General features: G+C 46.2%; 2 long non-coding RNA genes across 4 annotated transcripts; one reads left to right on the top strand and one right to left on the bottom strand.

Annotated features, from left to right (window-relative positions):
• Positions 1 to 39,613: 39,613 nt before the first annotated feature.
• Positions 39,614 to 49,771, bottom strand: LOC148435668 (uncharacterized). 3 transcript variants are annotated; one of them, XR_015876578.1, is made up of 6 exons: positions 49,702 to 49,771; positions 48,846 to 49,058; positions 41,094 to 41,181; positions 40,440 to 40,598; positions 40,240 to 40,362; positions 39,614 to 39,672 (listed from the first exon to the last, which is right to left on the bottom strand). It is a non-coding gene; the product is annotated as an uncharacterized LOC148435668 (long non-coding RNA). The 3 variants fall into 3 exon arrangements; XR_015876577.1 differs by lacking the exon at positions 49,702 to 49,771 and having other exon boundaries at positions 48,846 to 49,084; XR_015876579.1 differs by lacking the exon at positions 49,702 to 49,771 and having other exon boundaries at positions 40,440 to 40,544; positions 48,846 to 49,084.
• LOC148435667 (uncharacterized) lies at positions 49,150 to 99,833 on the top strand. Its single transcript, XR_015876580.1, has 5 exons — positions 49,150 to 49,225; positions 57,724 to 57,771; positions 66,374 to 66,498; positions 99,568 to 99,639; positions 99,738 to 99,833. It is a non-coding gene; the product is annotated as an uncharacterized LOC148435667 (long non-coding RNA).
• Positions 99,834 to 144,179: the final 44,346 nt, after the last annotated feature.

The raw sequence follows: 144,179 nt of genomic DNA, 5'->3' as shown, positions 1-144,179 counted from the left end.
ATCAGGCTTACATGGTAGAGTGGCCAGACGGAAGCCACTCCTTAGTAAAAAGCACATGGCAGCCCGCCTGGAGTTTGCCAAAATGCACCTGAAGGACTCTCAGACCATGAGACACAAAGATTGTACTCTTTGGCATGAATGCCAGGCGTTATGTTTGGAGGAAACCAGGCACTGCTCATCTCCAGGCCAATACCATCACTACAGTGAAGGATGGTGGTGGCAGCATCATGCTGTGGGGATGTTTTTCAGCAGCAGGAACTCGGAGACTAGTCAGGATAGAGGGAAAGATGAATGCAGCAATGTACAGAGACATCCTGGATGAAAACCTGCTTCAGAGCGCTCTTGACCTCAGACTGGGACGACGATTCATCTTTCAGCAGGACAACGACCCTAAGCACACAGCCAAGATATCAAAGGAGTGGCTTCAGGACAACTCTGTGAATGTCCTTGAGTGGCCCATCCAGAGCCCAGACTTGAATCCGATTGAACATCTCTGGAGAGATCTGAAAATGGCTGTGCACTGACGCTTCCCATCCAACCTGATGGAGCTTGAGAGGTGCTGCAAAGAGGAATGGGCGAAACTGCCCAAAGTTAGGTTGCCAAGCTTGCGGCATCATATTCAAAAAAGACTTGAGGCTGTAATTGCTACCAAAGGTGCATCAACAAAGTATTGAGCAATGGTTGTGAATACTTATGTACATGTGATTTCTTAGTTTTTTTTATTTTAAATAAATTTGCAAAAATCTCGAAAAACTTTTACATGTTGTCATTATGGGGTATTGTGTGTAGAATTTTGAGGACAAAAATGAATTTATTCCATTTTGGAATAAGGCTGTAATGTAACAAAATGTGGAAAAAGTGAAGCGTGGTGAATACTTTCCGGATGCACTGTAAATGCACCATGGGACTAATAGTTTGTGGAACAGTTCTGTAAATTTTGTTCCTCCTGGTGACGTCGCCTTCCCGTCTTATTCCACTGAGCTGGACGCCTACCGGTTCCTCACCCCTGGGACTTCCATGGCATAGTTACCAACTTACCCTAAGTTTCAAGGCTTTAAAGATTTGTTCCTGTACAGTTTCTGTATTTTTCAATCTAACCATTTGTACAGTACAATTTGTGGAGCCTATGATCTAATCCCCCGACCATAGGCACACAAGTGCGCACAAACAATAGGGAAAAATTAGTCAGAAGCGAAGCCCAATAACCCAACAATATATTTTTGACTTGTGGGAGGACCTTTTAGAATATGATGAATATACAAACTTCATTTAGGTAGCATCTTGCATTGCAAGGAAGCTTAATTGTGTAGTGCAGGACTCTATAGGGTGTGGTTACATGCATCTGCTTAGCAGCGAAGTTTGAAAATATCTGTAAATATTAAAGTATTACATATGTCAATTGAGACGTTTACCAGGTTCAATGTTCTTCATGTGTCTCTTGCCAGGAGTATAAGGACCTGTCGGATGACTTATGTTCTGATACAGGGCTCTTTTAGTCTGCTGCGGCCCTTCAAAGCTTTTTTTTGCAACCCCCAATATTTGTGACGATCTCCATAATCTTCTGTATGACATAATTGTATTGTTAGTATTTAGCATAGTCATAGCAGAGACCGTAGGAGAGGTAACCAAGTTGTTGGATAATAGTTGCAATTACATAAATTATCTGCCTCTATCGCCGCTGGTGTTACTTACAGGTGCTAACCATTCTGTTACCATTCTAACCATTCTGTTACCATTCTAACCATTCTGTTACCATTCTAACCATTCTGTTACCATTCTAACCATTCTGTTACCAGTCTCACCATTCTGTTACCAATCTAACCATTCTGTTACCATTCTCACCATTCTGTTACCATTCTAACCATTCTGTTACCAATCTAACTATTCTGTTACCATTTTACCCATTCTGTTACCATTACAACCATCCTGCATCCCACGAACACAGAGTACCGTAAAACCTCTGCCTTCGTTATCAACTAGTGAATTTAGATATTAGTTTAAGCTATGGTATCTAGAATTATTGCATTTTATTATTGTACTCCCTGTCTGGCCATTATGTAGATCATTCCCCCCTTCCAGTTGCATTGTTTTAAATGTTGGTACTAATTTGTACATTACTAAATTTGCAATAAAACTGATTATGTGTTTCAGTTGTTAAAAATGTTTCCTATGATAGAATAGTGACACAGAACCTGTATTTGAGGTGTATAATTTGCCTCTGAATATAATTTCCAGGTGTCGGGTGTAGATCTGAGAGAAACCAGACACGATGAAGCTGTGGAGGCCATTAAAAATGCTGGAATTCCCGTCGTCTTCGTCATCCAGAGTTTATCGGCTGCCCTACGGGTGAGAAAGCGCCAAATGCTGAGAGATCATTGTATCAAATGGCGTATTAGTTATTCGTCCCTGAGCAAGGGAGCTCTATATTTTGTTGGGTTGCTGTGCATACGTAACAGACCTGGCCGTGAGAGGAACACTGGTGGGAAGTACATAAAATAATGTGTAACAGACCTGGCCGTGAGAGGAACACTGGTGGGAAGTACATAAAATAATGTGTAACAGACCTGGCCGTGAGAGGAACACTGGTGGGAAGTACATAGAATAATGTGTAACAGACCTGGCCGTGAGAGGAACACTGGTGGGAAGTACATAAAATAATGCGTAACAGACCTGGCCGTGAGAGGGACACTGGTGGGAAGTACATAAAATAATGCGTAACAGACCTGGCCGTGAGAGGAACACTGGTGGGAAGTACATAAAATAATGCGTAACAGACCTGGCCGTGAGAGGAACACTGGTGGGTAGTACATAAACTAATGCGTAACAGACCTGGCCGTGAGAGGAACACTGGTGGGAAGTACATAAAATAATGTGTAAAAGACCTGGCCGTGAGAGGAACACTGGTGGGAAGTACATAAAATAATGTGTAAAAGACCTGGCTGTGAGAGGAACACTGGTGGGAAGTACATAAAATAAATAGTTGTAACCTAGCTGCCTCCACACGTTAATGAGTGATAGTTTGCACAGAAATAGTCTTTTAAATTATATACATGGTAAATGGTCCTACCATTATAGGTGGGAGTGTGTCCCACCCTGTACTCTTTCTGTGGCTCACAACCAGTGAGAGAAGGGTCAAGGATGAAATGAATGTGACTGAGGCTACTCCCAAAATCTGGTCCTGCACGTGTATTGTATACCATACATGCTAAACTGCTATCTGGTCCTGCACGTGTATTGTACACCATACATGCTAAACGGCTATCTGATCCTGCAAGTGTATTGTATGCCATACATGCTAAACTGCTATCTGGTCCTGCACGTGTATTGTATACCATACATGCTAAACTGCTATCTGGTCCTGCAAGTGTATTGTATACCATACATGCTAAATGGCTATATGGTCCTGCACGTGTATTGTACACCATGCATACTAAATGGCTATCTGGTCCTGCACGTGTATTGTACACCATACATGCTAAATGGCTATCTGGTCCTGCACGTGTATTGTATACCATACATGCTAAACTATCTGGTCTTGCACGTGTATTGTATACCATACCTGCTAAAATGCTATCTGGTCCTTCACGTGTATTGTATACCATACATGCTAAACTGCTATCTGATCCTGCACGTGTATCGTATACCATACATGTTAAACAGCTATCTGGTCCTGCACGTAGATTGTATACCATACATGCTAAACTGCTATCTGGTCCTGCACGTGTATTGTATACCATACATGCTAAACGGCTTTCTGGTCCTGTACGTGTATTGTGTACCATACATGCTAAACGGCTACTATTGTCTGAACATATGAATTGAGATGTGTAGGTAACAGAATTAAAAAATTTTAACCGGGGAAACCAGGATTAGGGGTTTCAGATACGGAATGCGCTTGGATTGGTCATCTTCATGATACAAACCCAACATTGGGCCTGATTCATTACCGTACCCAACGGCGATTACGCACGCAGTCGCCTGATTGTTGCGTCCGCGCATGCATATGCTTTGCAGTGCGCAAACTAGCTTTTGTGATCGGGACTGCGATCGCAGAGGCTACGCAGACTGACAGGAAGCACCGTTTCTGGGTGGTGACTGGGGGTGGTGGTCAGGGAAACGCAGGTGTGCCAGTTCGCACGCCGTTGCAGGGGCGTGCATAAATTGTCCATTACCATACATGGTCTCAAAGTGTGCGTGGTTGTTAGCAATTTCTGAGTAAGGTCAGGGCTTGTTCAAATGTGCATGAGTCTGCGATGGTACTCGATTGTACCGATGGTTTCGCTATTCTGCTAAGTATTACGCATGTGTGCAATGTAAAGTGGGCGTCCTTATATAGTGCTGAGTTTGCATTGCGATTGCAATGGATTTGCATGTTATCGCAGTTGAACTGCATGCATGAGTGCGCAATATTGCGATCCGTAATGAATCAGGCCTGTTATCTCTTGTCTGGACTTGGCATTTTCTAACACTGACCACTAGATGGCATCAAAACAACCATTAGTGCAGATTTTGATACTTTTTTTTTTTTTAACTTAAAATAAATAAAATTAACTTCTACACCCTAGAATGCAATTATCGGAGCGACCCACCCGATATCCACTAAACGCCCCGATAATTGTAGTGTGTGATTTCTTGAAAATGCGCAGGGCCTCTGATTTGAAAATACCTGGAAGCGACCTATATCTCGTGATAACGATTACTTGACTTTGGTTTCTTTCAGCTGCTATCCATCGTGGCTCCTAAACCCTCAAAGTTTGACAAAGCGAGCACAGACCCTGCAGAAAAGGTGAGATCCGCAGCGAGATAGGATTATAGCATAGAGTAACTTGTGCACAAAAGCACAGTCTCATTCCTTACATGTAGTGCTATCTGTGGGTCATTGCGTGGTGCTTTGTAGACACTACCAAAAGAGTGTTACAGGTACAATACGGGATAGCTGTGAAGTTCCTCAGTGGTGTCGCTGGTTCCGTAACGGCGTTCTTGTGTATCGGTTGACAAAATAGCTGCTACAGTTGCTTGTAGGTGACTGCTGCAAAAACAATTTATTTTAAGTATTGGTTATTTATAATTTGTTTTAGAAGTTTTCAGAAAAATTTGTAGAATCATGAGCAACAAAACTGAAGTTGTTGGTATGGAGAAAGAATTGCGAGGGATGAAGTTGATGGGTTGGAGAAGGTAGAATTGTGAGGGACAATGTTGAAGTTGATGGGTTGGAGTAGGTAGAATCGCGAGGGACAAAATTAAGGTTGATGGAGTCTATGGGTTGAAGAAGGTAGAATCGTAAGAGGCAAAGGTGATGATGATGGGTTGGAGAAGGTAAAATCCTAAGTGACAAAACTAAGGTTGATGGGTTGGAGAAAGTAGAAATGTGAAGGATGAAGTCGATGGATGGAGAAAGTAGAATAATAGTGAAGGACAAAGCTGAAGTCGATTGATGGAGAAGGTAGAATAGTGAGGGACAAAGCTGAAGTCGATTGATGGAGAAGGTAGAATAGTGAGGGACAAAGTTGATGGATGGAGAAGGTAGAATAGCGAGGAGGAAAGCTGAAGTCGATGGATGGAGAAGATAGAATAGTGAGGGACAAAGCTAAAGTCAGTGGCTGGAGAAAGTAGAATAGTGAGGGACAAAGTTGATTGATGGAGAAGGTAGAATAATGAGGAAGAAAGCTGAAGTCTATGGATGGAGAAGGTAGAATAATGAGGCAGAGAGCTGAAGTCTATGGATGGAGAAGGTAGAATAATGAGGGACAAAGCTGAAGTCGATGGACGGAGAAGGTAGAATAGTGAGGGACAAAGCTGAAGTCGATGGATGGAAAAGGTAGAATGGTGAGGGTCAAAGATGAAGTCGATGAATGGAGAAGGTAGAATAGCGAGGAAGAAAGCTGAAGTTGATGGATGGAGAAGATAGAATAGTGAGGCACATTGTCGATGGAGAAGGTAGAATAGTGAGGGACAAAGTCGATGGATGGAGAAGGTAGAATAGTGAGGGACAAAGTCGATTGATGGAGAAGGTAGAATAATGATTTATAATGAAGGAAAGGGAAGAATAATGAGGCAGAAAGCTGAAGTCTATGGATGGAGAAGGTAGAATAGTGAGGGACAAAGCTGAAGTCGATGGATGGAGAAGGTAGAATAGTGCGGGACAAAGTCAATGGATGGAGAAGGTAGAATAATGAGGCAGAAAGCTGAAGTCGATGGATGGAGAAGGTAGAATAATGAGGCAGAAAGCTGAAGTCTATGGATGGAGAAGATAGAATAGTGAGGGACAAAGCTGAAGTCGATGGATGGAGAAGGTAGAATAGTGAGGGACAAAATCGATGAGACCCCCATTCACACTACACCAAAACCCGGGAAATTCCAGGGTCGGATACATTAACACTAAACCCGGGTCTGCCCTGAAATTTGGTATGGATTTAAAAGGAACATTTTTATTTTTATTTTTTTTATTCACAGTAATGACATAGTATAAAAATTACCATTTTTAGAGTAAAGGCCACAAACTTTGTTTCCAATGTGTTTTTTTTTTTATTGAAAACCAATAAATGTTTACATTACAATATAAGATAATTATGAATATAAGTCTTGGTCTATACAAAGACAAAATTTTCACATAAAAAAGTTAAACGTAAAATAATACACACTTAAATTAATTTGCTCCCCTGTCGTGGTCCGGGTGACTGCAGTTGATGTCATCTGCAGGTGCACGGAACAGCCAATGAGAAAGATTTCTTAAAACCCGGGTCTAGAAACCTGAGTTGGATGTATTCACACTACAGCCTACCAGGGGTTCACCCGGGAAAACCCTGGTACAGAGCAGGGTCATGGACCCAGGACTTCGACCCGGGTCATTTCTGTTCACATATAGCGAAAACCCGGGTTTTTGGTGTATGCCTGAAAGGGGTATGAGAATGCTGTGCAGTTGTTACATAACCTCATGACAAATGCAGCTATTTTGCATGCTGATCTACTTGTTCACTGAATATTAGGCAGGCCTCATGAATATTAGGCAGGCCTCATGAATATTAGGCAGGCCTCATGAATATTAGGCAGGCCTCATGAATATTAGGCAGTGCCTTTATGATGTCACTGGTTCCTAGTAAATGATTAGGTACATACTGGTCCAGCCAGCATGGTTGCCCCCATAATCTGTATATGTCCATTCCACTACCAGACCCAGATGTGCAATGTTGTCCACGCCTTATGTTCACGTAGAGTGCAAGCGTGGACTTCATCCTTCTGTTTAATGCCAAATTAATCATTAGAGCAGATGGGCATGCTTTATAGCTTGGTGCATCATGTTTTGCTGTAGTTTGCAGCTATTTTACTAATAGCCTTAATCATTAGTATAATTATATTGCTTTATTTACTCAGACAAATCGCTCACATCTATTCATTTTTTTGTGACTAAGCGTTTTCGAGGCGTCTCCAGATGGCGCTTACTTTTAAGTAAACCATGACTTATTCAATTAATATTTCCCAAAGAGTAGCATTGATATTCAGAAACCAGTAATTATCTTCTCTAATCAGGCTTCCTGATTGCATGTCACTCGTTAGTTAGCGGACGTGTTTACTTGCAGGATATTCATTATTAATAATAATAATAAAAAATAATATTATGTATTTGTGCTCTGGTGTTATATTCTTGTTCAGCTAATGTCAAACGGAATATCTCAAAGTGAAAGCCGTCTGCTAGACTGCAGCCTAATTCACTAGGTACCAGTGACCTCACGCAAATGTATGCAACTAATACCTCTGACTTCTGTTATCATGTAGGATTCAAGTATTTTTGCCAATATTGCTGCAGTGTGCTGGAGGGAATATCCCTTTTTTTTCTCTGGTTCAGTGTAAACCCCGCCCTTTACAAGCACCTGGGCAATATCATTAAGCTGATTTGAGCGACCACCATACTTTCTATTTGTAGATATGTCAGATTTTCCTTCAGATATGAGCGATTGAACGATTTTTTAAATAAAGAAAAATCTGACAGTGTGTATGCACCATTAGGCACTAGAAGGGACTGTTAGGCTCAGGCACCTACCCTGACGGTTAGGGTTAAGCACCAGGAGGGAGGGTTAGGGTGAAGATTATGGCTAAAATAAATATTAAAAAATCATGTGGCGACAATTTTTGTCGCCGATTTGTACATGTCGACCTTCTTACATGTCGACATTTAGTGTCGACCTATTGACTGTCTAACATCTGGTGTCTATCTAGACACTGTCGACCTTTTTACTGTCTATCTGTTAATCCACACCAATGGCCGCCAATGTGAGCGATTAAGCATCTGTGTGTGCAATCAGTTCAGTGGCACGCCCCTGACACTCCCATAACACGCCCACAAGATGGACCATCTCCGTGTCTGTGAATAGCCGCCTCACAGTCACCGCCCAGCAAATTTCCAGTACAATTCTGATACCTTGCTTCTCCGTGTCATCTGCCCCTCTCTGAGTACACACAGTGGAACGCATGCACTGTAAGAGTTCTTAGGGGTTTTTTTTGCGTATGCACAGTAGCAGAAAATCACTGTACTCCGGGAACATCGGCGTGGAGTGCGGTTCAGAATCAGACCCCATGGCTCGATGGCATACGGTACTTTTGCGTGCACTTTTACTAACTGATCGGCCATTGGCTTTTAACTGGTGCAAGTTGCAATTGCCTTTTTGGTTTCTTATAGAGCAGTGCAAACGCTGATTCCTAAATTCAGGCTTAGCAAGTTATCTGTCCAGAATATAGCCATATCATTGGCCGGAACGTCAGAGGAACATCTGTCCATTCAGTTGTAGGTTATCCTCCACAGCAGCCATTTTGTTGTTGCTGTGAGATGAGGAGATGAGATCCAACCTCCCTCTGCCTATCAGTAACAACCAGAAGGAGAATTGTGGGATAGGAGAAAATAAGAGAGCTGGCACCGCAGGCAGTCTTTATTTGAAGAGCGAAGACAGACCGTCTGCAACTGGCAGTACAGCAGTATACGCGTCAGATATCCATAAATCGTTGCTGTGATATCATTGGTGACGAACGTATATCTAAGCGGAAGGAGGTATCTGAAGTTGTTCCCTGGTGGGAAGCCCTGAAGCTGATTGTTTAATGCTGTCCATCCACTACACGATGCGGGGATGACGGCACGATTACGACGTCGTCGTCTCCCGCGGGGTGAAGTGCATACACTGAACATTCAGTGTATGCAGATCAATTGTCCCCGAACATGGCAACATGATGGCGGTCGTCAGATTGACCGTCATGTTCGGGCGATGACTGATGTTAAAAACGACCAGCGGGCGTGCGTATCGCTGGTCGTTTTAACATTTTACTGCCCGATTTGCAGGCGATTACCAAGCGACAGAGCGATAACGACCGTCGTTATCGATCCATCACTAGGTTTAATCGCCTAGTGGATGGGCAGCATTAGATTTGCTTTATATGCTTAACTGACAAGTGTATACATGGCATGCACAGTGGCGTATCTATAATGGGTGCAGTGTGTGCGGGGCACAAGGGCCCCCGGGTCCAGGGGGGCCCCGCACCGCACACACTGCACCCACATTTTTTTTTAAACTTACCTGTCCGAGGTCCCACATCGGGTGTCACTGCTGCTCTGAACACCGTAAAAATGGCCACCGCGGCCATTTTTCCGGTGTTCTGCGCATGCGCAGTAGACTCCGGGCACACTCTAGTGCCCGGAGTCTACTAATGCTCCAGTGGCTGGCCAGCCGCGTCAGTCGGCTGCCAGCCACCAGGGAGAGAGGAGGGGGCCCCGCACGAGGAGTGCACACGGGCCCCCTCCTCTCTTAAAACGCCCCTGGGCACGCATATACATCGGAATACCTAATTTGGACTAATTGTTACTTAATACTGTATATTACACTATCAGGCGCTTGTCCTTCTCCCCCTTTTTTCCGTAGGTTATCCGTTATTTGTAAGGAGACACAAAACTTCTCAGTGACGGACGGTCGGTTTAACAAATCATACATTAAAAAAAAAAAATCCTACAGCAGAACCACAACATATGAGGCAGCTAAAGAAGGAGCAGAACTGAGACAGAGGGTAGAGAGGGCCCTGCTCATGAGAGCTTACAATCTAGCGTATTAGCCAGTTCTGCCTGAGATTGGCCTGGTACCCATCTTCGTCTGCTCTGTTTGGGTCTAATTTAGGTGCTGAATAGATGGCGTGATTTACATGCAGGCAGCAGCAGAACACTTTGTCAGCCCCGTCTACTACCGCAATGTCCAAGTCCTGTCGAGATCAGTTTTAGCCCTGGGCTGGGAATATAGGCGGTGGAAGCAGTGGTGGTTTGGCACAAGGGGGTCTATTCACTAAGCCAGGGGTTCCCAACCACGGTCCTCAAGGCACACTAACAGTCCTGGTTTTAATGATAGCCATACTTGAGCACAGGTGACTTAATTAGTATCCCAGTTAATTTGATTTAACCATCTGTGCTGCAGCATGGCTCACTGGCGGATCCAGGGGGGGGGGGGGGGGCGATTGTGGCGATCGCCCCACCCTAGAAGTCACCTCCTAGCAGCACAGACTCCGCTGCCGCTGGACAGCGCTCCGCGTCCCCATAGAATCCAGCAGCTGGTCATGTCACGCTGAAGCAAGCACTAGGGGGAGGTCTGGGCACTAGAGTGTGAATATGTATAGTAACAGGTGTGTGTGCAAGAGTTAAGGAGTGGCAGCCATTTTCCCGAGGACCATCTCCCATCAGGATAGCATGCCCGGCTCCCGAGTCCCGCATGCTGAATACACCCCCACCCCCCCTTTCCTTCCTCTCTGTTAGGTGAGGTCCAGGAGCTGTGGGGATCGAGCTATTAGTGAGACTGTAAGAGGGAACTGATTGGGGAGAGTGCTGAGGTGGAGACAGGCAGAGTGCAGGCTGTGGAGGTAGTTGTTAAGTACATCACAGGAGAGCACCCGGCTCAGGGATAACGTGGTACCATAACAAGGTAATAATAGCACATATGTTCCTTATATTTCAGTGTTGGTATAAATGTGGCTGTGTGTATATATATATATATATATATATATATATATATGGTTATCTGTGTATATATGTGGCTATGTGTGTATATATATATATATATATATATATATATATGGTTATCTGTGTATTTATGTGGCTATGTGTGTGTATATATATATATATATATATATGGTTATCTCCGTTTATATGTGGCTGTGTGTATATATATATATATATATATATATATATATTAGGGGTGAGCGGGTTCGGATTTCTGAAATCCGAACCCCTCCCGATCCGAGTCAGACTCGACTTTTCCCGCCTGACTCAGATCTGAAATCGAGGCAATACGTCATCGTCCCGCCTTCCGGGTCTTGCGGGTTTTGGATCCTATATAAGGTACCCGCGTCGGCGCCATTTTCTCACTCGGCTGTGGATAGTCAAGAGGGAGGGTGGGAGTTAGGGCTGGCTGGGCTGTGTAGTGTAGTGTAGTATAGTGCAGTGTAGTGTTGTGCTGTGCTGCGCTGTGCTGCTGTTGTCCATAGGGGCTGTGTCCACTCCTCCAAAGTCCATAGGGGCTGGCTGTGTTGTGCTGTGCTGCTGTTGTCCATAGGGGCTGTGTCCACTCCTCCAAAGTCCATAGGGGCTGGCTGTGTTGTGCTGTGCTGCTGTTGTCCATAGGGGCTGTGTCCACTCCTCCAAAGTCCATAGGGGCTGGCTGGACTGTGTTGTGCAGTCAGTTGTCCATAGGGGCTGTGTCCACTCCAAAGTCCTGTGCAGAGTCCCAGTCCTAAAGGGGTGCTGTAGTGTTGTCCAGGGGGTGCTCTGTCCATCAGGGGTGCTCCCCCCAAGTGCAAAAAAAATAAAAATTTTCTGTGTTTGTGAATTGTGTGCGCAGTAGCTGCACGTGCATCAACAAAGTAGTGCCAAGCGTGCGCCTGTGTCATAAGTAAAGGGCCGGCTGGCTTAACCGTTAAAGGGTGCTGTAACCCCCAAAGTACACTCCAAACAAAATAAAAAAATATTTTCTGTGTTTGTGAATTGTGTGCGCAGTAGCCGCACGTGCATCAACAAAGTAGTGCCAAGCGTGCGCCTGTGTCATAAGTAAAGGGCCGGCTGGCTTGACCGTTAAAGGGTTCTGTAACCCCCAAAGTACACTCCAAACAAAATAAAAAAATATTTTCTGTGTTTGTGAATTGTGTGCGCAGTAGCTGCACGTGCATCAACAAAGTAGTGCCAAGCGTGCGCCTGTGTCATAAGTAAAGGGCCGGCTGGCTTGACCGTTAAAGGGTTCTGTAACCCCAAAAGTACACTCCAAACAAAATAAAAAAATATTTTCTGTGTTTGTGAATTGTGTGCGCAGTAGCTGCACGTGCATCAACAAAGTAGTGCCAAGCGTGCGCCTGTGTCATAAGTAAAGGGCCGGCTGGCTTGACCGTTAAAGGGTGCTGTAACCCCCAAAGTACACTCCAAGCAAAATAAAAAAATATTTTCTGTGTTTGTGAATTGTGTGCGCAGTAGCCGCATGTGCATCAACAAAGTAGTGCCAAGCGTGCGCCTGTGTCATAAGTAAAGGGCCGGCTGGCTTGACCATTAAAGGGTGCTGTAACCCCCAAAGTACACTCCAAACAAAATAAAACATTTTTTTCTGTGTTTGTGAATTGTGTGCACTGTGGTTGCACGTGCATCAACAAAGGAGCAGCGCCAAGCGTGCGCCTGTGTCCCATAAGTAAAGGGCTGGCTGGCTCATTTCTTAAAGGGTGGTGTAACCCTCAAAGTGCGCTCCACAAAAAAATAAAAAATTCTTCTTTTTTTTCTGTCTTTGTGAATTGTGTCTGTCTGTTAAAGGATTACATCGGTGACAGCATCCAAGTAGGCATGTCAGTCCTGTACCTGTACTGGCAGGAAAAAGAGGCAATTTGGAGGTCCCTGTACAAACTGGCTCTATTTTACCTGAGTTGCCCCCCCTCCAGTGTGTACTCCGAAAGAGTGTTTAGTGCAGCCGGGAACCTTGTCAGCGAAAGGCGTAGGAGGTTGCTTCCACAAAATGTGGAGAAGAAGATGTTCATAAAATGAATTATCAACTCTTCCAGGGAGACCAGCCTCCAGAACGTACAGAGGGACCTGTGGTTGTGGATTCCAGCGGGGACGAATTAATACTCTGTGAGGATGAGGATGTACACAACACTGAAGAGGGTGAGGAATCGGTGGATGAGGAGGATGAGGACGACATCTTGCCTCCGTAGAGCCAGTTTGTGCAGGGACAGATTAATTGCCAGCTTGTTTTGTGGGGGCCCAAACGAACCAATCATTTCAGCCACAGTCTTGTGGCAGACCCTGGCGCTGAAATGATTGGTTTGTTAAAGTATGCATGTCCTGTTTATACAACATAAGGGTGGGTGGGTGCATTATGTACTGTTTGGGGCCTAGTTTTTCAAACTGCCATCCTGTCTGCCACTGCAGTGTCACTCCTAGATGAACTATGTGTTTGTGCCGCCCACTCGTGTCGCTTAGCATAGTCATCCAGCTACCTCGGTGCAACCTTTTGGACATAAAAACACTATTGTGAGATATGAGGTGTTCAGAATAGACTGGAAATGAGTGGAAATTAAGGTTATTGAGGTTAATAATAGCATAGGCGCAGAAAAACCAACAATGTACTAGTTAAATGATAGCTACACTCTTAATTGGTTGCTACAGGCAACACCTGCACTTTTTAGAAGTTTTAGTAAATCTACCCCCAAGTTTCTGCCTCTGCTTTCTTAGTAAATCCTACATGTCAATGCAGAGAGAGCATTACAATTATTAAAGGGTATTCTGACAATTTAAAGCCGCTTATAGAATTGCTTTACAATGACTATTTGTGAGATCCAATGACTATGAATGGGTTACCATTATGTACTTGTTAAATGTACTCACTGTGGACTTGTTTTAGAGTTAATGTTAGTTGGTTGCAAGTGCAGCTGCATTGTGTGCCCGGAGATAAATCCGGATCTTGTCCCATATTCAGAGTTGGGCGCATCTATACGACTGCACCTATCCATCCTACCGTGAACGTAGCCGTCATCACTATCAGCGTCAGTCCTATAAATGGTGTAAAAGATCCGTCTGCTATCAGATGGACCTCTGCAAATGCTCAACACTGCTTAGATCACAATTCTGCATATACGCCAACGACACGCCCCTCTGTAAACCTCGTCTACATGCGAATGCCCAATTGCTACCCAGTTACACCCATTCAACCTCTAGTAAAACGTGACTGAGATTTGCATGGCCCAGAATCACCTATAGATACATTTCAGCTCCTGTTGCTAAAAATTGTAAGATCTGTCTGTGAAACTGACTCACATTTAATTCTGAATCGGGTCCTGTCTACTTCAACATTGGAGAGGTGTAATACCAGCATATTGTAATGTTTTGCTTAGGGATTTCCCATATCTAATATTCTTTTATAAATTGTCTTATTTTTTGACCCAAACCTAATCCTTAACTTTTTTTTATTTCATTTTAAAGATCAATAATATTGGAAATTATTGGAAACCTTGGTTTTTCCAACATGTTAAGTCTTATTTGAAGAGTAACCGAAGTGGAACAGAGTACATCCCCCTACGGCATTACTATCACAGACACACACGGAGTATCTTCTGGGAGTTGCAGGTAGGTGTCCAGCTCCGCCAGTGCACAAGTGCTCTAGAAAGATAGGATTGTACCAGTGCTGCTAGTAGGACTAGATTTGTAATATCATGTCGATAAACATCGCCTGTTCCAAAACGTTACAGAAGTATTAAGAGCTTTATCGTTTATTAATAAATTATTTATTAACCGTGTGTCAAAAAATTTGTAATAAACTTTTCTTTTTGTTCTCCCTTTGTTTTAGGACATAGGGCCTGATTCAGACCCACTCGCGAGTGGCTGTCCGCTCGCAAGTGGGTCGATGGTGTGCACTGCGCATGCGCACGACGGAGGGAGCTCCATTGTGCGCATGCGCGAAACGCGACGAGCGAAGGACTTTCCTTCGCTCGTAGTGTCTGATCAAAGGGGGCGTGCTGTCGATGTTGATTGACAGCACGCCCCCTTTGTTGGGCGTGCCAGGGGCATGCCTGCCAGACGGAGGCGTTCCCAAGGGGACGCCTACCGTCAGAAGCCGGCCCCACTGACATCACTAGTGATGTCAGTGGGAGTGATTTTGGCTCTGATAGAGCCAAAATCACTCCTGGCCTTGCGGTTGAGAAACTCAACCACAGGCTTCTGGTCGCACTGGCGATGGTCACGATGGTCAAGACCATCGCAACCATCATCCTGCATGCTTGTATAGGCTGTGGGTGGTGACCCACAGCTATGCGAGCGTCCAGGAGGACGCTCCATAATTATGGAGGTGGGCCCTGATTCAGAGCGAGCGCTCTGGTCAGAGCGTCCGGCTCTGAATCAGGGCCATAATTCCTTTTGGTAATCACCCAGTGTTCCGGTACCTGTTTGGTTGGATGGTTCCTCCAAAAATCTCCTTATTAAAGCTCACCCAGGGCGAGACCATCCGAAGGCTGTATGAGCAGCACCACGTGGTTCAGGATATGCTTGTTCCCATGAAATGCCTACAAAAATCCATCACTGCTTTCCACAAGGAGATTAATGTGAGTTCTAAACAATTATTACTGCAATGTACAGAGAATATGGCAAGCTTCAAAAAAAATACATTTTTGTTATTGATAAATGATTTCCTCTGTGTCCTTTTTTTTTATTGTTTTGCAAAAAATTTTTTTTTAAATGTTCAGACTACTGGATCTGATTTGGATGCTTTTCTTGCCCCAAAACGTTATGTCCCACAATCCTTGAAACAGTCTTCCATGATTATTCCCTACCAGTTAGGAATTGGTAATCAGGGGTGTTCGAGGAGTTTAGGCGCCCAGTGCAAATCGAAAAATGGCGCCCCCTCCAAAAAAATTTGTGGCCTGGTCCTATTGCCCAAGGTCACTTACAGGAGCATGGGCCTGATGCCCACTAATCAGTGCCACAGACCTAAGGCCTGATTACAACCACGGGTCTAGTGCCCGACAACCTGGTGGTCTAGGGAGGGGTTAATGACGGGAAGGCCTCATAGAAGGCTTACCTGTCTGGCGGGAGAGGCTGCAGTGGAGAGCTTCGTTAGCTCTTTTACTTTCCCACTCTCCAGTCCTCTGCTGCATTCTTCTGCTAAATCAGCCATGGCGATTGCATATGCAGCTTGAGAGCCCACTGTGTGCTAAGACACTTGCAGTGTCTGCATCAGGTCAGACCAGCTGTAAATGCTGCATGAGTGGTCGATGTGCATCAATGGTACCGATGTTTATACAGAAGACCGACAGTGGACGGATGTGAGATAGCAGCAGTGGGAGTCTTTATGTCGGTGGTGCTTTGGCAAGCATTAGCCAAATGCTTGCCAATTAGCGTTCACAGCTGTGATCGCCCGCTGAATCAGGTCCACTGTCCCAGCGCCGGCCACTGATGTGTCCCACTGGGGACACCTCTCACTGGACTGCTGGTGCTGGAATCACACACTCGATCCCAGTGTGTAGCACATCTACACACTCTACATTGCCCTGGCCGGCGGCGCTCCTCTCTTCCGGGCCTGTCATGGCACCCAGGGCACGTGCCCCGCTCACCCTGGCCTCGTTACGCCACTGTTGGTAATGGCTCACCTGTAGACAGATGGTGCCCCTCCTGCTACCACAGGAAGGAATACTTAATATTTTGTGAGAAAGTGAGGCTAGTAAGGAATGGACATTGGAGGTCAGCTGAAACCTGGGTTTTGACAACCCTCATGCACTGAAAACCTGAAATATATCGGATCCCAGAGTCTGAACCCTTTCCAGAAAGAAAAAAAAATTGTGTGCGACACCCCTAATGTGGACAGTGGTGGAACTTGCACCCCACCACCCAGAGATGGAATTACCTCCACCTTTTAAACACACGTCCAATTTTCGCTGGGAGTTCTGCTTGCCCTGTCTACTAGGCCCCAATAGAGCCACACTCTGTAGCCTGTTAGCTGTTGGAGAAGACTCTCTGCTAAATCATTCCCTTATCTATAGTAGGAAGGCAGGTTGCCCTGGGTTGCTATCCAGGACTGCAGGAGGATACAGGCAGGACAAAGTCCTGATTAATCTGCAGGTAGTTTACTCTGACATTTGTCACAGCCATTATCTGCATCAAGCAAGGATTAAGGCTCAAGACAATCCTGTAGATCACTAAAATGATTTAGGCTTTCTAGTTGTCAGAGTAAAAGGACAAAACCCTTCCCTGAGTAGGTAAGAAACAAACAGGAGACCATCCTCATTGGGTAGTTACCATTGGTCCGGTCCATATGCAGGCTGATGTGGCAGGACAATTGGGAGGAAGAAGCACTGGGAGACTGGTTATAGATAGTAGGCACATGCATCTGTAAAGTGCAAGGTCCCCGACCAGTCCGAAACTGCTTCTATAACTCCTACTATTGAACACGTCATGTGTGCAAGACTCAAATGCTGCTGTGTTTATTTGTAGCCTGATTTGTTGCTAACTCTTTTAAATGTGATATACTTAGATATTAGTGAGAGCTTATCATGTTGATGGATCTTTGGTGCAATATTTCTACATACAGTATATCCTGTTTGTATTTCATTTCAGTTGTAGTCAGTGTTAGTGGTATATTTACTGAAGATCATATTTAATCGATTGAAAATCATTCAAAATCCATCAACATTTTTATTGTGTTTTTAAGTATTAGTAAATGTGTGATTTAGCCCCACACACAACATCGATGGTAATCTATTTTGAGTGATTTTCGAAATCAATTAAAATCAACTTTTAGCAAATATACCCCTAATGCTGGGTACACACTAGACGATTTCTCGGAGGATATGGCGAATTGGACGGACATATCATCTGGATCGTGTAGCGTGTATGCACTATGCGCACCCCTGCACAGCGACATGGGGGTCATTCCGTTGACCGTGCATGTATGGCAGATGGAGCGAGCCATCTGCCGAAGCTAAGAGGGTGAACAATGTATCGGTCGGTGGGACACCGGATAGTGCAGTGTGTACGAACTGCCCGGTATATCGTTCCAATCGTACCATCAGGTGTCGCATTGGCGGGTCGGGTAATGTGTACCTGGCTTTAGTGTCAAGAATTCTAGACTAAGGGCCTGATTCCCTACGGATCGCTATTGCGATTACACACACATGTCTGCTGTGAAAATATGCTAATGAATGCAATCGCAAAGCCGTCGTACAGCCAGCATAGAGATGCCCACTACCACTATCTCACATCTGTAATACCTTGCAGTCCTGTGTCTACATTGGGAACATCGAGTAACATCGGCCCCTCACGCACAATTACAGCAGGTCTGACCTTACTCGGAAATTGCTATCCGCATTGCACGCAGTGAGTACTCAAGTTGCGTATGCTTTCGCAGTGGCTAATTTATGCACGCCCATGCAACGGCGTTCAAAAGGACTGGCACGCCTGCGTTTCTCCGACCACTCCCACGTCACCACCCCCAAACACTGACCTCCATCACTCACTCTGCGATGGCTTTCTTTCTGCGTGGGTGATCACTGTGCGATCACAATGCTATCACGCACACGGCGTTTCATACGCAAGTGCAGTACGCCCCATCGACCAATCTGCGCACGTGGTTGCAATTGCGATTCGTGATCAATCAGGCCCTATGAGTTGAGCTTGATGCAGCTATGTCCAGGAGCAATTTTGTTTTTACACTGGAATTTAAATTTGAGCTAGCACGTGCTCTTCCCAACTAGGGGATAAAGGGCCTGGTTCAGAGCTGAACGCTCTGAATCAGGGCCCTCCTACCTGTTTTAGGAGCATCCTCATGGACGCTCGCATAGCTGTGGGTTACCACCCACAGCTTATGCGAGCGTCCATGATGATGGTCGCGATGGTCAAGACCATCGCGACCATCGGGCTTGCGACAGAGACCCTGCAGTAGGGTCTCGCTGCCGCAAGCCCTGGAGTGATTTTGGCTCTATCAGAGCCAAAATCGCTTCCACTGACATCACTAGTGATGTCAGTGGGGCCGGCTTCAGACGGTAGGCGTTCCCATGGGAACGCCTCCGTCTGGCAGCCACGCCCCCGGCACGCCCACCAAAGGGGGCGTGCTGTCAATCAACATCGACAGCACGCCCCCTTTGGTGCGAGACCCGGAGCGATGGAGAGCCCGTCGCTCTCCGGGTCTCGCGCATGCGCACGACGGAGCTCCCTCCATCGTGCGCATGCGCAGTGGGGCAACATCGACTCGTTTGCGAGCGTCCTTTGCTCGCGAACGGGTCTGAATGACCCCCAAAGTTACTTATGGTCGTTTTTAATCTATTAAAAAAATCGATCAATATCGATGTTGTGTTTCAGAGACTAAATCACATATTTACTAACAGACAATTTTTTATATACATTTTTCAGTGTTAGTAGATGTGTGATTTAGCCCCTAAAATCAATCTTGATTGATTTAGAATTAAAATCGACCTTTAGTACATTTTACCCCTAAATCTCTCTGCAGATTAAGGGCCTGATTCAGAGCCGCTCGTAAGCGGCCGGTCGTTCGCTCCGAGCGATGTTTGCCCAACTGCGCATGCGTACGGATCGTTATACGCATGCGCGAACCAGTCAGTGCGGCTGAAAATCGTTTGTTCGCTAAATAGCGAATGCCTGCTAATGAGTGACAGGAGGAGGCGTTTGTGGGTGGTAACAGGGGAAGGTGCTTGAAAACGGGGAGTGGAGATCCGAACGCAGGCGTGCTTAAAGGTCAAAACGGGTGTTTTAAGGGTGTGCATAATTAATACTGGAGCGTCATTGACCACGTCACTGGGTTATTTTATAGCCAGAACTGCTCGCAAATTTGTGGTAGCAAACACCAGCCACAAGAATAGCAAACAGTTCATACGCTGGTCGATGTACTCGATTAATCTAATAAATAGCAGACATGACGTATGATGCGAGCGGCCAGGGGGCGTCTCTTTCAAAATTACAACCGCAAGTTTTGTTCGCTCGTTCAGACATAGAGGCGTGAACAGACCGCAAAGAGCGAACGGTTCATTTGAATAGCCACCCCTTTTTGTTGAACGAACGACCGCAAATAGCGACCGGCTCTGAATCAGGCCCTAAATCTGCCCTGTCTGCAGTGCAATGTGGTTTTCCAAGGCTCAAATTCCTTTTTTTGCTTTGTTCCTAACCCTGTATCAGCCCCTTTGTTGGGTTTTAAATCATGTAAATCTAGGGTAATAAACCGTGGTTCTTGGGCTTTTGTCAGGACTCCTGAGTCCCAGGTTGCAGCACATTTATCTTTCTGCTCTGTAACTGTATATTACATTTTGAGGCATATGTTCTTTTCTTTATTACAGGTTTACCCACTTTGGCTTTGTCCATTCATATTACCAAGTCAGCCAGGCATGGTACATCCCAAGGGCAATGAGGCTGAGCCTATGTAGATATTGGAGCATATGGGGAACCCAAGACAAAGCACTTTGATGCCAAGGCTTCAATGCGCCAGTTAGAAATGTTTGTCAGAGATGCTCATGGGTAAGTTACCGATATAAATTCCAGTTGTAGCCTCATTGGGCAGTTACTTTACCTGTATTATTTGCCTGGACTTATTTGGTCAGTATCACAAAAAACTATATTATTCCAGTACAAATGTGCAATACTACACTATTTTACCCTTAATCACTGATCTGCCTATTGAGGAAATGGATAGAATTTTGGGGCCTATTCATCATCGATAAATGGCCCGGTAATCATGTGGAAACGCTAGTTTCCGCATATTTTAGTTACCGGGCCATTCATCATTAGGGGTCCCAAATGGGCCACCTGATATTCAGCAAACTCCGAAAACTTTTTGGAACTTGCTTGCAAGAACAAGCGCCATGTTCAGATGGCGCTAGTTTTCTGATCCCCCGCTCCTTCATATGGGTTCCTATGGGAAGGAGTTCCGGGGATGCGAAGAGGGATCCAAGCGGATCCCTCTGCCGCCTTCTCGCTACCTTTGCACATGCGTAGCCGCGCCAACGTGGAGGAGGTAAGTAATGCAGCTACTTCTCTAGTTGCGATACTAACCGAGGGGACAGTTGCCTTTCAGAGCAGTTGTCCCCGCACCGAAGAAATGATGAATTAAGTTTTCCCCGCTGCGAGTTGGATACTTAAGTATCCCTTGCAGCGAGATCAATACTTAATCATCAGGGGCCATGCGGCCTCCGATGATGAATAGGCCCCTAATTGCTGTAGCATCTGTTGTACAGCTGCCGGAAGCATAGAGTGTGATTTGTTTATTATAACCCTCCTGTGGTTGCTTTAACTGGTGCTTTAACTGATGTTGCAACATTAATTTACTTGGGGTCTGATTCATGAGATGTACGGAAACCCGTTTACATACATCTCTGATGTTTTTAGATCTGCGCAGAGACCGCACTACGCATGCGCAGATCTGGGGCTGTGATGTTGCTTGCAGTGCCCCACATGCTGCAGCATGATTGACTTGCTGCTGGCATTTGGGGGTGGCAACAGGTAACGTCCTCGGATGCATCAGCGAATCAGAGAAGCCTACAGGTGACGTCTATTTACAGAAGACGCCTCCTGTGGCATTAGTCTATTATCACACAGCTGCTGAGTACAAAGACGCGGCAACTGTATGATTTCCATCCGTTTCTGACACAGGCCATTGGTGCGCATATACAAGCAGACCAAATGCATATTTACATCCTGTAGTTGTTTATTTGCCTCCAAATGATAATTATTTCTTTCTCTGTTCAGCTTCCAAATGCTGTATGCAGACTGTTACATGAGCCGTGATGAATTCTGGGAGATGTTTGACTCTTCTTTGTATCAGAAGCTGCGAGAGAAACTGAACTGCAAAAACGCTTTTCCAGAGGTGTATAATAAAATCTGTAAAGCCGCACGTCATTGATGGCAAAAGACATAAGCTACAGAAATGGACTGTATACAAAAACCCATACTACAAGCCTTTTCCCAGCCGCTTGTAGGGGCTCTGAGCCTAATATTGTGCCATCACTGACGCAAAGACTCTTTAGAAGCTGCACCTTGTACAACCTTGTGCAATTACACCTTGGCAGTCCCAGAGTAACCTATTGTTGTCCAACGCCACAGATTTTTAGGACCCATGTAATTTAGACATAATAATTGTGATAAGAGGTCCAAAACGGAACACAAGTTTGGGAAATGAAGACCGAATTTCTATCCGGGGCTGAATGTGAGTTTTTTTTTTTCAGAAATGTGAAACCAAATAATGGTAATGTTTGTGTATTGGGAAGTGCCAACAAGCATAATGGTTTAATCAAGTGCTTTGTTTGTTTCTCTATATTTTATTATGTCATAATAAATATTGAGTTGTGTGTAGCCACCTATGACTATTTATGAAATGCATATGAGCAATGCTCGTACACCAATATACTTACAGCATCTGCCTGTACAAATCATTCCGTGGGCCCGATTCAGAGCAAAGCATTGGGCACAATTGCGCATGCGTCCGAGAAGCACTACACGTGTGTCCTGATGGTTACCAGTAGGGATCGCAGATCAATATTGCATAAAGATCCATGCAATTGCAGTGGGGCTCTTGGGCGATGACTGTGGGGTGGGGGCTCACGGCAGCGGTCATGCCCGTGACACTGGCAGCCATGGACCCACTGCAGGTCCAATGGTGCGGCCATGGATTCGCGTTGCAGCCGGTGAGCTTCTCTATAAAACACACATCCGCCGCAGCATTACCCTACAGCCGCTACCTTCCTGCCTCCACCTCGGAGTAAGGCCCGTTACCTCTGTTTGTTATGTTTAGTAACTTCCATAATTATAGAATCTCTCATTGTGCAGTGAGAGAAACATTTCATTGGGTGATCTTCTCGCATCTACATCTATATCTGCCTGTTATCTGCGTACAGCTCAGTCTTTCCATATGACTTTCCATGCAGTTGCTCATCATCTTAAAGTGAGATTAAACTGCTAATTATCTTTGCTTTGCTCTAGAGCTGTGGTGTTTAACTTCTGGGAAGTAATTTGGGGGGAATTCAGGGCCTGATTCAGACCCGGTCGCTCTGAAAGCGCTCGCTCTGAATCAGGGCCGGGGTTTTTTTTTTTTTTAGAACGGCCTCCTGGCCGCTCGCATAGCTGTGGGTGACCACCCACAGCTACAGCGAGCGGCCATGATGAGGGTCGCGATGGTCAAGACCATCGCGACCATCGGGCTTGCGATGAGACCCTTGTGGTAGGGTCTCGTGGCCGCAAGCCCCAGAGAGATTTCGGCTCTAACAGAGACGGAATCTCTCCGTTCTCATGGGAACGCCTCCGTTTGGGCAGCCACCCCCCCGGCCCGCCCGCCAAAGGGGGCGAGCTGTCACTCAACATTGACAGCTCGCCCCCTTTGTTGCAAGACCCTTAGCGACGGAGTGCCTGTCACTAGCCGGGTCTCGCGCATGCGCACGACGGAGCTGGCTCCGTTGTGCGCATGCGCTGTGGGCCACCATCGACCCCGTTGCGAGCGCTCAGCGCTTGCGACCAGATCTGAATCAGGCCCTCAGTTCTATGCGATGTGATATCAGGCAGTTACAGGAGTGCCCACATCACAAGTATCCTCTCATCTCTATCTGGTGGAAGAAGAGATTTACGATGCAGGCGGATGCTATATGCCGTTTTGCGACGGTAAAGCGCATGGATGGTGGATTATTTTTCTTTATTAAATGAAATAACCTCTCTCTTATTGACAGTACCAAGCCTGGCATTCCTGCAGGTCTCGCTGTATTCCATCTCGTCTCTGATGATTACCGGTCATTACTCCATGTATTGGCTCCCCGGAGATCTATGAATGAATGCTGACTCAGAGCTGTGCGCTATTGCTGCCACAGATGAGATTTTCACAGTTGAGGATTTGTGAGAATATGCTAATGGCACAGCGGCCGGGACTTGTACTGAGATGCCCACCTGAGCCATCACACCTGCCGCAATTGCGTGCACATTCGCTGCATCGGACACAGATAATGCAAACATCGACTCCCTGAGTGAGTCTTTGGCCAATCAGAATGTCCACCAGAGCCATGTTATCTGCGTACTGGATCACAGACACAGCTGGAGAACCGCCCGGAACATACCTCCATTTTAGTTGACACTCCCAGTTACCTCCCACAAAATGTTCGCTTCCTGTCCATCACTTGCAAATCACTGCACCGTAATCGCAATTCAATCGCCACGTGTGCTCATTGTGGCTGTGACGCATGCGTAGATCATCGATAATCGCTCAGTTGCGTGAACATCAGATTAGCGTACAACTTTGAACCCTACACTTGCTAATGACTGACTTTTGGTTTGTGTACTGATTCCCAGTGCTGTGCTGCCAGCTCCTGACCCCCGGCCTATCCCTAACAACATGTCTCATGATTCTATTGTCACCTCGGCCCAAACTTCTCAGTTGCTGCCTGGAGGAGCCAGGGGGCCACAGAATGTGCATAGCTCACAACAAAGCAAATTATGTCCTTAGGGTGGCCCTGTTCCATACTGGGGTATTCACTAGACCCATCCCCCATGTGAGCCAGCACAAACTACTAGTAGAAAGTGGGTATATTGCTGGTGCTGTGACAGCAGGTGTTTACTTGGTTCCATCAAAGACCACATCAAACTGTAAGTCCTTTTAACAGAATATTACAACTTTCGCATATTTAGTTATTAAAGATTCCACATATATCTCTCTTCTGTGCTCCTGTAACACTTTCATGGGTGCTCTGATGTCCTACAATATGACTTGCAGGATCACGCCACCTATATTAGAGCTTTAAATACTAGGGAAAAAAATACAAAAGAATTGAACAGAGGTACAGGAAAGTGAGAAAGATGTAATTATAAGGCAACCTTGTGGGAAGTAGCGTAAGCCTCCACAACTCTGTGTGTGAGATGTGATGTGTGTAGTGTATGCTATAGTAGATGACTTGGGGGGTGATGTATCAAACATTCTAAAGAGTGGATAAGTTGGGCTTAGCAACCACTCAGCTTCTACCTATCATTTTATAGAATATACTAGATAAATGCTACCTCGGAGCTGATTGGTTGCTATGGGCAACTTCACTTGTCCACTCTTTTTAGAGCAAAAGAGGCCCTCCAGCTGTTGTTAAACTACAAATCCCAGCATGCATTGTAACAGTTTTAGTAGGGCATGCTGGCATTTGTAGTTCTACAACAGCTGGGGGGCCGCTTATTGCCCACCCCTACTTTAGAGGGTCTGATTCATTTCCCTCTAACAGTCATAAGTCCTCCTTTTTAATTAATTGTATATCAATTTATGTGGTATGAATATTTGCATTTCCTTACAGTGCATAATTGCAGGCTATACAAAGTTGGATGGAAGCGTAAATACAGCTAATTCAGACAATTCTTTTACCCCAAGTATAGGCTGGTGCACGTGTGAGCTGATGTTGATAAGTAATAAGCTACGCATATGGATAGTGGGCAGGGCAGAGCACAGATGCGTACAGCTCTGCTTCCAGGCGAACATACGCATCCTTTTCCATGCACGTAAAGAGGGAGCATCTGCGGTAGAGTTGCGTTCAACTCTGCATTGACCCTGTAGTTTGTGTAGGAGAACTATCTCCTCTATAGACCATGGGGTACATTTAATAAGTGGTGGGTTTGGTTCTGGTTCTGGTTGCGATTGTGGTGGAAAATGAAGGGAAACAACAGATCTGGTATTCTGCCTTTTACAGATACATTTTTCACATAAAAAACACTCACATTTACAACAATAAAATATAGCCCTGCATAAAATCTTTGTTCTCTCCAACCATAGTAGTGCACATCTTCCTACCAGAGAGCAGGGTTATGTCCTGCACCACTAGGAGATTCCTCAGATTCGTTTCCTTTGTCATCCACATAAGTACAAGTAGTGAGATCTGCTTCTACTGTGCTGTCATTCATTTATACTTCAAGTTGGAGGCACTCATGTATATAAAGTGTGGTTTTAAAATTGGATCCTTCTAGTGTGTTAAAGCATAATACTGTGAGTTCTATTCGCTGAAAAACTTACTATGGCTTTCCTTTGTTTACCTCTTTTTCTTGTTTGTTGGGCTTTTAGTATATTATTATTTAATATATCATTAAAATTTGTATTGCAGTATATAATTAGTGGGTTACTTATGTACACCACCATAGTATAACTTCCTTTCTCATTTCATTGAACATGATCATGTTGTAGTTATTAGCGGTAGCACCCTATGAGTTGAATATAAATCTGTTATAGTGTCAATGGTGAAGTTATTTAATCGGAGGGGGATATCATTGCCAACAATTATTATTGAAAGATAACAGCAGTGACTACTCCCTCATAGGACTCTAATTCATTTACCCATCCATGCTGAATCCCTCAATTACACTGAAGGACAGTGTTATGAATTGAGCTGTTGGAAAACCTGGGAGTGCTTCATAAAATAACAAGAGGTAATAACTATTGAATATCTCCTGGAACATATAAGAAACAGACCACTATATATAACAATTATCCTGATGAAAATGAGTAACGTGTGCAATTAATAGCAATAGACAGATTTTTGCATTAAGATGTTAATGATTAATTCCCACAGTTCCTCTTAACACATAAAACATTAGATTATCCATCATTTCAAGTTCTCAGCCAAAATGATGTCCGGTAAGCCTCATCCTCTCTCTCATGTAGTAGTAGATTGTAGTAGAGGACCATTAGCCGGTGCTACTAATGGCTGAACAGGCAAAGTACTGTGTGATCTCTGGATCCGTTCCCTAGAACAACAAACAGTGGAATTAGAAAATATAATGGCCGTCAGAATGAGAATTCAAGTCCATCTTCTTGTAGGGCACAACTTACATGTTAAGAGGATGTATAAACAATACACTACTGAGGGGGACATTTCTGAGACTGATGCACAGATAACAGAACACAAAAGTTGCTGTAACTCAGCAACCAATCAGTTTTTCTAGTACAGTTTGAATAAATTAAAGGCAGCATCTAGAGCTCTTTAGCCTCAGTGAGCCCACTGGTTGCTAATCACATGTTAGTATATATTATACTAAGGATGTGGTTCCCAAACTGGGTTCTGTGGTACCTGGGGTGCAAATAAATTACTTGGGCCACCATATTTGTAGGCTGGGCCATGTGCTACCTGTTAGCCTTAGAACGTCAGAGTGCAGCCAATTACACAGGCTGCACTACTTGTGTGTGGCTGTGCTGTACAGCCCCATCTGTCTTCTCATTTCTCCTCCCTCCTTCTCTGTGCAGCAAAGTGAGAAGAGGTTAATGAGCACCAAATATTTGCTGCCAATACAACAAGGGTGAATGAGCGCTCTGCACAGATTCCTGTCCTGATGGGAGAATTCATTGTTGTCTCTTCTTCACCAGTCCAGCCCTGACTTTGGTCCACCCACCCAAGTTTGTCACATCCTCTGTGTGCATCTCTGCTCCCTCTCTGTGTCCCTATCTGTCCCTCTCTATCTCCAAAATGTAATATGTACCTGTTTCTCTGTCAATCCTTTGTGGGTATATCTCCCATTGTCCCTCATCCCAGCTATTCCCCCTATGTTTTTTTGGGGGGAGATTCATTTAAGTATGAAGTTCCAACTGTGCACACAGCAGGTTATTACTGATGAAAAGTCTAGCTTACTCTTGCTTGCACCTCTATGGGGTGCAAGAAAAAACGTGTTAGGAATTCCCGTCATAGGACCCACATTGTATTAGTGCACAAGGTTCCAACAGAACCTCGAAGCTAATGGAGGAGTCTATTTACTAAGCTTTAGATGGAGATAAAGTGGACAAAGCTAAAGTACCAATCAACCAGCTCCTAGCTGTCATTTTTCAAACACAGCAGTTAGGAGCTGATTGGAATGCACTTGATCTTAGTAAATAGCTCCCCCCTGGCCTAGGGATGCTGTGAAAAAAATGCTGAGGACCTAAGGGGACCATGTACCAAACAAAGTTTGGGAACCACTGTACTAGGGTATGTTAACCATTGAATGCAAAAGAACCAAATTGTAACTCACTTGAAAGCTTTTTCTTTTTCCCGATCAGAGAAAGAGCGTGCGGTTTTTGAGAGAAATGCGGATCGGTAAGTTTTGCCACTTGTGGGTTTGTTGATATCGTATCGACCAACGCCGACTGGGTTCTGCAATGTGACAAGTACAGTAGATTAACTGAATGTGAGAAACAAGGGGACTGGATAATCCGGAGGTTCTAATACTCTGTCTAAGACATAAGCTTTCAATTTGAAGACAGTACTAATTCAGGGTCCATATTCATAAACGTGGCGAACAGAAGGAAAATGCTAAAAGTATTTGAAACTATTTTTATACTATAAAGCAAAAAAATAAAAAGCTTGCTGTAAATGTGAGTGCGAAATACCCATAGATCTCAGGGAGTTACTGTGTAAGTTTGTGCAGAGCAACCCAAAATCTTAGGAAGAGCTAACTTAGGCCGAGTCAGCACCAGTAATGCAGAAATAAAAAGAACATCTATATTCTATGCACAATAAACTTACATTACTTCCAAAGAGGACTCTGCATGACTTTCTGTCAAATCGCTTAGCAGAGGTCAGGAAGGGAACCGAGGACTGCCTCACAGAAGCGAACACTGATTTTACATCATAGGAACCAGGACCTGGGGAATGCTATCATGAAAAACAATAGATCAAGATGCAGTGACACACAGTATATTAGTATAACACAGGCATAACAGGCCGCACAGACACTTCCTGTAAGAACTCTTGCTGCGCGTACATAAACATTGCAGATGTTATTGCCTAGGTGTCATTAGTATTGATACTGGAAGCTAGTCACTAGGAGGACTGTCACAGATCACCCCACTAACCATGTGCACTTTATTGCTCCCTCTAGGGACTGATTCTGAGCCAGACAAAGTGGCGTACGTGTTTGCGCTCTTCTGTCACAGTCTCACCTGTGACTTTATGCTAATTCTACAATAAGCACTTGGTGTACAGCCGTGCGCAGGAATGTGCAAGGACTGAGACAGCCACTTTGTGCATCTGTAGGTGCTACATTACTGCTTGGTGCGTCACTGCTAGGTGCAGATTCTCCGTCAGAGTGTGGCCTCCAATGCACGCAATTAAGCATCTGATTCCAAAACCCCTCCTGCGACACACCCGCAAAACTCCCATAACACACCCATAAGATGCATCTTCCTGTGTCAGAAGAGCCACCTCCCAGTTACCGTTCAGGAATGCCCAATACATTTCTGATTCCATGCAAAGGTATCATTGGGTCCTGCGACTTTGTACCCACATACTGTGGGACGCTCAAGCTGAAATTTAAACGCATGCAAAGTTGAAAAAACATTGACCAATGCGAGAATATCGGCATTGGAACATACTCATAATAGGGCTCAATGGGTACATTTACTCAAGTGAGTTTTTAGAAGTGGAGATGTTGCCCATAGCAACCAATCGGATTCTAACTATTAGATTCTAGTTAAATGTTAAGTAGAATCTGATTGGTTGCTATGGGCAACATATCCACCTCTAAAAATTCTCACTTTATTAAATATATCCCCTAGTGTCTTCATTTACCTTTATGTAGCATATGTGGTGTAGCACTTGCATGAAAGTACGTGATCACCAGCCAGCATCAGTGGGCTACTATAATTATATATGAGACGCAAGAGTGGGATGGCCAAGTATAAGCTTCCCCAATATATCATTTCTGCACGATTCATGCTGCCCAATAGACACCAGCACAGCAGTTCCAATGCCTTATTTAGCCCCTCAGTTCCTTCCATCTTTAACATACTGTATGTGCAGTCCTTTTAAATAACCAGCTCTGGAAAGCTGTGTTCTATATGTACAGTACATACATTTTGTATTAAGGAATGTATCAAATTCAGGATTCTGTTGGAGACTTGGATGGACCTTAACAGCAACTCAAACATTTGGGATTCATTTAGATCCATGGGATTCAGCAAACTAAACCCAAATTCTGAGCTTACAGGAATGTTAGTGCACAAAACACTTGTTACAGCCAGGAGTCAAAATACTATTTTATCATGCTAAGTCTTAATATGCAATTAAGTAATGGAAACATATTATATGGCCCATCCATAGTTGTGTACATTTGCATAAAGGGTGCATTTGTATACATTCACACCCATCCAAGTTTCCATGGTAATACAGGCTAGATTTTGAAGCAGACATCCTGCAAATGGTTTGTACTGGATAATCAAATCCTGAATACTGACAAGTGGCCGGGGACAGTGGGCAAGCGAGCTGTAGAATATCCTGTCCGTTGGAGTTTTTGGAAAGCGATGAATTGTTCCAAACTTGCCATGTTTCTTTTTTTGATCATTTTCAAGATCTTCAATGAATGACTTTGCATCAAAGTATCCTAGCTCTGTCTGATAACATTCCTAGGGATATAATGAAACAGACATAAATACACACACAGAATAACCACCATATTCTGGCCACTTGTTTTTGCCTTTTTGGGAGAATGTAGGTGGGTTGAGTCTAGCACGTGATGTTCTGAAGCTATATCATGTGCACTGTGAATATATTTCATACACTTCTATTAGCACATTCAGTCATATTTTTAACCTCCATCTGTATTGAATCAGGAATACTAGAAGCAGAATTTAGGGTTGGCCATCGACCATTGATGATTGGCAACCATCGATGGTCTGATGTCGATCATAACTAGTTTTACCGTCAATCGGAGGCCACCAATGGTGAACATCAATGGCAAAATCCAAATGGCTAATGCCGGCTGTGTTCAGCGCATGCGCAGAGTTAAACCATTGATGGCTCAATCATTGATGGTTTCTTACTGATGGTTTGAAACCATTAGCCATGGATAACAGAGCCGTTGTTGGTCGACCCTAGTAGAATTTTGTGCACATGATTGGCGTAGCAGCACTGATAGCAGAAAGGCCGAGTTTTGCATAAAAAAAAAATCCTGTGGATATTCATGTCCCTGATGTCCACTCAAAGCACTAATCTTATAGGTAGGCATGGTATGTAAAACAGTATCTATGCTTATAAAGTAAATGCAAAAAAGATGAGGCAGTTTGTGTCCAGTTCTCCAAAGAACAGGAAACCCAATGTAAGGGCCGATGCAGATTTGAACGTAACTTTGTTTTGCAATTGGCTTCTGAGTGTTTTTGTGCTGTGTATGCTCCATAGCTGAGTCCTATGCAACTCAGTCGCATGACCGCTTCGCAGGCCTATCAACAGAATTGCGTGCTATGCAGAGTAGTGTGTACACAGCGATATGGCTGTTATCAGACTGGTGCATTCATAACAATGGTGTCTATGAAAGCGAGCAAATGCATAGGGACAGTGGGCTGAACAGATGGGACAGCACAGTTGGTATAGTGGTTAGCATTGCAGACTCACAGTTCCAAGATCAGGAGTTCAGTTCCTGACCAAGGCCTTCGGCTCTCCCAGTTTCCTCCCAGACTCCAAAAAACATAGCGTAGATTTACTGACTTCTGATAAAAAAGGACCCTAGTGTGTATGTATGTTCATGGGATACGGACCATAGATTGTAAGAACCATTGGGGCAGTGAAGGACTGAATTGTTCTTTGTAAAGCGTAGCATTATATATTCTAAATGTAAATAAATAAATGCGTACAGCTCTGCAAACAGGTGATCAACCACATTAGTTTCCTGTGCGCACAGTAGCGTATAACTGCATCCAACTTACATTCAACCCCTCATCGGCCCCATAGTGTGAAACTTGTGAGATTATTATATATATAAATAATATAAAATAAGAGATATGGTAAGAACTTACCTTTGAGATCTCTATTTCTGCAAGGTCCATAGGGTTCCACAGGGATACCTTGGGTTATAGTCATGGCTTGGCCATCGGGCACCACACAGTTAACTTTGTGCTCCCAGTATGCACTGGGTCCCCCTCCCCCAGGCCAAGGCACCTCAATTCAGTAATAAGCCAAGGCCATAGGAGGAGAGAAAAAGAGAGAAGGAAGTCTGGAATACACAAGAATCACATTCTCACAACAGGGAGACGGAAAATCGGTGACCAGAACCAGACCCATATGAAGCACAGGGCGACAGGGTGGGCTCCTTGTGGAACCCTATGGACCTTGCAGAAATAGTGATAACAAAGGTAAGTTCTTACCATCTCTCTTATTTTCTGCATCAGGCTCCATAGGGTATCCACAGGGATACCTTGGGAGTTCCCAAAGCAGTATCCTCAATGGTGGGGGCGCTCCTGTGCAGAAAGGAGCTGCCCATGATGGACCCACAGACCTCATAGAATGAGCAGTAACAGAGGGCGGAACAGGAATGCCCTCATGACTGTAAGCCTCAGAAATCGCCATGCGAATCCACCTGGCCAACGCTTGCTTGTTGGCCGGCCAACCCTTCTTATGGAAACCATAGAGGACGAACAAAGTGTCCGACTTCCTAAGGGAACTGGTATGGTAAAACCGTAGAGCTCGTACCACAAGGTCTTGTGAGTTAAAGGCCGGCACTACAATTTCCCCATTAATGTGGAAACTATAGACCACCTTAGGCAGGAACCCAAGGCAAGTCCGAAGCACTGCCCTGCTGCTGTGAAAAACCAGAAAGAGCCCCCAAATCTGACACCCTCCTGGCGGAAGCAATAGCCAGGAGAAACACAGTCTTAGCTGTGAGCCATTTGAGATCCACTGAGCCCAGTAGTTCAAATGGAGGTCAATTCCCAAGGAGCCACAGTAGGCACAAAGGGAGGCTGTATGCGAAGAGCACCCTGCATAAAAGGTGCGAACATCCGAGAGTGGAGCAATCCTCCACTGAAACCACACAGACAGTGCGGAAACATGTACTTTCAATGAGGCTAGACGAAGACCCTTATCTAATCCTGCCTGGAGAAAAGCCAGAACCCTGGATATCCGAAATACCTGGGAATCGTACCCCCTGGGGCGACACCATTCAAAGAAGGTATGCCATACCCTGTGGTAAATCCTGGCAGAAGCAGGTTTCCGAAGCATGGATGTCTCAAGACCCACGCCGTCAAAGACAGACGACTCAAATCCGTGTAAACACAAGGACCCTGAGACAACAGGTCCGGACGTTGAGGAAACAGCAACAGAGCGTCTATGGAGAGACTCTGAAGATCTGAGTACCAGTGACGTCCGACCACACTGGAGCCACCAGCAGGATCATGCCTCCCTCTTGCTTGAACTTCTTCAATACCCGAGGAAGAAGGGAGAAAGGAAGAAACAGGTACGCAAACTGGAAGGTCCACCGAACCGACAGAGCGTCTACCAGGAGAGCCTCTGCGTCTCTTGTTCTGGACCCGTACACTCTTAGCTTGCATTTGTATCTGGAGGCCATGAGATCTATCTCTGGAAAACCCCATTTGTCCACCAGGAGTTGGAAGACCTCCTGGTGAAGTGACCACTTCCCTGGATGTACATCGTGTCGACTGAGGAAGTCCGCTTCAGAGTTGAGTACTCCTGGAATGAACACTGCCGTATGGAATCTCATGCATGAACACCGCACATTATGCACAGTTAAGCTGCTAACATGACGCTCAGTAGCGAATGCACAATATCCTGCATGCGAACGCTGTTTATTAGCTGCATGCGTGCACATCTGCCCCAAATCAGATAAACCTAACTAGCGTCTTTACATCAAACCCCACATACTCACACATTACATATTCACATACAAGGTTCCAAAAGCTTTAAGGTATAAGATTCAAGTATGCACATTTACTATAATTGCTATGAAATAAAGATTATTTTGTAACTAAGGTTTTATATGTGATAAGTAAGCCATGTTTGGTATTGTACTGATGCATACTCTCTCAACAGTATTCCGGTAACATCGATGTAGAGATCGCAACAGGCATTCTCAACTTATGGACCGCAGAGACTTCAAGCAACAAAATGAACATTATATGACCAACCATTAGGATTTGCATGAGGTGGGAAACCAGAGACCACCAGTTGTTAGAGGCTGGACTGTGTATATTTGAACCAACCTGTTAAATGCCTTGTAACATATGCCCTCTCCTTTAGGACCAATGGTATTAGCAACAAACTTCTCTATTGTGTTGTCTATTTCTGGAGGGTATAAATATGTGTGCTCTGACCCTGGGTTTCGAGTCTTCGTGCTGAATGCTGATTGACGAGGGGTTTCTTGCTGATGCCTACATCTGGTCCAGAGCGCTGCGTATGTATAACTGTACTTGGGTCTGTATAATTCCTTTGCGCTAAATTTGTACTTATAACTAGCGTGTAACTGACTGTACTTTTGCTTGAATAATATTTTGTGCTTTGGAACCACAGGTTCTAGGTCTGGAGTCTTTATTTACTGTATAACTGCGTACGCAAAATAGCGTCGTCCTTAGAGGTTTATAGGCAGGATATCAGAAGGTATAGGCAGGGGTGTATAGAGGTTCAAAGGCAGAATCCTTAATCCGACCATGTGATCCATCCCATCTGAAGAGGATCAGCCTCTGTAGAGGTCTTGAACGAAACTGGGCATATTCCACCATGTCGAATGTCGACACCATGGAAATCAGTAATCTCAATGCCAAGTGAATGAACACCTGGCGACCCTGGAGACAGGAACGTAACCTGGTATGTAGGGCTGAGATCTTCTCCTCTGTAAAGAAGATTCTCTGCTGCTGAGAGTCCAACAGTGCTCCCAGATGCATCATCCTCTGAGATGGCATCAGTGAGGACTTTTTCCAATCGATCAGCCGTGAGTATGCAACACCGATATTGTCAGTTGCAGATGATTGCGAAGTACCTCCGGAGACCCTGCTAGGAAAAGCAGGTTGTCCATGAAAGGTAACAGGCGAACCCCCTGTAACCGCAGGCGAGCCGCCATGACCGCCATTACCTTGGTGAACACCTGCGGAGCCGCGGAAAGAACAAACGGCAGCGGTTGAAACTGGTAATGGTGATCCAATACAGCAAATCTGAGAAACCTCTGAGGAGCCGTAGCAATGGGGATATGCAGGTAGGCATCCTGAATATTCAGGGACACCATGAAATCCCCAGGTTCCATAGCTAATATAATGGAACGTCGAGTCTCCATACTGAACCGAGGGACCCTCAGAGACTTGTTGAGAGCCTTGAAGTTGAGAATAGGACGGACAGAACCGTTCGGTTTTGGTACCAAAAAGAGATTGGAATAAGAACCCATCCCCCTGAGGGACGGGGGGACTGGAACTATGACCCCGTCTTGGAGCATAGAACTTACCACTTTCTGGATTTCCAGAGCCTTTGTGGAATGAAGGCCTACCTCCGGAGTGTAGGAAACAAAACTGATGGGGAGGCCTTCTGTTGAAGGAGAGGGCGTACCCGTGAGAAACCACTTCTCTGACCCAGGTGTCTGTGATAATCATCCACCAGTGCTGGGCAAACCAAAGAAGTCGGCCTCCCACCCTGGGGTTCCCCAAGGGGAGGCCCAACTCATGCTGAGAGTTTGCCCTAGGCTTGGTGACAAGGCGTCTAGCACTCCAAGGTCGCTTCTTGGACTAGGGTGTCTTCCTGGTGGCTCCTGATGGCCTGGGAAAAGACTGCACCTTCTGCTTACCTTGAGGACGATCGTCTTTTCAGCCTAAGTAGCAGTCCTAGACGGAGCCTGAGGCGATGGCAGACATGCAGACTTTGCAGCTGCCAATGTACTTACAATTTTATCCAGGTCTGGGCCGAAGAGGACCAGACCATTAAACGGCAAGCCTTCCAGGCCCTTCTTTGAATGCAGACGTGGAATCTAAGAACGTAACCACCACGATCGGCAAGCCGAAACTGCTGCTGCTGAAATCCTGGAAGTAAGCAGGCTAACATCCAACGCTGCTTCGCTAATATAAGTAGCAGAATCACGGATACTACCAGCACCGTCTGCTCCTCAGAAGCATCAGAGGAGAATGACGATTAAAAAGCATCAGCCCATTTTTCCATGGCCCAAGCCACCCAACAGACCGCCATGAGCAGTCTGGCGGATCCCCCGGCCAAAGAGTAAATGGATGTTAAGTAAATCTCTACCTTGCGGTCCGAAACGTCCTTAAATGAGGACATAGACGGCATGGGTAAGATTGCACTCTTAATCAGGCGTGTCACATGGGAATCCACCTGAGGAGGGGTGTCCCACTTAGTGAAGTAATCCTCTGCAAAGGGATAAGAATATGAGTCTCTTTTGGGGCTGAAACATTCTGCCTGGGAATTTCCACGCTTCCTCCATATGGTCCACCAGCTGACCAGAGAGGAAAAACTGACGCCTTACCTTTTAAAGTATGCGTAAGACGATGCAGTCTCAGGGAGACAGTCATCCTCCATAACCCTGCGGAAAGCTTTAATTAGCCCGGATACATAAATCCTGCACTTATACTCAACCGCTTAAGTGGGTCGTTCCGAGTCAGATTCCGGGAGCTCCCCTTCATCTGACATCATCATCGTCATAATGTGGTAACAGTGGCGCTACTAATGGTCTCTCAGCAGGCCGTAGAGCGGGCACCTGCAAAACGTCCGTTAAGTTCTGTACTGTGGCGGACCGAGGGCCTGATTCAGAGACGGATGCTCTGAAAGAGCGCTCGCTCTGATTCAGGGCGGTTTTTTTTTTTGTGCGGCCTCCAGGCAACTCGCATAGCTGTGGGTGACCACCCACAGCTATTGCGACCGGCCAGGCCATCGCGACCATCGGGGCTTGTGGTAGGGTCTTGTGGACGCAAGCCTCAGAGAGCTTCCGGCTCTAATAGAGCCGGAAGCTCTCCCACTGACATCACTGGTGATGTCAGTGGGGCCACCCACAAACGGCAGGCGTTCGCTTGGGAACGCCTCAGTTTGTGAAGCCACCCCCACGCCACGCCTCCAAAATGGTGCGAGCTGTCGATCAAAATTGATAGCCGCCCCGTTTTGGTGCAAGACCCGGAGCAACGGAGCGCCCGTCGCTAGCCGGGTCTCACGCGTGCGCACGTCAGAGCCGGCGCTTGCGAGCGGGTCTGAATCAGGTCCAGAGTGCTCACCCAGGCAGGTTCCTCTTGGGACAGCCTCTGAGGAGGAGGACCCTGTGCCACCATCAACTGCCCCGGTGCCCCAAGTACAGGGGAAGGGACTGCCGCCTGATGCGTGAACCCCAATTGATGGAACGCAGGAGGAGCGGACAATCGCCCTACCAAGGCTTTAACAGCTAGTTTAAGCGCCGCCCAAGGAGGCTCCTGGGACGTGCTGGCCACTACAGGAGGTGACAGGCAGGGACAAACAAGTGCTGCATATCCCATCCTGCGGAAACTCTCCCTCCCCCACACATGTTACACCTGGAACAGTGAACCGGGGGTAGCACTATGTGCGGAATCCTCACTACCAGATATGTTAGTATATGACCCCTTACAGTAAGTAAAACACTACCCACTGTGAGGTTTAATATCCACCCTGACAGTAGTGTGCACCAATTAGGGTAGAACAGAGCAGAAAACAGGGACAGTAAAAATGGATGACAGAAGAAAATATACAGCTTTGCTAGCATAAAGTCACATACTGTGCAGAAATAAATGCCTGCACTAACAGCGCTATCATCAACCACTCAGATGCTAAGTCTGAAGTGGGAATAGCGCTACCTGACCAAACATTAAGCTGTAGGAGAGGTAGGATGGTGGGGGACCCAGGCTCCACATTCCTACTCAGCGTTGCTGTGCATCCAAGATGGCCACCGTGCGTTCTGTAGGCGGAGCCGTGGGGAAGGATCCCAAGCACCAGCGCGCCAAGCCTCAGTAGAAAGGCAGCTGGTGCAGTGAGAGAGGGGTCTTTCCCATAGTCTAAAACCGGAAAAGCACCCTCTCTGGCAGGCCATTAACCCTCAGGATGCTGGAGCGCTTCCTTAATGCTCCAGCCCCATATCCCTGGTGGTCTAGTGGTAGCGCAGGATGAGTACCTGGCTCCACTAACTGCACCCCTCAGGTAGCCCCCAGCCCTGAGGACACTGGACTGTGCCACAGTGGGCTCCGTCCGCAGACGCCCCCTGTGCTTACCTTGTTGCTCCCTGTGCACCTGACCACAGTCCTGCTAGCTGGGACCCCCAGAAAAGCCTGCAGAGTTCCCTGGTTCAGTACCGGTGGCTCAGCGCCAGCAGGGGTGTAGGTGGGGTAGTGGGGGCTTCCGCTGGACTGTCCCCACTAGCCGCACTTGCAGTCTTCTTAACTTCGGGGCTGTTTTTGCCAGCAGCCCCCATGCAGTGACCCGACTATGGCCGGGTACCAACTGAAACTGAGGTGCCTTGGCCTGGGGGCGGGGTTATAGGAGGGGGGCCCAGTGCATGCTGGGAGCACAAAGTTAACTGTGTGGTGCCCGATGGCCAAGCCAGGACTATAACCCAAGGTAACCCTGTGGATACCCTATGGAGCCTGCTGCATAAATATATTTTAAATAAACAAATTCAAATGTTTTCTGTATTAGTTCCCTAATCGTAAACAATTATAGACATTCCACCCATAACTGCACCAAGTGGGACAATAATAACACCAATTTGACCTACAATGTTACAAGTTTCTCCAGATAAAGTTGGCCAAATCTGGCAATTTCCACATACAATTTATTCATTTACCACCCCTGCAGTGTCTTTGATCAAGAGGTCATAAAATCTTGTGGGTGGCTGTATTTTATTGTACTGTATTGTATTGTATAGGGTGCAGTTATTCAACCTCACCTCCTGATGGTCAGATCTGCCTTATTCAGAGATGTACGCAAACCCAATGGTGTGAGATCTGTGCATGTGCAGATCTCGTTCTGAGAGATCGCTAGCAGTGCCCCCTAAGCCACAACATGAATGACAAGCTGCGGCAGTTTGGGGACTGGGTGGTCTTGAAAACAGATGTGTCGGCCCCGTTTTTGAGGCACGCCGTGGCCAGTGTCTGCGTCTTGCAACACAGGGTTACTCAGATGGCAGATGTTCCCACAGAGTGAGCCGATGCTGCACCCCTCGGATCTGCAATGCATACAGTAGGCGTCATTTTAAACTAGACGCCACCTGTGGCATAAGCATATTATTGCACAGCCGCTGCATGCAGAGTCGCAGTCTGTGCATTATCACCCATCTCTGATCAGGCCCAGAGTCTTCTGGATTTCCAAGTTGGCCACAGAACAGAGAAGATTGCTTTTTCTTATTTTTTTAAACAAGGGAATATTGTGATCATTACATGGTAGCCATAAATCACAAACAATACTTAAAGAGAAGTATACCATTTATATAATAATTGAAAATAAAAAAGTACAGGCATATACTATTGTATACCTCCTGTACCGTTCGTCATATACTGGTTCCCTAATTTCTTATATTCAGTTTTATACATGTACATACTATATGTGGTCAGCATCTTCCATTCAATGACCTCTAATGGAAGCGTTCCACTTTGTAGCATACTTACAGGTGTAGCAAAGTGTCCGTACAGGATGTGCTGTGATCTTGGCCCGGTGAATAGGTCATAAGGTCCTCTTTTACCCACAACGTGCTTCAAGGTTTCATCTATGGAGCATTTTAGGTTGTAGGTTCCTGGTCCCGGCACACATTCCTGAAATATGAGCAGTGCATTAGGAAAGCAATGACACACGGCCCCTCTCATCCCATAATCACTTACATTGCTGCTTGCTGAGCCACATTTAGTCGTTTCGCTGTCCATTATACCCTTGGAGCTGGCAGACTCTGAAGCCCTCTCTTCTATGAGTGTGTGGATTCCCTGCTTTGCCGTAAGTTCCAGGTCCTGGGGTACAATTCTGTGTGGAGGACAGAAACAGGAATCATGAACAAAATAGATCACATAGCAAACATTCATCTGCATGTGACATCATTCACACACTGCCAGGAAGGGGGTACAGAACTGATTCAGGTGTCTATTTATTAAGATGAGAAAAGTCCTTTCTCTGGTGTTTTCACCAAAGGGCTTTTCTGTGCTTTTATTACATTATTAACAGATTAGCACCAGTGAAATCAGTGTGTGAGGCTTACCCCCGCCCCTATAAATCTCTATGGAGATGGCAGCTTACTGTAATTTATTCAGATTGCGTTACACTGTACCCGACAACGGGGACATGCAAAAATGGAAATACTTTGCTTCGCCAGCGTCGGGTCAAGCTACCGTGTAAAACAGAGGGGGCGCTGCCAGGGCATGCTTATATTACTGTGACCGTTCGCCGGCAGCACTAGGCTGGGAATTGGTTAATCGGTCCCATAAATGCACAGTGTGTACCTAGAACTAGCCTACAGTTTGGCTGACCCACAATGTGTAGAGGATCATTGTGCATATTCCTAGAACTCCTCTATCACTGTTTAACATGCTCTACCTTTAATTCGTCCTTGAATCGCACATCTTTAGTGTTACACAGTCCTCGCACGCTGGCAGGTTTCTTTTCCATTAGCTCCAGAAATGACTTTATGTTGTATCGACCCGGCCCCATGTTTTGCTTCTAAAGTAATCAAGCATACAAACGTTTCAGAAAATTGATTCATGTTTCCCAGAGTGTAAATTACAGCTTCACCTCACCAGCAAACGGTTCCTCTCCCATGTTTCCTTGTACAGGACATGTGGCATCACAGTCAGCCGTTCTGTTTCTTCTGCTCTTTTCCATCCAGGCGTAGATGCAACTCGCTCCAGAACGAAAGGATTATAGGGATTATAGGTTCCAGGCCCTAAACGTCTTGCCTGGATTAAATCACAGTCTTTTTACAGATACAATTTATGTCCAACATTCACATTCTTACTTAAAAATAAGAAAAAACGTGAAAAATGTTTTCTTTCTCAAGAAAAACATATAGAGAAAACCAGTCTTACCCTATAAAATACAGCCCTGCAATCAACAGAGGCTTAGGTAGATGAGGGACAGAGGGGGTAAGTGGTGTCCTGTGACCTCTAAAAGGACATTATTGTTATTCGGATGTAGCCTTGAACTGTACATCTTTCATAAACTTTCTTGAATCTAAAATCAACTTCATCAACTAGATCTTATTTAATAACATGGTGCAATGAGCATGAACTGTTTCAATCCACAGCAACCAACCAGATATCACTTTACAGGACTCTAGAGACACAAATTAATTTATGTAGTTGCCATTGGCTACTGCATGTTCCCCTCCTAATATTTTATGAAATATGTTCTTTAGAGTTTCTTAGCCAGTGGTGTATCATATATGTACTCACTGTCTCTGAAGTTGCCCTCTTGCAGTAAGGTACTTGTGTGTAGGAACCAGGTTTCTTAAATTCAGGATAAACCGCAGATACATCAAATCTATGGGATAAGATAGAAAATCTAAATGTAACTATTTATGTAAAAAAATGTATTTGTTGTTCACTCATTGGTTCGTGGCTAAAAAGTGTGTAAACATTAAAGAACAGTGGGGCCTGATTCACTACGGATAACTATTGCAATCGCGGCTGCGATTACGCACACAGGTGTGCTGAAACAATATGCTAATGAATGCTATCGCAATGCCGTCGCACAGCCAACATAAAGACGCCCACTACCGCTATGTCACATCCGTAATACCTTGCAGTGCTGTGTATACATCGGGAACATCGAGTAACATCGGCCCCTCACGCACAATTACAGCAGGTATGACCTTACTCATAAATTGCTCGTTGCACGCAGTGAGTACTCAAGCTGTGTATGCCGTCGCAGTGGACAATTTATGCACGTCCATGCAACGGCGTTCAAACGGACAGGCACGCCAACGTTTCTCCAGCCACTCCTCCATCACCACCCCCAAACACCCTCCTGTCCTTCAGTCTGTGATGGCTTTGTATCGATCGCAATGCTAACTCACGTACGCGCACTGCAATGCATACGAAGTACGTACCATCGGCCGATTTGCGATCCGTAATGAATCAGGCCCAGTGACCGCAAGCCATGACTGATTCTACATAAGTAACTAATTGCTTCCTGACCATATGATAGAGGTTCCCAAACTCCGCCATACAGTCCATGTTTTAAGGATATCCATGCTTGAGCACAGGTGATCTACCGTATATACTCGAGTATAAGCCGAGTTTTTCAGCACAAAAAATGTGCTGAAAAAGTACCCCCTCGGCTTATACCCGAGTCAAGTGTAGCGCTGACCGGACGGAGTTCGGTCAGCGCTACACACTGCCAAACACACAGCCGCCGGAGCCGGCTGCTGCGTGTTTGGTGTAATCAGCAGCGGCTGAGAGTCTGTCAGACTCTCAGCGGCTGCTGCTGCCCCCACTGCGGGAGCCATCTTCCGGCTCCCGCAGTGGGTGATGGGAGACAAGTCGTCATGACGACGTCTCTCCCATGAAAGCGGCCGGAGGAGCGGACAGCGGCGGGACCAGGAGCGGGATTTTCAGGTAAGTGTTTTTTTTTTTTATTCTTGTTAAGTCTCTCTCTACTGCGGGGGGGGGGGGGGGGGGGGGGACGACTGTATAAATCACCGGGACTCTTGGAAATGGTTGCACCAGTTGTTTAGCAGATTAGAACTTAGATGCTGATTAAGTACCGCCGTGTGTAAAGTGGAATCCAGTTCCGACTTATATATTAAAGTAGGGTCATATGTTAATTTTTCATATACTGCAGTGTCCAAAAGTTGATTATCTAATTCCTGTTTGTACTGGAGAATATTTTGAATATTCAGGATTGAGGATGTTCATGGACACCATTGTTAATACACCGCTATTTAAGGTAAGCTTCCTTATTTGTCACACTTTTGCACCCTGATGACAAGACCGCCCAGGTCTTGAAACGTTGGCGAATAAAGTCACTTTTCTTCATTTATAAAGACCGTGGAGTGCCGCCTGTAGCTGTTTTCTGACAGACATCGCATTTTTACATACATACACATATATATATATATATATATATATATATATATATATACACACTGTACAAAAAAAATAGGCAGCACTCGGAGACTGGATAAGACTCGTGAAACCCTCAGCCGAGGGACTTTTAATCAATCATAGGTCGACGTTTCGGGGTCTTGCACCCCTTCCTCAGGACAGCAGAATAACACAATTCAAACAAACAGACATATTTATATCATAACTACTCACCACTAAACAGGCGCCATGCACACCTGAGCTCCGTCCAGCAGCCGCACTTCCGGTCGCGGCAAGTCCGCAAAAACCGGAAGTGACAATTAGATATCAGGTCTAAAAAATTTGAGAGGAGAGGGTATCCGGTGGAAGAATTGATTAAGGCTAGACAAAAAGCATTGTCTGAGTAGGGAAGAGTTATTGAGAATTGATCCTAAGGACAAAAAGCTAAATCAGCTACCATGGGTCCATGAATACGATGTTAAGAGCAAATATACCAACAAAAGAGCTAAGAAGTTATGGCCCATTATTACATCTGATCCAGAGCTAAAGTGTTTGCACAATACTAAACTATTACCTAGCTATACCAGAGGGAGAAATATCAAAGATCTGGTGGTTAAAACTGATGTGACAAATTTTTTAAAACCTATGCCTAAGCCCAATTTCTTGACACGTAAAGATGGATGTTTTAAGTGCCTAGGGTGCACGACGTGTTCATATCTTGAGACCGGGGATACCATACTCCATCCATACTCGGGGAAAAGATATAAAATTAAGTGGCCTTTGACATGTACCTCTAGATTCATCATCTATGTTATTATATGCCCATGTGGCCTATATTACATAGGCAAAACTGAATGCCAATTTAAAATCAGAATGGCTCAACATAGATCGGCAATTAGAACAGCTATCTCCACTAATGGTAGTGAACAACCGGTAGCACGCCACTTTGCGCATAACAAACACAGTATAGCGACCCTCAGATATAAGATTATTGACCATGTACCCTTGTCACTAAGGGGTGGTGATAGAGGAAGGAAACTCCTGCAATTGGAGACACAGTGGATCTGTAGATTGGATACTCTTTTTCCTCGAGGGTTAAATGACTCTTTGGGTCTTATTAATTTCTTATAAATTTGTGTAATTTTGGATGGCTTTATATGCCAATGTTGTGGATCTTCTATGACATGAATATGTTCATTAAGGATTGTATATGCATTTAAATTTGGTAGTAGTGGTGTTTTTTTGCCCACTAGATGGCTCCATTTCTCCATTATGTAGTATTGATTTTTTACTTGTCATATTGATGACAATAAGAGGCAATGTCATTAGTGGCAAAATGTTTTTTATAGTGTTACTAATGCATTTTTTATCTTTAGTTATATGTCCACGTTAGAATATGTGTATTTTATTTGAGTATTTATATGTATGTGTATTCACTTTACACTTTTTGTAAGTATCACTTTTTATACACAACAAAGTTTGTATAATCCTTTCTGTGCATGATATTTGTACGCAGATCTTATGTTTTTTACACAGTGTACATGTGCTGAGATATATACACTTTATGGATCTATTGCATTATGATAATGACTAAGTTTGTTCACGATCGCACTGTGTATGTTATTGCAGGTTGCCATGGCGCTGGGTCCCGCCCGGGTGACGTCACTTCCGGTTTTTGCGGACTTGCCGCGACCGGAAGTGCGGCTGCTGGACGGAGCTCAGGTGTGCATGGCGCCTGTTTAGTGGTGAGTAGTTATGATATAAATATGTCTGTTTGTTTGTATTGTGTTATTCTGCTGTCCTGAGGAAGGGGTGCAAGACTCCGAAAGGTCGACCTATGATTGATTAAAAGTCCCTCGGCTGAGGGTTTCACGAGTCTTATCCAGTCTCCGAGTGCTGCCTATTTTTTTGTACAGTGTGTATTGGGGGTGCTGTCCTCCTAATAAGGAAGGCACCGGAGCAAGGTGTGGGCTGTTTGTCCAAGTTACACTGCGTGAAGGAGTGCCGGAGTTGTTGCTTATATATATCTATACACACACACGTATAATACGAGGGCAAATAGCACCCTGCCCTCCAGGAGGGCAAAAAGCGCCCTGCCCTCACAGCCTGCGGGTGCCGTCTTCACCCGCGGGACGCAGTGTCCCGCAGGGGGAGAAATGTGCGGTGACCCAGTCACCGCCGGAGAATAGACGCCGGGTAGCATCTATTCTCCCTCTCTGCAGCGCTTGGGGGCTGCCCGGCGTGTCCGTAAGTGCCGGGCACGCCCCCAAGTATGACGAAAAGGGGACGCGTCTTATACACACACCCCCTTTTTGGGCGCGCGCACAACGTTGCCCTCTCTAGCTCCGGCACCCTGCCTGCCGCCGGAGCTAGAGTGAACACTAGGACACTAATATATATATATATATATATATATATATACACCCACACAGGACACTATAGAATTATATATATTTCTGCTGGTGCCTACCTGGTGCTGCAGTACTGTACAATAATATTGGGCAGTTTGCTGCTGGGCGCTGGCAGCCTGGCTCAGTGCTGCATTACATCTGCTGCCTGGTCTGAAGTCTGAGGCTGACGGCGCAGGGGCTAGAGACAGAGCAAAGGCTCCGTCAGCCATTTTTTTTTTTTTAACTCCATCAAGCATCCAGCTGCCTGATCGCATGGAGGGGGATCAGATATTGAAGGGCGGGCTGAGTGTGAACTGACCTGGCGTCCCGGCAGCCCAATCCACCCCCATCCACCCCCGGAATCAGTCCAGGAGGGGCGCATACATAGCACCAGGACTCAGGGAACATTGAAGACTGGAGGCGGAGCAGCAGACTGGGCCGGCCAATGACATCGCCGGCACAGGACCCAGGCAGCTGCCGCAGCCTCTAGCATTGTGAGCCATATTCAAGTAGAGGTGTAGTTTTCACCTGTCCGACTGTTCGCTTCATTCGCCTGTTTCAGAGGCGAATTTATTCCATGCTCGTCCCCGCTTTTCGCCTAATTCAATTGCAAGACAGGCGAAAACGGAAATAGGCGACTGCGGAACAGGCGAAAAATACTGAAAGAATTGGGGAAATGAGTCTGTACCCCAGAAAAAGATACATTAACCTAGGGAATCAATATAAATGTGTACTAATAGCCCTAATAAGACTATTTTGGGTACTTAAGTTGTGTAAATTGCTTGCTATTAGCGTCTTTGTAAAAGTGGTGAAGAATGGCATAAAGCTGTATTTTTTGGTGAAATTAAGTAAACCAGTCAAATTTGGGGTGCTTGAAAAGGGTGCTAGCATGTTTTTATGTCTCTAAAGTGAACTTTTAAAAAACGTGAAAAATCCACCTGCTGCATGCACCTGCAATCCCAAAAACCCCTGACCCATACTTGGGGACCCCCAAGAAGTCTATTTCGATACTTTTAATGTTTATCCCCCCACTTTTTAAATTCTCACCCCAAAAATGACATGTCTTTTTTGGGGTGTTCTTAGGTTTTTGTTTCTGTTTTTTTTGCAGATTTGTCCTTTGGTGGGCTGTCCCAAGGGGTCAGAGTTTTTTCACCACGTTTACACCCCAAAATAAAGATTTTGCATTTCTTTTCACCAGCTATTGATTGGAGAATCATTTTTGGAGAATTGTTTCCACTTATGCGAAATTGTCCTGGAATTGAATTTGGCGAATTTTTTTTTAGGCAAATTTTTCACAAAAAAACAGGTGAATATGGCTTTTCGCCTCTAATTGAATTCCCCTCTATGTGTGTCTGTTTAGTTTGTCTTCTCCGCGGTTGGGTGGGAGGGAGCGGGTGTAATGGGCGCCGCCACTGGGATTCACCGGGTCTCAGCCTGCAATAGTGGCTTCTAAGAGAGGGAAGGCAATGCCCTCTCTCCAAGACAGCCTCAGCGGGCCGCCCATCAGGTCCCGACGCTCTTAGGCAGCTGCCTAAAGCTGCCTAATGGAAGCGTCGGCCCTGGAAGTGTCAGCTTATAAAACCTGCCACTACGTAAATAAAGCCCCTATAGTGCGAAGTTAGAGATCAGCTGGAGACTATGGTGTATCCCTTCATGAGTGTTGGTGCAGTATTATATACATCAATTACCAGACCATATTTCAGTTTTTCGGTTATTCCAAAAAAATATATTTTTTAAAATGCTTTTTGTGCCCTGTTGTATGACACCTGACAGGAAGATCTCAACAGAAGGACAGCACTAGAGCATTTCATGGTAAAAAAATATTTTTCTAAGTTGGTTTAATTTCACTTTATTTTTCTATAAACATTTAGTTCTAATTTTAAGTTGCATAACATATCTGCAACTGCACGTTTAAATGTATTAACATGGGTGGGAGCTTTCATACTGCTAATCCTGCCACTAGCTAAAATACACTATAGGATTTGACGGCAGATAGGAACCACTTGGCCCATCTAGTCTGCCCATTTTATTTTGGTAAAAGAACCGTATATGATGCTTTAGAAACATAGACTCTAGGGAAATAGTGCACATTTATCAACAACATAAAAAATTATATTTCCATTTAAAATTCGATTCGCTGTTTACCAAACATGAAACTGGCATTTCACCTAAAAATTTTCAAAGTGTCTTTTCAAGGTCATCAAGGCAAATTTACATCATTATTGGTAGAGTTCAGTATAAATGGACTTTGTCATTGTGTAATGTCAAAATGCCAAACTATTGGAACAGTGTGGAGGGTCAAAGAGCCTGATTCATTACGGATTGCACAGCGAAAATATGCTAATGTTTGCAATCTCAGTGCCATCGCAGCCTAAAATAAGGATGACCACTTCTCCTTACTCACATCCATAATACTTTGCAAATCTGCATAATCATCGGTAGCAACGAGTACCATCAGACCCTCACGCACACTTGCACAAGGTCAGAATTTGCTAACCTCATCGCACGCAGTGAGATCCCAAGCTGCATATGCCATCGAAGTGGCATTTATGCACGCCACTGTAATGGCGTTCAAATGCACTGGCATGTCTGAGTTTTGCCGACCACCCCCCCAATCACCACTCCCAAACACTCACTCTGTTATAGGCCTGTGTAGTCACTGCGATCGCAGTCCGATCGCAGTGACATTTGCGCACTGCAATGCAAACGCAACAATCGGCCGTCTTCGTGCATAATCGCAGTTGCGATCAGTAACGAATCAGGCCCAAAGTGCAAATAGGGGTGTGTTTACTTAATACAGAGTATTATCCTTTATTTCTTGCGCTGCTTATACATGAATGACTTACACCAATATTGTACCGTGTAAACCTTTTTTTTATCAGGAGACATCTGGGCATTATAGAACAGTTCTCTACTTGAAAGCAACTTCTATTACTATAATTGATGCTGCTATTATTCTGGTGCCATTTCAATTATAATCTATGTGATTCCCACTGTTGTCACATTCTCATTATTGCATATATTTTGCCACATTTTGGACTCAATTACTAAACATTATTTGTCCATATTATCTATTGTAGGCATTATTATTCTTTATAAATGATTGTCTATCTCCCCTTTAAAATACCTTGGGCTCATTTCAGCCATCTACTTAACGCAGGGGTGTATCTAGGGGTCCGAGCACCCCTGGCAAAGTAAAGGACCTGCGCCCCCCCTCCCGCTCCCCTCCTTTTTATAGGAATAATTATACTTTCTAATTATAACTTAAATATTTGCAAATAAAAACAAAATTAATCAGTTTTAAAAGAACTAAAAAACTCTTTATGAAGCTATCTGGGGCTGCTATGAATAACAGGCACACAGGAAATTAACTACTGCACAAACTTCTTACCCCGTTACCCTCCTGCTCATCCCCCTTACTACACTATGGGTGGTATTCAATTGTTATAGTGCTCCCAATCTCCCGTCTAAAGTGACAGGAGATCGCAGGGCGCTTTCCAATTGTTGCAGTTTTTCGCGCTGATCGCGCCCAAAGTGTTCAGGTTTAGCCGTGTAAAGCAGCTTCCCCCGACCAAAGTGCTGGGTGCGACCGCGAAAAGTGATGTTTGGGTGCCCAAACAGGTCACTTTTCGCACATTTCAGCTCGCAACCCGCTGGGGCTGCGAGGGGCGTAACAATTGAATACCGCCCTATAAGGACAAAGCTATCAGGGGCTACCCACTCCACTTACTTGGGTTGCAGATTGCTGGCAGGTCTCTGGTGGGCTGGAAGACCGCTGGGCCCTGTCACTGGTAAGCGGGCTGCTGGGCTCCCTGGCTGGTGCTGGCTGCTGGGCTCCCTGGCTGGCAGGTTGCTTGTCTAACCAGATGCAGCATGCAGACTCAGCATAGGGAAGTAGAATCCATGTGCAGGTGGAACGCATAATTCCTTTCTACTTCCCTTCCTGTGTACACACAGCACAAGTCCACTCATCACTATACAGGCAATCATTTGTCCAGTAGCCTGTCATTTAAAGTTTGTCCCACCCCCACCATTGGACCTTATCCAATCAGCGTGGGGTGTAGTGGACGGGTGACAGAGAGGACAGAGACAGAGACAACTTCAAGTACTGTATGTAATTTATGTGTTTAACACTTTGCTGCCAGCCAATTTTATGCGTTGGGGAGGAGGATTTGTGCTATAGAAGCTGCTGCCTGTGACTAAGAGCAGACGCTGCCTCTTGCCTGTCTGCTCTAAATCAGTGATCCCCGCAGCAGCAGTACACACACGATACACAGAGCAGTCAGGGAGGAGGGAGGACGGGCTTAGGCTGCTCAGCTCCAGGACAGCGTGTCCTGTCATGCTGCAGCTACATTGTTTCACATACATGATAGAAGAACTAACCAGCCAGCTGCTGTGTGTGTGTGATAGCGCTGGATGTAGATACGCCCCTGACTTAACGATACATTAAAGAAAGTTAGGCTGTAACATTATAGACCTTCTCATACACCAAGGTGTGCTGTTATGTCTCTGTTTGCTTTAGTTTCCCACTGTCCCAAAAGCATTATATTCCCGCAGCCTGTGCGTCCTGGGCTGGACATTTGTACCTGGCCTCCTGGCTGCCGAAGGGAGCTCCACTAAACTTCTTCTTCTCCGCCATACCTGCGCCTGGTCACCATAACAACGGAGACGCCTGTCTCCTTCCCTGCTACTACCGCATCACGTGATGACACTCACTAGCCAATCAGAGCACTGGCACAGTGGTGTGACGTCAGATGCCATGCAGCGTCCTATGTGTGTTAGCGCCTGTCTCCTCATAACCTGCAGATGATGTCTCCTCCTGCCCTGGCTAGTGGCTACCTGTCAGTGCATTTTACTGTGATTGCTCTACAGAGAATATGAACTGCTTTATGTACCTTCCCACAAATACTGAGCCGGCCCTAGGCATACTAAGCAAATGCCTAGGGCGACTGAAACGCCTTGGGGCGGGGAGGCATTCCAGGGCTCTGATGCTGCCCCCACACCCTTCGCGACGCTGCCTCACCCCCTCCCCTCCCGTTGCAGCTCCGATCGGGCACTACAGTACGGTAGTCAGCCAGTCAGGTGACTGACTGTGAGCCAGGTCAGAAGAATGAGCGTCTGCATAGAAGCTCATTCTGGCTATTGGCTGCAGTAGGAGAGAAGATGGCCGCGGAGGGTATGCTGCGCATGCCCAGTCACGGCCACTCTTCCCATGTGCCTTTGCGGAGCAGAGCCATGTGTGACCTCACGGCTCTGCTCCCAGACTAACCGCCGGCGCTCCACCCGCATTGCCCAGCGCCCAGCCCTTGCCCAGCAGCATTACCTGCATCAAAAAGTAAGTGTAACCTGCGTAGGCAGGCAATGTTGGCAGAGAGGGGGGCTGAGCTGTCATATATATATATATATATATATATATATATATATATATCCCCCAAAAAAACAACAATGTCATAGATATGTGTGTGTGTATTTATATCTATCTATATATAGATAGATATACATACACACACACAAACATATCTATGATATCTTTGTTTTTTTGGGGATATATATAGATATATATCTATAGATATTTATAATATATATATATGTTGACAATGGATCAGCGGCACTCAGGAGTCTTTAAAAGTTAGTGAAGAAAAGGAACCTGTGTGTGTTCCTGAAGACGGGGTCACTTGACCCCGAAACGTCGAAATAAAGACACCTTTTCTTCACTAACTTTTAAAGACTCCTGAGTGCCGCTGATCCATTGTCGACTTCATTGAGGGGAGTGATCTCTACCCTCTGAGGGCACCTGGAGCAAGGTATATACCCTGACTAGGGTTTGCAGAGTGCCGGGCCATTTGCATATTATATATATATATCTATATATATATATATATAATGTATCTCAAATAGATATATATATATAGATAGAGATCTCTCTCTCATCTATCTCAAATGAAGTAATTGCAGCACTCTGTGGACTTCAAGGAAATAACCACGGCACAAGGCATAGGGCCGTATTCAATCACCCGATTTTTCGGCGATATTATCGCCATCATGTAAAAATGGAGAAAACTTTCCTTCATTTTTAAAAAGGTGGAAAATGGGCAAAATCCCTATTTTTGTGTAAAAATGTGGGGATTTCTTACAGAGCCCTTTGGACAGCCCCCCCAATGATACTTTGGCAAAACATTTTTACATAAATTGCGTGCTTTGGCGAAAAATGACAGCTGAAATTTATTTATTTTTTGTGAAAAATGCATTTAATGTATTGGGACTGGTATTTTGAAGGGACATAAAGATGCGCCAAGTGTTTTAAACATCGTACGTTGCCGGCACAGGTGGTTTTTTAGTGGTTTTAAAGAACCACCTGCGCCAGCCACGTGCGATGTTTAAAACACTTGGCGCAGCCTTATGGCCCTCCGAAATACCAGACCCGACGTTAAACACATTTTTTACGGGGAAAAAAAATTTAGACTGAAATTTCAGCGCTTGATTTTTGACAAAGTACGCAATTTACGAAATATGTTTTCGCTAAATTATCATTAGGGGGGCTGTCCAAAGGGTTCTGTAAGAAATCCCCACATTTTTACCCAAAAATAGGGATTTTGTAAATTTTTTCGCCTGCCCTAGGCTGGAGAAAAGGTTTCTCCAGTTTTTAGGTGAAAAATGTCAGTTTTTCGCAGTTTTTCACAAATCGGCCGATTCGCAAACGAAGGCGAAAACGGCCGATTTCGCCTCTGATTGAATACGGCGCTTAATGTTCGTAAAATTATGCATTGTGCTGTGGTCATTTCCTTGAAGTTCATGGAGTGCTGCGCTTCTCTGCGTTTGGGGTCAGCTTTGGTCTCTGGATGTGCACCCTTGCCGTTTATATTTTGTGGCGCCGACCTCTGTCCGTATAGTATATACATACATACATACATACAATACTGCGCACCGGCACTCCCACTATCTGTGTCATAGGGCAAGAAGCCCAATACTTGCTCTGGTGCCCTCCAAGGAGGACAGCACCCCCAAAATGTAATAGTAACAAAAGTCAGGCAGCACTCAGAGTCTCAGTAAATCCAATACCCTCACCAGAGGGATTTAATGGTCAATGGTCGACGTTTCGAGGTGATCCACCCCTTCCTCAGGACAACATAACAAAGTGAAACACATACAACAAGGCATATAAACACATAAAACAATATGCACTTACCCCACTGTACAACCATGCAACCATGGATTTACTGAGACTCTGAGTGCCACCTGACTTTTGTTACATATATATATATATATATATATATATATATATATATATTGTATATGTATATATGTAAATGTGTGTATATATAAAAGATAGCGAGAGCTATAATGACAAACAGCGGTAATCTTTGATTATAACTGTTTTCTCTAGAAAAGATGGCATAACCCCTTTAGCAAGCGCTAAAGGGGTTATACTTCATTGATAAATAGGGGCCTTAGATTGGTGGTGGGATTATTTGATAGGGAGACCAGTCAAAACTTTGCCTAGGGCACCAAATTGGCTAGGGCCAGCTCTATTGTGCAGCCTTAGAAAGTTTACCTTATGTACATATGCTTAGTCTGGGAGCCTCTGTCTGGTCTTTCCTACTGTTAGAATTGCTAGATTACATGTGACAGAGCTAACAGCATCTGACATCTCCTGAGACAGATCTCCCTTGCAGCAGCAATGTCTGTAATAAATCCCTGCTGACAAAAAGTGCTAAAACTCATGGGATAGATGCCTAGTATCGTGTAGAAAGCCCTCTAGACTGGTGAAGTGCAGCAACTCGACATGACATCGATTTCACAAGTGGACGGAAGACTTCTGGAGAGATGTGACCCATGCTGTCTGGATAGCTTCCCACAACTCCCTGATATTTGTAGATGCAGGAATGAACCTCTCCACCACGTCCCATAAATGCTAGATTTGATTTCATGTTGGGAGAACATGGTGGCCACACCATTTGTCAAATCTCTCCAGAATGCTCCTCGAACCAATACTAGACGACTTGGGACCGATGACACGGTGCATTATCCTGCTGGAATATTCCATCATTGTGGGGGTACATGAAATCCATGAAGGGCTGCAGATGGTCATAAAGCTATGCAACGTAGAGGTTAACGGTCAGTGACATTTTCAGGTGGCCCCAACCCATGCTAGATGAACACACCCCACATCATTATGAAACCACCACCAACCTAGACGGTACCTTGTTGACAACTGGGGTCCATGGCCTCATGTTGTTTGCGCCATATCTGAACCCTACTATCAGCCCGAAACAACTGGAACCGTGACTCACCGGACCACGCCACATGTTGCCAGTACTCCAGTGTCAAATTAGCTACAGTCAGGTGGATAAATATTGGGACATTGACAGAATTTTCATATTTTGGCCTCTATTCACCACCACAATGGCTTTGAAATGAAACAAACAAGATGTGCTTTAACTGCAGACTTTCAGATTTAATTTGAGGGTAATTACATCCAAATCATGTGAACGGTGTAGGCATTACAACGGTTTCTATATGTGCCTCCCACTTTTTAAGGGGCCAAAAGTAATGGGACTATCAACTCAAAAGCTATTTCATAGACAGGTGTGGGCTATTCCCTCATTATTTCATTATCAATTAAGGTCTGGAGTTGATTCTAGATGTGACACTTGCATTTGGAATCAGTTGCTGTGGACTCTCAATATGAGATCCAAAGAGCTGTCACTATCAGTGAAGCAAGCCATCATTAGGCTGAAAAATCAAAACAAACCCATCAGAGAGATAGCAAAAACATTAGGTGTGGCCAAATCAACTGTTTAGAACATTCTTAAAAAGAAAGAACGCACCGGAGAGCTCAGCAACACCAAAAGACCCGGAAGACCACGGAAAACAACTGTGGTGGATGACAAAATAATTATTTCCCTGGTGAAGAAAAACCCCTTCACAACAGTTAGCCAAATCAAGAACACTCTCCAGGAGGTAGGTGTATATGTGTCAAAGTCAACAATCAAGAAAAGACTTCACAAGTGTGAATATAGAGGGTTCACCACAAGATGTAAACCATTGGTGAGCCACAAAAACAGGAAGACCAGATTAGAGTTTGCCAAACAACATCTAAAAAAGCCATTACAGTTCTGGAACAACATCCTATGGACAGATGAGACAAAGATCAACTTGTACCAGAGTGATGGGAAGAGAAGAGTATGGAGAAGGAAAGGAACTGCTCATGATCCAAAACATACCACCTCATCAGTGAAGCATGGTGGTGGTAGTGTCATGGCGTGGGCATGTATGGCTGCCAATGGAACTGGTTCCCTTGTATTTATTGATGATGTGACTGCTGCCAAAAGCAGCAGAATGAATTCTGAAGTGTTTCGGGCATTATTATATGCTCATATTCAGTCAAATGCTTCAGAACTCATTGGACGTCTCTTCACAGTGCAGATGGACAATGACCCGAAGCATACTGCAAAAGCAACCAAAGAGTTTTTTAAGGCTAAAAAGTGGAATGTTATGCAATGGCCAAGTCAATCCCCTGACCTGAATCCGATTGAGCATGCATTTCACTTGATGAAGACAAAACTGAAGGTAAAATGCCCCAAGAACAAGCAGGAACTGAAGACATTTGCAGTAGAGGCCTGACAGACCATCACCAGGGATGAAACCCATCGTCTGGTGATGTCTATGCGTTCCAGACTTCAGGCAGTAATTGCCTGCAAAGGATTTGCAACAAAGTATTAAAAGTGAAAGTTAGATTTAGGATTGTTTAGTTTGTCCCATTACTTTTGTCCCCTTAAAAAGTGGGAGGCACAAATAGAACCGTTGTAATTCCTACACCATTCACCTGATTTGGATGTAATTACCCTCAAATTAAATCTGAAAGTCTGCAGTTAAAGCACATCTTGTTTGTTTCATTTCAAAGCCATTGTGGTGGTGAATAGAGGCCAAAATATGAAAATTCTGTCAATGTCCCAATATTTATTCACCTGACTGTACGTCAAGAGCCCAGGTGAGGCGCTGTGTCTGGTGTCGTAGTGTTAATGGGCACTCTGGTGGGTCTTTTGCTGCCATATCTCACAGATGCTAAAGATCGCTGCATTGACCTTCTGCATTTGCGTGTCTTCTGCCAGGGGTGGATTGGCTGTTGGAGTCAGCAGGAAGATTCCCGGTGAGCCGAGGCAGCCTGCAGTGGGGCCGGACCACATTAAATTACACACGGCAGGCTAAAGTGTGAGGCCAGGCATATATTACAGTCTGCAGTCATCCTGCGGGGCTGAGGGGCGGGCTGACAAATGAGGTGGGCGGAGCTAAGTGGGCCGGAAAGTGCTCTACAAAGCTCCGTACACACGGACCGATCAGCCAGCGATAACGATATCGCTGGCTGATCGTCCTGGTGTACTGGATGATCGATATCGATCATCCAGCACACCAATGACTATAGCGAGGTCCCTATAGTAACCTGCTTGATATCGAGCAGGTTGGCCAGCATGCATGGCCGATGGACGGTATCGCTATCGTCCATACGTGCCCGCACATCGCTGATCGTTGGTAGGCAAAAAATGATCGATAACGATATGAACGATATCGTTATTGTTCAAATCGTTCATTTAAATTGCTGCGCGTATACGCAGCATACGTCAGTCAGCCGGTTGTGCTGGGAGGCCACGCTGACAGATGAGCTGGGCGGCAGATGGAGCTGAGGGGTATAAAGGAAGGGTAGTGGATAGATCCCTTTCATTATTTGTACCCTGACATTAGTTACTGTCCAATGTCATTCCTTACTGCACTCAATCCACGTCACTTCCATAGTGTTCACTCTAGCTCCGGCGTGACGCAGGGCCGGAGCGAGAAGGGGGCGTGGTCATCAAAAAGGGGGCGTGTCTATAAGACGCGTCCCCTTTTCGTCACTCTTGGGGGCGTGCCCGGCACTTACGGACACGCCGGGCAGCCCCCAAGCCCTGCAGACAGAGAGAATAGATGCTGGGCGCATACGCCCGGCGTCTATTCTCCGGCGGTGACCGGGTCACCGCAAATTTCTTCACCCGCGGGACACTGCGACCCGCGGGTGAAGACGGCTCCGGCAGGCTGTTAGGGCAGGGCGCTTTTTGCCCTCCTTCTGGAGGGCAGGGCGCTTTTTGCCTTCCAGAAGGAGGGCAGGGCGCCGCGCCCCGCTAAAACAGCCTAGCGGGAACGCTACTTCCTAGTACATATATTGAAGGGGATCTAAACACTCCCATAAAGGAAAGTAAAGGAAGCGCCAGGGCACAGATCTGACAGATGGGCTGCTGGTGCTGATGATCGCAGCTGCAGCCTGCCTCTCGCTCACAGCCACATGTCTCTGTCTGTGAGTCAGAAGCCGCTTGGGCTGGGATCGTTAGCACCAGTGGCCCCTCAGTTTTGATCATTAGACCCAGCCAGATTTTAGATGGGGGCATTGGTGGTGTGTGCTCTCCTCCCCCACTCTTGCAGGGGACTTTAGTCTCACTGTCCGGCTGAGTTTCACTTTCCTCTCCCGACTACTCTGCATGATGCCCCACCCCAAGGTCCCCCACAGCTCCTCCTTTCTCCTCCGCCCCCTACTTCCCCTCGCTGGGCTAAATAGAGGCACTCAGACGTTCCTCACCTGTGCCTCTCCACCTACCCACCCCACGTGTTCCCCTAAACCGCCACCAATGTGTGCCCCCGCCACCGTTATATGCTGTGCCTCTGCCCCTCCCCTTACAGGTATGCCTCATTCCTGTTTCCCATCCTTTGCCACATTTTCCTTCTGTCCTCCTCTATCTGTGCCTCTGATACTTCCCCCTGCTATGTCTCTGCCCCCTTTGTCATCTGTACCTCTGCAACCATCTCCATTTGTCCCTATGCTTCTTTCCCCATCTAGTACCTCTGCTACCTCATCATGTGTGCATATTCCACCTCCCCATGGCTGGTGTCTGCCATCAGAAGTGGTGCAGACCATAGAAATACAGGTGTGTACAGCACCACTTCATTCATCTAAAGGATGGCAGCTAAGCACAATGTTATGTTAATAATAATTTTATATTTCTATTTTATGTATTATTATTATTATTATTATTATTATTATTATTATTATTATTATTATTATTATTATTGACCGGACAGGAAAATTAAAGGAAAGGATGGCGGTCCACAGATCAGCCATCCGGGCAGCACTGGTGTTAGTGAACAACCGGTGGCAAGCCACTTTCTAGAATATAATCATCCCCTTACATCGCTAAAATACAGAATGATAGACCACATCCCTCCACTTAAACATAGGGGTGATCTGGGCAAGATGCTGCTTAGACGGGAGGCACAGTGAATTTTAAACTCGATGTTGTCGCTCCTTGGGGCCTAAATGTAAGTATTTCGTACTCATGTTTTCTGTGACAGTTAGACTGGCTTGGACGGCTGGGTTGCAGACCAGAGAGAGGTGCCTATGGATGCAGTCTCCTGGTTCGGTCCCCATACATACTTCTGGCCAATATGTTTCTTCTGGGACTATTCCCTCATTGACATCAATGATAGTGACATGAATATGTGTTGCTTTCCTCATATGGTGTATACTACATACTATACTTTTTGATATTATATTTTTCTTTATGGCTGCTCTATCCTATTGACAGGACCCCCGGCAGGAGGCTGAGCATGGTGAAGGGGAGCACATATAAATGGTGAATACACACTTATTCTTTATTTCTGATGAAAATGTTGGTTTAAACATTGAAACGTTGACATACCAAAGGCTGCTGTTTTATTCTTTTGAGAAACCCTGAGTGCCGCAGTCAATACCTGCATACATCCTCATGTTGGAGACATGACATAATGAGAGCAGCGGGGTGAAGTATAGAATTAGAGAGAGTGCCGGTATGCACTGAAAAAAAACAGCACTTCAAATAACTATGCCAAAATGTAATTTATATATAATGCATGCTCATAAAACAGCCTCCAGTATTATTCTTCAGTCACAAATCAAAGTGCTACATGCAGAAAATACCAGTTAATACTTAACGGACTTCATCTGCCTGGAGCCGATACAACAGCAATTGATCATGATATATAGATAGCCCGACGGCCGCTTCGGTGGCCACTGGCATATTCATCACAGTTAAACAATAACACACACTACTTGTTTTTAGTGCATACTGGACTTTTTCATTTATCACCTATGACTGAGCACCCATCATTCATTTGATTATTGAGTATGCAGGATTTGACTGTATCTTTATATATATCGTGGTCTGCCGCTTCAAATACCAAACCTTTAACTGCAGACGGTGCCTTCACATAAAATCCAATAAGTATGTCATAGGTGCAGCACTCATCCATAAAGAACCACTCCACTCACAGTTCGTTTCAGTGCTTTAATGCACTATCTTCAGGATGCAAAAGAAGACTAATATAGGGTTAAGGTGCATACACATAGTCAGATCTTCCTTCAGATCTGTACAATAACGATTTTAAAAATCGTTCATATCTGAAGGAAAATCTGACATATCTGACATGTTGGTCAGATGAACGATGCGCGTTCCCGCTTGTCAGATAACGATATCTGACATCTGATGTCTTTGCAGTCAGATTTGGACGATTCCATTCATTTTAATGCAGTCAGAAATCGTTCAAATCATTGGTAAAATCGTTTAATTGTTCATTTGACACATCTGACCGTGTGTATGCACCATTAGAATACCTAGCGTTCCCGCTAGGCTGTTTTAGCGGGGCGCGGCGCCCTGCCCTCCTTCTGGAGGGCAAAAAGCACCCTGCCCTCCAGGAGGAGGGCAAAAAGCACCCTGCCCTAACAGCCTGCGGGAGCCGTTCTCACCCGCGGGACGCAGTGTCCCGCGGGTGGACAAACATGCGGTGACCCGGTCACCGCCGGAGAATAGACGCCGGGCGCCCTGCCTGCCGCCGGAGCTAGAGGGAACACTAAATACCATAGATTATTATGGTACCATGATGGGATGGAATTTATCCTTATCTTTTCTCTGACTATTACCCTAACATACAGGTGTATTCAGGGGGTTTCCAATGCCTCACTTCTATAGAACTAAGTATTTGTGAGGTTTGTCACATACAGGAGTTCGTTGCACTGTGCCATATTTGGGCTGTGGGCTCATGCTGCTTAGCCAAGCATAAGACAAGACCAGTATTTTGCATTGCTACTAGTATCCTACAATAACACAGAGGTTGCATTATACCCAGTGCCATATTGTGTGCAATTTACTCTGCAGCTATGTTTAGCAAAGGCAAGAGTAACAACAGGCATCTACTCACATACTGCTATCTTGCAAGTTATGTGCTGCAGGCTTAAGTGAGGAGGATTTCATACAAGATGGGCTATGTAGTAAGTATTATACTCCACCTGGCCCATCAGACAGAGCCGGTGCTAGGGCCCTCCTGAGCTTAATTTTCTCCAAGGTACTAGCCACTATTGCGGACCGCATAGCGGATCTGGCTGTAATTCCCCCTATGGGGTTATCACAGCAGGCAGTAATGTCCCCTTTGGGGTTGCCTCAACAGGTTCAGGCGATACAAGCCCCCTGTACTGCCACCATGGGTAGATGTACTTTCTAACTCGGTGCAGAGTCTGGTGGCTACATCTAATGGCTTTCACTCCATGTTGCAGGGTAAGAAGCCCCTTCCCAGTAACCCCTTTAAGCGTCCTGTGGTATCGTCACAGTCCACGCAACTTTCAGATTCTGAGGTATCATCCGATGAGGTAAAAGATGCTGATCTCTTTAAACCTGACTCCCTTCTGGAGGAGAATGAGAGTCGGTCAAAAATAATATTCCTGCTTTGGTGCGAGCTGTCAGATCCATCTTATTAATAGAAGATGACGAGCCAGCCCCTAAATCCAAGCACCCGCTGTTTAAATGGCAGAAAGGGACTTCAGCAGATTTCCCTATATCGGATCAGCTAGCTGAACACATGGCTGCAGCCTGGCAATCGGTCTGGTAAGAGGTTTCAACCACAAAAATAGCTAACTTCATGTTACCCTTTTTCTGTGGCTCATTGTGCAAAGTCAGAAACACCCCCTGTGGATTCCCATGTTACGTGTTTAATTAAAATACGTTGCCTATTCCTATAATTACTTCCTTGAACTACATAGGAAGGTGGAAGATTGCCTGAAATCGATATGCTCTCTTTAAGGGACTGTTGCCCGCCCACCCATGGCTATCACATGGGTAGCTAAACCTATAGAGAGCTGGGCTGACGCACTTGAAAACACTTTTCCCTCAGAAGCTTCTAGGAATCAGATGTCTTTTGTTGCTCACATTCGAGATGCAGCTTCCTATATTGGTGAAGCAACCTTAGATGCCAGTCTCCTAACCTCCACAGTTTCGGCCGCCTCTTTGTCTGCCTGCCGTACCCTGTGGCTGTGATCATGGAAGGCAGATGTGGATTCCAGGAAAGGCCTTGAAGGATTACCCTATAATGGGGAGATCTTGTTTGACCCATTGACAAATATCGTAACCACGTTGGTAGTATCAAAAGCGGCATTTCTGCCTTCAGCTACCTCTACTACAAGGCCTCGGACTATGGCCCTGATTCAGAGCCGGACGCTCTTTCAGAGTGCTCGCTCTGGATCAGGGCCTTTTTCTTTTATTTGTGTGTGTTGGCCTCCTGGCCGCTCGCATAGCTGTGGGTGACCACCCACAGCTTTTGCGAGCGGCCAGGTGATGGTCGCGACCATCGGGCTTGTGACGAGACCCTTGAGGTAGGGTCTCGTCCATCGCAAGTCCCAGTGGACTTCCTGCTCTAATAGAGCAGGAAGTCCACCTACTGACATCACTGGTGATGTCAGTAGGGCTGCCTACAAACGGCAGGTGTTCCCTTTGGAACGCCTCCGTTTGTCAAGCCAACCCCCCCTGCCCACCTCCAAAACAGGGCGAGCTGTCAATTATAATCAACAGCCGACCTGTATTGGTACCAGACCCGTAGCGACGGAGCACCCGTCATGCGCAGGGGCCAAACATCGACCCGCTTGTGAGTGCTATGCGCTCGCGAGCGGGTCTGAATCAGGCTCTAAATCTTTTTAAGTCCTTTCCTCCTCAAGGAAAGCCTAAAGGAAATCCTTTTCTAGGCATTTGGCTTCCACGTGGGCTCCCCAAAACCAGAACCAAGCAGACGCCCTGCTTCAAAACCCGAGGATAAACCCCTTAGCCTGGTGGGACGGGCCTCCCTCTAGGGGTTCCCAGAGAAGGAGGCCGACTTCTTCAGTTCGCCCAGTATTGGTGTCAAACCACCACGGATGCTTGGAGACCATGAGAGAAGTGGTCTCTCATGGGTATGCCCTCTACTTTCTCAGACTGCCTCCCCACCAGTTTTTATACAAATCCAGAAGGCCATACAGTACTTGCTGCAAGCAGGGGTAATTGTGCCAGTCCTGCTATCTCAGCGAGGGATTGAATATAATTCTACTCTTTTTGGTTCAGAAGCCGAATAGGTCTCATCGGCTTATCCTCAAATCCCTGAACAAATCCCTAAGGGTGCTAAGGTTCAGGGTGGAAACCATATGCTCCATCATCCTAGCTATGGAGCTGGGAGACTTTATGGTATCGCTGGATATTCAGGACGAGTACATACATGTACCTATAGCGCCCTCTCATTACCGATATCTCCAGTTTTCTGCCCTTTGAACTGTCCACAGCTCCATAGGTGTTTCCAAAAATTATGGCTGTCATAGCAGCCCACCTGCATGGTCAGGGTGTCCGACTGCTACCATATCTGGGCGACTTCCTGCTATTAGCAGAATCCCCAGAGGGGCTTAAAAAGCCATCTATAGCTAATCATTGCTTTCCTTCACAAGTACAGTTGGTTAATCATCTGGAAATAAGGGCCTCCCTGAATCCCTCACATAGAATGATTCATCTGGAGGCCCTGCTGGATTCTCAGGATCAGAGAATCTTTCTGAAATCAGACAAGATCTCCACACTTCGAGTACGAGTGCACAGATGTCTTCACAGTCACCGAGTGTCGATCTACTCAGCAATGCAAGTTCTGGGATCCATGTTGTCCACCTTCGACATGGTGGAATATGCTCAGTTCCATTACAGGCCTTTGCAGAGGCTAGTTCTCTCCAGATGGAACAGGTTAAGACATCGGATCAAAGCTCAAACGATGGTGCTCTCTCCGGAGGTGCTTCTGTCTCTATCTTGGTGACTACAGACATCTATTCTAATCAAGGGTTCGCCCCTTTTGGATCCCGGACTGGGTAATCCTAACAACGGACTCTAGTCTCCGGGGCTGGGGCGCAGTGACCAGTCCGCATTCCTTTCAGGGCCGTTGGACATCAGTCCAATCAACCCTGCCAATCAACATATTGGAACTTCGAGGTGTCTACTGGGCCCTCAAACTAGCCCAGCACATACTTCACGGAAAACCTGTACAGGTTCAGTCCGACAATGCCACAACAGTGGCTTACATCACTCACAAGGAGGCACTCAAAGTCGGGCAGCAATGACAGGAGTGTCACACATTCAAACGTGGGCTGAGGGTCACCTTCCAGCCATCTCTGCTGGGTTTCTTCCGGGAGTTCTCAATTGGAAAGCAGACTTCCTCAGCCGTCACGACGTGTATTCCGGGGAATGGTCTCTTCACCAAGTGGCATTTCAACTCCTAGTGAACAGATGGGGCCTCCCAAAGGTGGACCTCATAGCCTCCCGGCACAGTCACAAACTGCCAGTGTACGGGTCCAGAACAAGAGATGCCGAGGCAACCTTTGTAGACGCATTATCAGTGAAGTGGACCTTCCAGTTTGCGTACCTATTCCCTCCAGTCTCTCTTCTTCCTCAAGTTCTTCGCAATTTCAGACAAGACGGAGGCACTGTCCGGCTAGTGGCTCCAGCTTGACCCAGGCGTCATTGGTACTCATATCTTTGGAGTCTCTCCATCAACACAGTTCCTGCTGCCTCAACGACCGGACCTGCTGTCTCAAGGTCCTTGCCTTTACCCGGACCTGGGTCGTCTGTCTTTGACAGCATGGCTCTTGGGACATCCCTCCTAAGGTCCAAAGGATTCTCTAGCTCTGTCATCAACACGATGCTTAGAGCACGTAAGCCAGCTTCTGCTAAGATCTATCACAGAGTGTGGCATAGGTATTTCCAATGGTTTCATCCCAGAGGTTACGACCTCCAGGTGTTTTGGATTTCCAGAGTCCTGGCCTTCCTTCAAGCTGGATTGGACCCTGGTCTCATTGAAAGTGCTTGTCTCTGCTCTGTCAGTATGGTTCCAACGTAGACTTGCTCCGCTAACGGATATCCACACCTTCCTCCAAGGTGTCTTATGGATTCAACCTCCCTTTGTCCCCCCAGTGGCTCCTTGGGATTTTGCAGTAGTTCTTTGGGCCCTCCATTTGAACCACTAGAGTCGGTGGAATTCAAGTGGTTGACGACTAAGACTCTTTCTCCTAGCAATTGCTTTGGCCAGGAGGGTATAAGAATTGGGGGCGCTTTCCTGTCGTCCTCCCTTTCTGATATTTCACCAGGACAGGGCGGTGCTTCACACTCATCTTGGTTTTCTACCTAAAGTTGTTTCTAATTTCCATATTAATCAGGAAATTGTTGTACCGGCCTTTCAGTCACCAGACCTCACAGCTGGTGAGGCCTCCTTGGATGTGGTCCGTGCTCTCAAAATTTATGGGACCGGACCGGTTCCCTTCGGAAATCTGATTCCTTATTCGTACTCTTTGGATTTCACAAGAGGGAATGGCCAGAAAACAAACACACTTTGGCTAGATGGCTTCGTTTGGCTATCTCTGAGGCTTATACACAGACGGGCCTGCCTGTTCCAGTTTCTGTTAAGGCTCATTCTACTCGGTCTGTGGGCTCCTCGTGGGCAGCTCGCCGTGGTGCCTCGCCTGTCAGCTGTGTAAGGCGGCTATGTGGTCTTCCATCCAGACCTTCCTGAGGTTCTATGCTTTTGACACCTTTGCCTCTCAGGATGCTTCCTTTGGGCACTGGATTCTACTCTCAGCGCAGGAGCGTCTCCATCCTTAATTGGACTGCTTTGGGACATCCCCAAGGTCAACCCTGTGGACCCCCTATGGACCCTGAAAAAGAAAATGAGAGATATGGTAAGCACTTACCCTTGTTATCTCTCTTTCTTCGAAGTCCATAGGGTCCACAGGGCACCCGCCTTGACGCACCTGGCTTCATATGGGCTGTGTTACTGGTCACTGGTTTTCCATCTCACTTTCTGTGAGTATGGTTCTTGTGTGTTCCAGTCTTCCTTCTTTCTGTTGTTCCTCCGCCGGCCTTGGCTACTTATCAACTGAGGTGCCTGTGGCTCGGGGGCGGGGTAAAAAGGAGGATGGACCAAGTGCATCCTGAGAGCTAAAACTTTTAACTGTGTGGTGCCCGTGGATCCAGATCCAGCTATACCTAAAGGTCAACCCTGTGGACTTCGAAGAAAGAGAGATAACAAGGGTAAGTTCTTACCATATCTCTCAAGCGGGTGTAGCCAGGCTGTATACAAGGTGACTATGCTGGGAGGGTATGGTGAAGGTGTGTAGCCAGGCTGTATACAAGGTGACTCTATGCTGGGAGGGTAGGATGAAGGGGTGTAGCCAGGCTGTATACAAGGTGACTCTAGGCTGGGAGCGTATGATGAAGGGGTGTAGCCAGGCTGTATACAAGGTAGGGTCTTGATCATCGCGACCATCAACCTGGTTGCTCGCTAGAGCTGTGGTGGTCACCCACAGCCCAGCGAGCGGCCAGGAGGCCGGCTCATAAAAAAGTAGCGGCCTCCCTCATTCAGAGCGAACGCTCGCATTTTGCGAGCGGCTCTGATTGAGGTCCAGTGTTTCGGTCAGCACTGATCGGGAGGAGGCCCGCCCTCATATCATGTTCCTTAGCTGGAGAGAGGCCTGCCTCCAATGAATTCAGCAGCCTCTGTTCAGACAGCTGCCTTAGACTGACGGCTCGGCAGTCCCACCCCACCGGGCCACAATGCCACCAGTGCTCCCGAGAGGGGGGGGAGCGGGTACTAATTACCCGACCCCTGCCTTGATGGAGGGGCCCGGTGCTGCCTCCCCCTCCCTCTTACATTAAAGCAGCAGCCACAGCAGTCTCCAGTGCCTGTGGGGAGAGCAATCATACTGATTGCACCCCCCTCCACTGGCTATGTGCCGGGTCTCACAAAGCCCACCTCCGTGGCGCTGCAAAACTGTGTTGTTTTTTTCTCTAAGGGGGTGTGGCCATGCCTCCCGCAGTTAGGCCACACCCCTTCCCCATGGCCCGGTGCGGCTCTCCTGACCGCCACACCATGCCATGCCACTCCACTCTCAACTCTGCTCCTGGACCTCAGCTCCTGCCTCCCAAATCCCAGCTGAGGTGCTCTGGAGGCTGCTGTGGCTACGGATGCTGCTCCAGTGAGTTTGCGGGGACCAGGCATGCTCAACAACCCAGGTAAGTACTCCCTTCCCTGTGTCTCCACCCCCCTTCAGCCAAGTGTCTCTCAAACCCCCACCATCTCACTGACCCCTTCACCGTCCCCAATCCCATTGTCTCCCCTTTCCCTCCACAACCATCTCCCCAATCACTGCTCCACCTCTTAAAAAAACCCAGCCAGCCCAGTAACAGTGCCCACCCCATTGAGTCCAGTGTTCCCCCTTCCCACCCCCAATCTCACTGCCCTTCATTCCCGTCTAGACAGGTGCACCCCCATCTCACTGTCCCTTCTTCTAGCCCAGTGTCCCTCCCATATATCACTCTCTCTCTCCGCCCCCACCCGATCATTAGGACCACTTGGTTGGGCACGGATCCCGGCGGACAAAATCCCAACGCCGGCATCCCGACAGGGTTAGGATACCGACATCGGTTGGTCTGTATCCTAACCCCCCCTTTCCCTACCCCTATACCTCCCCCTCCCACCCCCGCACCCTAAACCTAACCCTCCCCCTAGCGCCTAAACCAACCCCTAACCCTCCCCCAATGCCACTACTTACCTTTGGGATTCCAGCGCCGAGATTCTGTCAGGTGTTGGGATTCCTGCGCCGGCATTCTGACCAGCGGAATACCCACAGTCGGTATTATGACCGCATCCCGGACCGCTGGTAGGATTAGAAAAAAAGGCCGGCGGGTCAATAATCTTCATTAAAACATCAATTCTTAAAACCATATATACAAATGGCACCAAATTAGCAAATATATTTTATTAATATAAAATTGTTAGATCAGAGAAACTCAAATTTTGCCCTGCCCCAAAACTTCTGTTATTGTGGGATTATCTGGTTGAATCGCTATTGCATGATGATGATGTTGGCTTTATTCCTAGGCAATCGGGCGGCTTCCGCACCATTTGAACACCTGCATGGATAGTGAATACCGAACACTGCCAGTCCAAGAAGGATCTATTCTTCAGAGGTTCCCCCGTTGCAGAGAAACCACAATACAATTAAGGTGTATTTTTATTTAGTACACACAAAAAATAGTTAATTTTTTTTCCTTCAGACATTTCACCCCCTGGCTCTACTTGGTGTAGGCCCGTCCATGCAAGTAGTGAATAGTGCTGGTTGCTATCACTGTTAGCCAACGTGTGCCACTTTATGAAAATTTTCCAGGGTCACTTAAGTTTTCCAATCCGCCCCTGCACTTAGTACACACTAATAGGAATAAACCTATTGTAATAGGTAGCCTATTCAGCTTGTAAGAGTCTGGTAGCATGAACTATAATAATTGTTTTTCTTTTCCTTATGTAGTGCATAACACAGTTCGTGGGCATATATTGTCCTGATGAAAGAATACACCAAATGCCTTTAAACTGAATATTTTATATACTGGCAGAGATTATGGGCTTCATTCAGAGGCGGCCGTACGGTCTACTAGTGATGTCAGTGGAGAGCTTCCGGCTCTGACAGAGCCAGAAGCTCTCCGGGGCTTATGACAAGTGAGACCCTACCCTAGGGTCTCGTCGTAAGCCCCGATGGTCATTACCCTAGCGGTCATTAGAGCTGTGGGTGTAAACCCACAGCCTAACGACCGAAACAGGCGGCCGGTCAGGATGCAAGTGGCCACCCAGTTTCTGAACGACCGCTTGCATCCTCCGACCGCCTCTGAATGAGGGCCTATATGTTTAGATTTTGAGGATATACAATGTTACATTGTGTTACATTCTAATTGCTATGCTGCGTACACACGGTACGACAGCAACGATCAGATAACGATCAGACGATCGTCTGAATGTTCTGCATGTGCTGGGTCGGGCATCCAGCACATGCAGCAGACCCTCCACTACTATAATGACCCCCGATCAACAATCACTGGTCCCTATAGTAAACAGGCTTACCTGGTCGATATCGGCCAGGTCTGCCTGCTTGCACAGACGACGGTAGTTCGTCGTCAACTAACATATGTGGACGCGCATCGTCCATCGTATGGTCGTTAGCAGGGCCCAGAAACTGTCAGATTTTAACAATAACGATAGGATCGTTATCATTGAAATCTGACATGTTATCGTACTGTGTGTACAGGAGATTACTCATAGGTCATCCTTAATGTAAAGCTGGCCATACTCTAGTGCGATTTCAAGCCGATTGCCCGATATGCGACACGTCGTACGATGAATCGTGTGGAAATCGTGTACTTTTTAAGGTAGGATACGATGCGATGCGCGCTCCCGCTACTCTTAAAATGTATCGTATGATCAGATGTGCAGCCCATATTATCCGTCGTATGCTGATCGTGCTGTGCTTTTCAGTATGCGGTGCATCATGCGTTCGAGCTGCGTCATTTGTTAAAAAAAAAATAGACACGGGGAGATCCATGATGCATGCATCTGTCTTTAATAAAATAAACACAGTTGCAGGGATGGTTCAGTGAGAAGGTACAAGTTTTTGTACCTTCTGGGAAATACTTGAGGGATTTTCTTGCCTCAATGTGCTTTTTTTTTTTTTTAAACAAATATTTTTAATAAATTTTCTTTTATCAATAGAAAAGAAAAACAAAGTACATATAATAAAGAAATAAACGATCAGTATTGTACAGCATTACATACAAATCAGTACAGTAGCAGAGTATCTGACATTCCGGCAAACATCTAAATAATATTTCTATAGTACATACTTTAAAGCAGAGGGTGAACAATTACAATCACTCAATTTTTACATTATCACTCTTGCATGTATGACTTACAAAAATACTGTGTGAAAAGCACTTATAAATAAACGGCTGACGAGGCACTCCAAACACAAAAACTAATAAATCATAATCACTATTAATTAGAGAGGGCGTGACGGGATCTCTGCCACAAAGACCAGACTTTATTAAATTTACTCGGACAGCCACGTTTCTGATACAAATAGCGTTCATGGGATGTTGTAAAATTAACCAAGGCGACCCAGGATGCAAAGGTGGGCGGATCAGGGGCCATCCACATGAGGGGAATACAAACCCTTGCCACAATTAAAAGGTTATTAACATATAATTTATGGGAACCAGAGAGTGAATCCTCCAAGTCCAGGCCAAATAAACAGATACGTGGAGTTAATAGAGGTACATGAATACCCGTATCTCGCACACCAGTAACCACACTAGTCCAAAACAAAGCAATACAGGGGCATGACCAGAGGAGATGCCAGAAATCAGCAGACGGAGCAAGGCGCTTGGGACAGGAGTCCACGGCAGAACCTCCAAACTCAAAAAGTGTAAGTGGGGTCCTATGAACCCTTTGCAGAATATACAATTGTATCTGCTGAAATATTGTATATGCCGTAGCCACCTGAGGAGACCCGATAACAATCTTCCAGTCATCATCAGACAGTACCCAGATCATTGTCCCAACGGGCTCTAAGGCCAGCCAAACTCCCTCCTCCCCCAGAAGACAAAAGTAAGGAATAGCCTACCGAAACTGTTCTACTAGAGGGCAGAGTACGCACCAATAGGCGCTTTGGGGCTTCACTAAAGTTAGGAACTGCATCCCTCCACTGCACAGAGAGCATGTTGAATCTGGAGGTATCTATAAAAGAAGTGAGCTGGGAGACCATATTTGGAGGACAAATACGTAAATGAATAAAGAACCCCATCTTGGTACAGCTGCCCAATAGCTACCACTTCATATGACCTCGAAGCCTCTCTACCCTGTAATCCCCTGACCTCAGAAATAGAGAGATTATCCCAAAGTGGGGAACATAGATCAATTGGAGTCTCCCCCAATAGCTTCTCCCGGCCAGCCACACTCTACGAGCCTGTTGCAGCAATGGTGGACACCGTGAGAGAGGTGTACAAGCCAACAAAAATTGTAAGGGGGAAAGCTTCAGGCCCGCTTTTGCAAGGAGAGCCAAGGGAAGATCTCCCCGATCCACCGGAGTAACCCACTCCCTCATCTGGGACATCTGAGCTGCTAGGTAGTAAAGATATAAATCAGGCAACGCTAGTCCACCTTCCCCTCGAGGTCGACAGTGTCTTATAAGCTATACGTTGAGCATTATTTCCCCAAATAAATGAAGTTATACAGCTGGTAATCATCTTAAATTGGGACAAAGGGATGTACACCGGAGAATTTTGTAATATACAGTCAGGTGCATAAATATTGGGACATTGACAGAATTATCATATTTTGGCCTCTATTCTCAGCAGGTCTGCTGTTTCAATGTGTGTCGGCGCTTCGGCCGCCTCTTAGGGGTTCCCAGCAGGTCCCCCTCTGCTGTTTCAATGTGGGTCGGCGCTTCGGCCGCCTCTTAGGGGTTCCCAGCAGGTCCCCCTCTGCTGTTTCAATGTGGGTCGGCACTTCGGCCGCGTCTTAGGGGTTCCCAGCAGGTCCCCCTCTGCTGTTTCAATGTGGGTCGGCACTTCGGCCGCCTCTTAGGGGTTCCCAGCAGGTCCCCCTCTGCTGTTTCAATGTTTGTCGGCGCTTCGGCCGCCTCTTAGGGGTTCTCAGCAGGTCCCCCTCTGCTGTTTCAATGTTTGTCGGCGCTTCGGCCGCCTCTTAGGGGTTCTCAGCAGGTCCCCCTCTGCTGTTTCAATGTTTGTCGGCGCTTCGGCCGCCTCTTAGGGGTTCTCAGCAGGTCCCCCTCTGCTGTTTCAATGTTTGTCGGCGCTTCGGCCGCCTCTTAGGGGTTCTCAGCAGGTCCCCCTCTGCTGTTTCAATGTTTGTCGGCGCTTCGGCCGCCTCTTAGGGGTTCTCAGCAGGTCCCCCTCTGCTGTTTCAATGTTTGTCGGCGCTTCGGCCGCCTCTTAGGGGTTCTCAGCAGGTCCCCCTCTGCTGTTTCAATGTTTGTCGGCGCTACGGCCGCCTCTTAGGGGTTCTCAGCAGGTCCCCCTCTGCTGTTTCAATGTTTGTCGGCGCTACGGCCGCCTCTTAGGGGTTCTCAGCAGGTCCCCCTCTGCTGTTTCAATGTTTGTCGGCGCTTCGGCCGCCTCTTAGGGGTTCTCAGCAGGTCCCCCTCTGCTGTTTCAATGTTTGTCGGCGCTTCGGCCGCCTCTTAGGGGTTCTCAGCAGGTCCCCCTCTGCTGTTTCAATGTTTGTCGGCTCTTCGGCCGCCTCTTAGGGGTTCTCAGCAGGTCCCCCTCTGCTGTTTCAATGTTTGTCGGCTCTTCGGCCGCCTCTTAGGGGTTCTCAGCAGGTCCCCCTCTGCTGTTTCAATGTTTGTCGGCTCTTCGGCCGCCTCTTAGGGGTTCTCAGCAGGTCCCCCTCTGCTGTTTCATTGTTTGTCGGCGCTACGGCCGCCTCTTAGGGGTTCTCAGCAGGTCCCCCTCTGCTGTTTCAATGTTTGTCGGCGCTTCGGCCGCCTCTTAGGGGTTCTCAGCAGGTCCCCCTCTGCTGTTTCAATGATTGTCGGCGCTACGGCCGCCTCTTAGGGGTTCTCAGCAGGTCCCCCTCTGCTGTTTCAATGTTTGTCGGCGCTTCGGCCGCCTCTGAGGGGTTCTCAGCAGGTCCCCCTCTGCTGTTTCAATGTTTGTCGGCGCTTCGGCCGCCTCTTAGGGGTTCTCAGCAGGTCCCCCTCTGCTGTTTCAATGTTTGTCGGCGCTTCGGCCGCCTCTTAGGGGTTCTCAGCAGGTCCCCCTCTGCTGTTTCAATGTTTGTCGGCGCTTCGGCCGCCTCTTAGGGGTTCTCAGCAGGTCCCCCTCTGCTGTTTCAATGTTTGTCGGCGCTTCGGCCGCCTCTTAGGGGTTCTCAGCAGGTCCCCCTCTGCTGTTTCAATGTTTGTCGGCGCTTCGGCCGCCTCTTAGGGGTTCTCAGCAGGTCCCCCTCTGCTGTTTCAATGTTTGTCGGCGCTTCGGCCGCCTCTTAGGGGTTCTCAGCAGGTCCCCCTCTGCTGTTTCAATGTTTGTCGGCGCTTCGGCCGCCTCTTAGGGGTTCTCAGCAGGTCCCCCTCTGCTGTTTCAATGTTTGTCGGCGCTTCGGCCGCCTCTTAGGGGTTCTCAGCAGGTCCCCCTCTGCTGTTTCAATGTTTGTTGGCGCTTCGGCCGCCTCTTAGGGGTTCTCAGCAGGTCCCCCTCTGCTGTTTCAATGTTTGTCGGCGCTACGGCCGCCTCTTAGGGGTTCTCAGCAGGTCCCCCTCTGCTGTTTCAATGTTTGTTGGCGCTACGGCCGCCTCTTAGGGGTTCTCAGCAGGTCCCCCTCTGCTGTTTCAATGTTTGTCGGCGCTACGGCCGCCTCTTAGGGGTTCTCAGCAGGTCCCACTCTGCTGTTTCAATGTTTGTCGGCGCTTCGGCCGCCTCTTAGGGGTTCTCAGCAGGTCCCCCTCTGCTGTTTCAATGTTTGTCGGCGCTTCGGCCGCCTCTTAGGGGTTCTCAGCAGGTCCCCCTCTGCTGTTTCAATGTTTGTCGGCGATTCGGCCGCCTCTTAGGGGTTCTCAGCAGGTCCCCCTCTGCTGTTTCAATGTTTGTCGGCGCTTCGGCCGCCTCTTAGGGGTTCTCAGCAGGTCCCCCTCTGCTGTTCAATGTTTGTCGGCTCTTCGGCGCCTCTTAGGGGTTCTCAGCAGGTCCCCCTCTGCTGTTTCATTGTTTGTCGGCGCTACGGCCGCCTCTTAGGGGTTCTCAGCAGGTCCCCCTCTGCTGTTTCAATGTTTGTCGGCGCTACGGCCGCCTCTTAGGGGTTCTCAGCAGGTCCCCCTCTGCTGTTTCAATGTTTGTCGGCGCTACGGCCGCCTCTTAGGGGTTCTCAGCAGGTCCCCCTCTGCTGTTTCAATGTTTGTCGGCGCTTCGGCCGCCTCTTAGGGGTTCTCAGCAGGTCCCCCTCTGCTGTTTCAATGTTTGTCGGCGCTTCGGCCGCCTCTTAGGGGTTCTCAGCAGGCCCCCCTCTGCTGTTTCAATGTTTGTCGGCGCTTCGGCCGCCTCTTAGGGGTTCTCAGCAGGTCCCCCTCTGCTGTTTCAATGTTTGTCGGCGCTTCGGCCGCCTCTTAGGGGTTCTCAGCAGGTCCCCCTCTGCTGTTTCAATGTTTGTCGGCGCTTCGGCCGCCTCTTAGGGGTTCTCAGCAGGTCCCCCTCTGCTGTTTCAATGTTTGTCGGCGCTTCGGCCGCCTCTTAGGGGTTCTCAGCAGGTCCCCCTCTGCTGTTTCAATGTTTGTCGGCGCTACGGCCGCCTCTTAGGGGTTCTCAGCAGGTCCCCCTCTGCTGTTTCAATGTTTGTCGGCGCTACGGCCGCCTCTTAGGGGTTCTCAGCAGGTCCCCCTCTGCTGTTTCAATGTTTGTCGGCGCTACGGACGCCTCTTAGGGGTTCTCAGCAGGTCCCCCTCTGCTGTTTCAATGTTTGTCGGCGCTACGGACGCCTCTTAGGGGTTCTCAGCAGGTCCCCCTCTGCTGTTTCAATGTTTGTCGGCGCTACGGACGCCTCTTAGGGGTTCTCAGCAGGTCCCCCTCTGCTGTTTCATTGTTTGTCGGCGCTACGGACGCCTCTTAGGGGTTCTCAGCAGGTCCCCCTCTGCTGTTTCATTGTTTGTCGGCGCTACGGACGCCTCTTAGGGGTTCTCAGCAGGTCCCCCTCTGCTGTTTCAATGTTTGTCGGCGCTTCGGCCGCCTCTTAGGGGTTCTCAGCAGGTCCCCCTCTGCTGTTTCAATGTTTGTCGGCGCTTCGGCCGCCTCTTAGGGGTTCTCAGCAGGTCCCCCTCTGCTGTTTCAATGTTTGTCGGCGCTTCGGCCGCCTCTTAGGGGTTCTCAGCAGGTCCCCCTCTGCTGTTTCAATGTTTGTCGGCGCTTCGGCCGCCTCTTAGGGGTTCTCAGCAGGTCCCCCTCTGCTGTTTCAATGTTTGTCGGCGCTTTGCCGCCTCTTAGGGGTTCTCAGCAGGTCCCCCTCTGCTGTTTCAATGTTTGTCGGCGCTTCGGCCGCCTCTTAGGGGTTCTCAGCAGGTCCCCCTCTGCTGTTTCAATGTTTGTCGGCGCTTCGGCCGCCTCTTAGGGGTTCTCAGCAGGTCCCCCTCTGCTGTTTCAATGTTTGTCGGCGCTTCGGCCGCCTCTTAGGGGTTCTCAGCAGGTCCCCCTCTGCTGTTTCAATGTTTGTCGGCGCTTCGGCCGCCTCTTAGGGGTTCTCAGCAGGTCCCCCTCTGCTGTTTCAATGTTTGTCGGCGCTTCGGCCGCCTCTTAGGGGTTCTCAGCAGGTCCCCCTCTGCTGTTTCAATGTTTGTCGGCGCTTCGGCCGCCTCTTAGGGTTCTCAGCAGGTCCCCCTCTGCTGTTTCAATGTTTGTCGGCGCTTCGGCCGCCTCTTAGGGGTTCTCAGCAGGTCCCCCTCTGCTGTTTCAATGTTTGTCGGCGCTTCGGCCGCCTCTTAGGGGTTCTCAGCAGGTCCCCCTCTGCTGTTTCAATGTTTGTCGGCGCTTCGGCCGCCTCTTAGGGGTTCTCAGCAGGTCCCCCTCTGCTGTTTCAATGTTTGTCGGCGCTTCGGCCGCCTCTTAGGGGTTCTCAGCAGGTCCCCCTCTGCTGTTTCAATGTTTGTCGGCGCTACGGCCGCCTCTTAGGGGTTCTCAGCAGGTCCCCCTCTGCTGTTTCAATGTTTGTCGGCGCTACGGCCGCCTCTTAGGGGTTCTCAGCAGGTCCCACTCTGCTGTTTCAATGTTTGTCGGCGCTTCGGCCGCCTCTTAGGGGTTCTCAGCAGGTCCCCCTCTGCTGTTTCAATGTTTGTCGGCGCTTCGCCGCCTCTTAGGGGTTCTCAGCAGGTCCCCCTCTGCTGTTTCAATGTTTGTCGGCGCTTCGGCCGCCTCTTAGGGGTTCTCAGCAGGTCCCCCTCTGCTGTTTCAATGTTTGTCGGCGCTTCGGCCGCCTCTTAGGGGTTCTCAGCAGGTCCCCCTCTGCTGTTTCAATGTTTGTCGGCGCTTCGGCCGCCTCTTAGGGGTTCTCAGCAGGTCCCCCTCTGCTGTTTCAATGTTTGTCGGCGCTTCGGCCGCCTCTTAGGGGTTCTCAGCAGGTCCCCCTCTGCTGTTTCAATGTTTGTCGGCGCTTCGGCCGCCTCTTAGGGGTTCTCAGCAGGTCCCCCTCTGCTGTTTCAATGTTTGTCGGCGCTTCGGCCGCCTCTTAGGGGTTCTCAGCAGGTCCCCCTCTGCTGTTTCAATGTTTGTCGGCGCTTCGGCCGCCTCTTAGGGGTTCTCAGCAGGTCCCCCTCTGCTGTTTCAATGTTTGTCGGCGCTTCGGCCGCCTCTTAGGGGTTCTCAGCAGGTCCCCCTCTGCTGTTTCAATGTTTGTCGGCGCTTCGGCCGCCTCTTAGGGGTTCTCAGCAGGTCCCCCTCTGCTGTTTCAATGTTTGTCGGCGCTTCGGCCGCCTCTTAGGGGTTCTCAGCAGGTCCCCCTCTGCTGTTTCAATGTTTGTCGGCGCTTCGGCCGCCTCTTAGGGGTTCTCAGCAGGTCCCCCTCTGCTGTTTCAATGTTTGTCGGCGCTTCGGCCGCCTCTTAGGGGTTCTCAGCAGGTCCCCCTCTGCTGTTTCAATGTTTGTCGGCGCTTCGGCCGCCTCTTAGGGGTTCTCAGCAGGTCCCCCTCTGCTGTTTCAATGTTTGTCGGCGCTTCGGCCGCCTCTTAGGGGTTCTCAGCAGGTCCCCCTCTGCTGTTTCAATGTTTGTCGGCGCTTCGGCCGCCTCTTAGGGGTTCTCAGCAGGTCCCCCTCTGCTGTTTCAATGTTTGTCGGCGCTTCGGCCGCCTCTTAGGGGTTCTCAGCAGGTCCCCCTCTGCTGTTTCAATGTTTGTCGGCGCTTCGGCCGCCTCTTAGGGGTTCTCAGCAGGTCCCCCTCTGCTGTTTCAATGTTTGTCGGCGCTTCGGCCGCCTCTTAGGGGTTCTCAGCAGGTCCCCCTCTGCTGTTTCAATGTTTGTCGGCGCTTCGGCCGCCTCTTAGGGGTTCTCAGCAGGTCCCCCTCTGCTGTTTCAATGTTTGTCGGCGCTTCGGCCGCCTCTTAGGGGTTCTCAGCAGGTCCCCCTCTGCTGTTTCAATGTTTGTCGGCGCTTCGGCCGCCTCTTAGGGGTTCTCAGCAGGTCCCCCTCTGCTGTTTCAATGTTTGTCGGCGCTTCGGCCGCCTCTTAGGGGTTCTCAGCAGGTCCCCCTCTGCTGTTTCAATGTTTGTCGGCGCTTCGGCCGCCTCTTAGGGGTTCTCAGCAGGTCCCCCTCTGCTGTTTCAATGTTTGTCGGCGCTTCGGCCGCCTCTTAGGGGTTCTCAGCAGGTCCCCCTCTGCTGTTTCAATGTTTGTCGGCGCTTCGGCCGCCTCTTAGGGGTTCTCAGCAGGTCCCCCTCTGCTGTTTCAATGTTTGTCGGCGCTTCGGCCGCCTCTTAGGGGTTCTCAGCAGGTCCCCCTCTGCTGTTTCAATGTTTGTCGGCGCTTCGGCCGCCTCTTAGGGGTTCTCAGCAGGTCCCCCTCTGCTGTTTCAATGTTTGTCGGCGCTTCGGCCGCCTCTTAGGGGTTCTCAGCAGGTCCCCCTCTGCTGTTTCAATGTTTGTCGGCGCTTCGGCCGCCTCTTAGGGGTTCTCAGCAGGTCCCCCTCTGCTGTTTCAATGTTTGTCGGCGCTTCGGCCGCCTCTTAGGGGTTCTCAGCAGGTCCCCCTCTGCTGTTTCAATGTTTGTCGGCGCTTCGGCCGCCTCTTAGGGGTTCTCAGCAGGTCCCCCTCTGCTGTTTCAATGTTTGTCGGCGCTTCGGCCGCCTCTTAGGGGTTCTCAGCAGGTCCCCCTCTGCTGTTTCAATGTTTGTCGGCGCTTCGGCCGCCTCTTAGGGGTTCTCAGCAGGTCCCCCTCTGCTGTTTCAATGTTTGTCGGCGCTTCGGCCGCCTCTTAGGGGGTTCTCAGCAGGTCCCCCTCTGCTGTTTCAATGTTTGTCGGCGCTTCGGCCGCCTCTTAGGGGTTCTCAGCAGGTCCCCCTCTGCTGTTTCAATGTTTGTCGGCGCTTCGGCCGCCTCTTAGGGGTTCTCAGCAGGTCCCCCTCTGCTGTTTCAATGTTTGTCGGCGCTTCGGCCGCCTCTTAGGGGTTCTCAGCAGGTCCCCCTCTGCTGTTTCAATGTTTGTCGGCGCTTCGGCCGCCTCTTAGGGGTTCTCAGCAGGTCCCCCTCTGCTGTTTCAATGTTTGTCGGCGCTACGGCCGCCTCTTAGGGGTTCTCAGCAGGTCCCCCTCTGCTGTTTCAATGTTTGTCGGCGCTTCGGCCGCCTCTTAGGGGTTCTCAGCAGGTCCCCCTCTGCTGTTTCAATGTTTGTCGGCGCTTCGGCCGCCTCTTAGGGGTTCTCAGCAGGTCCCCCTCTGCTGTTTCAATGTTTGTCGGCGCTTCGGCCGCCTCTTAGGGGTTCTCAGCAGGTCCCCCTCTGCTGTTTCAATGTTTGTCGGCGCTTCGGCCGCCTCTTAGGGATTCTCAGCAGGTCCCCCTCTGCTGTTTCAATGTTTGTCGTCTCTTCGGCCGCCTCTTAGGGGTTCTCAGCAGGTCCCCCTCTGCTGTTTCATTGTTTGTCGGCGCTACGGCCGCCTCTTAGGGGTTCTCAGCAGGTCCCCCTCTGCTGTTTCAATGTGTGTCGGCGCTTCGGCCGCCTCTTAGGGGTTCTCAGCAGGTCCCCCTCTGCTGTTTCAGTGTGTGTCTGCGCTTCGGGCGCCTCTTAGGGGTTCTCAGCAGGTCCCCCTCTGCTGTTTCAGTGTTTGTCGGCGCTACGGCCGCCTCTTAGGGGTTCTCAGCAGGTCCCCCTCTGCTGTTTCAATGTTTGTCGGCGCTTCGGCCGCCTCTTAGGGGTTCTCAGCAGGTCCCCCTCTGCTGTTTCAATGTTTGTCGGCGCTTCGGCCGCCTCTTAGGGGTTCTCAGCAGGTCCCCCTCTGCTGTTTCAATGTTTGTCGGCGCTTCGGCCTCCTCTTTGGGGTTCTCAGCAGGTCCCCCCTCTGCTTTTTTTCTGCGTGATTATTATTGTTTTATTCATAAGTACAGTGTATAAAGTAATGTGTTACTGTACAAATAGATTATTTGTCACTGTCATCAGTTTACTGCCTAATTGGAGCTTGCACTCTACATTCCCTCTCTCAGAATGTATACACACTAAGATTTTGAGTCCCATCTCCAGTACACAGGAACCTCATCAGCGCATGTTTTACAGATATTTTCAGTATCACAAGTGAAATAATTTGCACCTTTTGTGTGAGCCAGTAATTAATACACCTGTGCACCATCTAGGAGATCCATAAAACATGCACTGTCAGGGGCCACTGAGGAATGGAGGTGGGAAACAGTGCCATGGGGTACATTTATAAAATAGCAGTATGTTTTTGGTATGTGGGAAGAAACCAGAACAGCCACAGGAAACCCTTATATAAACACCGGGAGAATATACAAACTCCACACAGATAGGGCCCTGGTCATCATATATATATATCGTATATACTAACTATATTTTGCAATATTTATAGCAGATAGAAATTCTGTCTTACAGTCATTTTTTAAGACTATAAATTGTAATGCAAAAGTTCACATATTATTAAACGCCCTCTGAAATGGCAAATCAGTCAGGAATGTGAGTGCAAGCTCTTGGTTCTTGGACCCGAATAAGGGTTTGAGACAATTAGTTTCCCTGTAAGAGGTCACATATTACAATGATGAAAATACAGAAGGATAATTATGATACACATAGTAATAGCTGCATTACAATTGTAATTCTTATTCTGTCCGATTACAAGATATACTCAGGATATCAAAGATAAATATTAGAGATGAGGGGTTCGGTTATGGATCGGATCATCCCCCCAAAATCAAATCTCAGAACGAGGCAAAATGTCATCTTTCACGGACATCTTGGCACAGAAGATAATGTTTTGCCTCGTTCTGGACTCAGCGGAAAGACACTAGCAGATGTACCCAGCTTTGCTCAGGTAGCTATTTACTGTTTCCATTTCCAAGATGGAAACAGACCTCTCCAGTAACACATTAATCCTAAATGTGCGGATCGGTTTTACTCGGATTTTAAAAACGGCATGATATTGGCTATCCGGCTGTGACGTGTTTTTGATAGCCAATAAGATAAATCCAAACTAATCCGAACTTGCGGTAATGTGGCAAAAAGAACCGAGTAAATCCGAACCCGCACATCTCTAATAGTTATGCATCATTGCCATAGTAAGACATTACCCTCCCTCACCTATGTACTAACACATTCCACTCCCTCACCTCTATAGTAAAACACATTACCCCTGCTCACCCCTTTAGTAACACATTCTCCACCGTCATCCATGTTGTAACTCATTCCCTTCCTTCACCCCGTAGTACACATTTGACATTTCCTCTCTCACCTCTGTAGTAACGCAATCCCTTCCCTCACTGTTGACGTAGGGGAGCCACACCAACTGCCAGTGTTGAGTGGCAGCAGTTGGAGTGACAGTTGGTGTTTGAATTCTGAACTGTGCTGCATGCACGATGCGATATACTGTGTGTGTATAGTATATATATATATATAAATAAATGTTTAAAAAATGTGTATCGTATCACATATATGCGGTAACCTTCCCGAATTACCACAGCCTTTCAAGAAGAAATTCCCATACTGGTCACTAGGTTTAGGCAACTTATTTTTTGTAAAGTGTTGTCACCGTGACGCAACAGTTAATTTTGCACTAAAGGTATTTTGTAAATTAAGTGTAATTTTTTTACATTGATTTTTGTAATTGTATTGATATGTGCATTGCACTATATGTACTAATCTTTTAGTTGATTGATACAACAATTTACCTCAATACCAATAAATGAATGTATGGTTTATACAATGAGGATAAGTAACTGAGTTTGGGCACTGTACCTCAGGGTGCGTCTCACAGCCGGAAGCCGTCCTCTTCTGTCTGACCACTCATCAGCGTTGATAGGGCCCAGTGTAACTTCCAGCCCCGCCCCCTCAGTTGCCAGATATCTCTGCCCACAGCCTGTCACTCTCACTGGCTCCACCTTAAATCCTACCCTCACATCTCTGACACAGCCTTCTCCTGCGGGTGACCTCTGGAAGGAGACGCTCAGGATGGTGGTTCCCTATACAGCAGCGCATGCAGCTGCCAACTGCCGCCCGTGTGCTGAGAGTTCCGGCCCCTGCCTGCCCACTCAGGTCTCCTGCAGCTGCTGCAGCACTTGCACAATAATGGAAAAGGAGCATTGGGCACTACCATTAATAGTATGGGGCAGCTCTCATAAGTCCTAGCCATATGAACCTCTTTTTAGTACAATTATATTATATACTACGGCTATTGGGTCATGATTCCAGCCGCAGGACAGATTAGATCTACATTTGTGTATTTGTAAATTCATTTAGACAGAGAAAAATGCAAACAGACCGACTCTTTTTTTGCCAGGTTATCACCCCCTCCCCCCCCCCCCCAATGATAAATTACCAGAAAAATAAATCGTAAGTTGCAAATTTTGGGCAAAGAAAAAACCGTTGAAAAAAGATTGAAAGCTATTTTTTTTCCAGGAAATGACTGTTCCATGTAAATTGGGGGTACGTTAAAATGGGTACAAGTATATTTTCATGTTGTAAAAACACAGTTTTAAAAACGTAAAAAACCGCCTGCTGCGACTGCGTGCGATGTTTAAAACACTTGACGCATCCATATCGCCCATCGAAAAATCAGACCCAATACGTTCAAACCATTTTCAAATTTATTTATTTTTGCCCAAAATTTGAGCTTCTTTTTTGGCTAAAGTGCGCAACTTACAATTTTTTTTTACGGTAATTTATGATTAGGGGGTATCCACAGGGTTCTGAAAGAAATCCCCACATTTTTAGGTAAAAATAGGGATTTTGCATTATTTTTGCCTGGTCTGGGATGGAGAAAACTTTTCTCCAGTTTTTTTTCGCCTGTTGTCGTTTTTTGGGCGGAAACGCCCGTTTTCACAAATGGCGATAGAAACGTTTGTTTTCGGTGCTAATTGATTCAGGCTCTGAGTGTCTATTACTGCATATTGCAAATATATATTTACTACTGCATCCTGGCACCCAATGTAATTGTTATATTTGGAAATCCTTAAACAGACGGCACTTGTACAAATAAAAGAAACATGAGGCAGGGTAAAGTGGGTTAATTTGCCTCATGTTTGTTTTATACTTGCAATATGCCACCTGTTTAAGGATTTTATTATGTCCTGTCACTATGTACAGTAGGAGCTATAGGACGTCACCATGACATTAGAATATTGAAGGAGAGTACCGCTGATACAATATATTCTATATCTATCGATATATACATAACAGGGCTGCTTAACTGGAAAAATAGATTCAGGAAATGGGGGTGGAGCTATAGAAAGTTTTTCTATAGCTATTATATACAGGGCCGGATTAACAATGGGGCGGGTGGAGCTACAGCTCCAGGCCCCAAATGAAAATAGGCCCATATGAACGAAAATGCCAGTGCTGACAGTTTATTACTTTTTTTCTGTCCCATCAGCTTTAGCAGCATTGCAAAGTCTAATTCCTACTCTCCCCCAATAGTCCCTAGCCACGCCCATTCAACCCACTAACCCCGGCTGTCCTTAGCTTATCCCCTGCCCATTCACCTCACTGAAGTCCCAAGCCTCATCTATTCAACTTCGCTGACCGAAGCCCGGCCTTAATGCTGGGGAACCTTTCAGTGTTTTTAGTATGCAATATGTAAGTGTGGGGATATTAGATAAAAGATGCTAGTATGCGTCGTGCATCTACGTGTTTGTGGAGTACACCGTGGTACGTGTTTTGCGGGGTTGGTCATATTATGTGTATTAATAAATGTGTGTATTGTTTTAGTAAGGACTTTTAACAGTGTTCTGTTGCGTAGGAAACGCACAATGCTAAATAATAACATAGTGCTGTATATTTACTGATACTATGTGGGATTCGCAAAATGGCCCTGTGTGACTTTTCGCAAAATGGCGTCATGCAGACTTTAATTTTAACAGATTCTGGGCCTGATTCAGAGCCAGACTGTCTGAAAGAGCGCTCGCTCTGAATCAGGGCGTTTTTTTTCTCTTCGTGCGGCCTCCTGGCCGCTCGCATAGCTGTGGGTGACCACCCACAGTTATTACGAGTGGCCGGGTGATGGTCGCGATGGTCGAGACCATCGCGACCATCTTGGCTTGCGACGAGACCATTGCGGTAGGGTCTCATTCCCGCAAGGCCCAGTGAGCTTCCGGCTCTAAATAGAGACGGAAGCTCACCACTGACATCACTCGTGATGTCATTGGGGCCGCCCCCAAATGGCAGGCATTCCTTCGGGAACGCCTCCCTTTGGCCAGCCACCCCCCATGCCCGCCTCCCAAATGGGGCGAGCTGTCAATCACCATCGACAGCTCGCCCCCTTTGGTGAGAGACTCGGAGCAACAGAGCACCCGTCGCTAGCCGGGTCTCGCGCATGCGCGCGTCGGAGCCGGCTCCGGTGTGCGCAGTGGCCAAACATCGACCCGCTCGCGAGCCCATAGCGCTTGCGAGCGGGTCTGAATCAGGCCCTCTGTCTCAGCCAATCATCCGGCTTCGACAACTGCAATCGCAGTCCCGATCGCAGTGGAGTGTTCGTGCACTGTGATGCATACGCATGTGCAGTACGCAACAATCATCCCATTGCGTGCGTAATCGCAGGTGCGATGCTTGCTGAATCAGGCCCTAGGTGTGCTCCCACACACCGACATCGGGGTCGTTCCATCATTCGTGCATGATGGTCGTTCACCGGATCGTGTAGATATATCGTTCCATCGGATGATCAGGCATTGTGTAGGCGGGTCGCCTAGTGTGTACCCAAACTTTCACTCCCTGGTGCCAACCCTCTCAACACTGGTGGGTTTGACTTTTGTTGGGTTATGGTAGCAGCAGGCAGATAACAAATCCTAGGTTAATAAATGTGGGCTTTACACACAGGTCATATTTAAAAAAGGGATCATAGGGACTGATTCAGAGATGGACGATTTTGTACAGTAGCTGTGACTTTGGACGCAGCTGCTGTGCAAAAATAGTCTAATGTCTGCAGAGGAAGGAAAAGACGCCTCTTGTCGGCATCTCAGATCCGACACCTGCAGGATCAGATCAGCATCGTGACGATCACATCCCCCAAAATGGCTGCAGCCTGTCAATCTCTGCGTGCAAGGACACAGGGACCATTCTGCACATGCGCAGTTTCCCCGCCTTTGGAGATGTGCGCAAACCATCAGGTTCGCATAAATATCTGAATCCGGCCCATAAAATTGCATCCATTTTCTCCGGCATTGTCTATGCCCTTCAAGCCCACATAGAGATCAGTTATACTTAGGGAAGCCAATCCTGGTATCAGCGGGAACCCTGGGATTTACAGTTACAAAGTCTGGGATTTAAATTCCAGGATTGGTGCCTCGACTCACGGGATTTTCGGGATTCACTCAGTGGCCACTGCGGAATGCTCCAGTGCAGGCTGTGCGGCTTTTTTCACCCTGGGCAGCACCAGTCCAGAGGGCTCAGACGCTGCCCCCGGGCCTCCTACAGCTATGCAACTGTGTGTGACGTCATAGGGGTCATGCTGCGCAGACGTACGCCTCAAAGTGGAGGTTGACTCTCTCTGTCTGAGCCTGAGGACTGCAGTGACTGTGAAAGAACCACGGTGACACACTGCTTGCCTGGTCCTGTACTCTGCAAAATGACTATGCTGTGCCTGTAATTGTTCTTCTTGAGGAGGGTGAGTCAATGTGTGACAGTAACACACACACAGACGCTCACAATTTCTTCTCAGTGTGGGCTGAGTGTGAGGGCTGGGCTGGCTGGCTTCCTGTGACTGTTCTGTATATGGGGGCCATGATGGGGCTTGGAGGCCATGAAATAATTATTTTTTTCTGTGGGGCTGGCGGCCTATTTTCATTGATAAACTCAATCCCGGGATTACCGGGATTGAGATTTTTTTCAATCCCGAATCCTGGGATTAAAAAAATGAGGCGGGATTGGCTTTCCTAGCTATACTCATTATTACATTTAGTCCCAGGGCCAGCATCAGGGGGGTACTGCCGGTACTAATGTGCTGGGCCCGTACTCAGAGGGGGGCCCGCAGAGTGCAGATGATACAGCCTGTGAACGGCTTGTTATGCTGGGTACAAATTAGACGATGTATACCTAGTGCAATGGGACCTAACAACATCCTCGACGGGCGATGTCGCTAACGACCTGCGGGAGCGCACATATCATGGGTACACACTAGACAATGTACCCGATATGTGGCTCCGATCTGCGGGAACGGGCAATATATCGTCTAGTGTGTGTACCTAGCATTAGTCACAGACACATGTCTGCTTGTGAGGACAAAGCAGTTTGCAGCTAGGATCAGTGGTAAGCTGTGGGCCCCCCTATCAGTGTCAGTCACTGTGACTACTGGCTAGCGGAAGATGTGTGCCCCTTCTCATAGGAGAGCAAAGCAGAGGCTGCAAGACTGCACAACTTAAGGTGGTTACACCCTGGACGATGTGTACCTGGACAATAGATTGGCCCAACAGGTCGAGATATAGTACCGCGAGTGCACATTAGAGAGATGTAATGAACAAAAGAATGATCCCTTGCTCCGTTCTTCATTACCTGCAGGGGCGTATCTATAATGGATGCAGGCCCCTGGGTCCAGGGGGGCCCCGCATTGCACACCCTGCACCCATAATCTTACCTCTCCGAAGTCCCATGTCGGCGCGGGGGTCCGGCGCTGTAAAACGACTGGAAAATGGCTGCGGCGGCCATTTTACCGTCATTTGTGCATGCGCAGTACAGAATAAATGGCCACCGTGGCCATTTTCCCGGTGATCTGTGCAGACACTGTAGACTCTGGGCATACTCTAGTACCCAGAGTCTATAACTCTGGCACTGGCAGCGCACAGCTCAGTGCGCTGCCGGGCGGAGAGGAGGGGGCCCGTGTCGGAGACTGCACGCGGGCCCCCTCCTCTCTAGAAACGCCCGATTACCTGCAATGGCGCCGCAAACTATATCATCTGGTTGACCGAGTAGCATGGCCGACCAGACGATATCGCATGCGACTACGGGAGGGCATGGATTGGGTGTACACGCGATCGTACGATCCGGCCGATATTTCATTCCGATTTGTTTTCGTAAGAGACATGTCGTGCCGACATCATCCCAGCTTTATAGTGTCTCTGCATGACCTGTCCATACTTCTCCTCTGCAGGGGATGATCATGAGACAGATAAATCCCCTCTCCCCACCCCCTCTCTGAGTCCCCGCCCCTTCCTGCTTTGCCTGTCCTCCCCAGCAAGCTGAGTGTGAAGCCCCGCCTCCCTGCACCCTTCCAGTCCCTATCCCGAGTCCCCGCCCCTTCCTGCTCTGCCTGGACTGGCTCTCTCTCCTGCAGGCAGCATGTGAGGGAAGACACTGAAGGTGCCCACACATATAGCGACATTTTACACGATCTGGCCGATTTCGACGAATCGTGACGACGAATCGGGTAAAAAAAGTACAAATCGTGAGTTTATACTCACGGGCACGATGCCGATGCACGTCCTCGCTCGTCGTACATCGCATTTTCTGATCTGCCGTGCTGTAGGGCAGATTAGCCAACCATGAACACGATGGAAGCAGATCGTGAGGGTTTTTTCCCTCATGATGAATCGTACGATTCATCACACAATGCGGAATTTGACTGACAGAAGCCTGGACACGCCCCATCGCCATCTTGTGCAGCATCGTGTATGGAGCAAGACAGTCGCACATTGAGGAGCCTGCACACTGGATTCTTGTTTTGGACAAGTTTTGGTGAGTATTGGTACAGTTGAAATACAACCACATTGACCACCAATATGTGCTCCCCACTGCCCACCAATGTGTGCCACCAGGTAATAAATGCATGACCCAGCCACCGCCTACCGTATTGAGGCGGGCAGTGGCTGGGTCATGCATTTAAGCTCCCACTGCCCACCAATGTGTGCCCCCAGGTAATAAATGCATGACCCAGCCACCGCCCGCCGTATTGAGGCAGGCGGTGGCTGGGTCATGCATTTAAGCTCTCACTGCCCACCAATGTGTGCCCCCAGGTAATAAATGCATGACCCAGCCATCGCCCGCCGTATTGAGGCGGGCGGTGGCTGGGTCATGCATTTAAGCTCCCACTACACACCAATGTGTGTAATATAACAAAAAAATAAATAAACACGTATTTTACAAAATAATCACCATACATTACATTTAAAAACACATTATTTAAAGCTGGGGGTCTTCTACCTTTCGGTCTCCAGCTGTTGTGGAACTACAGATCCCAGGATGACCTGCCACCCACCTTTGAAACTGTTTTTAGGGCATCCTGGGATCTGTAGTTCTACCACAACAACAGGCCCAAAGGTGGAAAACCCATACTGTCAAACAAAGAAAAACAATAAACACATCACATTCCTGTAAAAGAAAGCATGATTAGAATACCATAACAAACCTTTAAAAACCTGTAAAAAAAATAATATTAAAACATTAAAAATGTGAACTATAACAACATTACATTTAACAAAACTATATACACAAATATTTAAATCTCCTTTTTTTTCTTATTCATAGATAATGTCCATGGATTCTGAACGTGAATTCGTTACAGGATTCATTGAAATCCTGCACTCGAAAGAGTGTCTGTGGAAGATCAGTTCTCGGAAGTACCACAATAAGTCGCACAAGTTGGCCGCACTAGAGGAACTTTTGGTGTATACGAAAAAATACATATCTGATGCAGACCTGAAAACTGCACGGCAAAAGATTCAAAATCTCAGGACAGTGTACATCAAAGAAAAAAAGAAGGTGGATGACTCCAAAAAATCAGGAGCGGGCACAGATGAAATATATACTCCTGCACTGTGGTACTACCATATGATGTCATTCATCAGTGAACAAGAGCCTCAAAGGGAATCTATCATCTTGATGTCTGAGCGTGAGGGAGAAGAGGAGGTTGCAGAAGTCTTGGTAAGTAGTGACACAGTTTAAACCAAAATCCTTAATGTTTTTGTTGTTAAATCCCAAATGTCCAATTTAGTCAGTAGTTCACAGACAGTCCTCCTGCAATGGTACAGCACCTGGTCCATTGAAATAGGTCATGTACTCCTCCCTCACTTCTTTGGCACGTGCGGTGGATGTTGTTGTAATTGGTGGTGCAGACACAGATGTCAAATGTTCAATGTCCTCCAGGGGTCCTACATCTTCTGCTCTAGCTGGGACAGGTCCTCGTTGAGTAGATTTTCTTCGCAGAAAGTTGTGCAGCACACAGCACGCCATCACGACCCAGTTTATCTTCTCCACATGTAGATTGATGGTGGTGTGGAAAATGCGGAAGCGGTTGCTCATTATTCCAAACGTATTTTCCACAATGCGTCGTGCCCGGGATAGACGGTAGTTGTAGATCCTTTTCTCTCTGGTCAGGCCCCTGTGTGCAAATGGCTTCATCACATGTTCATGTAATGCAAAAGCCTCGTCTGCAACGAAAACGTAATTTAGGCCGTGCTTTGTCTGGTCCAGTGAGGGCAAGTTGAGGGTTTTGTTGGCGAGTCTCTGGTAGAAAGCCGTCTTTTTGAAGGACCCACCATCTGAAGCATGGCCATTCTTGCCGACATCCACAAACAGAAATTTGTAGTTGGCATTCACCACTGCCATGAGAACGATGCTGAAGAATCCTTTGTAGTTGTAGTAGTATGATCCCGTGTTGGCAGGTGGGTTGATGCGGATGTGTTTCACATCGATGGCTCCTCCGCAGTTAGGGAAATTCCAACATTGTTCAAAATCTTCCGCGATGCTGGTCCACTCCTCCACGATGTTAGGAAACTGTAAAAATAGTAAAAAAGGGGTTAAAACATGACTATAATTTTTTTTCATATCTTTTTTTCCTATATAGACTCCCACCCAACACCCTGATTTAGCATCCACACCGGACCTCAGTCTGCTCGGTGGTGACAGTGATCCGGAGAATAGCACACAAGTGAAAACTCCACTTCCACCTGGACCCTCATCTTCTCAACAACCCCAAAAAAAGAAAAAAAAACAAGGGAGAAAGGAAAATCTTACTGAACGTGAGGACAATATTTTACAAAACGCAGAACGGCTTCTGCAGAAACCCCCAGATGCAATAGATGATTTCACAGCTCATGTGAACAGCACATTGAGAAATATGGATACAGATATCCAAAGAAATTTTCTAAAGTTAACCCACGACCTATTGAGTCGCTATATGAGCAAAAATCTCACAAATTCTACATACATTGCAGATCCAATGCTATTTTCCCCTGCCCCAAATAGGTATGTCCGCCCCCCCCCCCCGCCCAGTTAGATATTACTCCCCCACCAAGCACCAGCACGACCTTGTATAATGCTCTGCTGGATGCAGATGAGTCGCCCCAATATACAGAGATGTAAATTTATTTGATAAGTAATTTGGTTGTTTTTTCTGTCTTGCTTTTAATGTCACCAAATTTTATGAATTCTAATAGGTGCTTGCTGCATGGGATAGGGTGGTGATGACGCTATTTGGACAAGGTCACTACGCACATGGCACATTGCTGGAAGCTGGGGCCACAATGTACACTTGTGCCATATGTGTATTGGCCTGTTCAAACTTGCGTCTGACCCACCCTATCACATACAGCCGGCTACCTATTGGGATTCATAAAATTTGGTGATAATGTTCTTTTGTGAACTTGTTACAAAAAAAGTATATTGCACACAGTTTAGTGCACACTTTCAGTTGCCTGCAGGTCAGTGCACATTGTACTAAAAGAAGGCAATTTTTTGCTTTATGTTGAGTAAAAAATAAAAATAAAAATTATTCTTTGCACAAGAAACCAATGTGTGGTGTTTTTTTTTAACTTACCTTGCAATACTGGTACTGTAGCACTTTTACGATGGCTTTGCAGGTCTCCGGAATGATGACGCCCAAAGACTGAGGTGAGATGAGTGTCCCAAACTTAGGTCTTCCAGTGATCTTCCTGTAGCCAGGTACCTTAGGGTAGCCACCAGTCTGTCTTCAGCAGGGATTGCCCTCCGCCACCTTGTGTCCTGTCTCTGGATGTGGGGGGTCACCAGATGCAGCAATTCTTGGAAGCTGGCGTCATCCATGCGCAGGTAGTTCCGATAGTCGTCCGGGTTATTCTCCTTGATTTCCATCAGCAGGGACATGTGAGAGCGGGTATCCCTTTGTAGCAGCCACTCCTTGGTCCAGCATGCTCTCGTCCTTCTTCGCTGGGCCCTCTTCCTAATCTCCAGGACGCCAGCTTCAGCGACCAACACTCTATACCGATAGGGATGCATCAGTACAGAATTCAGGAACAGGTTAGAATGCAGGTAGGTACCTCACACTTGCAGGTAGAATAACCTTTATAAAAGGCAAGCCAAATACAAAGAGCACAGTAGCAATGTACAGGATTCAGCAGGAATACACCTAGCCTCATCTAGTAGCAGAGCAGAATGTACACAGAGTTTAAAGGATGCCTGCTTTTTATACTCCCTAGATAGCCCCTCCCATTGTTATGGCTATTTAAATTTCCCACTAATAGTCAAGAGCCTGTTTTTTTTTTTTTTTTAAACTCACGATTTGTTATGGCCAATCTCACGATGTGTACGATCCGATAGATCGTGAGATCGCAACACATATTGGGTGTCTTCTTTCCAAAATAGTGATCACGACGGCAAGGGAGCTTCCGTGAAAGTTCATGAGGAAATTGGCCATAAAATCGTATCGTGAGGACATCGGTATGTGTGTGGGCACCTTAAGTCGCAATGCGATGCGACTAGGGTGCACCAGGAGACAGTGTGCTGATTAGTCTGATATGTGACACTTGTATTTCTGTGTGCGACTGGCTGTCTCAATCAGCGCGCAAAGTGCGACAATGCAGCGACCACTGATTTTTCCCACGCCAAGCACCGTTTACATTCTCAGTCGCAGACACAGATATACAAGTGTCACATATTATATTAATCAGCACAGTCTCCTGGTGCTTCCTAGTGACATTGCATTGCGACTTAGGGCCATATTCAATTTGAGGCGAAAAGTCAGTTGCCGGTCTTTTCGGAGCCAAAGGAGGTTTTGGAAGTGAAAAGTTATCGCGCTTGTCCACGCGATTCCTCGTATTCCGTTGCATTTTGGCGAAAACGGGACCCAGCGAAAAGGAAATCTGCGATAAGTGCTGTAATTTTAGGGGAAATCAGCCTGACACCCTCCAAAAGATGCTCTGACATGTGGGTTCACTATGAGTACCCCCGAATAGCCCTGCTAAAGGTATGTGGGGTCTTTAAACGGTCTCTACAGGTGCTTTTATGCGTCTTTGACAAAAAATTTTTGGGAAAAATAACTAGTCCCATCAAATTTGGGGTACATGAAAATGGATGCAAGCATATTTTTAAGTCCCTAAAGTGAAAAAATCCACCTGCCGCAACAAACCGCAATCAAAAAACACCTGGGGCAAACTTAGGGACCCCCGCACAGTCTATTTTGCTAGTTTAAAAGGTTTGTCACCCCAATTTTTATTTTTTGCTCCCAAAAATAAATACATTTTGCATTTTGTGGAGTGTCCTGTCCTGTGGAACTCTTTTTTTTTTTTTTTTTACACAGAATACTTTTGGGGGGACAGTGCAAGGGGTGCAGGGTACTTTTTTTTAGTTTGTACCCCAAAACCCCGATTCTGTACTTTTTTTCGCCACCTATTCTATTGTGAAAACTTATCCCTAGATTTTGCCAAAGACTTTTCGCACCTGTGAAAAGTCTTTGAAATTGAATACGGGGAAAAGTGAAAACTGAGAAAATGACGTCATCGGCGATAAAGTATCGCCAATAACGGGTTTTTCGCAGCCTAATTGAATACGGCCCTTAGATGCATTTTCCTACCCTCCAACATGACCCCTTCCACCCGGTACAAATGCTCTGCTCCTGGATTTCTCTCTTAATTAATGATTACAGACACCTGTGTAGAGCTAGCTAAAAGATGAGGCAGGTGTTTCACCACAAGTAGCTGCAGTCATCAATTAAGAGAGAAATCCAGGAGCAGAGCTTTTTGTACCAGGTGGAAGGGGTCACATTGTAGGATCTGCATTTTCGGCACAAAAAGACTACCGATGCGACCAGTGCTGCACAGGACCTGACGGCTCCCTCACGTCAGGCATGTCGCGCTGCATGGCGTATTGAGGATAGATTTAGGAGGACACATCTATCTCCCTGAAGCCTTTTTATATTGGCTGTAAGGGACAGACTTGGCTCAGGCCTGACGTGTCATCCAAATAAAAACATTGAAACACACTTTATTAGTAGGAGAAGTTTTGTAGTATTTTGAAGGCTCTTCAAGCAATTGTTTGAACATCATCTTTGTAGAGCACAGGTTCTCAAACTCGGTCCTCAGGACCCCAAACGGGTCATGTTTGCCAGGTCTCCTGACAGAATCACAAGTGAAATAATTAGCTCCAACTGTGGCTCGTTTAAAGTGTGTCAGTGAGTAATGAGTACACCTGTGCACCTGCTGGGTGACCTGGAAATCGGGAACTGTTTGAAAACCTCTGTTGTAGACTGATCACAAAAAGACAAATTTCAGTGCAAAGTACCCAGTAATATAGTATAGAAAAGGGGTCTTCAACCTTGGCCCTCCAGCTGCTGTGGAACTACACATCCCAGCATGCACTGCCACCTTTTTGATATAACAGCATGCTAAAACTATGGCAGTGCATGCTGGGATGTGTAGTTCCACAGCAGCTGGAGGGCCAAGGTTGAAGACCCCTGGTATAGAACCTTACACCAACCATTAATAGCCAATTTCTGTAACTGTATCTTTGTCTCTCCTCCATCATTAATAAAAATGGGCCAAAGGCTTCTGTACTTTTATTACTCTTTTTTTGGACTGAAATTAAACTTGGCATATTCTCAGTTTAAAAACTGGGTATAAAATCTGGAGGTGCCGGTATATTTATGCGTATTCTGTTGAAGTCTGATCAATCATTTGACGATCTAGAAGAGGCAACAGAGCGGCAAGGGTTTCCGAGGCTTGATCTATTTGGCTTTTGTAAGGATGGCACATAAAACATTATTGTGTTTTCGTTAACAACATTTCAGAAGGTGTATAATTTTATTACGATATAATGAGCTCCCTACTTCTGACTCGGTAATGGAATGATAAATTCGGTTTCAGAAGGGTATCGTGCAGTGCCATTAACGTCTTTTTTGCCAATCGAGTTTTATGCTCTCTCATCTCCCTTGGGTAGAATTTTATTTTATTTTGTTATGACCTAATCAGGAGGGCATCTGAAGACTCTGAGTGACACAAGTAGATCTGCTTACAGCATGAGCGTGTAGGACAAACCTCCAAGCTGAGAATTAATGAGCTGTCGTCTATTTTACCAAAGTTGTATCCGTAAGAAAAATATTTAAAAGAACTGTAACCCTATAATTTGTCTAATATAAACTGAAATGATTAATAATAATAATAATTATTCATGCTATTGAACAACTTCTGTTGGTGCTAGTATAATCTGCTTGCTGAGCTCTCGTTCAGGAGAGGTGCCATTGTTTGCCTTCTCTTCCCTATGCTCAGTTTACAGTAAATCCTGCTGCTGTACTGCCTTCTTTGTGATCATCGCCTCTTCATACAATAGCTTGAAGGAATGGCCTAGTTATATGATTTTTGTAATATAATTTTTGGGGGGAAGGTGGGGGGAGAATTATTTGGGCATTGCAAGGTACATAAATGACAGAAAAAACACAACTTAGGCCAGATAAAGAGGTGGCAGATCCTCACAGATTATATATTATAGTATTCAGGACCATGTGTGAGAATAGAACAGGGCCATGTGCCCCTTGGGTATACCCAGAGTTTCCAAAGTGCTGGGTCACTCCCAGTCCTCTCTATACTGCTCTACAAACACCCTTGCTGTGCCCACCCACCTGTCCCTCACACACACAGCATTGAGGGGAATCCATTAGTGGGGCACAGTTCTCCTGGAATTGGGACAATAGTCCTGATGTGCGGGACAGTCCCCTAAATCGGGTGCATTGGGATGCTGGGTACATGACTGATGCAGCTATGGAGGTTACATCGACCATTCTATAGGCCATATTCACTTAGGTGCGAAAAACTTTTTCGCAGAAAACTGCATCGCGAGTGACATTTTGCCATGCGAAAAGTTTCCTCCGTATTCAATTTTGGAGACTTTTTCACCGGTGCGGAAACTCCAATGTATTTGAACCTGTGAAAAGTTTTGCCTATGAATAGGTGTCAAAAAAAAGTACAGAATTGGGGTTTTGGGGTGCAAACCTCGGAAAACCTCCCTGCACCCTTGGGACAGTCCCCCAAAGGTAAACTGCGTAAAAAAAGTTTAAAAAATACTTTAGATCACCCCAAAAAAGTGTTTTCATTTTGGGGGTGAAAAAGTCCAAAGTTGAGTTACAAACTTAATAACTAGCAAAATAGACTCCAGGGGGTCCCCAAGTATGCCCCAGGTGTTCTTAAGTTTGCAGGTGGTCGCGGCAGGTGGATTTTTTACGTTTATTAAAAGTTCACTTTAGCAACTTTAAAATATGCTAGCACCCATTTTCATGTACCCCAAATTTGCTGGGACTACTTATTTTCACCAAAAAAACCTGCTAAATAATTTTCTTCACCACTAATGCAAAGACACTAAATAGCAGCTATTGAGACCATTTAAGAACCCCAAATACCTTCAGCAGAGCTATTCGGGGGTATCTATAGTGATCCCCAATGTCGATGCATCTTTTGGGGGGTGTCAGGCTGATTTCCCCAAATCTGACAGCACTTTTCGCATGTTACAGTTTCGCCGGGTCCCGTTTTCGCTGATTTCTTTTTGATTACGGGGATAAACGGGGACGAGCACGATACTTCTTCGCACTGAAAACCAGTGATGTCAGCGAAAAGTACGGGACTTTTTGCATCTAATTGAATATGCCCCTATACCGGTGATACACTGTAGGGGCCAATTTTGGAAACTGTTGAAAAAAAAAAAAAAGTTGTTATTGACAATAAGAAACAATGGGTCTCATTCAGACCCGGTCGCAAGCGCCGATGCGCTCGCAACCTGGTCGATGGTTAGCCCTGCGCATGCGCAGCATGTGCCGCGCTGTGCGTGCGCAAGCCCCGGAGCGAGAGAGAATCTCTCTCACTCCAGAGCTCTCTACAAAAGGGGCGGCTGTCGATGTTGATCGACAGCTCACCCTGTTTTTTGGGGGCGAGGGGTTATTTCACAAATGGAGGCGTTCCTTAAGGAACTCCTGCCGTTTTGTGGGCGGCCGCACTGACCTCAATCAGAGCAGGAAGCTCCCTGGGGCTTGCGTTTGCCAAGACCCAACCTTAGGGTCTCGTTGCAGGTCGCGATGGTGTTCACCATCGCGACCATCACCCTGGTCGGTTGCTAAGCTGTGGGTGGTAACCCACAGCTTAGCTAGCGACCAGGAGGCCACACTAAAAAAAAAAGGAAGCGGCCGCCCTCATTCAGAGAGAGCGATCGCTTCTTGCGACCGCCTCTGAATGAGGGCCAATGTTTTTCTAGTGCAGTTTATTAGCGGACTGGCTGCCCTGTTCTAGCCCCTATTGTAGTAATCTCCCTTGGGAGCAGATAGTGGACTGGTGAAGGTGATAATCAGGGCTGGCAGGAAAGTGAAGCAGATCTCGTAGATCCTGATCGATCACACAGAAAGAGACAGAACAAAGCCTTTGCTTAAATTCTGGAATTGGACCATAAATAATAACACAAGACCCTTATGGTAAAGGTACCTGAAATCCCATGGGTCTCCTATGTAGGTGGCAAAAATTAGGGTTGACCATCAATGGTTAGCTGGCAAAGGTAGATGGTTTTACCCATGGGCGTAACTACCATAGGTGTAAAGGATGCAGCTGCAGTGGGGCCCAGAGCTGAGGGGGGCTCATCTTCCTTCTCAAAGTTAAGTGTGTTATATATTTTTCACCATTGGGTGGTACAAAGGGCCCCTTACAAACTCTTGCTATGGAGCCTTCAATTACCATTTTAACACCCCTAGTTTTACCATTGGTTTCAGAGGCTTGCGCATGCGTGGCTGCGAACTATTGATGTCTCAGCCATAAATTGTTGTCCGACTATAGTTCAAAACCTTCAGCTATTGATGGCAGAGCACTCAATGGGATGACACCCTTTCATTGCCAGTATTGACCTTCCTGTGAGTTTTATACTAGGGATACTCATCACAGTCATAGTTTAGGCTTGCTCTGACCCTGGAAGCGCCCACACAAGCACAATATACCCCCTCACTATTGCATTCAATGGAAATCCCTACCGAAGGTACAGCTTGCCTTATGTCATACTTCCTAACATTTATCCAGGAGAAATCAGGACAAAATAATCTGTGGAAACCATTTATTTATTTCATTTATTTATTTATTTCCAGCCCCAGTGGAGCTTACACTCTATTTTCCCTATCACATGTACACACTAGGATTCATTTTTTGTTGGGAACCAATTAACCTACCAGTATATTTTTGGAATGTGGGAGGAAAGCAGAGTACCCGGAGGAAACCCAGACAAGCACAGGGAGAATATACAAACTCCACACAGTTAGGGCTGTAGTGGGAATCGAACCCATGACCTCAGTGCTGTGAGGCAGTAACGCTAACCATTACACTGTCTGTGCCTCTTATTCACCCTAGTGCACAATAGCCACACCCACCCTCTGAAGCCCCATCCCTTTTTGGGTCCGCGTACAATGGTCCTGCCGGAATTTAAATGTATATTTGTGATAAAGAGCTGCATTGAACATTCACAGGTGTGTGTGTGTATATATGTATATGTGTGTATATATGTATATGTGTGTATATATGTGTGTGTGTATATGTGTGTATATGTATATATATATATATATATATATATATATATATGTGTGTATATATATATATATATATATATATGTGAGTGTATATATGTATATGTGTGTATATATATATGTGTATATATGTGTGTGTGTATATATATATCTATATCCCAATGGAGGCACTCACCAGTCAGATGTAGCAAAAAGATGATTTTTTCCAATATTATCAAAAAGTTGAAATAGCATAGCGACGTTTCGGTCATATCCAGACCTTTTTCAAGCCAATAGCACATATCAACGATAGCGACAATCAGACATATCAACAATGTACAGCCACAGCTCCAAGATATGTATATATATAAAAATATATTATATATAGACTTTGCACTTGGCTGTCTTGCTATTGGGAACTGCTGTTATGTCTCGATAAAGATCCTTAAATGGGATCGAAACGTCGACTGATCTTATGCACCTTATTGTTTTAATGGTAAATTAAACCTTTCTATGCCTCTTTACCTGGTGAGTGCCGATAATTTTTATATATATACATATATATATATATATATAATAGACTTTTTGGCAAACCCCGGCACTCACGTATCCAAATAAATATCCTGCTCAGGTGCCTTCCTGGAGGGACAGCACCCCCAACACGTCTCCAAGTGACGCCTGTCAGTGGAACTTGCTGTACACAATGTCCGGACCCATTCAGACTGCCAGAGTAATGTAAATGATCTTGGTGTGCAGAATATTACAATGAACTTGGGGAGATGCAGCAGCAAATACTGGAAGCATGAGGCTTATTGTGCGTCATACAGAATAAATGGTGTAAAGTAGGGGGTTATCAGGCATAAAATAAATATTTGGCTTTGGGTCTATGGCGTGATGTAGTATTAATCTGCCCCTAAGTACAGTATGCACAGTTGGTATAAATAGGGCACGTTAACTATTCATCCTTTCAGTGTAATCTTTATTTTTCCTCCCTACATTAGTGCATCAACTTTTACTGAATCACTGTGCATCATTATTAGTTCAAACAGAATTTCCTTTATTAAAATTACTGTACCAATCTTTGTCCACCTACTTTAAAATGAGGGTACTCCATTTGCAGCAAAATGACTATTGGAGAGTTACTGAAATGAAACATTTTTTAAAAAAGTTGCACATTTAGGGCCATATTCAATTTGAGGCGAAAACCCGTTATCATTTTCGCCTGTTTGCATTATCCCTGTATTCAATTTCAAAGACTTTTCATAGGTGCGAAAAGTCTTTGTAAAAAAACAGGGATAAGTTTTCTCCTTCCTTTAGCTGGTGAAAAAAAGTGCAGAATTGGGGTTTAGGGGTGCAGGCTTAAAAAAAAAATAGCCTGCACCACTGGGAATGGCCCCTCAAATTAATGTATGTAAAAAAAAAAAAAAAGGGGCACCCCAAAAAATGAACTTTTAATTTTGGTTGTAAAAAAATAGCGAACACACTTCTAAAATAGCGATAATAAATCCACAGGGGTTCCCTTATATGCGGAAGGTGTTTTCTGCATTGCGGGTGGTAGCGGCAGGTATATTATTGAAGAATGTTTAAAAAATCATTTTAGGGAGTTAAAAATATGCTTGCACCCATTTTCATGTACCCCAAATTTGATGGGCATAGTTATTTTTTCCCCCAAAAAAATTGCTAAATCCTCTTCTGTATCACCTTCTTCAAAGCCGCATTTATGCACCTGCCGCGGCTATTTAAAAACCCGACTTCCCTTCAGCAGGCAAAAACGGGGGTACCCATAGTGAACCCCCATGTCTTCATCTTTAGGTGGGTCCAAGGATGTTTTCCCGAAAATTCCCATTTTTTTTGCCGCTCCCAGTTTTGCCGGGTCTCGTTTTCGCGTCCTTTGAATACGGGGAATAGTGGGCACGCGCGCAATACTTTTCTGCCTGGAAAACAGGTGAAGGAGGCGAAAAGTCCAGCAGGCGAAAAGTCTGGACTTTTCGCCTCAAATTGAATACGGGCCTTAGTTGTAATTTGTTGGCTCTTTAGTCTCCTCTAGGTGGTGCTGTCTGCCTTGCCTTCTCTAGAATGCATTTCTGATACAGGCTGAGTATCCCATATCCAAATATTCCGAAATACGGAATATTTTAAGCATGACTGAGATAGTGAAAACTTTGATTTTTGATGGTTCAATGCACACAAACTTTGTTTAAGGCACAAAATTATTAAAAATAAAGTATAAATTGACCAATAGGCTGTGTGTATAAGGTGTATATGACACATAAATAAATTTCATGTATGTACACAAACTTTGTTTGAGCCACAAAATTATTGAAAATATGGTATAAAATGACCTTCAGGCTGTGTGTATAAGGTGTATATAAATCATAAATGCATTCTGTGTTTAGATTTGGGCCCTATAGCTAAGATATTTTAATATGGCATGCAATTATTCCAAAATACAGAATGTTCCGATATCCAAAATACCCCTGGTCCCAAGCATTTTGGATATGGGAGACTCAACCTGTATTGCTCCTGGCTCTATCTAGATATCTAATAAACGGTTATACATTCAGGCAAATACAGTAGGTGTCACACTTAATAATATATTGGGCATGATCGCATTAAATGTTAAAGCTGTGAGACTGCGTCTTTGATTCAATTTTGTTTAACATAGATAGATGTAGAGTTTTGTTGTAATTTTGCTTCCTGTTAGTATTTTGGAAGTTTTTTTTTCTGTAGTAGCAGCGTTAATTCCTTGTCATGGTTAATAATGTTGCCTGTACTGTGCATTTTTTAATGTCGCTTACACACTTGCAGGGCGCCTGGAACATTTTGCATGAAGAGCCCATATTTGATTTAGCTATTTCCTAATGATCAGTGACATCACTGAGGCACAAGGCACTTTTTTGCCTATTGCCTCGGTGATGAATATTGCCCCAAAATTGTCGGTCTTCACTGTGTGTAGACGAAGGGGGGGCACTTTAACGGTCCCATATCGCAGGTACCAATAGTGATTAGCCAAAGGCTGCACAGTTACTCTTCCCAGGTTTTCATTGGAAGTCTAATAACTTATTTTACGAGCCAGCAGTTAATATGAAGTTATTTTCTCCATTATATTCACTGTACGAACTTTGTAAGAAGCACCAAATGTGTTCTCCTCTGTGTCTCTTTAAAGCAGGATAATAACTTGTCTGGACATTACGTTAATGATGGTACAGTGCCTTTAATGTTGTATTACCGTATATACGCCGAGTATAAGCCGACCCGAATATAAGCCGAGGTACCTACTTTTACCCCAAAAAACTGGGAAAACTTATTGACTCGAGTATAAGCCTAGTGTGGGAAATGGCAACAGCTGGTAGTGCCCCCTATAGTAATTCCCCCTGGTTGTGCCCCCAGTAGTAATCCCTCCTGGTAGTGCACCCAGTAGTAATCCCCCCTTTCAGTGCCTCCAGTGGTAATCCCCCCCTTTTAGTGCCCCCAGTAGTAATCCCCCCCTGGCAGTACCCCCAGTGGTAATCACCCCTTATAGTGCCCCCTGTAGTAATCCCCCCCTTGTAGTGCCCCCAGTGGTAATCCCCCCTTTTAGTGCCCCCTGTAGTAATCGCCCCCTGGTAGTGCCCCCTGTAGTAATCGCCCCCTTGTAGTGCCCCCTGTAGTAATCGCCCCCTGGTAGTGCCCCCTGTAGTAAACGCCCCCTGGTAGTGCCCCCTGTAGTCCCCCCCCAATAGAGAGAGACGTGATAAGAATTAAAAAAAAAAATCACTTACCTGAAACTCCCACTCCTGGTCCCGCCGCTATCCACTCCTCCGGCCGCTTTGCATGGTAGAGACATCGTCATGACGACGTGTCTCCCATTACCCACTGCGGGAGCCGGAAGATGGCTCCCGCAGTGGGAGCAGCAGCAGCCACTGAGAGTCTGACAGACTCTCAGCCGCTGCTGATTACACCAAACACGCAGCTGCCGGCTCCGGCGGCTGTGTGTTTGGCAGTGTGTAGCACTTACTGAACTCCGTCCGGTCAGCGCTACACTTCACTCGAGTATAAGCCATGGGGGTACTTTTTCAGCACAAAAAATATACTCGAGTATATACGGTTGTATCCTTCTTTTCCAGTAGTATACGATAGCTCATGTAGCCTATAGCCGTGCTATGCAGAACAGCACAAAACGATGGAAGTCAGTTAGTGGCCACTTCAAAAAATTCCTGTGATGCCCAGTGCTCTCTATCTTCCCAGCTTCGCCCCAGGTGCAGGGCATGGATGTACTGGTACATGGTACTTGCATGGCAGTAATGGCATTTGCAGTAAGATGCACTGCTGTCTTGTACTCTGTATTACATTTGTCACTTTTATTCTATCTATAGGAAACTACCTGAACGGGAAGAAGGGGAAGGAGAGGAGACCCCAACATTCAGCCACTGGAGCGCCCCACGTGTGTATGTCATAGCTGTCAGTGTGCGTCCCTGTCTTTAACCACTTCCAATAACTGCATTACTGTTGTCCAACCATCTCCTGTTTTCTGATCTCCTTTCAGGGTAGAAATTTGGAGAGAGCCTGAAGTTTCCCTTGGAATCAGCATTGTTGGTGGGCAAACCGTTATAAAACGCCTCAAAAATGGGGAGGAGCTGAAAGGGATTTTTATTAAGCAGGTCCTGGAAGACAGTCCCGCGGGGAGAACCAATGCCTTGAAGACTGGAGATAAAATTCTAGAAGTAAGTGTAATAGCAAATACAAACAATACAGTCTTACCGACCAATTGAATTGGAGACGCTGTGCCGCTGTACACATCCCGCAATGTTTGGCTGCGTTCCTATTTACCTATTAGGGTAGGCTGAGCATCGCTAGTTTTCTATGGGGTGCAAGGAGAAACTAGCGATGTTGCTGGTCGCGATGTAACTTTCCTGGACAGCACTTCACGGCCAGGCCGCTAATTGAATTGCCCCATTATCCAGCTTTTTCCTTTTCAATTCTGCACTGTATTTGTAAATTTGCAGTATGGTTTGCAGAACTGCCACGATCATTTCATTCTACCGGGTGATGTGGTTGGATTGGGAATAGGAGAATTTAAGAGTAAATTCCAAAATTGAAATGTTCAAAACTTACAGCTACAGTTCATCCGGAAAGTATTCACAACGCTTCACTTTTTCCACATTTTGTTATGTTCACCCTTATCCCAAAATGGAATAAATTAATTTTTGTCCTCAAAATTCTACACACAATACCCCATAATGACAATGTGTAATAAGTTTTTTTGAGATTTTTTTGCAAATTTCATTAAAAAAAAAACACTGATGGAGCATACACACGGTCAGACTTTTCTTCAGATCTGAACGATAATGATTTAAAAAATCGTTCAATCGGTCATATCTGAAGGAAAATCTGACATATCTGTCAGATGAACGATTTGAATGATGCGCGTTCCCGATGGTCAGATAACTATATCTGACATCTGATGTGTTTGCAGTCAGACTTGGACGATTCCATTCATTTTAATGCGGTCAAAAATCGTTCAATCGTTCATCTGACAGATCTGACAAATCTGACCATGTGTATGCTCCATAAGAAATCACATGTACATAAGTATTCACAGCCTTTGCCATGAAGCTCAAAATTGAGCTCAAGTGCACCCTGTTTCCACTGATCATCCTTGAGATGTTCCTACAGCTTAATTGGAGTCCACCTGTGGTAAATTCAGTTGATTGGACATGATTTTGAAAGGCATACACCTGTCTATATAAGGTCCCACACTTGACAGTGCATGTCAGAGCACAAACCAAGCATGAAGTCCAAGGAATTGTCTGTAGACCTCCGAGACAGGATTGTCTCGAGGCAAAAATCTGGGGAAGGGTACAGAAAAATATTTGCTGCTTTGAAGGTCCCAATGAGCAGTGGCCTCCATCATCCATAAAAAGAAGAAGTTCGGAGCCACAAGAACTCTTCCTATAGTTGGCCGGTCATCTAAACTGAGCGATCGGGGGATCGGGGGATCTTGGTCACCTCCCTAGTCAGGGAGGTGACCAAGAACCCGATGGTCACTCTGTCAGAGCTACAGCATTCCTCTATGGAGAGAGGAGAACCTTCCAGAAGGACAACCATCTCTGCAGCAATCCACCAATCAGGCTTACATGGTAGAGTGGCCAGACGGAAGCCACTCCTTAGTAAAAAGCACATGGCAGCCCGCCTGGAGTTTGCCAAAATGCACCTGAAGGACTCTCAGACCATGAGACACAAAGATTGTACTCTTTGGCATGAATGCCAGGCGTTATGTTTGGAGGAAACCAGGCACTGCTCATCTCCAGGCCAATACCATCACTACAGTGAAGGATGGTGGTGGCAGCATCATGCTGTGGGGATGTTTTTCAGCAGCAGGAACTCGGAGACTAGTCAGGATAGAGGGAAAGATGAATGCAGCAATGTACAGAGACATCCTGGATGAAAACCTGCTTCAGAGCGCTCTTGACCTCAGACTGGGACGACGATTCATCTTTCAGCAGGACAACGACCCTAAGCACACAGCCAAGATATCAAAGGAGTGGCTTCAGGACAACTCTGTGAATGTCCTTGAGTGGCCCATCCAGAGCCCAGACTTGAATCCGATTGAACATCTCTGGAGAGATCTGAAAATGGCTGTGCACTGACGCTTCCCATCCAACCTGATGGAGCTTGAGAGGTGCTGCAAAGAGGAATGGGCGAAACTGCCCAAAGTTAGGTTGCCAAGCTTGCGGCATCATATTCAAAAAAGACTTGAGGCTGTAATTGCTACCAAAGGTGCATCAACAAAGTATTGAGCAATGGTTGTGAATACTTATGTACATGTGATTTCTTAGTTTTTTTTATTTTAAATAAATTTGTAAAAATCTCGAAAAACTTTTTACATGTTGTCATTATGGGGTATTGTGTGTAGAATTTTGAGGACAAAAATGAATTTATTCCATTTTGGAATAAGGCTGTAATGTAACAAAATGTGGAAAAAGTGAAGCGTGGTGAATACTTTCCGGATGCACTGTAAATGCACCATGGGACTAATAGTTTGTGGAACAGTTCTGTAAATTTTGTTCCTCCTGGTGACGTCGCCTTCCCGTCTTATTCCACTGAGCTGGACGCCTACCGGTTCCTCACCCCTGGGACTTCCATGGCATAGTTACCAACTTACCCTAAGTTTCAAGGCTTTAAAGATTTGTTCCTGTACAGTTTCTGTATTTTTCAATCTAACCATTTGTACAGTACAATTTGTGGAGCCTATGATCTAATCCCCCGACCATAGGCACACAAGTGCGCACAAACAATAGGGAAAAATTAGTCAGAAGCGAAGCCCAATAACCCAACAATATATTTTTGACTTGTGGGAGGACCTTTTAGAATATGATGAATATACAAACTTCATTTAGGTAGCATCTTGCATTGCAAGGAAGCTTAATCGTGTAGTGCAGGACTCTATAGGGTGTGGTTACATGCATCTGCTTAGCAGCGAAGTTTGAAAATATCTGTAAATATTAAAGTATTACATATGTCAATTGAGACGTTTACCAGGTTCAATGTTCTTCATGTGTCTCTTGCCAGGAGTATAAGGACCTGTCGGATGACTTATGTTCTGATACAGGGCTCTTTTAGTCTGCTGCGGCCCTTCAAAGCTTTTTTTTGCAACCCCCAATATTTGTGACGATCTCCATAATCTTCTGTATGACATAATTGTATTGTTAGTATTTAGCATAGTCATAGCAGAGACCGTAGGAGAGGTAACCAAGTTGTTGGAGAATAGTTGCAATTACATAAATTATCTGCCTCTATCGCCGCTGGTGTTACTTACAGGTGCTAACCATTCTGTTACCATTCTAACCATTCTGTTACCATTCTAACCATTCTGTTACCATTCTAACCATTCTGTTACCATTCTAACCATTCTGTTACCAGTCTCACCATTCTGTTACCAATCTAACCATTCTGTTACCATTCTCACCATTCTGTTACCATTCTAACCATTCTGTTACCAATCTAACTATTCTGTTACCATTTTACCCATTCTGTTACCATTACAACCATCCTGTTACCATCATGTTACCATTCTCACCATTCTTTTACCCCAGACAAGTGTGGGAATTGCATCCCACGAACACAGAGTACCGTAAAACCTCTGCCTTCGTTATCAACTAGTGAATTTAAATATTAGTTTAAGCTATGGTATCTAGAATTATTGCATTTTATTATTGTACTCCCTGTCTGGCCATTATGTAGATCATTCCCCCCTTCCAGTTGCATTGTTTTAAATGTTGGTACTAATTTGTACATTACTAAATTTGCAATAAAACTGATTATGTGTTTCAGTTGTTAAAAATGTTTCCTATGATAGAATAGTGACACAGAACCTGTATTTGAGGTGTATAATTTGCCTCTGAATATAATTTCCAGGTGTCGGGTGTAGATCTGAGAGAAACCAGACACGATGAAGCTGTGGAGGCCATTAAAAATGCTGGAATTCCCGTCGTCTTCGTCATCCAGAGTTTATCGGCTGCCCTACGGGTGAGAAAGCGCCAAATGCTGAGAGATCATTGTATCAAATGGCGTATTAGTTATTCGTCCCTGAGCAAGGGAGCTCTATATTTTGTTGGGTTGCTGTGCATACGTAACAGACCTGGCCGTGAGAGGAACACTGGTGGGAAGTACATAAAATAATGTGTAACAGACCTGGCCGTGAGAGGAACACTGGTGGGAAGTACATAAAATAATGTGTAACAGATCTGGCCGTGAGAGGAACACTGGTGGGAAGTACATAGAATAATGTGTAACAGACCTGGCCGTGAGAGGAACACTGGTGGGAAGTACATAAAATAATGCGTAACAGACCTGGCCGTGAGAGGGACACTGGTGGGAAGTACATAAAATAATGCGTAACAGACCTGGCCGTGAGAGGAACACTGGTGGGAAGTACATAAAATAATGCGTAACAGACCTGGCCGTGAGAGGAACACTGGTGGGAAGTACATAAAATAAATAGTTGTAACTTAGCTGCCTCCACACGTTAATGAGTGATAGTTTGCACAGAAATAGTCTTTTAAATTATATACATGGTAAATGGTCCTACCATTATAGGTGGGAGTGTGTCCCACCCTGTACTCTTTCTGTGGCTCACAACCAGTGAGAGAAGGGTCAAGGATGAAATGAATGTGACTGAGGCTACTCCCAAAATCTGGTCCTGCACGTGTATTGTATACCATACATGCTAAACTGCTATCTGGTCCTGCACGTGTATTGTATGCCATACATGCTAAACTGCTATCTGGTCCTGCACGTGTATTGTACACCATACATGCTAAACGGCTATCTGATCCTGCAAGTGTATTGTATGCCATACATGCTAAACTGCTATCTGGTCCTGCACGTGTATTGTATACCATACATGCTAAACTGCTCTCTGGTCCTGCAAGTGTATTGTATACCATACATGCTAAATGGCTATATGGTCCTGCACGTGTATTGTACACCATGCATACTAAATGGCTATCTGGTCCTGCACGTGTATTGTACACCATACATGCTAAATGGCTATCTGGTCCTGCACGTGTATTGTATACCATACATGCTAAACTATCTGGTCTTGCACGTGTATTGTATACCATACCTGCTAAAATGCTATCTGGTCCTTCACGTGTATTGTATACCATACATGCTAAACTGCTATCTGATCCTGCACGTGTATCGTATACCATACATGTTAAACAGCTATCTGGTCCTGCACGTGTATTGTATACCATACATGCTAAACTGCTATCTGGTCCTGCACGTGTATTGTATACCATACATGCTAAACTGCTATCTGGTCCTGCACGTGTATTGTATACCATACATGCTAAACGGCTTTCTGGTCCTGTACGTGTATTGTGTACCATACATGCTAAACGGCTACTATTGTCTGAACATATGAATTGAGATGTGTAGGTAACAGAATTAAAAAATTTTAACCGGGGAAACCAGGATTAGGGGTTTCAGATACGGAATGCGCTTGGATTGGTCATCTCCATGATACAAACCCAACATTGGGCCTGATTCATTACCGTACGCAACGGCGATTACGCACGCAGTCGCCTGATTGTTGCGTCCGCGCATGCATATGCTTTGCAGTGCACAAACTAGCTTTTGTGATCGGGACTGCGATCGCAGAGGCTACGCAGACTGACAGGAAGCACCGTTTCTGGGTGGTGACTGGGGGTGGTGGTCAGGGAAACGCAGGTGTGCCAGTTCGCACACCGTTGCAGGGGCGTGCATAAATTGTCCATTACCATACATGGTCTCAAAGTGTGCGTGGTTGTTAGCAATTTCTGAGTAAGGTCAGGGCTTGTTCAAATGTGCATGAGTCTGCGATGGTACTCGATTGTACCGATGGTTTCGCTATTCTGCTAAGTATTACGCATGTGTGCAATGTAAAGTGGGCGTCCTTATATAGTGCTGAGTTTGCGTTGCGATTGCAATGGATTTGCATGTTATCGCAGTTGAACTGCATGCATGAGTGCGCAATATTGCGATCCGTAATGAATCAGGCCTGTTATCTCTTGTCTGGACTTGGCATTTTCTAACACTGACCACTAGATGGCATCAAAACAACCATTAGTGCAGATTTTGATACTTTTTTTTTTTTTAACTTAAAATAAATAAAATTAACTTCTACACCCTAGAATGCAATTATCGGAGCGACCCACCCGATATCCACTAAACGCCCCGATAATTGTAGTGTGTGATTTCTTGAAAATGCGCAGGGCCTCTGATTTGAAAATACCTGGAAGCGACCTATATCTCGTGATAACGATTACTTGACTTTGGTTTCTTTCAGCTGCTATCCATCGTGGCTCCTAAACCCTCAAAGTTTGACAAAGCGAGCACAGACCCTGCAGAAAAGGTGAGATCCGCAGCGAGATAGGATTATAGCATAGAGTAACTTGTGCACAAAAGCACAGTCTCATTCCTTACATGTAGTGCTATCTGTGGGTCATTGCGTGGTGCTTTGTAGACACTACCAAAAGAGTGTTACAGGTACAATACGGGATAGCTGTGAAGTTCCTCAGTGGTGTCGCTGGTTCCGTAACGGCGTTCTTGTGTATCGGTTGACAAAATAGCTGCTACAGTTGCTTGTAGGTGACTGCTGCAAAAACAATTTATTTTAAGTATTGGTTATTTATAATTTGTTTTAGAAGTTTTCAGAAAAATTAGTAGAATCGTGAGCAACAAAACTGAAGTTGTTGGTATGGAGAAAGAATTGCGAGGGATGAAGTTGATGGGTTCGAGAAGGTAGAATTGTGAGGGACAATGTTGAAGTTGATGGGTTGGAGTAGGTAGAATCGCGAGGGACAAAATTAAGGTTGATGGAGTCTATGGGTTGAAGAAGGTAGAATCGTAAGAGGCAAAGGTGATGATGATGGGTTGGAGAAGGTAAAATCCTAAGTGACAAAACTAAGGTTGATGGGTTGGAGAAAGTAGAAATGTGAAGGATGAAGTCGATGGATGGAGAAAGTAGAATAATAGTGAAGGACAAAGCTGAAGTCGATTGATGGAGAAGGTAGAATAGTGAGGGACAAAGCTGAAGTCGATTGATGGAGAAGGTAGAATAGTGAGGGACAAAGTTGATGGATGGAGAAGGTAGAATAGCGAGGAGGAAAGCTGAAGTCGATGGATGGAGAAGATAGAATAGTGAGGGACAAAGCTAAAGTCAGTGGATGGAGAAAGTAGAATAGTGAGGGACAAAGTTGATTGATGGAGAAGGTAGAATAATGAGGAAGAAAGCTGAAGTCTATGGATGGAGAAGGTAGAATAATGAGGCAGAGAGCTGAAGTCTATGGATGGAGAAGGTAGAATAATGAGGGACAAAGCTGAAGTCGATGGACGGAGAAGGTAGAATAGTGAGGGACAAAGCTGAAGTCGATGGATGGAAAAGGTAGAATGGTGAGGGTCAAAGATGAAGTCGATGAATGGAGAAGGTAGAATAGCGAGGAAGAAAGCTGAAGTTGATGGATGGAGAAGATAGAATAGTGAGGCACATTGTCGATGGAGAAGGTAGAATAGTGAGGGACAAAGTCGATGGATGGAGAAGGTAGAATAGTGAGGGACAAAGTCGATTGATGGAGAAGGTAGAATAATGATTTATAATGAAGGAAAGGGAAGAATAATGAGGCAGAAAGCTGAAGTCTATGGATGGAGAAGGTAGAATAGTGAGGGACAAAGCTGAAGTCGATGGATGGAAAAGGTAGAATAGTGCGGGACAAAGTCAATGGATGGAGAAGGTAGAATAATGAGGCAGAAAGCTGAAGTCGATGGATGGAGAAGGTAGAATAATGAGGCAGAAAGCTGAAGTCTATGGATGGAGAAGATAGAATAGTGAGGGACAAAGCTGAAGTCGATGGATGGAGAAGGTAGAATAGTGAGGGACAAAATCGATGAGACCCCCATTCACACTACACCAAAACCCGGGAAATTCCAGGGTCGGATACATTAACACTAAACCCGGGTCTGCCCTGAAATTTGGTATGGATTTAAAAGGAACATTTTTATTTTTATTTTTTTTATTCACAGTAATGACATAGTATAAAAATTACCATTTTTAGAGTAAAGGCCACAAACTTTGTTTCCAATGTGTTTTTTTTTTTATTGAAAACCAATAAATGTTTACATTACAATATAAGATAATTATGAATATAAGTCTTGGTCTATACAAAGACAAAATTTTCACATAAAAAAGTTAAACGTAAAATAATACACACTTAAATTAATTTGCTCCCCTGTCGTGGTCCGGGTGACTGCAGTTGATGTCATCTGCAGGTGCACGGAACAGCCAATGAGAAAGTTTTCTTAAAACCCGGGTCTAGAAACCTGAGTTGGATGTATTCACACTACAGCCTACCAGGGGTTCACCCGGGAAAACCCTGGTACAGAGCAGGGTCATGGACCCAGGACTTCGACCCGGGTCATTTCTGTTCACATATAGCGAAAACCCGGGTTTTTGGTGTATGCCTGAAAGGGGTATGAGAATGCTGTGCAGTTGTTACATAACCTCATGACAAATGCAGCTATTTTGCATGCTGATCTACTTGTTCACTGAATATTAGGCAGGCCTCATGAATATTAGGCAGGCCTCATGAATATTAGGCAGGCCTCATGAATATTAGGCAGGCCTCATGAATATTAGGCAGGCCTCATGAATATTAGGCAGTGCCTTTATGATGTCACTGGTTCCTAGTAAATGATTAGGTACATACTGGTCCAGCCAGCATGGTTGCCCCCATAATCTGTATATGTCCATTCCACTACCAGACCCAGATGTGCAATGTTGTCCACGCCTTATGTTCACGTAGAGTGCAAGCGTGGACTTCATCCTTCTGTTTAATGCCAAATTAATCATTAGAGCAGATGGGCATGCTTTATAGCTTGGTGCATCATGTTTTGCTGTAGTTTGCAGCTATTTTACTAATAGCCTTAATCATTAGTATAATTATATTGCTTTATTTACTCAGACAAATCGCTCACATCTATTCATTTTTTTGTGACTAAGCGTTTTCGAGGCGTCTCCAGATGGCGCTTACTTTTAAGTAAACCATGACTTATTCAATTAATATTTCCCAAAGAGTAGCATTGATATTCAGAAACCAGTAATTATCTTCTCTAATCAGGCTTCCTGATTGCATGTCACTCGTTAGTTAGCGGACGTGTTTACTTGCAGGATATTCATTATTAATAATAATAATAAAAAATAATATTATGTATTTGTGCTCTGGTGTTATATTCTTGTTCAGCTAATGTCAAACGGAATATCTCAAAGTGAAAGCCGTCTGCTAGACTGCAGCCTAATTCACTAGGTACCAGTGACCTCACGCAAATGTATGCAACTAATACCTCTGACTTCTGTTATCATGTAGGATTCAAGTATTTTTGCCAATATTGCTGCAGTGTGCTGGAGGGAATATCCCTTTTTTTTCTCTGGTTCAGTGTAAACCCCGCCCTTTACAAGCACCTGGGCAATATCATTAAGCTGATTTGAGCGACCACCATACTTTCTATTTGTAGATATGTCAGATTTTCCTTCAGATATGAGTGATTGAACGATTTTTTAAATAAAGAAAAATCTGACAGTGTGTATGCACCATTAGGCACTAGAAGGGACTGTTAGGCTCAGGCACCTACCCTGACGGTTAGGGTTAAGCACCAGGAGGGAGGGTTAGGGTGAAGATTATGGCTAAAATAAATATAAAAAAATCATGTGGCGACAATTTTTGTCGCCGATTTGTACATGTCGACCTTCTTACATGTCGACATTTAGTGTCGACCTATTGACTGTCTAACATCTGGTGTCTATCTAGACACTGTCGACCTTTTTACTGTCTATCTGTTAATCCACACCAATGGCCGCCAATGTGAGCGATTAAGCATCTGTGTGTGCAATCAGTTCAGTGGCACGCCCCTGACACTCCCATAACACGCTCACAAGATGGACCATCTCCGTGTCTGTGAATAGCCACCTCACAGTCACCGCCCAGCAAATTTCCAGTACAATTCTGATACCTTGCTTCTCCGTGTCATCTGCCCCTCTCTGAGTACACACAGTGGAACGCATGCACTGTAAGAGTTCTTAGGGTTTTTTTTTGCGTATGCACAGTAGCAGAAAATCACTGTACTCCGGGAACATCGGCGTGGAGTGCGGCTCAGAATCAGACCCCATGGCTCGATGGCATACGGTACTTTTGCGTGCACTTTTACTAACTGATCGGCCATTGGCTTTTAACTGGTGCAAGTTGCAATTGCCTTTTTGGTTTCTTATAGAGCAGTGCAAACGCTGATTCCTAAATTCAGGCTTAGCAAGTTATCTGTCCAGAATATAGCCATATCATTGGCCGGAACGTCAGAGGAACATCTGTCCATTCAGTTGTAGGTTATCCTCCACAGCAGCCATTTTGTTGTTGCTGTGAGATGAGGAGATGAGATCCAACCTCCCTCTGCCTATCAGTAACAACCAGAAGGAGAATTGTGGGATAGGAGAAAATAAGAGAGCTGGCAACGCAGGCAGTCTTTATTTGAAGAGCGAAGACAGACCGTCTGCAACTGGCAGTACAGCAGTATACGCGTCAGATATCCATAAATCGTTGCTGTGATATCATTGGTGACGAACGTATATCTAAGCGGAAGGAGGTATCTGAAGTTGTTCCCTGGTGGGAAGCCCTGAAGCTGATTGTTTAATGCTGTCCATCCACTACACGATGCGGGGATGACGGCACGATTACGACGTCGTCGTCTCCCGCGGGGTGAAGTGCATACACTGAACATTCAGTGTATGCAGATCAATTGTCCCCGAACTTGGCAACATGATGGCGGTCGTCAGATTGACCGTCATGTTCGGGCGATGACTGATGTTAAAAACGACCAGCGGGCGTGCGTATCGCTGGTCGTTTTAACATTTTACTGCCCGATTTGCAGGCGATTACCAAGCGACAGAGCGATAACGACCGTCGTTATCGATCCATCACTAGGTTTAATCGCCTAGTGGATGGGCAGCATTAGATTTGCTTTATATGCTTAACTGACAAGTGTATACATGGCATGCACAGTGGCGTATCTATAATGGGTGCAGTGTGTGCGGGGCACAAGGGCCCCCGGGTCCAGGGGGGCCCCGCACCGCACACACTGCACCCACATTTTTTTTTAAACTTACCTGTCCGAGGTCCCACATCGGGTGTCACTGCTGCTCTGAACACCGTAAAAATGGCCACCGCGGCCATTTTTCCGGTGTTCTGCGCATGCGCAGTAGACTCCGGGCACACTCTAGTGCCCGGAGTCTACTAATGCTCCAGTGGCTGGCCAGCCGCGTCAGTCGGCTGCCAGCCACCAGGGAGAGAGGAGGGGGCCCCGCACGAGGAGTGCACACGGGCCCCCTCCTCTCTTAAAACGCCCCTGGGCACGCATATACATCGGAATACCTAATTTGGACTAATTGTTACTTAATACTGTATATTACACTATCAGGCGCTTGTCCTTCTCCCCCTTTTTTCCGGAGGTTATCCGTTATTTGTAAGGAGACACAAAACTTCTCAGTGACGGACGGTCGGTTTAACAAATCATACATTAAAAAAAAAAAATCCTACAGCAGAACCACAACATATGAGGCAGCTAAAGAAGGAGCAGAACTGAGACAGAGGGTAGAGAGGGCCCTGCTCATGAGAGCTTACAATCTAGCGTATTAGCCAGTTCTGCCTGAGATTGGCCTGGTACCCATCTTCGTCTGCTCTGTTTGGGTCTAATTTAGGTGCTGAATAGATGGCGTGATTTACATGCAGGCAGCAGCAGAACACTTTGTCAGCCCCGTCTACTACCGCAATGTCCAAGTCCTGTCGAGATCAGTTTTAGCCCTGGGCTGGGAATATAGGCGGTGGAAGCAGTGGTGGTTTGGCACAAGGGGGTCTATTCACTAAGCCAGGGGTTCCCAACCACGGTCCTCAAGGCACACTAACAGTCCTGGTTTTAATGATAGCCATACTTGAGCACAGGTGACTTAATTAGTATCCCAGTTAATTTGATTTAACCATCTGTGCTGCAGCATGGCTCACTGGCGGATCCAGGGGGGGGGGCGATTGTGGCGATCGCCCCACCCTAGAAGTCACCTCCTAGCAGCACAGACTCCGCTGCCGCTGGACAGCGCTCCGCGTCCCCATAGAATCCAGCAGCTGGTCATGTCACGCTGAAGCAAGCACTAGGGGGAGGTCTGGGCACTAGAGTGTGAATATGTATAGTAACAGGTGTGTGTGCAAGAGTTAAGGAGTGGCAGCCATTTTCCCGAGGACCATCTCCCATCAGGATAGCATGCCCGGCTCCCGAGTCCCGCATGCTGAATACACCCCCACCCCCCCTTTCCTTCCTCTCTGTTAGGTGAGGTCCAGGAGCTGTGGGGATCGAGCTATTAGTGAGACTGTAAGAGGGAACTGATTGGGGAGAGTGCTGAGGTGGAGACAGGCAGAGTGCAGGCTGTGGAGGTAGTTGTTAAGTACATCACAGGAGAGCACCCGGCTCAGGGATAACGTGGTACCATAACAAGGTAATAATAGCACATATGTTCCTTATATTTCAGTGTTGGTATAAATGTGGCTGTGTGTATATATATATATATATATATATATATATGGTTATCTGTGTATATATGTGGCTATGTGTGTATATATATATATATATGGTTATCTGTGTATATATGTGGCTATGTGTGTGTATATATATATATATATATATATGGTTATCTCCGTTTATATGTGGCTGTGTGTATATATATATATATATATTAGGGGTGAGCGGGTTCGGATTTCTGAAATCCGAACCCCTCCCGATCCGAGTCAGACTCGACTTTTCCCGCCTGACTCAGATCTGAAATCGAGGCAATACGTCATCGTCCCGCCTTCCGGGTCTTGCGGGTTTTGGATCCTATATAAGGTACCCGCGTCGGCACCATTTTCTCACTCGGCTGTGGATAGTCAAGAGGGAGGGTGGGAGTTAGGGCTGGCTGGGCTGTGTAGTGTAGTGTAGTATAGTGCAGTGTAGTGTTGTGCTGTGCTGCGCTGTGCTGCTGTTGTCCATAGGGGCTGTGTCCACTCCTCCAAAGTCCATAGGGGCTGGCTGTGTTGTGCTGTGCTGCTGTTGTCCATAGGGGCTGTGTCCACTCCTCCAAAGTCCATAGGGGCTGGCTGTGTTGTGCTGTGCTGCTGTTGTCCATAGGGGCTGTGTCCACTCCTCCAAAGTCCATAGGGGCTGGCTGGACTGTGTTGTGCAGTCAGTTGTCCATAGGGGCTGTGTCCACTCCAAAGTCCTGTGCAGAGTCCCAGTCCTAAAGGGGTGCTGTAGTGTTGTCCAGGGGGTGCTCTGTCCATCAGGGGTGCTCCCCCCAAGTGCAAAAAAAATAAAAATTTTCTATGTTTGTGAATTGTGTGCGCAGTAGCTGCACGTGCATCAACAAAGTAGTGCCAAGCGTGCGCCTGTGTCATAAGTAAAGGGCCGGCTGGCTTGACCGTTAAAGGGTGCTGTAACCCCCAAAGTACACTCCAAACAAAATAAAAAAATATTTTCTGTGTTTGTGAATTGTGTGCGCAGTAGCCGCACGTGCATCAACAAAGTAGTGCCAAGCGTGCGCCTGTGTCATAAGTAAAGGGCCGGCTGGCTTGACCGTTAAAGGGTTCTGTAACCCCCAAAGTACACTCCAAACAAAATAAAAAAATATTTTCTGTGTTTGTGAATTGTGTGCGCAGTAGCTGCACGTGCATCAACAAAGTAGTGCCAAGCGTGCGCCTGTGTCATAAGTAAAGGGCCGGCTGGCTTGACCGTTAAAGGGTGCTGTAACCCCCAAAGTACACTCCAAGCAAAATAAAAAAATATTTTCTGTGTTTGTGAATTGTGTGCGCAGTAGCCGCACGTGCATCAACAAAGTAGTGCCAAGCGTGCGCCTGTGTCATAAGTAAAGGGCCGGCTGGCTTGACCGTTAAAGGGTTCTGTAACCCCCAAAGTACACTCCAAACAAAATAAAAAAATATTTTCTGTGTTTGTGAATTGTGTGCGCAGTAGCTGCACGTGCATCAACAAAGTAGTGCCAAGCGTGCGCCTGTGTCATAAGTAAAGGGCCGGCTGGCTTGACCGTTAAAGGGTGCTGTAACCCCCAAAGTACACTCCAAGCAAAATAAAAAAATATTTTCTGTGTTTGTGAATTGTGTGCGCAGTAGCCGCATGTGCATCAACAAAGTAGTGCCAAGCGTGCGCCTGTGTCATAAGTAAAGGGCCGGCTGGCTTGACCGTTAAAGGGTGCTGTAACCCCCAAAGTACACTCCAAACAAAATAAAACATTTTTTTCTGTGTTTGTGAATTGTGTGCACTGTGGTTGCAGGTGCATCAACAAAGGAGCAGCGCCAAGCGTGCGCCTGTGTCCCATAAGTAAAGGGCTGGCTGGCTCATTTCTTAAAGGGTGGTGTAACCCTCAAAGTGCGCTCCACAAAAAATAAAAAATTCTTCTTGTTTTTCTGTCTTTGTGAATTGTGTCTGTCTGTTAAAGGATTACATCGGTGACAGCATCCAAGTAGGCATGTCAGTCCTGTACCTGTACTGGCAGGAAAAAGAGGCAATTTGGAGGTCCCTGTACAAACTGGCTCTATTTTACCTGAGTTGCCCCCCCTCCAGTGTGTACTCCGAAAGAGTGTTTAGTGCAGCCGGGAACCTTGTCAGCGAAAGGCGTAGGAGGTTGCTTCCACAAAATGTGGAGAAGAAGATGTTCATAAAATGAATTATCAACTCTTCCAGGGAGACCAGCCTCCAGAACGTACAGAGGGACCTGTGGTTGTGGATTCCAGCGGGGACGAATTAATACTCTGTGAGGATGAGGATGTACACAACACTGAAGAGGGTGAGGAATCGTGGATGAGGAGGATGAGGACGACATCTTGCCTCCGTAGAGCCAGTTTGTGCAGGGACAGATTAATTGCCAGCTTGTTTTGTGGGGGCCCAAACGAACCAATCATTTCAGCCACAGTCTTGTGGCAGACCCTGGCGCTGAAATGATTGGTTTGTTAAAGTATGCATGTCCTGTTTATACAACATAAGGGTGGGTGGGAGGGCCCAAGGGCAATTCCATCTTGCACCTCTTTTTTTTCTTTGCATTATGTACTGTTTGGGGCCTAGTTTTTCAAACTGCCATCCTGTCTGCCACTGCAGTGTCACTCCTAGATGAACTATGTGTTTGTGCCGCCCACTCGTGTCGCTTAGCATAGTCATCCAGCTACCTCGGTGCAACCTTTTGGACATAAAAACACTATTGTGAGATATGAGGTGTTCAGAATAGACTGGAAATGAGTGGAAATTAAGGTTATTGAGGTTAATAATAGCATAGGTGCAGAAAAACCAACAATGTACTAGTTAAATGATAGCTACACTCTTAATTGGTTGCTACAGGCAACACCTGCACTTTTTAGAAGTTTTAGTAAATCTACCCCCAAGTTTCTGCCTCTGCTTTCTTAGTAAATCCTACATGTCAATGCAGAGAGAGCATTACAATTATTAAAGGGTATTCTGACAATTTAAAGCCGCTTATAGAATTGCTTTACAATTACTATTTGTGAGATCCAATGACTATGAATGGGTTACCATTATGTACTTGTTAAATGTACTCACTGTGGACTTGTTTTAGAGTTAATGTTAGTTGGTTGCAAGTGCAGCTGCATTGTGTGCCCGGAGATAAATCCGGATCTTGTCCCATATTCAGAGTTGGGCGCATCTATACGACTGCACCTATCCATCCTACCGTGAACGTAGCCGTCATCACTATCAGCGTCAGTCCTATAAATGGTGTAAAAGATCCGTCTGCTATCAGATGGACCTCTGCAAATGCTCAACACTGCTTAGATCACAATTCTGCATATACGCCAACGACACGCCCCTCTGTAAACCTCGTCTACATGCGAATGCCCAATTGCTACCCAGTTACACCCATTCAACCTCTAGTAAAACGTGACTGAGATTTGCATGGCCCAGAATCACCTATAGATACATTTCAGCTCCTGTTGCTAAAAATTGTAAGATCTGTCTGTGAAACTGACTCACATTTAATTCTGAATCGGGTCCTGTCTACTTCAACATTGGAGAGGTGTAATACCAGCATATTGTAATGTTTTGCTTAGGGATTTCCCATATCTAATATTCTTTTATAAATTGTCTTATTTTTTGACCCAAACCTAATCCTTAACTTTTTTTTATTTCATTTTAAAGATCAATAATATTGGAAATTATTGGAAACCTTGGTTTTTCCAACATGTTAAGTCTTATTTGAAGAGTAACCGAAGTGGAACAGAGTACATCCCCCTACGGCATTACTATCACAGACACACACGGAGTATCTTCTGGGAGTTGCAGGTAGGTGTCCAGCTCCGCCAGTGCACAAGTGCTCTAGAAAGATAGGATTGTACCAGTGCTGCTAGTAGGACTAGATTTGTAATATCATGTCGATAAACATCGCCTGTTCCAAAACGTTACAGAAGTATTAAGAGCTTTATCGTTTATTAATAAATTATTTATTAACCGTGTGTCAAAAAATTTGTAATAAACTTTTCTTTTTGTTCTCCCTTTGTTTTAGGACATAGGGCCTGATTCAGACCCACTCGCGAGTGGCTGTCCGCTCGCAAGTGGGTCGATGGTGTGCACTGCGCATGCGCACGACGGAGGGAGCTCCATTGTGCGCATGCGCGAGACGCGACGAGCGAAGGACTTTCCTTCGCTCGTAGTGTCTGATCAAAGGGGGCGTGCTGTCGATGTTGATTGACAGCACGCCCCCTTTGTTGGGCGTGCCAGGGGCATGCCTGCCAGACGGAGGCGTTCCCAAGGGGACGCCTACCGTCAGAAGTCGGCCCCACTGACATCACTAGTGATGTCAGTGGGAGTGATTTTGGCTCTGATAGAGCCAAAATCACTCCTGGCCTTGCGGTTGAGAAACTCAACCACAGGCTTCTGGTCGCACTGGCGATGGTCACGATGGTCAAGACCATCGCAACCATCATCCTGCACGCTTGTATAGGCTGTGGGTGGTGACCCACAGCTATGCGAGCGTCCAGGAGGACGCTCCATAATTATGGAGGTGGGCCCTGATTCAGAGCGAGCGCTCTGGTCAGAGCGTCCGGCTCTGAATCAGGGCCATAATTCCTTTGGGTAATCACCCAGTGTTCCGGTACCTGTTTGGTTGGATGGTTCCTCCAAAAATCTCCTTATTAAAGCTCACCCAGGGCGAGACCATCCGAAGGCTGTATGAGCAGCACCACGTGGTTCAGGATATGCTTGTTCCCATGAAATGCCTACAAAAATCCATCACTGCTTTCCACAAGGAGATTAATGTGAGTTCTAAACAATTATTACTGCAATGTACAGAGAATATGGCAAGCTTCAAAAAAAATACATTTTTGTTATTGATAAATGATTTCCTCTGTGTCCTTTTTTTTTATTGTTTTGCAAAAAAATTTTTTTTAAATGTTCAGACTACTGGATCTGATTTGGATGCTTTTCTTGCCCCAAAACGTTATGTCCCACAATCCTTGAAACAGTCTTCCATGATTATTCCCTACCAGTTAGGAATTGGTAATCAGGGGTGTTCGAGGAGTTTAGGCGCCCAGTGCAAATCGAAAAATGGCGCCCCCTCCAAAAAAATTTGTGGCCTGGTTCTATTGCCCAAGGTCACTTACAGGAGCATGGGCCTGATGCCCACTAATCAGTGCCACAGACCTAAGGCCTGATTACAACCACGGGTCTAGTGCCCGACAACCTGGTGGTCTAGGGAGGGGTTAATGACGGGAAGGCCTCATAGAAGGCTTACCTGTCTGGCGGGAGAGGCTGCAGTGGAGAGCTTCGTTAGCTCTTTTACTTTCCCACTCTCCAGTCCTCTGCTGCATTCTTCTGCTAAATCAGCCACGGCGATTGCATATGCAGCTTGAGAGCCCACTGTGTGCTAAGACACTTGCAGTGTCTGCATCAGGTCAGACCAGCTGTAAATGCTGCGTGAGTGGTCGATGTGCATCAATGGTACCGATGTTTATACAGAAGACCGACAGTGGACGGATGTGAGATAGCAGCAGTGGGAGTCTTTATGTCGGCGGTGCTTTGGCAAGCATTAGCCAAATGCTTGCCAATTAGCGTTCACAGCTGTGATCGCCCGCTGAATCAGGTCCACTGTCCCAGCGCCGGCCACTGATGTGTCCCACTGGGGACACCTCTCACTGGACTGCTGGTGCTGGAATCACACACTCGATCCCAGTGTGTAGCACATCTACACACTCTACATTGCCCTGGCCGGCGGCGCTCCTCTCTTCCGGACCTGTCATGGCACCCAGGGCACGTGCCCCGCTCACCCTGGCCTCGTTACGCCACTGTTGGTAATGCCTCACCTGTAGACAGATGGTGCCCCTCCTGCTACCACAGGAAGGAATACTTAATATTTTGTGAGAAAGTGAGGCTAGTAAGGAATGGACATTGGAGGTCAGCTGAAACCTGGGTTTTGACAACCCTCATGCACTGAAAACCTGAAATATATCGGATCCCAGAGTCTGAACCCTTTCCAGAAAGAAAAAAAAATTGTGTGCGACACCCCTAATGTGGACAGTGGTGGAACTTGCACCCCACCACCCAGAGATGGAATTACCTCCACCTTTTAAACACACGTCCAATTTTCGCTGGGAGTTCTGCTTGCCCTGTCTACTAGGCCCCAATAGAGCCACACTCTGTAGCCTGTTAGCTGTTGGAGAAGACTCTCTGCTAAATCATTCCCTTATCTATAGTAGGAAGGCAGGTTGCCCTGGGTTGCTATCCAGGACTGCAGGAGGATACAGGCAGGACAAAGTCCTGATTAATCTGCAGGTAGTTTACTCTGACATTTGTCACAGCCATTATCTGCATCAAGCAAGGATTAAGGCTCAAGACAATCCTGTAGATCACTAAAATGATTTAGGCTTTCTAGTTGTCAGAGTAAAAGGACAAAACCCTTCCCTGAGTAGGTAAGAAACAAACAGGAGACCATCCTCATTGGGTAGTTACCATTGGTCCGGTCCATATGCAGGCTGATGTGGCAGGACAATTGGGAGGAAGAAGCACTGGGAGACTGGTTATAGATAGTAGGCACATGCATCTGTAAAGTGCAAGGTCCCCGACCAGTCCGAAACTGCTTCTATAACTCCTACTATTGAACACGTCATGTGTGCAAGACTCAAATGCTGCTGTGTTTATTTGTAGCCTGATTTGTTGCTAACTCTTTTAAATGTGATATACTTAGATATTAGTGAGAGCTTATCATGTTGATGGATCTTTGGTGCAATATTTCTACATACAGTATATCCTGTTTGTATTTCATTTCAGTTGTAGTCAGTGTTAGTGGTATATTTACTGAAGATCATATTTAATCGATTGAAAATCATTCAAAATCCATCAACATTTTTATTGTGTTTTTAAGTATTAGTAAATGTGTGATTTAGCCCCACACACAACATCGATGGTAATCTATTTTGAGTGATTTTCGAAATCAATTAAAATCAACTTTTAGCAAATATACCCCTAATGCTGGGTACACACTAGACGATTTCTCGGAGGATATGGCGAATTGGACGGACATATCATCTGGATCGTGTAGCGTGTATGCACTATGCGCACCCCTGCACAGCGACATGGGGGTCATTCCGTTGACCGTGCATGTATGGCAGATGGAGCGAGCCATCTGCCGAAGCCAAGAGGGTGAACAATGTATCGGTCGGTGGGACACCGGATAGTGCAGTGTGTACGAACTGCCCGGTATATCGTTCCAATCGTACCATCAGGTGTCGCATTGGCGGGTCGGGTAATGTGTACCTGGCTTTAGTGTCAAGAATTCTAGACTAAGGGCCTGATTCCCTACGGATCGCTATTGCGATTACACACACATGTCTGCTGTGAAAATATGCTAATGAATGCAATCGCAAAGCCGTCGTACAGCCAGCATAGAGATGCCCACTACCACTATCTCACATCTATAATACCTTGCAGTCCTGTGTCTACATTGGGAACATCGAGTAACATCGGCCCCTCACGCACAATTACAGCAGGTCTGACCTTACTCGGAAATTGCTATCCGCATTGCACGCAGTGAGTACTCAAGTTGCGTATGCTTTCGCAGTGGCTAATTTATGCACGCCCATGCAACGGCATTCAAAAGGACTGGCACGCCTGCGTTTCTCTGACCACTCCCACGTCACCACCCCCAAACACTGACCTCCATCACTCACTCTGCGATGGCTTTCTTTCTGCGTGGGTGATCACTGTGCGATCACAATGCTATCACGCACACGGCGTTTCATACGCAAGTGCAGTACGCCCCATCGACCAATCTGCGCACGAGGTTGCAATTGCGATTCGTGATCAATCAGGCCCTATGAGTTGAGCTTGATGCAGCTATGTCCAGGAGCAATTTTGTTTTTACACTGGAATTTAAATTTGAGCTAGCACGTGCTCTTCCCAACTAGGGGATAAAGGGCCTGGTTCAGAGCTGAACGCTCTGAATCAGGGCCCTCCTACCTGTTTTAGGAGCATCCTCATGGACGCTCGCATAGCTGTGGGTTACCACCCACAGCTTATGCGAGCGTCCATGATGATGGTCGCGATGGTCAAGACCATCGCGACCATCGGGCTTGCGACAGAGACCCTGCAGTAGGGTCTCGCTGCCGCAAGCCCTGGAGTGATTTTGGCTCTATCAGAGCCAAAATCGCTTCCACTGACATCACTAGTGATGTCAGTGGGGCCGGCTTCAGACGGTAGGCGTTCCCATGGGAACGCCTCCGTCTGGCAGCCACGCCCCCGGCACGCCCACCAAAGGGGGCGTGCTGTCAATCAACATCGACAGCACGCCCCCTTTGGTGCGAGACCCGGAGCGATGGAGAGCCCGTCGCTCTCCGGGTCTCGCGCATGTGCACGACGGAGCTCCCTCCATCGTGCGCATGCGCAGTGGGGCAACATCGACTCGTTTGCGAGCGTCCTTTGCTCGCGAACGGGTCTGAATGACCCCCAAAGTTACTTATGGTCGTTTTTAATCTATTAAAAAAATCGATCAATATCGATGTTGTGTTTCAGAGACTAAATCACATATTTACTAACAGACAATTTTTTATATACATTTTTCAGTGTTAGTAGATGTGTGATTTAGCCCCTAAAATCAATCTTGATTGATTTAGAATTAAAATCGACCTTTAGTACATTTTACCCCTAAATCTCTCTGCAGATTAAGGGCCTGATTCAGAGCCGCTCGTAAGCGGCCGGTCGTTCGCTCCGAGCGATGTTTGCCCAACTGCGCATGCGTACGGATCGTTATACGCATGCGCGAACCAGTCAGTGCGGCTGAAAATCGTTTGTTCGCTAAATAGCGAATGCCTGCTAATGAGTGACAGGAGGAGGCGTTTGTGGGTGGTAACAGGGGAAGGTGCTTGAAAACGGGGAGTGGAGATCCGAACGCAGGCGTGCTTAAAGGTCAAAACGGGTGTTTTAAGGGTGTGCATAATTAATACTGGAGCGTCATTGACCACGTCACTGGGTTATTTTATAGCCAGAACTGCTCGCAAATTTGTGGTAGCAAACACCAGCCACAAGAATAGCAAGCAGTTCATACGCTGGTCGATGTACTCGATTAATCTAATAAATAGCAGACATGACGTATGATGCGAGCGGCCAGGGGGCGTCTCTTTCAAAATTACAACCGCAAGTTTTGTTCGCTCGTTCAGACATAGAGGCGTGAACAGACCGCAAAGAGCGAACGGTTCATTTGAATAGCCACCCCTTTTTGTTGAACGAACGACCGCAAATAGCGACCGGCTCTGAATCAGGCCCTAAATCTGCCCTGTCTGCAGTGCAATGTGGTTTTCCAAGGCTCAAATTCCTTTTTTTGCTTTGTTCCTAACCCTGTATCAGCCCCTTTGTTGGGTTTTAAATCATGTAAATCTTGGGTAATAAACCGTGGTTCTTGGGCTTTTGTCAGGACTCCTGAGTCCCAGGTTGCAGCACATTTATCTTTCTGCTCTGTAACTGTATATTACATTTTGAGGCATATGTTCTTTTCTTTATTACAGGTTTACCCACTTTGGCTTTGTCCATTCATATTACCAAGTCAGCCAGGCATGGTACATCCCAAGGGCAATGAGGCTGAGCCTATGTAGATATTGGAGCATATGGGGAACCCAAGACAAAGCACTTTGATGCCAAGGCTTCAATGCGCCAGTTAGAAATGTTTGTCAGAGATGCTCATGGGTAAGTTACCGATATAAATTCCAGTTGTAGCCTCATTGGGCAGTTACTTTACCTGTATTATTTGCCTGGACTTATTTGGTCAGTATCACAAAAAACTATATTATTCCAGTACAAATGTGCAATACTACACTATTTACCCTTAATCACTGATCTGCCTATTGAGGAAATGGATAGAATTTTGGGGCCTATTCATCATCGATAAATGGCCCGGTAATCATGTGGAAACGCTAGTTTCCGCATATTTTAGTTACCGGGCCATTCATCATTAGGGGTCCCAAATGGGCCACCTGATATTCAGCAAACTCCGAAAACTTTTTGGAGCTTGCTTGCAAGAACAAGCGCCATGTTCAGATGGCGCTAGTTTTCTGATCCCCCGCTCCTTCATATGGGTTCCTATGGGAAGGAGTTCCGGGGATGCGAAGAGGGATCCAAGCGGATCCCTCTGCCGCCTTCTCGCTACCTTTGCACATGCGTAGCCGCGCCAACGTGGAGGAGGTAAGTAATGCAGCTACTTCTCTAGTTGCGATACTAACCGAGGGGACAGTTGCCTTTCAGAGCAGTTGTCCCCGCACCGAAGAAATGATGAATTAAGTTTTCCCCGCTGCGAGTTGGATACTTAAGTATCCCTTGCAGCGAGATCAATACTTAATCATCAGGGGCCATGCGGCCTCCGATGATGAATAGGCCCCTAATTGCTGTAGCATCTGTTGTACAGCTGCCGGAAGCATAGAGTGTGATTTGTTTATTATAACCCTCCTGTGGTTGCTTTAACTGGTGCTTTAACTGATGTTGCAACATTAATTTACTTGGGGTCTGATTCATGAGATGTACGGAAACCCGTTTACATACATCTCTGATGTTTTTAGATCTGCGCAGAGACCGCACTACGCATGCGCAGATCTGGGGCTGTGATGTTGCTTGCAGTGCCCCACATGCTGCAGCATGATTGACTTGCTGCTGGCATTTGGGGGTGGCAACAGGTAACGTCCTCGGATGCATCAGCGAATCAGAGAAGCCTACAGGTGACGTCTATTTACAGAAGACGCCTCCTGTGGCATTAGTCTATTATCACACAGCTGCTGAGTACAAAGACGCGGCAACTGTATGATTTCCATCCGTTTCTGACACAGGCCATTGGTGCGCATATACAAGCAGACCAAATGCATATTTACATCCTGTAGTTGTTTATTTGCCTCCAAATGATAATTATTTCTTTCTCTGTTCAGCTTCCAAATGCTGTATGCAGACTGTTACATGAGCCGTGATGAATTCTGGGAGATGTTTGACTCTTCTTTGTATCAGAAGCTGCGAGAGAAACTGAACTGCAAAAACGCTTTTCCAGAGGTGTATAATAAAATCTGTAAAGCCACACGTCATTGATGGCAAAAGACATAAGCTACAGAAATGGACTGTATACAAAAACCCATACTACAAGCCTTTTCCCAGCCGCTTGTAGGGGCTCTGAGCCTAATATTGTGCCATCACTGACGCAAAGACTCTTTAGAAGCTGCACCTTGTACAACCTTGTGCAATTACACCTTGGCAGTCCCAGAGTAACCTATTGTTGTCCAACGCCACAGATTTTTAGGACCCATGTAATTCAGACATAATAATTGTGATAAGAGGTCCAAAACGGAACACAAGTTTGGGAAATGAAGACCGAATTTCTATCCGGGGCTGAATGTGAGTTTTTTTTTTTCAAATAATGGTAATGTTTGTATATTGGGAAGTGCCAACAAGCATAATGGTTTAATCAAGTGCTTTGTTTGTTTCTCTATATTTTATTGTCATAATAAATATTGAGTTGTGTGTAGCCACCTATGACTATTTATGAAATGCATATGAGCAATGCTCGTACACCAATATACTTACAGCATCTGCCTGTACAAATCATTCCGTGGGCCCGATTCAGAGCAAAGCATTGGGCACAATTGCGCATGCGTCCGAGAAGCACTACACGTGTGTCCTGATGGTTACCAGTAGGGATCGCAGATCAATATTGCATAAAGATCCATGCAATTGCAGTGGGGCTCTTGGGCGATGACTGTGGGGTGGGGGCTCACGGCAGCGGTCATGCCCGTGACACTGACACTGGCAGCCATGGACCCACTGCAGGTCCAATGGTGCGGCCATGGATTCGCGTTGCAGCCGGTGAGCTTCTCTATAAAACACACATCCGCCGCAGCATTACCCTACAGCCGCTACCTTCCTGCCTCCACCTCGGAGTAAGGCCCGTTACCTCTGTTTGTTATGTTTAGTAACTTCCATAATTATAGAATCTCTCATTGTGCAGTGAGAGAAACATTTCATTGGGTGATCTTCTCGCATCTACATCTATATCTGCCTGTTATCTGCGTACAGCTCAGTCTTTCCATATGACTTTCCATGCAGTTGCTCATCATCTTAAAGTGAGATTAAACTGCTAATTATCTTTGCTTTGCTCTAGAGCTGTGGTGTTTAACTTCTGGGAAGTAATTTGGGGGGAATTCAGGGCCTGATTCAGACCCGGTCGCTCTGAAAGCGCTCGCTCTGAATCAGGGCCGGGGTTTTGTTTTTTTTAGAACGGCCTCCTGGCCGCTCGCATAGCTGTGGGTGACCACCCACAGCTACAGCGAGCGGCCATGATGAGGGTCGCGATGGTCAAGACCATCGCGACCATCGGGCTTGCGATGAGACCCTTGTGGTAGGGTCTCGTGGCCGCAAGCCCCAGAGAGATTTCGGCTCTAACAGAGACGGAATCTCTCCACTGACATCACAAGTGATGTCAGTGGGGCTGCCCCCAAACGACAGGCGTTCTCATGGGAACGCCTCCGTTTGGGCAGCCACCCCCCCGGCCCGCCCACCAAAGGGGGCGAGCTGTCACTCAACATTGACAGCTCGCCCCCTTTGTTGCAAGACCCTTAGCGACGGAGTGCCTGTCACTAGCCGGGTCTCGCGCATGCGCACGACGGAGCTGGCTCCGTTGTGCGCATGCGCTGTGGGCCACCATCGACCCCGTTGCGAGCGCTCAGCGCTTGCGACCAGATCTGAATCAGGCCCTCAGTTCTATGCGATGTGATATCAGGCAGTTACAGGAGTGCCCACATCACAAGTATCCTCTCATCTCTATCTGGTGGAAGAAGAGATTTACTATGCAGGCGGATGCTATATGCCGTTTTGCGACGGTAAAGCGCATGGATGGTGGATAATTTTATTTATTAAATGAAATAACCTCTCTCTTATTGACAGTACCAAGCCTGGCATTCCTGCAGGTCTCGCTGTATTCCATCTCGTCTCTGATGATTACCGGTCATTACTCCATGTATTGGCTCCCCGGAGATCTATGAATGAATGCTGACTCAGAGCTGTGCGCTATTGCTGCCACAGATGAGATTTTCACAGTTGAGGATTTGTGAGAATATGCTAATGGCACAGCGGCCGGGACTTGTACTGAGATGCCCACCTGAGCCATCACACCTGCCGCAATTGCGTGCACATTCGCTGCATCGGACACAGATAATGCAAACATCGACTCCCTGAGTGAGTCTTTGGCCAATCAGAATGTCCACCAGAGCCATGTTATCTGCGTACTGGATCACAGACACAGCTGGAGAACCGCCCGGAACATACCTCCATTTTAGTTGACACTCCCAGTTACCTCCCACAAAATGTTCGCTTCCTGTCCATCACTTGCAAATCACTGCACCGTAATCGCAATTCAATCGCCACGTGTGCTCATTGTGGCTGTGACGCATGCGTAGATCATCGATAATCGCTCAATTGCGTGAACATCAGATTAGCGTACAACTTTGAACCCTACACTTGCTAATGACTGACCTTTGGTTTGTGTACTGATTCCCAGTGCTGTGCTGCCAGCTCCTGACCCCCGGCCTATCCCTAACAACATGTCTCATGATTCTATTGTCACCTCGGCCCAAACTTCTCAGTTGCTGCCTGGAGGAGCCAGGGGGCCACAGAATGTGCATAGCTCACAACAAAGCAAATTATGTCCTTAGGGTGGCCCTGTTCCATACTGGGGTATTCACTAGACCCATCCCCCATGTGAGCCAGCACAAACTACTAGTAGAAAGTGGGTATATTGCTGGTGCTGTGACAGCAGGTGTTTACTTGGTTCCATCAAAGACCACATCAAACTGTAAGTCCTTTTAACAGAATATTACAACTTTCGCACATTTAGTTATTAAAGATTCCACATATATCTCTCTTCTGTGCTCCTGTAACACTTTCATGGGTGCTCTGATGTCCTACAATATGACTTGCAGGATCACGCCACCTATATTAGAGCTTTAAATACTAGGGAAAAAAATACAAAAGAATTGAACAGAGGTACAGGAAAGTGAGAACGATGTAATTATAAGGCAACCTTGTGAGAAGTAGCGTAAGCCTCCACAACTCTGTGTGTGAGATGTGATGTGTGTAGTGTATGCTATAGTAGATGACTTGGGGGGTGATGTATCAAACATTCTAAAGAGTGGATAAGTTGGGCTTAGCAACCACTCAGCTTCTACCTATCATTTTATAGAATATACTAGATAAATGCTACCTCGGAGCTGATTGGTTGCTATGGGCAACTTCACTTGTCCACTCTTTTTAGAGCAGGGGTTGGCAAACAAGCGGCCCTCCAGCTGTTGTTAAACTACAAATCCCAGCATGCATTGTAACAGTTTTAGTAGGGCATGCTGGCATTTGTAGTTCTACAACAGCTGGGGGGCCGCTTATTGCCCACCCCTACTTTAGAGGGTCTGATTCATTTCCCTCTAACAGTCATAAGTCCTCCTTTTTAATTAATTGTATATCAATTTATGTGGTATGAATATTTGCATTTCCTTACAGTGCATAATTGCAGGCTATACAAAGTTGGATGGAAGCGTAAATACAGCTAATTCAGACAATTCTTTTACCCCAAGTATAGGCTGGTGCACGTGTGAGCTGATGTTGATAAGTAATAAGCTACGCATATGGATAGTGGGCAGGGCAGAGCACAGATGCGTACAGCTCTGCTTCCAGGCGAACATACGCATCCTTTTCCATGCACGTAAAGAGGGAGCATCTGCGGTAGAGTTGCGTTCAACTCTGCATTGACCCTGTAGTTTGTGTAGGAGAACTATCTCCTCTATAGACCATGGGGTACATTTAATAAGTGGTGGGTTTGGTTCTGGTTCTGGTTGCGATTGTGGTGGAAAATGAAGGGAAACAACAGATCTGGTATTCTGCCTTTTACAGATACATTTTTCACATAAAAAACACTCACATTTACAACAATAAAATATAGCCCTGCATAAAATCTTTGTTCTCTCCAACCATAGTAGTGCACATCTTCCTACCAGAGAGCAGGGTTATGTCCTGCACCACTAGGAGATTCCTCAGATTCGTTTCCTTTGTCATCCACATAAGTACAAGTAGTGAGATCTGCTTCTACTGTGCTGTCATTCATTTATACTTCAAGTTGGAGGCACTCATGTATATAAAGTGTGGTTTTAAAATTGGATCCTTCTAGTGTGTTAAAGCATAATACTGTGAGTTCTATTCGCTGAAAAACTTACTATGGCTTTCCTTTGTTTACCTCTTTTTCTTGTTTGTTGGGCTTTTAATATATTATTATTTAATATATCATTAAAATTTGTATTGCAGTATATAATTAGTGGGTTACTTATGTACACCACCATAGTATAACTTCCTTTCTCATTTCATTGAACATGATCATGTTGTAGTTATTAGCGGTAGCACCCTATGAGTTGAATATAAATCTGTTATAGTGTCAATGGTGAAGTTATTTAATCGGAGGGGGATATCATTGCCAACAATTATTATTGAAAGATAACAGCAGTGACTACTCCCTCATAGGACTCTAATTCATTTACCCATCCATGCTGAATCCCTCAATTACACTGAAGGACAGTGTTATGAATTGAGCTGTTGGAAAACCTGGGAGTGCTTCATAAAATAACAAGAGGTAATAACTATTGAATATCTCCTGGAACATATAAGAAACAGACCACTATATATACCAATTATCCTGATGAAAATGAGTAACGTGTGCAATTAATAGCAATAGACAGATTTTTGCATTAAGATGTTAATGATTAATTCCCACAGTTCCTCTTAACACATAAAACATTAGATTATCCATCATTTCAAGTTCTCAGCCAAAATGATGTCCGGTAAGCCTCATCCTCTCTCTCATGTAGTAGTAGATTGTAGTAGAGGACCATTAGCCGGTGCTACTAATGGCTGAACAGGCAAAGTACTGTGTGATCTCTGGATCCGTTCCCTAGAACAACAAACAGTGGAATTAGAAAATATAATGGCCGTCAGAATGAGAATTCAAGTCCATCTTCTTGTAGGGCACAACTTACATGTTAAGAGGATGTATAAACAATACACTACTGAGGGGGACATTTCTGAGACTGATGCACAGATAACAGAACACAAAAGTTGCTGTAACTCAGCAACCAATCAGTTTTTCTAGTACAGTTTGAATAAATTAAAGGCAGCATCTAGAGCTCTTTAGCCTCAGTGAGCCCACTGGTTGCTAATCACATGTTAGTATATATTATACTAAGGATGTGGTTCCCAAACTGGGTTCTGTGGTACCTGGGGTGCAAATAAATTACTTGGGCCACCATATTTGTAGGCTGGGCCATGTGCTACCTGTTAGCCTTAGAACGTCAGAGTGCAGCCAATTACACAGGCTGCACTACTTGTGTGTGGCTGTGCTGTACAGCCCCATCTGTCTTCTCATTTCTCCTCCCTCCTTCTCTGTGCAGCAAAGTGAGAAGAGGTTAATGAGCACCAAATATTTGCTGCCAATACAACAAGGGTGAATGAGCGCTCTGCACAGATTCCTGTCCTGATGGGAGAATTCATTGTTGTCTCTTCTTCACCAGTCCAGCCCTGACTTTGGTCCACCCACCCAAGTTTGTCACATCCTCTGTGTGCATCTCTGCTCCCTCTCTGTGTCCCTATCTGTCCCTCTCTATCTCCAAAATGTAATATGTACCTGTTTCTCTGTCAATCCTTTGTGGGTATATCTCCCATTGTCCCTCATCCCAGCTATTCCCCCTATGTTTTTTTGGGGGGAGATTCATTTAAGTATGAAGTTCCAACTGTGCACACAGCAGGTTATTACTGATGAAAAGTCTAGCTTACTCTTGCTTGCACCTCTATGGGGTGCAAGAAAAAACGTGTTAGGAATTCCCGTCATAGGACCCACATTGTATTAGTGCACAAGGATCCAACAGAACCTCGAAGCTAATGGAGGAGTCTATTTACTAAGCTTTAGATGGAGATAAAGTGGACAAAGCTAAAGTACCAATCAACCAGCTCCTAGCTGTCATTTTTCAAACACAGCAGTTAGGAGCTGATTGGAATGCACTTGATCTTAGTAAATAGCTCCCCCCTGGCCTAGGGATGCTGTGAAAAAAATGCTGAGGACCTAAGGGGACCATGTACCAAACAAAGTTTGGGAACCACTGTACTAGGGTATGTTAACCATTGAATGCAAAAGAACCAAATTGTAACTCACTTGAAAGCTTTTTCTTTTTCCCGATCAGAGAAAGAGCGTGCGGTTTTTGAGAGAAATGCGGATCGGTAAGTTTTGCCACTTGTGGGTTTGTTGATATCGTATCGACCAACGCCGACTGGGTTCTGCAATGTGACAAGTACAGTAGATTAACTGAATGTGAGAAACAAGGGGACTGGATAATCCGGAGGTTCTAATACTCTGTCTAAGACATAAGCTTTCAATTTGAAGACAGTACTAATTCAGGGTCCATATTCATAAACGTGGCGAACAGAAGGAAAATGCTAAAAGTATTTGAAACTATTTTTATACTATAAAGCAAAAAAATAAAAAGCTTGCTGTAAATGTGAGTGCGAAATACCCATAGATCTCAGGGAGTTACTGTGTAAGTTTGTGCAGAGCAACCCAAAATCTTAGGAAGAGCTAACTTAGGCCGAGTCAGCACCAGTAATGCAGAAATAAAAAGAACATCTATATTCTATGCACAATAAACTTACATTACTTCCAAAGAGGACTCTGCATGACTTTCTGTCAAATCGCTTAGCAGAGGTCAGGAAGGGAACCGAGGACTGCCTCACAGAAGCGAACACTGATTTTACATCATAGGAACCAGGACCTGGGGAATGCTATCATGAAAAACAATAGATCAAGATGCAGTGACACACAGTATATTAGTATAACACAGGCATAACAGGCCGCACAGACACTTCCTGTAAGAACTCTTGCTGCGCGTACATAAACATTGCAGATGTTATTGCCTAGGTGTCATTAGTATTGATACTGGAAGCTAGTCACTAGGAGGACTGTCACAGATCACCCCACTAACCATGTGCACTTTATTGCTCCCTCTAGGGACTGATTCTGAGCCAGACAAAGTGGCGTACGTGTTTGCGCTCTTCTGTCACAGTCTCACCTGTGACTTTATGCTAATTCTACAATAAGCACTTGGTGTACAGCCGTGCGCAGGAATGTGCAAGGACTGAGACAGCCACTTTGTGCATCTGTAGGTGCTACATTACTGCTTGGTGCGTCACTGCTAGGTGCAGATTCTCCTTCAGAGTGTGGCCTCCAATGCACGCAATTAAGCATCTGATTCCAAAACCCCTCCTGCGACACACCCGCAAAACTCCCATAACACACCCATAAGATGCATCTTCCTGTGTCAGAAGAGCCACCTCCCAGTTACCGTTCAGGAATGCCCAATACATTTCTGATTCCATGCAAAGGTATCATTGGGTCCTGCGACTTTGTACCCACATACTGTGGGACGCTCAAGCTGAAATTTAAACGCATGCAAAGTTGAAAAAACATTGACCAATGCGAGAATATCGGCATTGGAACATACTCATAATAGGTCTCAATGGGTACATTTACTCAAGTGAGTTTTTAGAAGTGGAGATGTTGCCCATAGCAACCAATCGGATTCTAACTATTAGATTCTAGTTAAATGTTAAGTAGAATCTGATTGGTTGCTATGGGCAACATATCCACCTCTAAAAATTCTCACTTTATTAAATATATCCCCTAGTGTCTTCATTTACCTTTATGTAGCATATGTGGTGTAGCACTTGCATGAAAGTACGTGATCACCAGCCAGCATCAGTGGGCTACTATAATTATATATGAGACGCAAGAGTGGGATGGCCAAGTATAAGCTTCCCCAATATATCATTTCTGCACGATTCATGCTGCCCAATAGACACCAGCACAGCAGTTCCAATGCCTTATTTAGCCCCTCAGTTCCTTCCATCTTTAACATACTGTATGTGCAGTCCTTTTAAATAACCAGCTCTGGAAAGCTGTGTTCTATATGTACAGTACATACATTTTGTATTAAGGAATGTATCAAATTCAGGATTCTGTTGGAGACTTGGATGGACCTTAACAGCAACTCAAACATTTGGGATTCATTTAGATCCATGGGATTCAGCCAACTAAACCCAAATTCTGAGCTTACAGGAATGTTAGTGCACAAAACACTTGTTGCAGCCAGGAGTCAAAATACTATTTTATCATGCTAAGTCTTAATATGCAATTAAGTAATGGAAACATATTATATGGCCCATCCATAGTTGTGTACATTTGCATAAAGGGTGCATTTGTATACATTCACACCCATCCAAGTTTCCATGGTAATACAGGCTAGATTTTGAAGCAGACATCCTGCAAATGGTTTGTACTGGATAATCAAATCCTGAATACTGACAAGTGGCCGGGGACAGTGGGCAAGCGAGCTGTAGAATATCCTGTCCGTTGGAGTTTTTGGAAAGCGATGAATTGTTCCAAACTTGCCATGTTTCTTTTTTTGATCATTTTCAAGATCTTCAATGAATGACTTTGCATCAAAGTATCCTAGCTCTGTCTGATAACATTCCTAGGGATATAATGAAACAGACATAAATACACACACAGAATAACCACCATATTCTGGCCACTTGTTTTTGCCTTTTTGGGAGAATGTAGGTGGGTTGAGTCTAGCACGTGATGTTCTGAAGCTATATCATGTGCACTGTGAATATATTTCATACACTTCTATTAGCACATTCAGTCATATTTTTAACCTCCATCTGTATTGAATCAGGAATACTAGAAGCAGAATTTAGGGTTGGCCATCGACCATTGATGATTGGCAACCATCGATGGTCTGATGTCGATCATAACTAGTTTTACCGTCAATCGGAGGCCACCAATGGTGAACATCAATGGCAAAATCCAAATGGCTAATGCCGGCTGTGTTCAGCGCATGCGCAGAGTTAAACCATTGATGGCTCAATCATTGATGGTTTCTTACTGATGGTTTGAAACCATTAGCCATGGATAACAGAGCCGTTGTTGGTCGACCCTAGTAGAATTTTGTGCACATGATTGGCGTAGCAGCACTGATAGCAGAAAGGCCGAGTTTTGCATAAAAAAAAAATCCTGTGGATATTCATGTCCCTGATGTCCACTCAAAGCACTAATCTTATAGGTAGGCATGGTATGTAAAACAGTATCTATGCTTATAAAGTAAATGCAAAAAAGATGAGGCAGTTTGTGTCCAGTTCTCCAAAGAACAGGAAACCCAATGTAAGGGCCGATGCAGATTCGAACGTAACTTTGTTTTGCAATTGGCTTCTGAGTGTTTTTGTGCTGTGTATGCTCCATAGCTGAGTCCTATGCAACTCAGTCGCATGACCGCTTCGCAGGCCTATCAACAGAATTGCGTGCTATGCAGAGTAGTGTGTACACAGCGATATGGCTGTTATCAGACTGGTGCATTCATAACAATGGTGTCTATGAAAGCGAGCAAATGCATAGGGACAGTGGGCTGAACAGATGGGACAGCACAGTTGGTATAGTGGTTAGCATTGCAGACTCACAGTTCCAAGATCAGGAGTTCAGTTCCTGACCAAGGCCTTCGGCTCTCCCAGTTTCCTCCCAGACTCCAAAAAACATAGCGTAGATTTACTGACTTCTGATAAAAAAGGACCCTAGTGTGTATGTATGTTCATGGGATACGGACCATAGATTGTAAGAACCATTGGGGCAGTGAAGGACTGAATTGTTCTTTGTAAAGCGTAGCATTATATATTCTAAATGTAAATAAATAAATGCGTACAGCTCTGCAAACAGGTGATCAACCACATTAGTTTCCTGTGCGCACAGTAGCGTATAACTGCATCCAACTTACATTCAACCCCTCATCGGCCCCATAGTGTGAAACTTGTGAGATTATTATATATATAAATAATATAAAATAAGAGATATGGTAAGAACTTACCTTTGATATCTCTATTTCTGCAAGGTCCATAGGGTTCCACAGGGATACCTTGGGTTATAGTCATGGCTTGGCCATCGGGCACCACACAGTTAACTTTGTGCTCCCAGTATGCACTGGGTCCCCCTCCCCCAGGCCAAGGCACCTCAATTCAGTAATAAGCCAAGGCCATAGGAGGAGAGAAAAAGAGAGAAGGAAGTCTGGAATACACAAGAATCACATTCTCACAACAGGGAGACGGAAAATCGGTGACCAGAACCAGACCCATATGAAGCACAGGGCGACAGGGTGGGCTCCTTGTGGAACCCTATGGACCTTGCAGAAATAGTGATAACAAAGGTAAGTTCTTACCATCTCTCTTATTTTCTGCAGCAGGCTCCATAGGGTATCCACAGGGATACCTTGGGAGTTCCCAAAGCAGTATCCTCAACGGTGGGGGCGCTCCTGTGCAGAAAGGAGCTGCCCATGATGGACCCACAGACCTCATAGAATGAGCAGTAACAGAGGGCGGAACAGGAATGCCCTCATGACTGTAAGCCTCAGAAATCAACATGCGAATCCACCTGGCCAACGCTTGCTTGTTGGCCGGCCAACCCTTCTTATGGAAACCATAGAGGACGAACAAAGTGTCCGACTTCCTAAGGGAACTGGTATGGTAAAACCGTAGAGCTCGTACCACAAGGTCTTGTGAGTTAAAGGCCGGCACTACAATTTCCCCATTAATGTGGAAACTATAGACCACCTTAGGCAGGAACCCAAGGCAAGTCCGAAGCACTGCCCTGCTGCTGTGAAAAACCAGAAAGAGCCCCCAAATCTGACACCCTCCTGGCGGAAGCAATAGCCAGGAGAAACACAGTCTTAGCTGTGAGCCATTTGAGATCCACTGAGCCCAGTAGTTCAAATGGAGGTCAATTCCCAAGGAGCCACAGTAGGCACAAAGGGAGGCTGTATGCGAAGAGCACCCTGCATAAAAGGTGCGAACATCCGAGAGTGGAGCAATCCTCCACTGAAACCACACAGACAGTGCGGAAACATGTACTTTCAATGAGGCTAGACGAAGACCCTTATCTAATCCTGCCTGGAGAAAAGCCAGAACCCTGGATATCCGAAATACCTGGGAATCGTACCCCCTGGGGCGACACCATTCAAAGAAGGTATGCCATACCCTGTGGTAAATCCTGGCAGAAGCAGGTTTCCGAAGCATGGATGTCTCAAGACCCACGCCGTCAAAGACAGACGACTCAAATCCGTGTAAACACAAGGACCCTGAGACAACAGGTCCGGACGTTGAGGAAACAGCAACAGACCGTCTATGGAGATACTCTGAAGATCTGAGTACCAGTGACGTCCGACCACACTGGAGCCACCAGCAGGATCATGCCTCCCTCTTGCTTGAACTTCTTCAATACCCGAGGAAGAAGGGAGAAAGGAAGAAACAGGTACGCAAACTGGAAGGTCCACCGAACCGACAGAGCGTCTACCAGGAGAGCCTCTGCGTCTCTTGTTCTGGACCCGTACACTCTTAGCTTGCATTTGTATCTGGAGGCCATGAGATCTATCTCTGGAAAACCCCATTTGTCCACCAGGAGTTGGAAGACCTCCTGGTGAAGTGACCACTTCCCTGGATGTACATCGTGTCGACTGAGGAAGTCCGCTTCAGAGTTGAGTACTCCTGGAATGAACACTGCCGTATGGAATCTCATGCATGAACACCGCACATTATGCACAGTTAAGCTGCTAACATGACGCTCAGTAGCGAATGCACAATATCCTGCATGCGAACGCTGTTTATTAGCTGCATGCGTGCACATCTGCCCCAAATCAGATAAACCTAACTAGCGTCTTTACATCAAACCCCACATACTCACACATTACATATTCACATACAAGGTTCCAAAAGCTTTAAGGTATAAGATTCAAGTATGCACATTTACTATAATTGCTATGAAATAAAGATTATTTTGTAACTAAGGTTTTATATGTGATAAGTAAGCCATGTTTGGTATTGTACTGATGCATACTCTCTCAACAGTATTCCGGTAACATCGATGTAGAGATCGCAACAGGCATTCTCAACTTATGGACCGCAGAGACTTCAAGCAACAAAATGAACATTATATGACCAACCATTAGGATTTGCATGAGGTGGGAAACCAGAGACCACCAGTTGTTAGAGGCTGGACTGTGTATATTTGAACCAACCTGTTAAATGCCTTGTAACATATGCCCTCTCCTTTAGGACCAATGGTATTAGCAACAAACTTCTCTATTGTGTTGTCTATTTCTGGAGGGTATAAATATGTGTGCTCTGACCCTGGGTTTCGAGTCTTCGTGCTGAATGCTGATTGACGAGGGGTTTCTTGCTGATGCCTACATCTGGTCCAGAGCGCTGCGTATGTATAACTGTACTTGGGTCTGTATAATTCCTTTGCGCTAAATTTGTACTTATAACTAGCGTGTAACTGACTGTACTTTTGCTTGAATAATATTTTGTGCTTTGGAACCACAGGTTCTAGGTCTGGAGTCTTTATTTACTGTATAACTGCGTACGCAAAATAGCGTCGTCCTTAGAGGTTTATAGGCAGGATATCAGAAGGTATAGGCAGGGGTGTATAGAGGTTCAAAGGCAGAATCCTTAATCCGACCATGTGATCCATCCCATCTGAAGAGGATCAGCCTCTGTAGAGGTCTTGAACGAAACTGGGCATATTCCACCATGTCGAATGTCGACACCATGGAAATCAGTAATCTCAATGCCAAGTGAATGAACACCTGGCGACCCTGGAGACAGGAACGTAACCTGGTATGTAGGGCTGAGATCTTCTCCTCTGTAAAGAAGATTCTCTGCTGCTGAGAGTCCAACAGTGCTCCCAGATGCATCATCCTCTGAGATGGCATCAGTGAGGACTTTTTCCAATCGATCAGCCGTGAGTATGCAACACCGATATTGTCAGTTGCAGATGATTGCGAAGTACCTCCGGAGACCCTGCTAGGAAAAGCAGGTTGTCCATGAAAGGTAACAGGCGAACCCCCTGTAACCGCAGGCGAGCCGCCATGACCGCCATTACCTTGGTGAACACCTGCGGAGCCGCGGAAAGAACAAACGGCAGCGGTTGAAACTGGTAATGGTGATCCAATACAGCAAATCTGAGAAACCTCTGAGGAGCCGTAGCAATGGGGATATGCAGGTAGGCATCCTGAATATTCAGGGACACCATGAAATCCCCAGGTTCCATAGCTAATATAATGGAACGTCGAGTCTCCATACTGAACCGAGGGACCCTCAGAGACTTGTTGAGAGCCTTGAAGTTGAGAATAGGACGGACAGAACCGTTCGGTTTTGGTACCAAAAAGAGATTGGAATAAGAACCCATCCCCCTGAGGGACGGGGGGACTGGAACTATGACCCCGTCTTGGAGCATAGAACTTACCACTTTCTGGATTTCCAGAGCCTTTGTGGAATGAAGGCCTACCTCCGGAGTGTAGGAAACAAAACTGATGGGGAGGCCTTCTGTTGAAGGAGAGGGTGTACCCGTGAGAAACCACTTCTCTGACCCAGGTGTCTGTGATAATCATCCACCAGTGCTGGGCAAACCAAAGAAGTTGGCCTCCCACCCTGGGGTTCCCCAAGGGGAGGCCCAACTCATGCTGAGAGTTTGCCCTAGGCTTGGTGACAAGGCGTCTAGCACTCCAAGGTCGCTTCTTGGACTAGGGTGTCTTCCTGGTGGCTCCTGATGGCCTGGGAAAAGACTGCACCTTCTGCTTACCTTGAGGACGATCGTCTTTTCAGCCTAAGTAGCAGTCCTAGACGGAGCCTGAGGCGATGGCAGACATGCAGACTTTGCAGCTGCCAATGTACTTACAATTTTATCCAGGTCTGGGCCGAAGAGGACCAGACCATTAAACGGCAAGCCTTCCAGGCCCTTCTTTGAATGCAGACGTGGAATCTAAGAACGTAACCACCACGATCGGCAAGCCGAAACTGCTGCTGCTGAAATCCTGGAAGTAAGCAGGCTAACATCCAACGCTGCTTCGCTAATATAAGTAGCAGAATCACGGATACTACCAGCACCGTCTGCTCCTCAGAAGCATCAGAGGAGAATGACGATTAAAAAGCATCAGCCCATTTTTCCATGGCCCAAGCCACCCAACAGACCGCCATGAGCAGTCTGGCGGATCCCCCGGCCAAAGAGTAAATGGATGTTAAGTAAATCTCTACCTTGCGGTCCGAAACGTCCTTAAATGAGGACATAGACGGCATGGGTAAGATTGCACTCTTAATCAGGCGTGTCACATGGGAATCCACCTGAGGAGGGGTGTCCCACTTAGTGAAGTAATCCTCTGCAAAGGGATAAGAATATGAGTCTCTTTTGGGGCTGAAACATTCTGCCTGGGAATTTCCACGCTTCCTCCATATGGTCCACCAGCTGACCAGAGAGGAAAAACTGACGCCTTACCTTTTAAAGTATGTGTAAGACGATGCAGTCTCAGGGAGACAGTCATCCTCCATAACACTGCGGAAAGCTTTAATTAGCCCGGATACATAAATCCTGCACTTATACTCAACCGCTTAAGTGGGTCGTTCCGAGTCAGATTCCGGGAGCTCCCCTTCATCTGACATCATCATCGTCATAATGTGGTAACAGTGGCGCTACTAATGGTCTCTCAGCAGGCCGTAGAGCGGGCACCTGCAAAACGTCCGTTAAGTTCTGTACTGTGGCGGACCGAGGGCCTGATTCAAAGACGGATGCTCTGAAAGAGCGCTCGCTCTGATTCAGGGCGGTTTTTTTTTTGTGCGGCCTCCAGGCAACTCGCATAGCTGTGGGTGACCACCCACAGCTATTGCGACCGGCCAGGCCATCGCGACCATCGGGGCTTGTGGTAGGGTCTTGTGGACGCAAGCCTCAGAGAGCTTCCGTCTCTAATAGAGCCGGAAGCTCTCCCACTGACATCACTGGTGATGTCAGTGGGGCCACCCACAAACGGCAGGCGTTCGCTTGGGAACGCCTCAGTTTGTGAAGCCACCCCCCCGCCACGCCTCCAAAATGGTGCGAGCTGTCGATCAAAATTGATAGCCGCCCCGTTTTGGTGCAAGACCCGGAGCAACGGAGCGCCCGTCGCTAGCCGGGTCTCACGCGTGCGCACGTCAGAGCCGGCGCTTGCGAGCGGGTCTGAATCAGGTCCAGAGTGCTCACCCAGGCAGGTTCCTCTTGGGACAGCCTCTGAGGAGGAGGACCCTGTGCCACCATCAACTGCCCCGGTGCCCCAAGTACAGGGGAAGGGACTGCCGCCTGATGCATGAACCCCAATTGATGGAACGCAGGAGGAGCGGACAATCGCCCTACCAAGGCTTTAACAGCTAGTTTAAGCGCCGCCCAAGGAGGCTCCTGGGACGTGCTGGCCACTACAGGAGGTGACAGGCAGGGACAAACAAGTGCTGCATATCCCATCCTGCGGAAACTCTCCCTCCCCCACACATGTTACACCTGGAACAGTGAACCGGGGGTAGCACTATGTGCGGAATCCTCACTACCAGATATGTTAGTATATGACCCCTTACAGTAAGTAAAACACTACCCACTGTGAGGTTTAATATCCACCCTGACAGTAGTGTGCACCAATTAGGGTAGAACAGAGCAGAAAACAGGGACAGTAAAAATGGATGACAGAAGAAAATATACAGCTTTGCTAGCATAAAGTCACATACTGTGCAGAAATAAATGCCTGCACTAACAGCGCTATCATCAACCACTCAGATGCTAAGTCTGAAGTGGGAATAGCGCTACCTGACCAAACATTAAGCTGTAGGAGAGGTAGGATGGTGGGGGACCCAGGCTCCACATTCCTACTCAGCGTTGCTGTGCATCCAAGATGGCCACCGTGCGTTCTGTAGGCGGAGCCGTGGGGAAGGATCCCAAGCACCAGCGCGCCAAGCCTCAGTAGAAAGGCAGCTGGTGCAGTGAGAGAGGGGTCTTTCCCATAGTCTAAAACCGGAAAAGCACCCTCTCTGGCAGGCCATTAACCCTCAGGATGCTGGAGCGCTTCCTTAATGCTCCAGCCCCATATCCCTGGTGGTCTAGTGGTAGCGCAGGATGAGTACCTGGCTCCACTAACTGCACCCCTCAGGTAGCCCCCAGCCCTGAGGACACTGGACTGTGCCACAGTGGGCTCCGTCCGCAGACGCCCCCTGTGCTTACCTTGTTGCTCCCTGTGCACCTGACCACAGTCCTGCTAGCTGGGACCCCCAGAAAAGCCTGCAGAGTTCCCTGGTTCAGTACCGGTGGCTCAGCGCCAGCAGGGGTGTAGGTGGGGTAGTGGGGGCTTCCGCTGGACTGTCCCCACTAGCCGCACTTGCAGTCTTCTTAACTTCGGGGCTGTTTTTGCCAGCAGCCCCCATGCAGTGACCCGACTATGGCCGGGTACCAACTGAAACTGAGGTGCCTTGGCCTGGGGGCGGGGTTATAGGAGGGGGGCCCAGTGCATGCTGGGAGCACAAAGTTAACTGTGTGGTGCCCGATGGCCAAGCCAGGACTATAACCCAAGGTAACCCTGTGGATACCCTATGGAGCCTGCTGCATAAATATATTTTAAATAAACAAATTCAAATGTTTTCTGTATTAGTTCCCTAATCGTAAACAATTATAGACATTCCACCCATAACTGCACCAAGTGGGACAATAATAACACCAATTTGACCTACAATGTTACAAGTTTCTCCAGATAAAGTTGGCCAAATCTGGCAATTTCCACATACAATTTATTCATTTACCACCCCTGCAGTGTCTTTGATCAAGAGGTCATAAAATCTTGTGGGTGGCTGTATTTTATTGTACTGTATTGTATTGTATAGGGTGCAGTTATTCAACCTCACCTCCTGATGGTCAGATCTGCCTTATTCAGAGATGTACGCAAACCCAATGGTGTGAGATCTGTGCATGTGCAGATCTCGTTCTGAGAGATCGCTAGCAGTGCCCCCTAAGCCACAACATGAATGACAAGCTGCGGCAGTTTGGGGACTGGGTGGTCTTGAAAACAGATGTGTCGGCCCCGTTTTTGAGGCACGCCGTGGCCAGTGTCTGCGTCTTGCAACACAGGGTTACTCAGATGGCAGATGTTCCCACAGAGTGAGCCGATGCTGCACCCCTCGGATCTGCAATGCATACAGTAGGCGTCATTTTAAACTAGACGCCACCTGTGGCATAAGCATATTATTGCACAGCCGCTGCATGCAGAGTCGCAGTCTGTGCATTATCACCCATCTCTGATCAGGCCCAGAGTCTTCTGGATTTCCAAGTTGGCCACAGAACAGAGAAGATTGCTTTTTCTTATTTTTTTAAACAAGGGAATATTGTGATCATTACATGGTAGCCATAAATCACAAACAATACTTAAAGAGAAGTATACCATTTATATAATAATTGAAAATAAAAAAGTACAGGCATATACTATTGTATACCTCCTGTACCGTTCGTCATATACTGGTTCCCTAATTTCTTATATTCAGTTTTATACATGTACATACTATATGTGGTCAGCATCTTCCATTCAATGACCTCTAATGGAAGCGTTCCACTTTGTAGCATACTTACAGGTGTAGCAAAGTGTCCGTACAGGATGTGCTGTGATCTTGGCCCGGTGAATAGGTCATAAGGTCCTCTTTTACCCACAACGTGCTTCAAGGTTTCATCTATGGAGCATTTTAGGTTGTAGGTTCCTGGTCCCGGCACACATTCCTGAAATATGAGCAGTGCATTAGGAAAGCAATGACACACGGCCCCTCTCATCCCATAATCACTTACATTGCTGCTTGCTGAGCCACATTTAGTCGTTTCGCTGTCCATTATACCCTTGGAGCTGGCAGACTCTGAAGCCCTCTCTTCTATGAGTGTGTGGATTCCCTGCTTTGCCGTAAGTTCCAGGTCCTGGGGTACAATTCTGTGTGGAGGACAGAAACAGGAATCATGAACAAAATAGATCACATAGCAAACATTCATCTGCATGTGACATCATTCACACACTGCCAGGAAGGGGGTACAGAACTGATTCAGGTGTCTATTTATTAAGATGAGAAAAGTCCTTTCTCTGGTGTTTTCACCAAAGGGCTTTTCTGTGCTTTTATTACATTATTAACAGATTAGCACCAGTGAAATCAGTTTGTGAGGCTTACCCCCGCCCCTATAAATCTCTATGGAGATGGCAGCTTACTGTAATTTATTCAGATTGCGTTACACTGTACCCGACAACGGGGACATGCAAAAATGGAAATACTTTGCTTCGCCAGCGTCGGGTCAAGCTACCGTGTAAAACAGAGGGGGCGCTGCCAGGGCATGCTTATATTACTGTGACCGTTCGCCGGCAGCACTAGGCTGGGAATTGGTTAATCGGTCCCATAAATGCACAGTGTGTACCTAGAACTAGCCTACAGTTTGGCTGACCCACAATGTGTAGAGGATCATTGTGCATATTCCTAGAACTCCTCTATCACTGTTTAACATGCTCTACCTTTAATTCGTCCTTGAATCGCACATCTTTAGTGTTACACAGTCCTCGCACGCTGGCAGGTTTCTTTTCCATTAGCTCCAGAAATGACTTTATGTTGTATCGACCCGGCCCCATGTTTTGCTTCTAAAGTAATCAAGCATACAAACGTTTCAGAAAATTGATTCATGTTTCCCAGAGTGTAAATTACAGCTTCACCTCACCAGCAAACGGTTCCTCTCCCATGTTTCCTTGTACAGGACATGTGGCATCACAGTCAGCCGTTCTGTTTCTTCTGCTCTTTTCCATCCAGGCGTAGATGCAACTCGCTCCAGAACGAAAGGATTATAGGGATTATAGGTTCCAGGCCCTAAACGTCTTGCCTGGATTAAATCACAGTCTTTTTACAGATACAATTTATGTCCAACATTCACATTCTTACTTAAAAATAAGAAAAAACGTGAAAAATGTTTTCTTTCTCAAGAAAAACATATAGAGAAAACCAGTCTTACCCTATAAAATACAGCCCTGCAATCAACAGAGGCTTAGGTAGATGAGGGACAGAGGGGGTAAGTGGTGTCCTGTGACCTCTAAAAGGACATTATTGTTATTCGGATGTAGCCTTGAACTGTACATCTTTCATAAACTTTCTTGAATCTAAAATCAACTTCATCAACTAGATCTTATTTAATAACATGGTGCAATGAGCATGAACTGTTTCAATCCACAGCAACCAACCAGATATCACTTTACAGGACTCTAGAGACACAAATTAATTTATGTAGTTGCCATTGGCTACTGCATGTTCCCCTCCTAATATTTTATGAAATATGTTCTTTAGAGTTTCTTAGCCAGTGGTGTATCATATATGTACTCACTGTCTCTGAAGTTGCCCTCTTGCAGTAAGGTACTTGTGTGTAGGAACCAGGTTTCTTAAATTCAGGATAAACCGCAGATACATCAAATCTATGGGATAAGATAGAAAATCTAAATGTAACTATTTATGTAAAAAAATGTATTTGTTGTTCACTCATTGGTTCGTGGCTAAAAAGTGTGTAAACATTAAAGAACAGTGGGGCCTGATTCACTACGGATAACTATTGCAATCGCGGCTGCGATTACGCACACAGGTGTGCTGAAACAATATGCTAATGAATGCTATCGCAATGCCGTCGCACAGCCAACATAAAGACGCCCACTACCGCTATGTCACATCCGTAATACCTTGCAGTGCTGTGTATACATCGGGAACATCGAGTAACATCGGCCCCTCACGCACAATTACAGCAGGTATGACCTTACTCATAAATTGCTCGTTGCACGCAGTGAGTACTCAAGCTGTGTATGCCGTCGCAGTGGACAATTTATGCACGTCCATGCAACGGCGTTCAAACGGACAGGCACGCCAACGTTTCTCCAGCCACTCCTCCATCACCACCCCCAAACACCCTCCTGTCCTTCAGTCTGTGATGGCTTTGTATCGATCGCAATGCTAACTCACGTACGCACACTGCAATGCATACGAAGTACGTACCATCGGCCGATTTGCGATCCGTAATGAATCAGGCCCAGTGACCGCAAACCATGACTGATTCTACATAAGTAACTAATTGCTTCCTGACCATATGATAGAGGTTCCCAAACTCCGCCATACAGTCCATGTTTTAAGGATATCCATGCTTGAGCACAGGTGATCTACCGTATATACTCGAGTAAAAAATGTGCTGAAAAAGTACCCCCTCGGCTTATACCCGAGTCAAGTGTAGCGCTGACCGGACGGAGTTCTGATACTTCCCCCTGCTATGTCTCTGCCCCCTTTGTCATCTGTACCTCTGCAACCATCTCCATTTGTCCCTATGCTTCTTTCCCCATCTAGTACCTCTGCTACCTCATCATGTGTGCATATTCCACCTCCCCATGGCTGGTGTCTGCCATCAGAAGTGGTGCAGACCATAGAAATACAGGTGTGTACAGCACCACTTCATTCATCTAAAGGATGGCAGCTAAGCACAATGTTATGTTAATAATAATTTTATATTTCTATTTTATGTATTTTATGTATTTTATTATTATTATTATTATTATTTTATGACCGGACAGGAAAATTAAAGGAAAGGATGGCGGTCCACAGATCAGCCATCCGGGCAGCACTGGTGTTAGAGAACAACCGGTGGCAAGCCACTTTCTAGAATATAATCATCCCCTTACATCGCTAAAATACAGAATGATAGACCACATCCCTCCACTTAAACATAGGGGTGATCTGGGCAAGATGCTGCTTAGACGGGAGGCACAGTGAATTTTAAACTCGATGTTGTCGCTCCTTGGGGCCTAAATGTAAGTATTTCGTACTCATGTTTTCTGTGACAGTTAGACTGGCTTGGACGGCTGGGTTGCAGACCAGAGAGAGGTGCCTATGGATGCAGTCTCCTGGT

Source organism: Taudactylus pleione, unplaced genomic scaffold (genome assembly GCF_031769625.1).
Source record: "Taudactylus pleione unplaced genomic scaffold, aTauple2 ptg002131l, whole genome shotgun sequence".
Classification (NCBI taxonomy): domain Eukaryota; kingdom Metazoa; phylum Chordata; class Amphibia; order Anura; family Myobatrachidae; genus Taudactylus; species Taudactylus pleione.
Note: the sequence above shows the minus strand (reverse complement) of the source record. Positions and strands in the feature narration are given on the sequence as shown.